The sequence below is a fragment of the Nymphaea colorata genome, chromosome 10 (assembly GCF_008831285.2).
Source record: "Nymphaea colorata isolate Beijing-Zhang1983 chromosome 10, ASM883128v2, whole genome shotgun sequence".
Lineage (NCBI taxonomy): Eukaryota > Viridiplantae > Streptophyta > Magnoliopsida > Nymphaeales > Nymphaeaceae > Nymphaea > Nymphaea colorata.
The window spans coordinates 15,375,708-15,518,462 of NC_045147.1; the positions used below are offsets into that span (position 1 = coordinate 15,375,708).

Here is a 142,755-nt window from a genome sequence, read left to right on the forward strand (position 1 = left end):
TTTTTAGGAGCTTCGACATACTCTTTTGAGTTTTTTTTTTTTTTAATCTTTTATTTTCGGGCTCCCCTGAGGATGTGGTCGTGGATCCCATGGGGTATAATCTAGTTGGTTGGTTGGAATTAATGGCTAAATTATTTGTGGGGTTATAGTTAGCAATTGCCCAAACCAGTCCCACTAAATATCTTTATTTTTACATTACAGTCTTCAAATACTTGATTAAAAGAATTGTCATTGCTTTTGCCATTTGGCACCGATATATATAATATATATATACTCTTTCATGAAAAAAAACACAGTTATGCATCGGAGGTGTGCACGATGTATTTACTCAGGTAACTTCCTTTTCTAAAAAAGTGACTCATGAAGTTATTTCATTTTGCTTTTTTTTTTTACTTAGGAAGTCCAATTCTTCTCCGTTATTTCCCAAAACGTGGTTAGATTTTCAGGGACGCGTCCACACTTGCATCCACTTTCTTTTAATAAAGTAAACCCACCATATGACTTGACAACCAATATGATGTGAAAAGATAGTTCTCTCTCTCTCTCTCTCTTCTTTCCACTTATATTAAGTTGTCCTTGGAAACATTGTAAGAGTTCTCATTTAGCACTCCTAGTTTTGATACATTGAAACCAAAGTCATGGTTCATCCTTGACTTTGGTTTCAAACATTTTGGTTTCTTCCTCGTTCATCTTGACAAATCAACAATGTCGGTATCTTTAAGATGAATTCATAATTTTGATACTTAAACTAACGACTTATAATTGTGCACATCTCCCTGACAGAATAGGTTTATATATTTGAGAGATATTTAATTTTACTTCATTCTACTGACAACTGACAGCGTCCATCCTTTTGTAAAAGTGCTTGTGCGTTTCCTTGAAATTTACCACGTAATGTGAATTTGTAGATAGTATTTTTTACAGATCAACCAAAGAATAATCAAGAATTCAATCATAAGAAATGTTGTTATTTTGGTGTAAATTAGTATTAATCTGCATAAGCTCATCAGGGTTGTCAATTCTAAGGAGATCAGGCAGTGGAGATTAACTTATATATTTAAAAGCCAATCTATTTTTTCAAGAGTCCGAAATGTCTTTCCAAAAGAGTCTGGGCTTTGTTGAAGGAAACTTATTTGTTTCCCTCTTGCGCTCTATCTCTCTCTCCTCTCTTTACCAATTCAATTAATCTTTTTTAGACATTCATTTATATGGTCAATTTCACTATCCATATCGAATCACCTTTTTTTAAAACTAAATTCACTATAAAATTTAAATAATTACGTCAATTGTTGACTAGGATGAGGTCAACATGGGGTAGCTTATGTGGTCATCTAAGGAGGCTTTCCATGTAAGACATTTTGGTAATGCTATAGTGTTTTTTTTTTTTTTGTTTATAAAAAAATCTCACTTCTACCCTTATAGGAGGAGGTCTTCTATTTAACCGGTGGCTGTTTTTTTGGTCATTTTTTACATACAGCATACTCTCCATCTAAGAAAGTATTGGCAATTAAGAGTTTAAAAATGTGTTGATTTGAATTTCGGGAAAAGTGAGACCGCTAAACTCAAATACTCCACACGTGAAGGTGCCTATAGGTAAATACGCCGCATGTTTCCGGAAAAAGACATGGTGACCGATTCTCTTGTCACCGTAACGCGGTGCTCATGTGAAATGACCATAACACCCTTGAACTGAGAATTTATACCCTTTGGTGTTCTTCCTGGAACTTGTGTTTAAAGAGGCCGCGTCGCTAAAGTTGACAAGTTCTTAATCATCGCAAACGGTCTAGAAGCATACGATTTCCTGAAGCTGCATGTGACATGGCATCTTTCTCCGTCAAAATCACCGGCGTTGAAGAAGTTTAAATTATTTCATATCGATTTTAGGTTTATGACATTTTACTTGAAACATGCTTTAACAAATAATCTATTTTTGTTTGTATTTGTGGGCTTAATATGGTAAAATTGTTTGCATCTATTAAAATGCAAAAGTACCCTCTTTTTTTAAAAAGAATTGAAATAACATTTATAAAACCTCTTAATAAGGATAAATGTAAATTACAAAAAAAAAATTTGTTCTTCTTGAAAGTGTGACTGGTGCCATGTAAGTCGAACACATGAATAGTACGCCCCAACATGTCGAATGTATATAAAAGCTTCTCTATTTAAATTTTGAATATATATACTTTACCTTTTATTGAGCTGGACAAGTCCCTCCTTTGTTTTTTAAACTCATTCACGGCAACTCTATTCTTCTTTACGTTATGATCAAATTATTTACATTTGGTAAAAAGATTGTTTCGCCTTTTGATTGAAGGAATGTTTTCGATAGAATATCGAAAACAATGTACAAACATTTTCGTCATCTAATCATTCATTTCTAACCCTTACTAACATCCAAAAAATCAAGATCTAACATAACACTTTTGACATAAAAGAAGCTCTAACCTTATGAAGTTTAATCGTATAAACATTCGTAAAACATGATTTATTAAGTTCTCAGCAAAGAAAAAGCACATTCAAACCACTTACATATCGATAGGACCATAGCCATAAAAAAACGTTATTTTAGAAAAAACGTCAGGAAATGAAATGTCGTTTAAACTTAAAAAAACACGTTTTTTTACGTTTTATTTGAAAAAACATGAATTACAAAAAAAACATATTTTTAACACATGTTTTTGCATTTTTTCACTTTTTTTTAAAAAAAATTGTTTTAGGACCAATCACCAAACAGTTTTTTTATTTTATATTTTTTATTTCTTTTGTGTTATTATTTTCTCACTTATTTTCTTTTTCTTTATTTTTATTTTTTTAAATATCATTTTTCTGATATTTTTCAAGCCCATATTCTATCGAGAAAAACCTCACCATAAAACTCCCATATTTTATTTGTGATTATGGATAAGACTTATGCGGTTTTTTTTTTTTTTTTTTTGTGAAGGTTTGGAAAACTTCTAAAGAGAAGCACGAACTCGGAAAATTGCAGTAAGATGGTGCCTATCGCCGAAAGAGAATGAAGGGATTTTCCATCCTCAAGGCTTTGACGTTTTATCCGTCGGCGAAGTCAATGATTGGGGTGCCCAGTCTTCCTATAGGTACGCAGGGACGTAGATGGAAATATCCATTTCTTCTGTTCAAACATGAGACACAATATCTGAAAAAAAGATAAATGTATATATATATATATATATACAGACATATACGTCTATGTTCGGTAGAGTGGTTGGCGGCGGAGGAAGAAAGGAGGAGCCGATCTATTAAGAACGACTCCTCTCTCGACAATCTCTACTTCTCCATCGATCGCTTCCTCACTTTTCTCTCTCTCGATCTCTGCGTGCCTTTGCTCGGGAGTCTGCAAGATTTGGCTGCTGCAAAAATGACATGGATGGATGCCTTTATGAGCTGTTTCACCGGAGAAGATGAAAAGGAATCAGAGAAGATGCGGAAGAAGAAGAAGAAGACGGCGGCGGACGGCAAGAGGAGGCCGAGTTCTGCGGAGGGGAAGGACGGGTTCAAAAAGCGGCAATCGAGGCTCACCGACTCGGGGTCGCCCACCTTCGCGTCGGACCTCTCCATGTCCCTGGGATCCATGGGCTCCGAAATCTGCGTCTTCACCACGGGCGAGCTCCGGTCGATCACCAACAACTTCTCGTCGAGCTATTTGCTCGGGGAGGGCGGCTTCGGCCCCGTTTACAAGGGCTTCATCGACGAGAAGCTGAGGCCCGGGGTGCTCAAGGCCCAGACCGTGGCCGTCAAGCTCCTTGATCTCGAAGGTCTTCAAGGCCATAGGGAGTGGCTGGTAAGAAGATGCACTCACTAAAAACTCGATCATCTGTTCTTCGCACTCACAGTATTTCAGAAAGCTTCAATCAAAACACACTGACGAAAAATTTTCAGATTTTTTCGCTGATAAAAGAAAGTTGCTGCTTCAGCCTCCTTTAAAGTTGCAAAATCTTTCACACCAACCAAAACTTTTTTACTTAATTACGGTTTACAGATGCATAGGTGAATTTTACAGAATCACAGAGCATGTCCCAAATACCATTTGGGATCATGATCATTGAACAGTGATTAACATAATCATATGCTTAAAAAAGTGTCAAGAACTTAATTTTTCTCTAAGTTGATCATCTGCTGAAATTGAGAATGCCCTTCTAACATTACTTTTTTCTTCTTTTGCAGGCAGAGGTGATATATTTAGGTCAATTGAGACATCCCCATGTGGTCAAACTGATTGGCTACTGCTGCGAGGAGGAGCAACGGCTCCTCGTTTATGAATTCATGGCACGCGGAAGCCTTGAGAACCATCTATTCAAAAGTACGCCTCGTTTCTCATCTCAACTTTGCCCCTCCATTCTTGTTCTCTGTTCAAAACCATATCTGTTCCCACCAACGGTTCACCTAACCCGCTCATTTTCTTTATTATTTAGAAGAACCCATTGGAAACTCACAGCTTCACGTTTCCATGGGCTACAAGCAACATATATATATATATATAATAATAATTTTTGGGTGGTATAGTCAGAAATAGGATCATTTGACCTAAAAATTTGGCTTAGACAAGGTTGCATCAGCCATTTATTATTGTTTTTTCTTAGAGAAGTAGTCAATAAAAGGCGTATGAAACAGGTGGCCTGTGCTCTAAAATAATTGCGACCTAATCCGTCCCCATCCCTGAGATGAGCGATCCGCCGTGATGAACTGATCTCACCAACCACGACGGCGATATCGCTTGCATCACCATGCAAAGTCTTCCTCCTTGCAATTATGGGGAACCAACCCTCCTGCATGCAATGGAAAAGTATGCAGTTAGATGATTCCTTTTGTACCAGATCAAAACCAGTAGGCGCGCCTTTGCTTTAATCGAATATTTCTAGATAGCTTTGCCGAGTGGAGTTTGGAATCTTTGATTGAAAAGTTGAAGCTTATGGAGTTTACGTTTCGAATCCTTGTGACTGTTTCAAAACTCATTGATTTGGTCACCTTTCCTTCAGTGTGGACCATACAAACATCTTTGAGAGACTCAGATCGTCACCAACCTAATCAATCTTCTGGGGTTGATGGAGTTATTTGCTTCCACCCCGTGCTTTTCAGTTTCCGTTCATACAACTTTTACTCCACTGCGAGACATGGATATTTATTATGAGTATTGGATTGGTGACAGGCCAACCATATTTGCCGATAAAGTCAATATATATTAAAGTTTTGATGGTTGTAATGATCACGTTGATTTGATAATAAGTCTGAACACTTGAAATAAATAAATGAAGAAATAAGTTAAACGCATCCTATTATATTACTGCATGTTGCTATTGTTTTTCTAAGGATTCAATCCAATGGTCGACATTCTCACCTGCACATGATGCTAGCCATCCATTAGGATGGCCCGGAACACTATTTATGAGACCAAAAAGTAGGTGAATAATTAATTAAGAAACTCGTTAATATTACCTATAGAGACCAATTCATGTCTTTCAATCTGAACATGGTTTCAACATTAATCCCATCGACTTCTGTTGAAGATCAGTTCAACCCTTCAATTTAACCACCAACCAGATCATTCATGGTTGATCGGTGTAGAAAAACCATGAAATTGTGATCATTAATTCGTCAGGTTCGGAGATACATCTCCTTCCACTTGGTCATGATGATCATGAGTTTTTTCTTCGCAAACTTGAAGATCTGAAACCATGGTGATAATTTCCTCTAAAAAGATCAAAACGCATATTTGTAGTTCATGAACCCTTATATGGTTTTATTCTTTAATCTGGACATATATCATCATGTATATAACTTTGAAAGGTTCTTTCCTTCTGCAGGATTTTCTATTTCCTTGCCATGGGCGTCAAGGCTGAAGATAGCATTGGGAGCAGCCAAAGGACTTGCTTTTCTTCATGGCCAGAAGAAACCAATCATCTACCGAGATTTCAAAGCCTCCAACATTCTCCTAGACTCTGTAAGTTTTTGCTTCTTCATGGACATACCATCGCCATTAACTATCATTGTTGATGCAGTTTCAATTGTTGTTTTATGATTTGACATATATTAATGGCCTCTGTTGCTCCGTTCACAGGACTTCAAAGCAAAGCTTTCAGATTTCGGCCTCGCAAAAGACGGGCCCGAAGGGGAAGACACTCACGTGTCAACCCGAGTCATGGGCACGCATGGCTACGCAGCACCAGAGTACGTCATGACTGGTAAATTTCTAAACGCCTTCATCTTTAAACAAATCTGCACTACTTGATTTGGACACAGTTTAGATCTAGCTGCTAGCTATTGCAATTGAGAAACAAACTGAAGATCTGTTTCTTTGTATTACAATTCGAGTTCGATTGGTAGCTTTGAGGGCGAGAGTTTGTCAGAGAATTTGAGAAAATTCTTGGCTTCTAGAATGGTTGAGGACTTACCAACGATCTCAAATACTGATCTATAACTTATTTGCCTGTCCTTCAGGTCATTTGACAGCAAAGAGTGATGTGTACAGTTTCGGAGTGGTTCTTTTGGAGCTGCTCACTGGGCTCAGAGCAATGGACAAGAAGCGGCCACACAGGCAGCAGAACCTGGTAGAGTGGGCGAAGCCGTATCTGAATGATGGCCGGAAGGTCAACCGGATAATGGATCCGCAGCTCGACGGTCAGTACTCCATTAAAGGCGCCCAGAAAGCAGCGGCATTGGCCGGCCAGTGCCTGGCTCACAACCCTAAGAACAGGCCTCCCATGAGCGCGGTGGTGGAAACACTCGAACCGCTGCTAGAACTCAAGGACGTTCCGGTCACGCACTTCGTCTATACTGTGACTCAAACGAATGGGAAATCTGAAGAGAAAGATGCGAAACCTGCAACAAAAGAGAATGGCCACACACCACACTCTCGAACCGGGCACCATGGACACCATGAACATCGTGAGAAATCTGAAGAGCAAGATGCGAAGCATGGAGCCAAAGAGAACGGACACTCACCACACTCTCGAAATGGGCACCATGAACACCACGGACACCGAAGCCGCTCGCCGATCTCAGAGATGAAGTCGAAGCCTTTATCGAATCACTCTGATGGCGGCCACAACAAGCATTCCCACAGTCCAAAAAGGAGAGACAGGGAAAGGAAGCAGTGAACAGAAAGGCCAAAGAGAAATGCCGAAGAAGTGTCGATCGACAGACTTCATCAAGCGTACGTTTCGAGTGGGCGTTCCTTGACACAAGAAAAGTGGTGCCGCATGTTTGAGGGCCTCTTGAAATGTGAATAAAGCCCGGGTGTATATACAAAATCATTGATAGACGAAATTTTTTGGAGCTAAGATGTGAATGGGACCTCCCGATTCGCTTTCTCAAGGGGGAATATTTTAATTTCATTGTTTGTTTCAACTGGCTTCTTGTTGAAAACGTTTTGTATCTTCATGGTTTTAAAATGTATGAAACATGTTACACTGAGTAAATATGAATATTATGTGTCTTAATTATATTAGTCTTTTGGAAAAGAAGTAGTTATCAAACCCTCTTATACCATTCTTAATTAAAATCATTTACGCTGTCGATTTCAAGGAGATCATACGATACAGTCGAGATGAATTTGTAAATGCGGAAGTCAAGTTGTTTTTCAAAAGTCTGACATACCCTTTAAAGGAAGGGAGAGAAAAAGTGAGAGAGATAATGAGGGAAATAAATGAGCTTTCTTATGGGGTGTTTGATGGTTTCCAATTTGGATTCAAGAACGAACATTCTAAAATCATATTCCTCCTCAAACTAGAATGGATTCAAAATTCTAGGTTTCAATTTCTTAATTCTGAAAAAAAAATCCCCGTCTACTTAAAAATCTCAATATCTTAAAACATGAGCATTTTGATTCTCAAATTTCATGTTATATCGAACGCTCCCTTAAATGAAACACCTTGTCTTCTTTTAAGAGCATTTTAGACTTTTAAAAAATAATTTCGATTCTATATTTGCAATTTTAATACCCACCATCTGATCTCATTTGAATTAACAACTCATATGATTTCCATTCGAGTCTGGTATATATGAGAGTTTGATAGCTACTTATTTCCCTTTACATATGTTTGGTCTAATATCTCATTTGCTCAAAACGAATGTTTGGAACAGAACTATCTATCTAATGCATCAAATACATGAGAAACTAGGAGTCTCTTGCTCTACTTAACTTCCAATTTGTAGAAAATTAATTTCTCTTAGTCTGTCCATCGGTTTCAAAACTATCGATTCGCAATTTTAGAAGAAACCTCAGGATGTTTCCTCCAAACATCTACTTATCACTTGGATGTCTGGTCGCTTATTTGTAGGGTCAGCAATGAAATCCAGATTTTGAGATAATTCTAGCTCAAAACTTCAATCTCATTGTTTGAAGAAGGCTCCGACACATGTACAAAGATGTCGCAACTATGATATTCATCAAAATTAATTTACATGTCCGAGAGCTATCAACATATCTCAAGATGAGATTCAATCTCTCAAATGATCACGACCAGCATGGTATAAGGGATTTGATCTATGGAAGTGATGAAGATCTGCAGTAATTTAACTTCTTCCTTCTTCAAATCATTCATGTGATCGCTCAACCGATCCTTCAACTCATTGGTTCTCTGCATTGCAGCCATTCGGGAGGCAAAAGCACAAGTCGGCACTGTTACCAAGCTGATATATAGAGTTCTAACAACTTGATGCTAAGATCCATATGGTAAATCAGAACCATGTGGACCAACCAAAGTGAATGGATCTTCTTCTTCCAGCAGAAGCTTTCAGGCACTTCATCTGCAATTACTGGACTTTAACTAATGCCGATTTCTTGACCCAGAAGCGACCCACCTGTCTGTTTAGCATTCAAGCTTCCAGAAACTCAGGCCATTTGAATTAGAAGGGAACTGAATGTTCGATTGCTCTTTCTGCACACATTTCATGTTTTCATTCAGATGTCAAAGGGGCCCTCAGCTTCCTGATCATCCCAAGAAGCTGTGCATGAACTTCTTAGCAAGTCGGCCTTATTGGAGATCCTTCGTGAAAAGCTTCACTAATTTCAGGCCACCCATAGTTTCTTTTCCTTGTATCCGGGGAAAAGTCTGGTCCAAGATTTCAGTAGCCATCTATCATGAATTTCTTAGAATTCCACCATTTTGATTCTTCAAGAGATAAATAAAGAACCTCGCTTTCCCAACTTTGAAACTGTCTTCTGTCGCGGGTCTAAAAGGTAGATGGTCAACCATGTCTGCCTTTTGACTTGCAGAAAGCAAATTAATCCGTGGGCGAATGGTGCCATTAAGAATTTTATGAAATCCGTTGACAAATATCAGGGTATTTTTTCCCAAGATAAAAAAAAAGCAAAAAAAAGGCGGAAAATAAGGAAAATGGAACAAAGGGAAAAGATTGCCTTATTTTGGAAAAAGATTTACATGCAAAAATGTAAAAAAAGAAAACATGTTTTTTTTTTTTGCATTTTTAAGGAAAATTGGTTTTCAATATATTTTGGTTTTTTGAAGTTGATTTCCCTTTAACATATTATTAAATATTTTGAATATAATCTACGTTGTTGTAAGGGAATTAGTAATAAAAACTAAAAACTTCACGGTTTTTCTATTTTATATGTTGTTAAATCTCTTCAATGCTCAAGACCGCTTCAAAAGAAAAAAGAAACAACAAAGTTACAGAAAAAGCTTTGCCAATGAAAACCTGAAAACAACATTTGTGGCGATGGTTGTAAGCGAGCAAGTTGCTGTGAATCCCCATTAAAATGAACCAAACTTCTCTAGCACAATAATAGAATTGGAGACTTTATTGAAAATCTGATTCTTATCTATGAGCTGTACAATCCTCAAGAATGGACCGATTCAAGATTTCTCCAATCTCCCCTTGTCTATTTGAAGTCATTTTCCAGTAGCAGAGATAGGGACCCAGTCTGGAATAAACTAATCTTTGAATAGATCCGTCAGATCTTTAAGTTAAAGCAGCTTTCTTAATGAACAAGCATTGATTTAATGCAGCTAATTAGTCCCAGTTATCAACAGATTTTATATATATATATATATATATATATATACACACACATATATATAGCCTCAGATTTCAAAGCTGAAGCTGATATAAAATGCACGCTACTTGGGACTCACTGATAAAACAAACAAGAGATCTCAGTAGTACAAAAAACATGAATACTGTCCATGGCTACCAAACACACCCTAAAACTACAGCTGCTCTGATCTCAAATCTGAAACCTGCTCTTTAAACAAAGAGTGGATTTCAGCAAGCGACCATGTAGATCTCAGATCCACACTGACTGTTAAAAACTTCGGATTTGAATTGATCACATGTTAATAGACCACGCAAATGTGCCCACTTGTCGGCACACTAGTGACCAACTATTCTCCGGTCACCGGCATTTGGTGACTAATGGCGGAGCCACATGAGGGCTGGCATGGGCAATTGCCCACACAAATTGCTTATTTGCCTCTTAGTGCCTCATAGATATTTTACTCATTTACACATTAATTGCCTCTTAGAAGTTTAATTGAAGTATTATGCCCCGTAGCCAGAAAGTTTGGGCTCCGTCACCATGGTGACAAGGAAAATCTGAGAGAGATTACGGTCGGCAAACTTTTTGAGTTCCTCCCAGATTCATCCGGAATGCGTATAAACCTGACAATCAATCTCTGACTAATTGTCATTATAAATCCCTCTCTCGCGTTTGCACTTTCAAAACTTATCCACACAATTTAAGCGTGGTCGACAAAAGAAAGCATGAAATGAAATCACCAAGGCAGATATTTCAACAACTTCGGATATGTGATGGTTGTTCCACCAAACTGATATCATCCATGAACATTGGTTACGACTTTAACCATTGACGCAGAAAAAAAGTTAGAAGAAAATACACGGAAGAAATTCGCCGACAAGGAATTCATAGAGAAGACGACACGCCCTGCGTGCTTCCAAACATAAAAGTACTCCGACATCACACCAGTGAACCCGATGAAAGATCGAACTCGATATTTCTACGATTCCCATCACAAGCAAAGACTGATATAGCTCCTTTGACGTCCCTGATGACATCAACCGCACAAAAGTTTAAACCGACATTCTAGCTATCAGATGACCCCAGAACCTGTTCCTTTATCTCACGAAGCTTGGCTACCAGTTCGTCCCGGTTTCTCTGCAGGCCAATAGATGTTCAACATCCAAGTCTTTCAGAAACTTAAATTTAGTACACTTCAGAAGAATAAACCATCCTAGCTCTAAGAGAATGGAAAATCACCTTAAAAAGCAGATATCTGTAGCTGAACCATACAGTGAAGGCAATACCGACGACTTCCATCAACTGTGGAAACTATATAGTACATAAAAGTAACAGCTTATTACAAATTCATGGTACAAGTTACAAATATGGAAACCCGTTAGTGGTGCAAAAGCATCATACCAAAGGGATGGAATCGACTGCAGTAACAATAATTGAGGAAACCCAAACAGCCACCAAAGCCCCACTGCCATATAAGAAGATGGCATATGATTCTTCTGAAGCCAACTGCGCACACCAAAGAATCAAACATCGTTGAAAGCAAATATGCACCTGGATAACCACATAACCTAAAATACATTGTACACGTAACTAGACAATAGCAGTACTTATATACTCTATTTTAAAAGAACCATTGATGTCAACAATTAACCACAGTTGCAATCATTTCCCTCTCTCTCCCTCTGTTGCTAACAGCTCCTGTAATGAATGATGGTGCTACAGAATCAACCCTACAATGAGTATACATTTAGAGCAAGATCAATCTACAGGAAAATGTAGTATTAGTGCCTCTAAAGATTTTGCAGGAAAGTTCTGATGTATGAATCCTAACCACTCTCCTCTTTCTTCAACTCAAGACATTGTGAAAGAGCAACAGTCTTGAGAAGTGTGCTTGCATCTCTAGTAGTTAGAAGTATGACTGAATATCATTCTTCTTTCTTAATTATAATCTATTCAAAGTTTGTCAACAAATACTCTGTATATATTCAAAGATATAAAGCCTGTTTCATACTGGGAAAAGTTGGTGATAATGATGATGACCATGTCATCAAACCACCATGCTAATGAGGATGTAAACAGAACCACGAAGCAAGAACATTCCTGGATAAAAGATACCTGCACATATTCTATAAAAGTTGATTGGAAACATTCGACAGGTTAGCTTCACATCAGACACATAGCAAAATCATGCTCACAATTAGTGAAACTGTATAACAATACATTGATTATGCTTTCAATTTCATGAATAATTACTGTCATGCATTACCAAGTTCTAATATGTCCAGGACAGAAACAAAGTAACTCTGAGACATTTCCCTTCCTCAGCTAGCAAAACTAAGCAACTTCAGTATAAATGTCTATCAGATTTAAGATTGACACATCAAACTCCTTAAATATATCACACACTTTCACGATCTTATACTATTACATGCTAATAATTTAACAATCTTTTGTAACATGTGCTCATGTTATGACTCCAAACAAATTATATAATATTTGTAAATTATCCTGCCAAGTCCCAGGCCTTATTAACGACTTTAGATTGCATACTTGCATCCATCTCTTCGGCTCATATGACATTAAAAGTGTATACAGTACTTGCCTGCTTGCCCAGTTTGTTAAGGTGAGCATCACGATGTCATGGAGAGTCACTAGGTTTAATTCTACTGGGTAGAACACACAAAGCATCATAACAGTGCCAGTCTATGGATAGAATGAAGCTAATAACGTGTTCAGCCCAGGAGATTATTCAATAAGAAAAGAAGAAAATAGGCATCTGTTTCTTAGATTTACATTAAACACTCAATACAATACAATAAATGGCATGTGACCATATGGGAGTATGTTTCCTGTTACATTTGTTCCTAACAATTAGACAGTCCTTGCCTGACAACTCTCAATCGCTGCTTAAGACATGTGAGAGAGAGAGAGAGACATGCCATTAAATGAAGATGCCACAGTAGCTAGTTGCCCAACTAATAGAACAATATTTGTTGATGAAACAAAAGCGGTGAACCTTAGTAACTAGAGGATGTAACTTGGTAAGAAACATAGATATCACTGACATGGTGAAAGTTTGAATGAATTGACAATACAGAGGAATTGAAATAGGAAAATAAAACGATACTTCGAAAAAATAACAATTTTCTAAACTCATCATCTCTGGCGATATTTTGTCAGTTGTCTCTCTACTTCTGCAAATTCTCATTTTCTACTTGTACACCAACAAAAAAATGAAAATAATTAAGAACCTAAAGAGTCAAAGATTTGCCTAACTTGCAACAATGCCAAACAATAGCAACCATGAAAAAGAAAATTGAAGATCATGACAATGTAACTTTGTGAATGCAATGAGCTTAAAAGAAGTTCCAGAAGGCCACAAACGATGACAGCTAACTAACTAAGAAATGTTGTAAACATATGCAACATAAAGTAACAAACAACATAATAAGGATCTAAAAACAATCACATATCACTTTATACATGTCTACTAGTACAGTTCTACTATTCAACCTTCACTAAACCAGTCAACTCCTGTTAAAACCACTCTTCCAAAATAGAACAGGATTAGAAACAGAAAAAATGGCACAAGATTAAAAGAAATTATTAATAATAAAATAGGAAAAAATTGCATACTAAATTCAGAAAATCAGGTTGACAAAATCATGTGGAAAAAAGGCATCAAATGGTTCCTCCTAGCCAAAAATAAAACATTCCAAACGATATTCAGTTCACCAATTAACGTTAACTTAACATTTCAATAAATAGAAACGCCAAAGGATGATTCTACTCTATGAAAATCATTCCATTGGCCCACAATTTGCTAGAACTTTCTTCCATTCATTTATATACATGTTGATTTTGTTCTATTCTGGTCATGCAATTTACAAAAGTAACCCTATTTCATTGAGAAATTATAGGCATTTCTTTATTTTAGTATATAAACAAGATATACTGATGGTATTGCGGCAACACATGCGACACATAGGCAATTGGCCATGGAGATGTTGCAGGAAATTAGACCTCAAGTTATATAGAGCATTAGCAGAGGTGCATGTATAAGCCACAACATCATCTTGCAGTTAATACCAGCAGCATAAGACAACATCTGGTTATTAAATTTCGTACTTAAGACTATTATGCAAGGAGGACAGCTAGTTTGCAAGAAAGTATGAGAAAGAGAGTATAGGAAATCTTAGGAATTTGAAACTAGAGAACGGAATGGTGAAAAACATAAATTGAGGAGGAAGCGATGAGAATATGCATCATTCAGTATGTTGGTTAGAAACTTAGAATATTGCCGTATGAAAAGATTATGAAGCAAGCAGTAGTAGAATGACGACCCTTCTATCCATATTGCTTTACGATTGACTAAGTTAACTTTTATGTTATTATGCATCATCAATTAACTTCAGTCGTTCATGATCCTTCCAGTTACGTTGACTACTTGTATATAACATTTTTTATTTTATTAGTACCAAATTTATGTTCTTGTTTTGCTATATTCTAAATCTTTTTTGACTTTATACATTTTAATCTGTAATTTTAGTTCTAAAAGTTTTCCGTTTTTATGCCATCTGATACATGTCACACTTTTTACATTTGAACATGAACCTTTATAGATCGTCTAGATATTACAATACAAGTGTGATGAAACATATATCATTGCCTTCCTAATACGTGCCGGTAATATTCTCTACAGAAAATCGAGACATGAATTTCAACATATCACTTTAAGACTTTTGGCAAACGTGAAAAATGAAGTCCAGGAAACGTGATCAGAAAACCTTTGCTTAAAAGGTCCAGAAAACGTAATCATCTCATGTTTGTTTGGATGACAATGTGCACTTCGACTAGCCATCACTATGTGTAGAAATGATTGGCTAATGTACCTTAGAGGATCAATTAAAATAATCAAGCAAGATACTATTAAAGAATCTCAAGGAAAGTACTGGCAAGTTTAAAACACGGACTAGTAAACGTGTTCTTAGTGCTCTAACATTAATTAACATGAGCCAACCTTCGATGTAAGGTTGTCCAAGAGTTCACCCGCTTCCGTATCTTTATCTAATGAAGAATCTTCAACAACCGAAGCCTCCTCAGGCTCAGGGTCCTTATCAAACTCGCCAGAGAACCTCGGCAGAGTTTCTTCCGAAGTTGTAGAGTTCGAATATGGAGAAGCATGATAACGCAGTCCTGCAAAAGCCGAACTGAAAGCATGAATAACACGGCCGCCATGGTGGGAATTCAGAGAACATGATTCCGTACTAGAACGATTGCTACCACCGAAGAGGGATTCCTAGTTCTTATAAATTTGAAGAGAAAAGGGAGCTTAGAGGCATTCACAACACAGAGGGGGCGTTTACTTGCACCACATACGGGTAAGAGAAAAAAAGGAATGAAGAAAGGTGTATGTTATTGGCCGCCTTTTGGGGCATCGTCTATAGCGAAAGAATGGAACGGAGGGAGTGGTGATGAAGGGGAGTAGAGGGAGGAAATACCTGGAAACCTTATGAAAGGATTGGCAGCAGCAACTCCATGTCTGAAGGACTTAAGGGAGGAGAAGGATGCCGAGGCGTTGACAGCAGGTAATCTAGGTTTCGGAGGAGCGGCATGTGAGAAGAACGAGCAGCGAGCAGTAGCAGCGACAATCGCCATCGTCCTCGGACTACTTCCTTGACTCGGCGATCACTACCAGCAGAAAATGAACCTTCTCTCCAAAAGCCCGACCGCCCAAGAACGAAGAGAGGGCAAACCGTCCAGACCCCCGCCTCCTGGCCTTTCTTTCCCTCAGATTCCTCACCACCTGTTTCTGTTGTGCCCCCTCACCGCCAACCAAACTCACACTCTCTCTCCCAAGCAGAAGGGCGGAAGTGGTATACAAGGTTGAAGGGGCAAAACAAAACAAAATAGAATACGAGAATCACCAACTGAACGCCTTTCGGCTACGGTTGAGAGTTGAGACGAGGTTGCCTTTTACGGAAGTTCAGCTTAATTAGACAGACCCCATGTAATCAGATTTGGTTTTGATTCCAATTTAAGGTGTATTTCATATAACTAGCATAAAATTCGACATTCAAATTTAATCAGGCCTTATTTTTATTATACATCAAGAGTGCAGATTCAAATATGAAACTATATAAAGAGCCTGAATCCAATTTGTAACCGAATGCTTTTTTTTTTTTTTCAAAAAGCCGACTGAATTCATGAATAGTCCGATATTTCTGATCTATTCTCACCCCTATCTTTGACAGTGGAACATAGTTGCACTCCTGGCAGCATAAAACTCCAAAATTGATGCATATCGATGCTTTCAGCTTGCACGTCCTTTTCATAAGAGAAAAAACAATCATATCCAAAAGGAGGGGACAATCATGCGACCCCAACTAACCTTTAGTGACCAGTGGAAGTCCAGGATGGGAAAGGTTGTAAAAAGAGCAAACCACTACAATGATCTTCAAGACCTGTGATTGGAAGGACCGGTTGATGCCCGCGTTCATGTGATTCCCTTCTTTAATGGAGGAGATGGGTCCGCCCGAGCTCAAGTTGGCCAGTTAAAAGAATGAAAAAGGTTTTTTGGGACGGGAAGTAGAAAGCAGCAGTCCCACTTTTACCTACCAAAATCATTAGAGACTAGTAGGATCAGACTAAATTTACCAATGCATTCTTGCATAAGGTAGTAGCTAAGGCGATGAAAAAGTGGGTAGATAAGAGTCGATACCTATTGGGTTTCAAGTTGGAGACAAAGTCCTTGTGAGTTAGTACTCCAATCAAATATGCTTCTTTTTTTTTTTTTGTAGGACAACACTAGCCTTGATATGGAATTATAGAAGGCCATTCACAGTGATAAAAAAGGTGGGAAACTATTATACAAGTTAAACTTGACTGGTAAAGAGCATCTGGAGTGAAACTTGTTGCAATGAGAGCTCATTTTACAAAGATCACCATCAACAAAGCAAGCAATAGGTAGGCAATTGAAGCATAGAGCATATTTTCAGCTCAAAAATCAACTACCTCAGCAAGCCAAAGAAGTATTCTATTAAGTTGGTAGATGAAACAGAGCCCACACGAGGGTATGTGTTCAGCATGAAAAAGCACTACCTCAACGAAGTCATAGTGCACCATGAAGCAATTGGTGCCAAGGACAGGACATGGTTAGAAGGGGAGCATGTTCTCCTATGTTTGTGTCTTTATAGCATTTTCTTCGTATATACAGTGTTCATTAGTGCATACATACTAACTTTTAGGGGAATGCATACATATTAACTTATAAGGGAATGCCCTCCCACCAATTTAATGTCATGTTGTGAAATCTTTTGCTTTGGGTGTTCAACAAGAGAATTCTTATATGAACCTTTGAGCACCCTATGTAAGTAAAGTTGAGTTTTATTTTCTTGGTTACCTGCCTTGTGAGTGCTCTTTTGAGGGAATGAAACAACTCATTGCCGTTCCTTTCACTTTCTTGGTGTACTTTGCTCTCTTTATACACTCTTTGCTTCCTGAGTGATCACACACTCGCCTTAGGCCTGCACGGATAAAAGAATAAAAGAACCGTCGCACCATACAGACCAGAGAAGGTCAGCTCATGAGATGACAGGGTTTCCAATTTACCACCGGCAAGAGCAATGGTCTATGATTTATAGCTAACTTTATATAAATCATAAATAAATTACATGAAAAACATTCTTATCTTCCAAATTATTCTTCTTCCATCATTCTTGTGCTTCTAGAGCGTATGTTCTCGCTTCTGCCAATAAATTTGCTTGTTTAGTGCTGATGATAGTCTAGCATTTACCAAAAAGTAAACGATGCATTGTTGTTGCTGGTTGACATTTAGCGAAAGCCTTGGATGTAATTGGACAAGTGAGAGAGTACTGAAACAAGTCCTCACGCAGTCATAAACAACTTCTCTCACCATCTTAAACTTTTTTAATACTAATTTGTAGGAACTAGATAGCGTTTGTTAGCCAACTAATGATTCATCAAGATGCATAAAGATTGTTTGCAAGCTTTTGGGTAATCTTACTACAAAGTCCACAGTAACTTCTTCTCACTTTGCCTGAACCACACCCCCAATTCTGAAATGGACACGAGAATCCTTCTTCGTTTCGTTAGCATCAGTAACTCCGCCTCATATATTCATGAATTTTTTGTACTTAGGCTTGTTCAGGACACAACAGCTTGCAGCAGACAGAGGACCGGCAAAAAAAGAGTGCAACAGGAGGTACCCACCCTACCAACAACCAGTCTCCACATTGTACCACTATGCAGTGGGCTCAGAATCAAACAAGAGACCACAATCTTTGTGGCAAAAGTTCATCAGAAATCTTTTAGCCATTCAGGCTTATCTGTTCAGCTATGGCATTCAATTTAAACAACAGCAAGTGGATGAAGCTTAAGAGAAGCACGCATAACGGCTTATTTTTCTTTGCAAATAACCTTCCATCTCATATATGTCTGTAGCTGGCAATTATCTCGAGAGAACATGCTTGGCTTGTCATTACAAGCACCGTTTTCATATTCATAATGCACTATGCATCATTTAGATCCTTTGCCTGCACCAGGGTAGACATCAAGGATCTCTGGTGCTGTTTTTGAGCCACTCCAAATACTGAGCATTTCCTCCTTGGATAGGCAGAGCGATGACCTCAGGGACACTGAAAAGGATTATCTTTCGGATGTTAGTGACACCAGGTTACACAGGAAAGAAAGAAACTACTACTGCCTTTATCCGCAAAAAGAGATAGACTCACTCGTACTCATGATTGGCTTTGATATGTGCCGTCAAAGCGTCCAAAAGGGACTCCCTGGTCTTGATTATCAGTAGTTCCTCAGCATCACTTTGGATCTACAAGGAATTTTATAAAGCAAGTTTTGAATAATAGCAATTTTTCCTGGTTCAGATAGCAAAGCTCGTGTTTACTCTTAACACTGCATGCAACTGTCCATACGTGATGTAATGAATAATGACCAGCTATTGAAAACTTGGAAGATTTAAAGTTCAAAATTTCACCCTCCATAATTGAAGACTTCAACCAGAAGTTTTGGTAGCTATCAGCAAAAACATGGGTATAGAGCAACCAACATGAGTTCTATTTTGACGATTACAACCACAGGAATCATAGATAGGTCATTTAGAATGTGAATTGCAGAATGTGTACAGGGGCCTTCAGGCACTAGATAGGCAGACTAAATGCACTCAGGTGTCCAGATGGACGGCAGTTTTATGTTAAATGCCCAGGATGGATGTCCCTTGTCCAAAGGCTGAGGCAGTGAGTTAGACTTAACGGGTACTTAAGGAGGGTTTCAATTGTTAGGCACCCATGTAGCCCAATTGGCAAAGGGATGGTTAAAGATGTGATGTTTCCAAATTTTCCTATGTGAAGCAAATTGTTGTACATCAAGTAATGAAATAGCAAAGCCAATGCCTTGTGAAGAGATTTTACCTCACCCTGCCACCAATAAATGGATTCGATACCTGCCACTCAAAACCATGCACATGAGCCTTTGAATCACAATAATACACCCAATAAAAAAAACGGAAAAGAAAAAAATCAGTCTAGAAATGCCCATAATTCAGTCATTTTCAAAACCCAAAATTCACTTAGGTCACTCCACCAGCCATATTATAAAATAAAAAAGGATGCACGTAGATTACTGAAGAAGTGAAGATGCATAAACTGTGATTGTCTTCATCAGACTATATTATTTAACATATACTGTGTTTGATGTGAAAGTTTCTCCTCAATGTTGATGGTGCACGACAAACCATTTAACGAAAACTCTAGAAAGCCATTCAAATGTTTTTCTGAAGAATCTGTGTTATTCAGCTCATCTTTTGGAAGTGGTGAACATGTTAATTAAATTAAGGAGAATTTGATCAAATCTAGACTACCACATGCTGAAATACTGGCATTAATTGGTGGAAATGGTATAAATCACTCTGTGAGAGAGAGAGACAGCTTACGCTTGGTCAACTAAATTTATATTTCTGTATCTCCATCGCTGAAGAGCTAAGTCACATCGGTGCCAGTAAGGGTGGCATGGGTACGGTCACGTGAGTATGGACACAACGATTTTTAAAAAGGTGGTTATGCCTCTGTGTGTGTGTGTGGGGGGGGGGGGGGGGGTGCACGTATATATATGTGTGCCTATATATATATATATATATGCAACATCCTAAAGCTAAAAGAATTCAAAGTTAAAACAACACTATGTTTGCAACCCAAATTATATCATAGTTCATAACTTCATATATAAACTTAAAAAATTCAAAATCAAAACAAAATTATGTTTGTATCCCAAATTATGTCATTCATATTTCATAGTTCATAACTTCATATGCAGTTTGGAAATATAAAAACACAGCAAAGTTTGCTTATTTTTTTTTTTTAAAAAAAAAGTAAACTGCTAAAAAGTTAAATGTACCCAGGTATGTCCCCATACCTATACCTTCGTATCCACATATGGGTCTTGGTACTCTAGGATTTCCCAGGTACCCATATGACTTAGATGAAGCGGTCACTTTGACAAGATAAAAAGTGCGGATCAATTTTGATCACTTCAGGTTTGAAACGAACGCTCATGCCTCATATCATTATTGAGTCCATATTTTCTTGCATTAAAAAATTGTTCTTAGCGAAACTTTTCTTAAAATTATAGGACACCTCTCGCAGCCATTGCCCCCTGAAACATGATATCAAGCAGTGATGCCAATAAATCAGCAGGATACTGGCCCTGAAACTGGCAGGAACACTAATTTGAGACCCCTCTCCCATCTTAGTAATCATCTATGTAAGTATCTAACACATGCATGGGTTGCAGTTGCGGGTGGTTTTCAAAAGCTTGATTGCAACTGTGGTGAGGGTATATATATTGTCCACAGACAATAAAAATAATAGTTAACAACTACTAAGCAACCATAATACAATTATAATTTATATCAACAAACCAACCAAAAAACCAATAAATCAGAATACATAATAAAGAAAAACAGATGCAAATAGATGTACAATAAAATAGAGCATATAATAAAGTAAAAGTTCAAAACGGATTATATGTGTCAGCTAAAATAGGTTCACAGCAAACAGATTAAAAGTAGAACAAAAACAGCTTCTAAGACACTAAGCAGGTTATGAACCAGATGATATAACAAATCATATTTTAACAGAATATACAACAAGTAAGAACATATAAAACAACAGACAAAATAGAAAAAGTCAGACAGCCACCTGCCTGTCTATTTCTATTAAAGATGCTGATGGGAAGTTGTGTGTCTGTTGAAAAGAGAGAGACGAAGAGGGAGAGGGAAAAATGCAAGGAAGGGGGAAGTGAGACACTTCAAACACTAAATCTCTTTTCTTTTTTAAGTGAACAAGAGCATGAAAATGGACCCCAGCAATGTTTGACCACACCTGACTCACCATCGACTCAAGTCAACTAAGCCTTCTTTTGGGTAAAAATAAGCAGGTGCATGTGAACACATCCGACTTGCGTTGACCGAGTTGGGCGCCACACCCACCACCAGCACCTGAGTTGTGTTGAATAGGGTGCAGCACCAGTTTAGTGAGTGTGTTACGTAGGTGATCATGCTCCTTTTAGTTTGCATGAAGGGTTTCCTTTAGATAGGCAAAAGAACTACCCCATCACTAAGAATAAGCAAGTCCATTCCCCTTGCAGTGTTCAGCACCATTCATCGCTTCCAATGCACATAGAAAGATCGGTTTCTTTTTATGCCTTTACTTTTGGACATGCTGGGTCCACTTCTATGGTTAGGATTATCAGGAAAAAGGTTGAAAAATTGAAATATAGACAATCCAATACTTGTGCACACCAATCTGAGAATTTTTCATGTGCACATGTGAACACATGAAACTAGGACCCTCCTCAATTTTCGACTGGACTGACCATGATACCAGTTAGCACTTTTTGCCAAAAAATAACTGTAAAACTGCAACCTTCCTGTTGGAAAAGTTATAACTCCAGAGAGAAATCATGTTCTCCATATATAAGGGAAGGATGTTATAGCTAAATAATTCACGCCAGTTGATTTTGAACCCTATGACATGAATTTACATTTATAAAAGAACGAACACTTAGAAATGTGCTTTTCAAGAAAGGAGTGGAATCCTATTCCTAAGCATTCCCTACAAATGTTAATGATTATCTTAGAGTCTCAAGAAAGAAAGATTTGGAGGCTGCATGGGTTGGTTCTAGCAGGATGTATTCCACCTAGGTACCTCTGACCTGGCAAATCTTTTGATAATCGTGGGATTACAAATTTGAAAACCTGTTAATAAATATGTTGAGCATGATTTGATTATTCTCAACTACGTTCTCATTGCTTCAAATTACTTTTTGCCATATTTTCTTTTTTCTGGGCATGAATTGCTCTATCAAGGACAATTCACATCAATATACAATTCATAAAATATTAACTGTTGTATTTATTATCCAAATAAACAGATTCTGCTATAATTTTAAAAAATTTTGAATTTATGTACATGTTTGAATGGAGGACGTTCCCGTCGCATATAAAAATTTAAATTTGTGAACATGCTTTAAGGAGTAATGTTTCTGTCTCATTTAAAAAAAGTCCTTCCGAATCTTAGAGGTCGATTAAACTCCAAGTAATAAATTGCAAATAGTTGTTAGCAACATTTTATTCCATATAGCTTTGGTGTCTTAACAACTTGTTCAACATGATGATATTCCTTCATGGTTTACATTCATTGTGTACCAACTACCAACTTTCTCATACGCACACAAACTTGTGATTCACATCAGTGAGTGATTTCGACTGACTGTGTTTGGATCATTAGGCATTTCACACAATTTCCTCTAATAAGGTAGGATTTATGAGGATTAAAGATGTATTAGCTAATCCTACTATATCAATACAAAACATAAATAGCATGATATATTTTCCCAATTAACTGGTGTTATAACTATATAGTTCGTTGGTTTGGGAAGTTCCAAATACAGTCCTCCCAAACAAAAAAAATATTGAACCCCATCCCAACCCAAGAATGGTTGCTTTGTTGTTGGAGGTAGCCATTTTCTCCCCTGATGCAATAACAATGGTCCATACCAACCACATTATGTATCCTTAGTGAAATTTCTCTTGCATTAGAGACAAAGATAAAATAAAAATAGCACACTTCATCATGCATCTAGTCACAAAATAAAAGCAAACAAGGGGGGCTCGTCTCAAATTATTTCCTCCAAATCTGCAAGGTGGGACTATAAATGCAAGTATACACAAATGGTAAAATGACAAAGTAGTAAACCATCATAATGGAAAATATTACTACTCTAGAAGATAATTGCATATTAGAACTGTAAGAGGATAAAAGTATAGGGCAGGCAACAGATAGAACTTCCAAGAGGGACTAAGATGCATGCCTGGGACCCGATTGACACATGCAGCAAGCTTTTCTCTGACTATGCTCTCAGCTAATTTTTTGCCTGCATCCGTGCAATTGCAAAATGCTCCCAGTTAAAGGTAGTAGAATTTCGTAGCACAAGCCATATAGCTCCAGTTTCATGAATAACATGATAGATATTCGTAACTAGAAACAGGGAATATGGAATTATGACCATGGTCATGTCCAATAATATGCCCATGGCCACGGACACCAGTTTCTGTGCGACAAAGTTTTGATACACAAATGTGGCAAATTCTATGAGACGCATGCAGTGTTGGCAATGAATATGCTCCATATGATACCTATTATCGCGGACCAACTATTCAGTAGTAAGCAAGCCCATGAATGCTTTGCACAAGTCCGTTATACAAAGAAATATTCCGCACTTGCCATGTAAAGAAGCGACAGACAAGAAAAAGAATGGGATACACGCTACTCATCAATAGACACAAAAACATGAACTAAATAGCATGAATTTGACTGCATGAATTTTCTTCCTAAAACGAAGAATATAAATGAAAGGACTGACAGCTTACTATGACTTCCATACACTTCGGCACTTAGGAGTTAAAACTTAATTGCAGCATCCATAAAACTAAGTGAGGTGAAATTCAGATGGCAACCATATAATCGTTTAAACGACATCTCAACGACCAATGTGGAAACTCTTCAAAAACCAATCATTCCATGAGCCTAATCTTTGACCGTTCAAACCTAATGTTACTATAGTAGTCCAATTTATAGGTGGATAAGCACCATAAAATTTTGCAGAAAACTTATGTAAAGAACGTCTTAAGTTCGAAGAGAGATATTGCATCAGCGCGCTACAGAATCTCATCTACCACAGAAACAGAGAATAAGAAAAAATGTGATAAGCACGACGAGGAAGTATAAATTTTCCGGCAGCAAATGCAACAAGATACCTGCTTCCTTGTTCGGAACGGTGACATAAACCACGATGCTCGGCACGATGTTGCCGTTCCCTTCCATCCCGGATGAATGTAGAGCTCTCGGAGCAGTCCGGCTGGCAATATTTGATCTGAAATTTTCCCATAAGAAAATTAGATGAAGAGAAATAGAAAGGGACGATGCGACGACCCTAAAAACAGTCTCAGCATTCGGGCAGGAGAAAGAAACCCAAATTGACAATGAACAGAATGGATTGGCGAAATAGATGACCCAAGAAAAAAGGAAAATTGAAGCAGGAAAAGGGTAGAGGATCCCAACAACAAGGTGTGTGTCAGTGTGTGTGTGTGTGAGAGAGAGAGAGACCTAACAAGAGGGTTGGAGTGGGCGCACCCCGTTGTGAAGGGGAAGGATGGATGGAGAGCTGTGAGGCCCACACCCAGGGTGAAGCTGGTGAGCAGCCAGACGGCAGGAACTGCGAGAGGGAATCGACGGCGAAGGAAGGAAACCGGTGACGAGGGGATGTGCGTCTTACAGGCGGCTCTAAATGCAGCCATGGACATGTGCCACCAGCATGATGCTGCTGCACGGGAGGAGGCACTTGGGAGGTGAAGTCAGGGAAATTCCCAGAGAGGGATGAAGGATCCAAAAATCGGAAATGGCGGCGACGGTGGCGCTATTCGCGCTAGCACATGCGCCGATGCTCTCACACGCTTGCGTGAGCTCTCCGCCACACGTGTCAACGAAACCGCGGTTTAAGAAAAACGAACGGCACGAGAGAAATCGATCGCGGCAGCTTCGGTAGAAGAGCGGCCCCACTTCTCAGAGCGTCGGCAAGCAAAGGGTCAGGTGTACGGAAGATACAGCATGGTTGAAGTTACGACTCTATCTCCATTGTACGCGGGAGCATCCCCATCTCTCTCTCTCGGAGGTCTTCTAATTGCTAATGCTGCCTCAAAGGTGACAGCAGTTTGGTCCTCCGGTCGTGGTGGTGCCGGCGGCGATGATGGTGGCGGTTTGATCGTGAGGGTTGGGTTGGTGAAGCTCTTAATGGCCGGCTTTAAGGCCTACCCTACCCAGCCCTACCCAACCGTGGCGCGATTTTGCTGGCCGAGTCCATGACCGTGCTGCTGTAGACGCTCCCGTTGATCATGGAGATCGAAGGGTGGCTATGACTCCCAGAAGTCTGAGTGCATTTATGGCCTGAGGGCGCACCGGTTCCCTCTACTCCAACCCATTGCATGCACGCCAGACTCGAGCGATCACAACCAGCGGCTTTAATACGAATTACTCCTCTCTCTCTCTCTCTCTCTCTTCTCGCCATTTTGCTGGGCGCGAAGAAGAAGAAAGCGGCCGAGCAGAGACGGAAGTCGGAAGCTGTTTTCTCCATGCCTTTCTTTCTTCTTCTTCTTCTTTGTTCTACTATTGTTGGCCTCTCACCCGATGCAGTAGCGGTGGGAGAGACGTGGCCACCTGGCTTGGAGTCGCAGAGGAGCACCGCTGAAATGGCCGGTGCGGTTGAAGAGAAGGCAGCTGCAGGCTGGCCCGAGTCCGTTCGGAGGAGGAGACTCCTCGGCTACACAGGCGACTACATCAGCTACATCGCGCTGCTGGCGGACAGGGCGCCCTGTCCGCCGGGTTGTGGCCGTTCCTACTACACCTTCAACTGCTACGAGGCGAGAGGACAGGTTCGTCCCTACGAGAAAGGCTGCTCGGCCATCACCCTCTGCGCCAGATACAGCGGCTAATCGCCTTCCGCCCTTCCGCATATTGGCTTCCTTTCTTCCGATCCCTTTCCTTCTCTTCTGCTCTTTGGCTCATCTGGGTAGCTTCCATGATCATCCTTTTTCCTTTTCTTTTACTGCTTTCTTATCTTTTCCATCTATGGTGGAGCTTTCTGAGAATGTGAAAGGACGAGGCTACCGTTCCTTCCAACCCTGTCGGGATGGATTTTCATGCTACCAAGATCGTGTTTTTCGCATAAAAGTTTTACACGAGGGATGAGTACATGGTAAAGAGCTTAGCGGTAAAATTAAGCTAAAAATGACCAGTGAAAAGTGTTCCAAGTGAATGTCTGCATTATGAGTTTCTACTGTGCAGGTTTTCACAGGGCTATTATTCCCCGAGCCTGCGAAAATTTTAGCTGGTAATACACGGGCTGTTTACTTTAACCCATGGTAAATTAATGAGTTAAAATACTTTCGTAGTACCGACTGTTGAGCACCGATGTTTCTTTATTTCTTACTTTTTCAGCTCTTCAATTATCTGCAGCCTTTTTCGTGATTCATCAATTGCGTCGTTTCTGACTTGCAGAGGCTCAGCACAACTTGATCGTGATTCACTATTCTTCATTTATTATTTCCAAAGTAAAAGCATCATTTCCATCTCTCTCTTGTAGCAAGAAACTTTTTGACTATTCTGCATGTCTCTGTTTCGTCTCTGTTTCATAAACAAACCAAAATTTTTACAACCACTTGACAGCAAATTTGACATAAGATAACGCTTACACCCGTTCAGTCCTGGAAAACCTTGTACGTCCTAATCTTATCAAAATCTTCTTAATTGTTCTTAAATTCCTCATAAAAAACTGAAAGAACATATCTAAAAGGGCATGTATATATATATTGATGATTATAACTCAATTAGTAGTTTTGTACTTTGTAGTATCCTCTGTTTCACCACGATGAAATTGCGAGATTTAACTTAATGTTAGTGAATGTAAAACGCAAAAATCGCTTCAAAAGTTGATCTCTGCACCCCTAAAATTAGGCCCTTGTACTGTTGTGGTCACACGAAAGTGCACAAATTTCTCCAACAATCGATGACAGAATGGCACTTTCCTTCCTGGAAATTGTACTCTTCACCGTATAATTCCGCGACGCTTACACCGTCGTCTCTTGGGGCGCATCCGATCAAATAGGATGACGCTTACCCTGTTGTTCCACTGAACGTTTACCTGCACAATGGAGAGAAACGCCTGTTGGTGCCTCCACAGTCGATTCCTAAAATTTTTGAGGTCGTCGTTTTTTCTCCAGCGTTGTTGCCATGAAAATGTATTCGAGAATTCTCGTCTTTTTGTTTCCATGAAAGGGCGTTAACAATTCTCATCTGTTTGTCGCCATGAACGAGTATTAAGATTTCTCCTTGATTTCTTAAGAAAATTTTGTTGTTGAGAAACTCTCCATGAAAAGCCAAAGAAACAGAAGCAAACAAGAGAACTAACAAACATGTTCGATTAAGGAGACTGATGCAGTTGAATGACGGTGGTAACCCAACAAAACTAGCAATCAAACCCCCCAAAAAAAAGCAGCAACCAAACTTAAACGAATTAAACTCCAGGATACATAAAATCCTCCTAAATGAATTAGGAAGGAAAGAGTATAAATAAGAAGATCAGTACAGCGCCTGTCGATGTGACGGATCTGAAGAAACGAAAAATGATTAAAAGGAAAACTGGACAACTGCACAGAACTTCATTAAAGCTAAAAGGGAAGTCAAATCATTCTTAATTCACGTACTCAACAAATTGCATCAAAGGAAGACAAAAAAAGGGCAATGGGTCTACCAGTTAGCAAGCAAGCATCATCCGATCGATGAATCCCGATCAAGAGAAATGAGAGGCAGGATGCTGCAGATATCGTCGCCTTATTTAATGGTTTCTAGTTTTCTAACGCATTAATATGGCTGTCTCCACCACATCCTGGGAAATTTGTATGCAAATAAAAAAGTTTGTTACCAAAATCTTACATAACAAAGTAAAGTTTGAGTTGAAGATGCCCTGTGGTCCATAAGGCTGCAAACGACGACTCAAAAAACTCGAGCTCATGTCAAATTTGAGTTCTATAGAATAGGTTCGAGTTAGATTCACTTAACTCATTTACTTGTTTGTGTTTGTTTCTTTTTACTCGTTAACTCATTTAACTATAGACAACCATAAAGAAAGAAAGTATATGTTCTGCATCTATGTAGGCGAACCGAATCGAGTTTAAACGAGATGAGTCCTTACAACTCAAACTCGACTGGTTTAACATTTTGAGCGTAAATTTAAAGTTAAGTCTGACTCATTTATAAACAAGATTGGGTCAAGTTCAGCCAGAACAATGAGGGCGGAGCTTCAGCCTTTCGTGCCAACTTGGCAGTAAGATGGGACGAGGATCACACTAAGCTTCTCTTTTTGGATAAGGACACAAGTTTTCTTTGGAAAAATAAAAGGCGGCAAGTTGGTATAATATAATCAACACATGCGAGCAACATATCTACCTTTCAAACGTATTCAAAAAATATCTGCAGCTCCGTGTGTGTTAGGTGAGTATGAACCATTCATACTCATGAACTATTCTCCACCACGTTACAAAATGCAGATCATTCAGCGTAATTCTAAGCCAATATTGGCCACTTTCACCATCCATTATAACATGCAAACCCACATAACCCAATGATCGCATCATCTGAATAGTAAATTCATGTTAAAAAATGTGAACCTTCTAACGTGTTTCTGTACACTAACTTAATATAAATCATGCATTAATTTAAGTCATTTTTGTAAAAATAATTGATTTTATACTATCAAATTTTCATGGTATAAGAGCCGTTCATATTTAAACTATTAAAAGTGATTAACTTATATATGTTTCTCATCAAATCACTTTTAAGATCATATCTATATGATTAGATTGTAAAAAATATATTTGAATAATTAATTTTAATTGATCTGATTTTTGTCTTTTACTTAAGTGGTTTGGTTTCACCAACTTCTTTTATATATATATATGTCCAAAAATAAAGGTTTCCCCAAAATCTTCTGGATTTGGATATATATATATATATATATATATCCAAATCCAGAAGATTTTGGGGAAACCTTTATTTTGGACCTACCGTTCAAACATGGTATCATAGACAGTTTTACCGACAACTATGGTGTCATGGACGGTTTTGACATTTTTTTTTTTTTTTGCGAACTATACTATGCAGATAATTGTCAATAAAGGCCTACTATTACTATTATTTCATAAGTCTCGTTAAAAGATTAGCGACGCTGTGATAACTTTTTTTTTTTTTTTTTGGCACATAGGGGTGGTTCACACTCATTGATGATAACTTGACCTACATTTCCTCTAGTTGTTAGAAAAAATGAGAATCCGATCCATAAATCCAAACAGGACCCACGATGATCTCTTTCGAAATTATGACCAAAGTGGTAAGAACCCATTCGATAAACTTTTCAAAAACCCAACTTGCCCTCCCGTTTCTTCTCACGAAGGATCTGCCGGTGGATCGTAAATTTCTTGCAAAATAAAAGTTGGTTACTTTAAAGAAGATCTTGTGTCTATGATGACAGATTATGCATGTACTAATATTAGAAAACAAATGCCAATGTAAGAACAAGGCCCACTTGCTTATCTTATTTTTACTTTTGAAAGGAACAGTCACTCGCTGGCAGTTTGATTGCTTCCAAAGAAAATAGTTTAATAAGAGCACATTTGATTGATTTTCGGATAACTTTCATCTCACGTAAACTCATCCTTATCATGTAGAAAGCCCAAAATTTCCTTCACTATAATATAATTGTTTGTATTTGAAATGAGGAAAAAAAAATTGTTTGGCGTTTAATGAAGCAGGATTGGTAGGTGGTCAGTTTCTGGTTCTTATCTACAAAGCACTAATTCTTTGCATAGTGGAGGCGACATCCCGAAGCACCAGAAACAAACTTTGTACCATAAAAGGATGAAAGGTTGAATGAAAGCTTTCACTTTGTATGAAATATTTCTCTTATTCAACACCCCCAAAAAATATTAGTATGAGCTTATTATTAAAATTAATTTTATATTTGAGAAATGCTTTAGAGCAAGTTGTTTGTTATGGTCTTTTAGGTAGGTATGATAATGAAAAGCCCCCACAACATTTTTCCCTTTTGAAGGAAAAACTATTCATGTGGGGTATGTATGATCCGAAAATATCATGGAATCGAATAAAAATTAATTTAGAATGAACAAGGGTCGCATAAACTTCAAGAGAAAACCCTGGGGTACGTCCCTTTGGGGGTCCCAGATATAGATAAAATTTCCCATTGCAACTTTATTTGTTGCTAGTCTAGTCACTTATTTGATTTGTTTATACATCAATACCACATGGAACTCGTAAACAATGTGCAAATTTCACATCGCCACATGAATTTGGAACATTTAGAAAGATATGCATCACTTTACCAAACAAAGAATTGTTTCCCAAATAAGCATATTTCATAATTTAAGTAGACTTGAACAGGATAGATACAAAAAAAGGTAATTTGTTATGGGATTCTACTGTTTCAAATGTTCAAGCGCTGGAACATGTAGGTCAAATGAGCTAAAATAGTAGTTTTAATGCTATACTACTTACTCCTGCTTTCTCCTCTTCTTTTTTAAAATATGTTTTCATAATTTGGTATGCTATTGTCATTGTTTTCTTGTATCTACTATTGTCATTGTTCTCTTGTATCTACAGGCGATATTGGCGAGAGTTTGCCTCGCGGCACGGTTCGAAAGAGTCGGCCAGTGACCGTCACAATGTTTTTTTTTAATTAAATGATATTTTTAATAAAAAATTAAAACGGTTACCAAATGTCAAAAACATTCAAAATGTGCAAAACTGAATGTCTGGTAAACAAATAACCGATAAAATAAAAATCTATACCAAAATTTGAAGACTAAAAGCCTCCCAATTACAATAGCAAACGGAAAACGTAAACGAAACGTCTCATAAAATCGGTTGCCTTAAATAGATTCGGTCGACATAATTATCGGAATGATGGCTTGTCCGCATAAAGTTCGTTCGAATATGTTTTTGCGGAAAGTGGTAAAGAGGGAAAGGGGGCTGTCTGCGGAATTTCTGAGAAACTAGTGGACTTTTTGCGTTATTGCCATACGAAGCTGAGGAATCCAGGAAGAAAAGGAGAGGCGAGAATATATTATCCACGCTTTTTGCCTGCCCCCGATTTGCTCACGTATTTACTCAACTACCCCTCTTACCTCTCGATAACTCGTTGGGATTGCCTGTTGTTTTCTGTTGGCTAACTCCCCGCGTTCCACCTCAGCTCGGCCGGTATCCCCTTCGCTCCCTCCTCTCCCGCTTCCTCCTCATCGTCCGTCTGTCGTTGGATCGCCTCCCTCCTCTTTCCCGATCTTTAAGACTCCTGTTCTCCGATCTCCGTTCTTTCTCCCTCACGTTCTTCTCACTTGTACATAAAAGATCGAAGCGTCCTACTCACAGATTCGCTGTTCCTTTTCGTCGCCGCTGGTCTTCTAGGGTTCCCATTTGCTTTTCCTTCTTGTGCTTCTTCTCTGCGAGCTCTTCGATATTTATTGGAAATTTGTATAGTTGGGTTTTACTTCTTCAGGAGACTGATATTGTATATAAGAATTTGGGGTGCCCTTGTTCATTTTAGTGTTTCAAATTCAATTATAGGTTTTGGGGATTTGTTTCTTTAACTCTCCAGGTCCTGCCAAGAAGGTTTGGTTTTGTTTGGGGGGTGGGAGAGGGTCTGGTAGTGGTGGGATCGGGGCTTTGGTGTACTGAAGAATTGGTGAGGTCTTGTGGTTTCGGAATTTAGGGTTCCGTTGGGGAGGGGAGAGTGGTATAGATTTAGGTGTTGTGTCTCTCGACCATGGGAGTTCCAATCGCCCTTTACTCTAGCCCGCCCAGCAGCGTGTGTTCCACTCCGCATCCTTGCCACATCAGCTCGCACTCTCCTGCAGATTACGATCTGAATCCGAGGTCGTCGTCGTCGTCTGCTGCTGCTCAGAAGCCGATGGTTGGGGGCCTTTCTTGCCTGTTCTCATCGCCGACGGTGAAGCAAGCGCCAAGCTTTGGGAGCGAGGACCTCAATTCTCTGTGGCACGGATGCGGGGCGGGAGCTGCAGTGGAAAGGGGCGAAGAGTTGAGCAGCTCCTTCTGCTATTCGTCTTTGAGTTCTTCCTTCAAGGGCAGGGATCAAAGCCCCGTTTCGGTGTTTCATGGTCCTGTTTCGTGCAGCAGCGTGGGTTCTAGGAGCCCCCCGGTAAGGATTGCGAGGGACAGGAACGGGGATTCGCATTCACAAACTATGTTTAGGGTACACAGGGACGGACTTTTCAATAGCTTCGTGCGGAATGCATTGGGCTTCTGCGTGGATTACGATTCCCCAAGTTTTCCGATGCCTATTGGTAGCGTAACGCATGAAAGCACTCCAGTCATGGCGGTGGCACCGCCACTATCTCCGACCGCTGCAGTCGATGAGGAGCTTACTTTCAATATGGAGGACAATTTCGTTAACGACTTCTCGTTAAGTAGTTACAACGACGAGGGCTATCTTGGTCACTGTGGTGATCGTCATCTTGAGCCGTATGCTCGAGAGATCTTGCGGGACGCTCAGAAGAGACATGGGATTTTCCACCAGGAATTTGTATTGAAAGCATTTTACGAAGCGGAGAGAGCTCACAGAGGGCAGGTGATCCTATGTCTTTGAGCTTTTTCACCTTGGGGCTATAAATTTCCAGTGGTTTCAGTTTAATTTTTGTTTCCTTGTGAAAAAATAGGTTTCAGACGTCTTCGATAATTGGTCTATATCTTTGCGCAGGTGAGAGCAAATGGTGATCCCTATTTGCAGCATTGTGTGGAGACATCTCTGTTGCTGGCAGACATTGGCGCTAACACCACGGTCGTGGCTGCGGGATTGCTACACGATACTATGGATGACTCTTTCATGGACTATGAATATCTGTGTCGCACTTTTGGTGCTGGCGTTGCAGATTTGGTCCGAGGGGTGCGTGTGAATAGCAACTTTTTTCCTTTTTCGCCTCTCTGTGCTTTCCATTTATCTTCGTGAATCCGTGACAGTTATGGTTCTAGAGCTCTTCTATCTTCACTTTCCTTTCTGATTCTAATATTTTATTTACCCAGTCATTCCAAGCTAGTTTTCTTTTCCTGTCTGATTAATTAGGCATGACCAATAATGAAAAATTAGTTCGGAGCTGTTGAAAAGATTGAGGCCATCATTGCAAATTGGATCGGTTCTTAGTGAGCCTTATTGGAATAGTGTCGAGAATGACATAACGTCGTATAAAATTATAAATTGTAAAAGACAGCTCAAGTAGAGAGAAGGTGAGGAAGTGGAGGTGTGGCTGGATACAAATGACATAACGTAGTATAAAATTATAAATTGTAAAAGACAGCTCAAGTAGAGAGAAGGTGAGGAAGTGGAGGTGTGGCTGGATACAAATGACATAACGTAGTATAAAATTATAAATTGTAAAAGACAGCTCAAGTAGAGGAGAAGGTGAGGAAGTGGAGGTGTGGCTGGATAAGAAGATTAGAGGAGGCAGATGTAGGGGGACCGTGGTGAACTAGGAACTATGGGAACTCTTAAGAACCATTGTGAGCGATCCAATCGAATTGATTGAAAGTCTTGCTAATTTTATATGAGAAGGAACTTGTAGAAATCAAATTGCATAAATCCTTCTAAATATTACTTCTGATGTGAATGCGACCAGTTTGAACAGATGACTCACAATAGTTCCTCATGAATGGTCCAGTTTCCTAGTTCTTACATTTTCTTTACTCACCCCTTTCCTATGTATTTTTTAGCACCACTTCTGCCTAATAACTTTATACCCGTCTATTTTTATCAAAATGTTGTCCTTTTCATGAGAAGAAAAAGGTATAGTGGCTTCACTTTATCTCATTTCTTTTTAGTTACTTCTTGTTCCTTGGTTAGTTCAGTAATCACATCTTTATCTATATTTGATGGCCTAATTACTTGACAGAGAATATGCAAAAAATGTGCTTTTGCTGTAAGTATGAAACATGGTCAAAATTAGACGTGGCTTTGTGGAGAGTGTATTGTTGCATTTGACATGGGGTTTTATCATGTCTGAGTTGATTCCTGGTCAGCACGTGTGTCTGGCTATGTTGACTCACGTGCATCAGCTTTTTGCGAAATTCAACCAACGGAGATCTAGTGAGGGAGTTAAGGACAATGCAGAAAACAAATGTTATTACCAATGACGTTCCCCTAGCTCTGCCGTATTGACATGAGAAAGAAAAAAATGTCTTTAAGTCCAAAGTTAGCTGATCCCTGGTTCCTTTTCGTCTGGGGGTTACATCAAATCTTGTTGACTGGTTCGATGGATTCAAGTAATTGAGGCCATCTCAGATTGTCCTTTCCTTAGTCTAACCAGTGGAAAGCCAGTCTTGAATTCTTGTACATGCGTTAGTAAAGCGCTGTAGGTTCCCCTTCAACTGCTGGAAGTACATCCAGCTTCGCTAATGCGAGGGGGGATGTCCATGGGAATGACTGCTGCTGCCTGTCTGATGTTCATGCCTGTTACTGAACAGGCTACTTCAAAGTTTAAATCTAGTTCAAGTTGATCTTTTCAAAGTATTGTAAGTGTTTGTCTCACATTGAGATAATCTTTCTTCATCCTTTCACTTGTGTCACCTTCTACCTTTCTTTTTTAATTTTTCTTGTTAATGGCTATTTAAGATGACTCATTGGATTGCCAAGCAAGCTTAGCATAGTTGGCTTCCATTTGCTTCCGTCCAAGAATGCCAGTAGGGAATATGTTAAGGTTCATGGAATTGCACAATGGACAAGCTGTCCCTTGTTTGATTACGGCGGATTCATGTTTTACTTGATGGTGCAGACTGCAGATTCATGGGTGCAGGAAAAATGCAAACTATTTGGTGCTTATGACAACACAGAAAAAAGCTATTATGCTCTTGAACTTGTCTTGTGGATTACAGTTATTTCTTATTCTTAATTCCTTACGACACACAAGGTTTTTTGTCTTTAAGGAGCCTTCAGAAATTACTTTGTTCTTTCATTTGGGGGTTGGGGGGGAGACGGAGAGAGAGAGAAAGGGAGGGAGAGTTTGGTTATTCTTGCTCACCTGTGCCATCAAGGAACGGTTGGATTGTTTTTTGTTATTTTATGTGCTTTTAACAATTTATAATAAGGATGCACCAAATTAGGCAATTGCATGATCTTTTATGCACCTGGTGCTTTTAGACAAGAAAGTAAAGAAAAAAATTAAATGTTATTATTCTGAAACTTGAGTATGTTCAAACCATTCATTGAGGAAATGAAAGGGTTGCAAATGGATTTGGATCCAGGGTGTGAGAGCTTAGCAAATTTTGTGTGTTGAAAGTTGAAATCAGTCCAAATCTAAGTCTTCATGTTAAGCTGAATATAAGTGACTTGGTGCCCTAGAATGAGAATCATATTTTAGTAACAAAAGAATACATTATACAAGCATATCTAACTTTTCAGGTTACGCAAAATATTAGAGAAGGACCATTTATGTGCTGACCTTTTTTAAACTGTTTAATTAGATGTTGATTTCTGTCTGGTGACGTCATTCAAGGGATTTTGTTTATTTACAATGACATCTATATAGGTATCAAGGTTGAGCCACCTGAGCAAGCTTGCTCGTGAAAATAACATTTCAAGCAAAACTGCGGAGGCAGATCGCCTGCACACAATGTTCCTGGCTATGGTGGATGCCAGGGCCGTCTTGATAAAATTAGCCGACAGGCTGCATAACATGATGACGCTGGGTGCACTCCCTTTCTCTAAGCAACAGAGGTTTGCCAAGGAGACTTTGCAAATCTTCACTCCCCTGGCAAATCGGCTGGGGATCTCCACGTGGAAGGAGCAGTTGGAAAATCTGTGCTTTAAGCATCTTAATCCAGTACAACATGAGGAGCTGGAATCAAAACTTGTTAAATCATTTAGGGAAGCAACAATAACTTCCGCTGTAGAGAAACTTGGTTCTGCTTTGAGAAATGAGGCCATCTCATATCACGTTCTATCTGGCAGACACAAAAGCTTGTATAGCATCTTCTCAAAGATGATGAAGTATGTTCTCTCTCTCTCTCTCTCTCTCTCTCTCTCTCTCTCTCTCTCTCTCTTTCTCTTGTGTGTGTGTGTGTGTGTTTGTGTGGGTGAATCCTGATAATGGTTATGCACTTTTCAGGAAGAAACTGATGATGGAGCAAATCCATGATATTCATGGTTTGCGGTTGATAGTGGAAAATGAGGGTGACTGCTTTGCTGCGCTCAACATTGTTCATGAATTGTGGCCGCAGGTTCCAGGAAAGCTCAAAGACTATATTTCCCATCCAAAATTTAACGGGTTTGTAGCTTTATTTAAGAAGTTTTGGCTATTCTCTTGGTCAGGACGCCTACCTGAGCATGCTTTCACTGGCAGGTACCAGTCACTTCACACGGTGGTAATGGGGGAAGACATGGTGCCATTGGAAGTTCAGATTCGAACCAGGGAGATGCATTTGCATGCAGAATTTGGGATTGCAGCTCATTGGAGATACAAGGAAGGGGACTGCAAGCATCCGTCATTTGTACTTCAAATGGTAGAATGGGCAAGATGGGTGGTAACCTGGCAATGCGAAGCAACTAGCAAAGATCTGGGTGCTTCCCTTGGTGGGGACTCCATTAGGCCTACTTGCCCCTTCCCTTCTCACTTCGACGACTGCCCATATTCTTACTTACCCCAAGGTCAACAAGATGGTCCTGTTTTTGTGATTGTGCTGGAAAATGACAAGGTCCGTAAGTCTTCGGTTGAGCACATGTTCTGCCTTTGATCCTTGAAATGATTTTAACTTTTGGAAAACAGATGATTCATTGGACTGGTCTTTCAGATGTCTGTGCAGGAGTTCCCTGCTAACTCTGTGCTGATGGATCTGCTGGAGAAAGATGGACAAGATGACTCGGTCCCTGCTAAGGAGGAGCTAAGGCCAAGGCTGAACGGATTACCGGTGGTTGATCCCCATCGCAAGTTAAAGATGGGGGATGTGGTGGAGCTGACACCATCGATACCAGATAAATCTTTGACAGAATATAGAGAAGAAATACGTCGGATGTTTGATAGCGATCTGACCTTTGCCAGGAGGGGATGAGTAGAAGTTTATGCGATCTCAATCCCGTTGCTGCAGTATAGATTTGTTTTATTCTGTATATATGGGTCCATACGTATTTACGTGAATGCAGAGGTCGGTCGGACGGAAATATTGAGGTTGAGCGTGGGGTGGTTGGGTGACATATACGGTTACTGTGCTGGTCTCTAACTTCAAAAAGTTATATATAAGCAATTCATTCCGGGAAGTTGCAGGTACTTTTTGGTATTTGTTTGGGATTGTGCTTTCTTAATGGATTGGATGGCACGTCCCGTACAATACCATAGCCGTCTGATCACTTCATCCGATGGCCAAAGTGTGTAATTCAAGTAGTTTATTCAACAATTATTAAGGTTTGAGGAACATTGCTTTTCTGTCTTTAAAAATTCAAAGACTTAAAAGGTTTCCTTGGAGAAATTATTTTATTTGTTGAATATTGAACATATTGAAATGCAATTAGAAAAGCGCTATGTTAATTGTTTAGCCAATTGATGTTGTCAACAACGTTATTGCCTTTTTATCAGTTTGCTTACTGTTACAGCATTTCAGCGGTTGTGGAATTCTGTTTCTGATTTTTTGAATTTACAAAACGATTAATATATGTAAGTTGCACTGTCCTTGTATCACATTGGGAATGCAAGCTGATATCAACAGCTTTTGGGGTCCTAATGGCAATTTGTCGCATTTGTCATCGATAATCATTTAAGAAAGTCGGCCTATTTTCTCTCTCCTACTCTTACGATTTTGTTTTCCCCTTAATTTTGAAGCTTCCGCCCGAGCATCATTTGTCAAGGAAATCATTTCGAGAATCCTTCTCAATAACTTTTCCCCAGTCGCCATGCCACCAATTCAACTATTCCCAACCTTTTCTTTTTCCAAGTTGTGGAATCTCTAGCAGGTCACTGTACAATGCTCTACTTCTTTCCCCGTTATCGGATTACGTGCACTTTTAGGGCTTTCAGCCTGTAATCCTTTGCATGAAGCCTCATTTTAACAGGAAACAAATGGCGCCGATCTGCGCACTGGCACAAGAAAAGACCGAGTCGCCCAAACATTACCTTTAAAACAGTAAAATTGAGCTGCATGTCTTGTCTCAAATCTCTTTCAATAAGTGAGGTTCTCTTGCATACACAAATAAATATAGTGAATTATTAAATTGATCTAAGAGTGTCGGCGAAGATAAGGCAAACCCGCCACTCTAAACGGTGTGGTAAGAGTAAGAATTGAAGGTTGACAAGTTCAGAACCTCAGATCAAGTTTCAATTCTGCCATTCAGTTGCCTAAGCTTTCCCATGATGTTATCCTCGTAAGGTCCGGTGATCTGGGCTCACCTTCACCATAAAAGGAGAGAAGCTCATAATAAACTCACTCAGCTTATCACATATTTTCCTTTTTTAAAATGTTCAGATTTTACAGAACCGTAATACTTTATAGCTGAAGTTGCATTGGCTAATAATAGCTAACATGACTTGTTCCATTGCTAACTTCTCCTTGAAAAACTAAGGCCAACTTGGTGCGTAAGACTTGGTAAAGGAGGCTCATGTCATCGTTGTTTCTTACAATTGCAAAGGATCCAACAATCACCAAGAAATCAATCGAAACTTATGTCTATCAGCATCTTCATGGTGTCATCTTTATCTGTTTCCCACTCTAACTGGGGCCATGAGCAAGGAATTTTCCTTCTTCGAGATAACTATCACACCTCACCAACAGCTCCACGAGTCCTTCCTTAAAATGGAACTTCATCTTCAAGAGACTCCGACCCCGACAGCATCAACCCCATGTTCGGAGTTCCTCACCATTCAATCCGAACAGTGGGGACTGCAATTTTGCGCATTCTATGTTCACTCAGAGAGCTTTCCATGGTACATTTTGGAACCGTGATAGAGGCTAAAGAACAGAATCCACCAGAGCTGGGCTCGTCCATTCAGTCGGCTTTCTGGTAATCATAGATTTGAAGACATGCAAATCGTACATGTTATTTATAGCTTACAGCTTATGCTGCTGGGCGTTGGGATGATGAGAGCTTGAAAGTAAGGACACATACCTAGTCGCATTTGCAACGAGAAATTCGATTGTCACTCAAAGTTCCGGCAGCTAAAACCTTTTTACAGTATCCCTTTTCAAGAAGGTTGGGCTTTTCACTTCTTGAAGAATGAATCTTTTATCTTTAATCCATCCATGTTCTCTTTCGAACATCAGAATCCATTGGTAGCTGCTCATCAAGCTCTTGCTGGACTGTTCTTCCAAGGTTGCACACTAGAATCTCGCCAGCACTTTAGAAAAAAAAGATCCAACAGAAGATCGACTCGTTACGTTGTCCAAACTCCAAAGTGTTGCAAGTTGAAAGCATAAGCTTCTTGTACTGCAGAGTGAAAGATCAGGGAAGCACGTCTAACCGTTCGATCAGCAGGAAGCCTACCAATTTCGCAATCATGTCGAGGCAGATCATCCTCTGACAGCAAATATTACAGAAAGAGATTTTCATGACTTTCTTTGTATCCGACACCCTTCCCTATGCTCACTTGGATCTTCTCCTCTGAATAAACCATCTTTACCAATGGGTCAGCAGATATACAACATCCGAATGCAGCGGCACAGCTGGACAAGAAGGGAAAACAGAAAAAATTACACTGTCGATTATCACCTATGGCTTACAATACGAAATTTACAAATCACCAATAGTCTCTACAAGAACACGCCCCATCTGCAAAATGGTGGAACCTGTTTCCATCTCTCAAAACTATCACCCTCTTCACGATCCTCGAAATGACCTTCACCGCATTGTGGCACTCCATGCACACTCTAATGTTCTTCGTGATCCTGATGGGCATCCCTGGACCGGTGTGAATTAAGCCATACGCCAGTGCCAATCTTTCACTGTGGTCGCAGACCCAGTTCTCTGCCTCCCCTTGTTCATTTGCCAACGATGGCAGCACCACACCCTCGCCCAAATCCTTCGCCGCCTCTTTCAGTTGGCTGCACAAGTTTTGGAATTCCTTGGAGCTGCACAGTTCACGGCCGCTCGACGCCGAAAAAGTGTGAATCCTACCGCCTACCAGAATCTGGCTGCAACCAATCTCCTTCTTCAGCCCTTTCTCTTCCATCCTCCTTCTGACCCTCTCCACGTCGCCGCGCCGGCCGGCTGTCCCGTACGTGTTCGCCAGCAACAGATAATTCCCCGGGTTGTCGGGCTCGAGCTCGAAGAGCCGGCTGGCCACTATCTCGGCCAGCTCGACGTTTCCGTGCACCCTGCATGCGTTGAGCAAAGCGCCCCAGACGCTCTTCGATGGCTTCATGGGCATTCGCCGGATCAATTCCACGGCGTCGTGTATCCTCCCGGCTCGGCCCAGCAGGTCCACCACGCACGAGTAGTGCTCCACAGAGGGCCTCATCCCGAATTCCTGCTCCATCCGCTCGAACTGCTTCAGCCCTTCGTTCACGTAGCCGGTCTGGCCGCAGCCTGAAAGGAGGGCGATGAAGGTGATGGCGTCCGGGAGGACCTGCGAATCCACCATCTTGTCCACCATCCTCAGCGCCTCGTCGGTGCGGCCATTGATCGAGTACCCAGCCACCATGATGTTCCAAGAGGAGAGGTCGCGCCTGACCATTCCGTCGAACAGCAGCCGGGCGCGCTCCATGTCGCCGCATTTGGCGTACATGTCGACTAGTGCGTTCTGCACCGAGACGTCCGGGTACGACTTGCTTTTGGCTTTGATCATCTGGGCGTGAATCTCCCTCCCGCAATGAAGCGACGTCGAGCGAGCGCACGCCGGCAAAACAATGGTGAGCGTCGTCCAATTGAACCCGATTCCCTCCCTCTGCATCCTCCCAAACAGCTCAATCGCCTCCATGAATAGACCCCCTTCCACAAACCCCGCGATCATCGAGTTCCATGAAACGATGTTCCGTCGAGGCATGCCGCCGAAAAGCAAGTGAGCATCTCGGTAGCACCGGAGCTTCATGTACATGGCAATCAGGGCGTTGTCAACGACCGCATCGGCGGCCTCCGGCCGCTTCAGGATCTGCGTGTGGACCGCTCGGCCGCATCGGAGGTCCGACAATTGAGCGCAGGACTTAAGGGCGGAGGAGAAGGCGAAGCTGTCGGGAAGGAGGAACCGTTGGTGCTGCATCTGGGCGAAGACGCGGAGGGACTGGTGAGGAAGGCTGTTGACGGAGTAGGCGGTGACCATGGCAGCCCAGACACATGGGTCGTCGCTGTTTCCGTTGTCGAAGACGCGGCGGGCGTCGGCCATCTGGCGGCAGAGTGAAAAGAGAGTGATGAGCTTGGCCTGAATGGTCGGGTGCCTCAGCAGGGGGCTGCATTTCGAGGCTAGCTGGAGGTGGAGCTTTCGGCCTTCCTCGAGTGCTCTGTTGTTTATATAAGAATGGATAAGTTGGGAGTACTTTCGCACATCAGAGTCGCTGATGCTCCCATTGATGGTGAGTTCTCCGTCTCTCTCTCCTCTTCCTCTTCCTCCTCCTCCTTCTTCCTCCTCCTCCTCCTCGTCTTCTTCTTCTTCCTTGATGAATAGAGGGCTATGTTTCAGGACAGTGCTGAGTGGGAGCTGCTTGAACCGAGTGCAGGTGATGACTTCAGGCTTCTTGAGTGGGGGATTGAATGGGAGCGCAGGTGCTGGATTGGGCGACCTGGGGAGTGGAAGAATTGACATGGAGAGGGATCAGAAAGAAGGAAAAAGTGATTTCTCCTTGTTAAAACTCTTGTGAGTTCCTGTCCACTCTCGTATAGCTCGCTTCTGTGGGGGCTTGCTTGAGATAACGGTCCAGACACGTCTGCCACTCTGTGTGGTGGAGTTGGAGGGCTTGTGATTGCCCCCCAACCCACTCTCTCTCTCTCCTTCTCTCTCTGTTTCTGCTTTCTTTGAATGGGACTTGTGGTTTGAATCTGAGCTGTGGCTGTCGAGTTCTGAACCCGATGGCGCCCCTTTGGGTGTTTTCCCGTGGATCCATTTCATCCCATTATCGTCCCGGAGAGAAAGAGGTGACAGATAACTGGTGGTGAACATTGATGGACGAGGGCTGGCTGTGGGCTGCGGCCGTGTGCCAGCCACATGTTCCTGAAGGAAATGGCCCACCACGTTCTCGCACAGCCTCTTAACTTTACATTGAAAATAAAAGGGCACGGATTCACACCGCTTGAGTTAAGGCACTCACTCGTCGTCGTCTGGATGGCACCAACATTTGAGGTTCGCAACTTATGTCTTCCATTTCATACAGCATCCAGCACAGCCTCCATTGGGTGCAGAAGCAGTTATGCAAGTGCCACTCTGTTCCCATCGAAGAGTTTTGGGCACAATGCTGCTTTTGAACTGCAGTTCTTCACGCTTTCAACATTTTGCATGCAGTAACAGAAACATACCTTGATATAGATTTTGATACTGAACATGGATCACCGGAAGAACTGTTTTCTTTTTTTAAGGTGATGAGTATATGAACTGCACCACCTTACATGAGGATTTAAACCATTTGTAAAAGTTGCATAAAGGAAACTTACTGTAACCGTGATTTTTGCAACCAAATAACATTGAGTTCTCAAATCATTGTTTGAAGCTTCAGATTGAAAAGGCTCGTGGCCTCTCTCATTTCCTTGCTAGGAAAAATGAACAACCACCAATTAAACGAGGGATTCACAACCGGGGACGACCTTCTGAGCGCCACCGATTTTTCTTTTTAGGAAAGGACTTCTTATCATTCGCCCCAAAAAATACTACGCCACCTCTCATTTAGAACGGAGAAGAAGAATATTCAAGACAGAGATTAGGACACGGGGCTTTCCACACTCCGCTTGTGCCATTCAATGTTCATTCCATATCCCCACTCGTTCAAGAAATATCAGTGCAAGGCAAAGAATCGAAACCACCAACTCTATTTACAAAGACACGATGAATGCCTGTGCCATCATCTCGATTGTTGAAAATAATATTCTACGATTCTCCAAAGATTTGCACGAACATTTAAAAAAAATTATTACAACAAATTTCCATTTTCTTTAAAAAAGGTAAAAGAAAATATTAAAATTGATTATAAGAGGACGACTGGAACAGTGCCGACAAAGGACAGCCGCTAAAAAAAACAAATGCACAAATATATCTATAAATTATATACTGATTTTTTCCAAGTGCCGTGAAAGCAGACAACCTTCCTTACAGCCATCCTGGCGTACATTTGTCAAAAAATATAAAACAAAACTTTCTCCGCAGGACCTTGTGAAGATCAACAGTAGCTCATCCAAGTGTTCCTTTACAAAAGAAAAAATCGGCTTGCAGTGGCGAAGCTCATAAACCAACTCGCCACTTCCTTCTGAACCACAGCTTCACTCCCAAAAGAAAGCGATGCCTCAACGACATTATGCCGAGGCACTTGCACGATAAACCTACGTTCATCATGCATATATCCGTTCTGGCCACTTGGGGTATACACGCTTGTACAAGTTCATGCATACTGTATCGTGCTGTTGCACAACCCCATCAAAGATGCATTTCATGGACCCTGAAATAATCAAAATCTCGCATTTGTCAAATGAAATTTATTTACAGCTTAATCCACACGATAAATGTTGAGCTTTCGGAAGATTCTGATTCTTATTCTAGCGTCTCCAGTTTCAATCCTGTCTGTGAACTGGAAAGACTTGAGCAAGCAAAAGGAAAACCAGGCAGTTTGCCCTAGTGGTGTCCGGAAGACTAAATTAGGCAAAAAACAATAAACAAAAGATGGGACAGTGAGCTGCCACAGTGAATGTGCTTACCATGTGTACCAACAGGTTCCTTGATGCGACCACGACGGCCACATTTCGTCCAAAGGTCCACCGGCTTCAAAACATACAAAATATATTCATGTTGCTGACCAGAAGGAGAATCTTAAAAAGCCCATCTAAGAGAAATTCCCTACCTTGAACCATCTTACGTCTTCCGGATTATGAAACATAAATCGTACTGTTGCCTTGGACTTGGACACTCTTTGAGGATAACTGATCAATGAAACAATTAAATCATAATTATGCAGACAAAAGTGGACAGGAAGAAGCATTCAACAAAATGTGTAATAAATGGCCCAAAGCAAGCCAAGAAATGTGACATTTTGCAGAAACATTAACCAGTTGTTAACGAAAAGAAAATAGCAAAATAGAACGTCCAATGGAAAAATGGAGCTTTAGAAAAGACCATGCATATCACAGGAAGCATGTGGGAAAAGCAAACATCATATACATTTAAGCTTTGAAAATATGGCAAGTTAATGGTTGCACAAAGTTCCAAAAAAAATTAAAAAGCACAAGCAAGTTGGAATTAGATCATTTCTCTAGAGACTAACAAACCATGACAGTATTGCAGTGGTTGCTTCTAGTTAGATGAAGAAGCATGTCATAAGAAGCTATGACAAAATCAGTAAAAAGAATAGTTAAGCTTACCCAGTCAAGATTATCTTCTTCAGAATGGTCCTATCTGGGTTAACACTCCTCAATGAACCAGATCCAGCAAAAACTAAGCCACTTGCCTCCCCAGCCGTGCTCTTGAACATTATCACAGGCAGAGGGGGAAAAGAAATGGGAGCATAAACTGAAGCTATAGAAAATCGTCCTGGATGCAGAAACCTCTCCATCTTATGTTTGTCTACGTTTAAATCATCAGAAGAAAATATAGGTCTGTCCAGGGAGAAAAAGAAAAACAAACATCAGCAATTAGAGCATCTCAGACCAGGAGTATCATGCTGTAAAAACTTGACCTTGCATTGAATTGGCGGAAACCAACATGAAAGGTCATCGGCTCTTTGCTCTTGATGGGATGATCATATGATTCATGCTTCTGCACACTGCAAAGATATATAAACTTGTTCAATAAAGAAAAAAAATGCTCAAAAATTGAGTTTGCTAGACAAATAATGCAAGGACGCTGGACTAATGATATACTTCTTTCCAATCAGAGCCACGGATTTATGCATTACACTTTTTCTCAAGTACTTCAAAAGAATGCCCTCGTGCTGCCATGTTAAAAACTTTGGGCTTATTGACTAGATTAACAAAACACAAATTGGAAACATTAGGAGGAAAGAACATCTTCAGCAACTTTCAATGAAGCAGCAGAAACTTGAGGGGTCAATTTTCTCCTTTTCTACCAAAATAAGCGCAGTACAACTGTTTCTATTCCTATATAACAACATTTTGGGGTTTTCTTTCTTTTTCAACTGCTTCTACCCAGTCACTGATTTTCTTCAAAAACAAAAAAAGTTGTTTTCTCATATTTGTTGATGTAGTTCATTATGCTCTACCAGAATGCATGTCATAAAAAAATGTGTAACCAATTTTTCTTAAGCTTCCTATTTCACTGTCTTCAGTTTATGCCGTCAACAAGCAGATGACCAAAACTTTTACCTGGTGCAATGTTCCATAAACCTAGCCGTTGTTTACCAATTAAGACTAGCGACAGCACAAACATGGGAAAAATTATAGCCTAGAGGCTATCAATGTCACACTGCAGCCAATTTTTTCAAAACATACAGATGCCATGCCGTGGAAGATATATATAATCAATCAATAAGAAGTATAAATCTTCTTCATCACAAGGAAAAGAAAAATTACAATCTGAAAATGTATAGCCAGTAAAAATTGAAAGAACATATGGAGATACATAGCAGCAGAAAAAGTTTATAATTAAGGAAGAAAGCCTTTGGTGTGGATGTGGTGAACATACTAAGTTAAGATGGTGCTGACATCATTCAGAAACGAACTTTGGAAACCCACCACATTACCTGAAGTGCAAAACAGACATCTTCGATTCATGCTGGAAAAGACCACAGACCACCACAGGTAACACTTTAGATATGCTACAAAGTCGGGTCGAAACAGAGACTGGCACATGCTTGATATGTACACAGACATATGAACCAATGGAGACATATTCATTCTGACATCCTTCATCAATACGACGAGCTTTTGCAAGCACATGCTTTTGTGTCCTTGAAAATTTATCAAAAGCAAAAATTCTTGCATAATCAGGTGGCAGAGATTCCTGCAATACAAATAATTAGCAACTATTCATTTCCAAACAAAGGAGAGAACCTTGGCTTGAGATACTGTTAATTACTTTCGGATCCCATGAAGAACTACGGAAGGACTTGAGACCTCTATATTTTGCAAAACGCTTCCTGGCTGCAATATCCAATGGTGTGTCTACTTCATCTGGAAATTCTGCAATCAAAAGGAAATTGATTTTCCAAAAACAATCAATAATTTTCCCTCTAATTACCCATCCAAGAATCTCTGCAAAATATTAGATCAACCAAGACATGTCATAATTGACCAGCATCCTGGTCATCTTGGATAATATCAAACACCAATCAGACAAGTTATGATACTAAACAATCAGAAGACTTTTATTTAGCTAAAGAATGGTGAAGGTAGGCTTATGAACAACAGCCTATAATTCACATAATTCTAAACCTAGAAAGCTCCACAAAAATGGGCACCTTTTTTACCTCCAAACAGCAAGCTATCATTATTCCATTAGGAATGTTCTAAATAAAACATGCCCAACATCCAAGGAGATAAAGAGATGCATGACCAGCAAAGCATTTGTTGCTGTTGCTATTCTCATATGTGTGTAAGTGAGAGAAAGAGAGAGAGGGAGATAGAATAAAATAAGTACTTCTTAGTTTTCCTTACCACATGCTTGGATCTAACAAGCTTGAACTACGTAACTAAAATTGGTTTTTTCCAATTATTTCCACCCAAACAGTCAGACGTCTTTGTGAAAATCATGCATTTTAATATTATCCAGACATTTCATGTTACCACCAATTTTGATCCCAGTGGTAAGACTCATGTTGGTACAAGCATTAGTCAAAAACTAAGTCACATGGGTGAGGGAACGGGTTCAGGTATAGAGATGCAGGTATATGTACAACAACTTTATAAAATGTGGGTACAGGGTTACAGCAGGGTATACATATGTATACATGCAAAATACCACAGAAAATTCAAAACGAAAACAATATTTAAATAATCAAGTAACATAAAGTCATAAACAAAAACAAGTACATGTTAATGACCAATAATTCTCAAAAACAGAATGAAGACTGAGTAAAAAAAAAATAAATCAAAAGTAAGTAGTGTAGATCAGTTTAGAACCAAAAAGAACCTAAGTGTGCCCAAGTACCTGATTTGCCATGTTGATATTCAAACACGGGTATAGGCACCTTACTAAAGTACCCATGTGACTTAGGCCAGAAACTTCCTTGCCTATAGCAATATCACAAGTTCACCAAAGCAAATTTACTAAATATGAGAAAAATAAATTTACTTTCACATAAACTTCACAGACATTTTATCTCTGAACACATCCACAGAGAATGGTAGGATCTTGTTTTCTATCAAAGGACCTGATGGTGCCATCAATGATCTGGCATGGCTCTCTCAACTATTTTTCACCTATCTTTTTCTTCATCTTACTTTTTCATCTTATATAGTAAGACCTTAATACTTATCAAATTACTTTTTTCCCATGGCAAGGTTTGTGAAAAAATTCTCAGGATGACTTTTCTGCATGTTCCTAAGACTGTCATGCAAAGGAAAATTTCACTTCACTCATTTTTAGTAACTTGAAGTGCATAAACTGTACAAATATACAAAAATTGGAACAGCACAAGCCAGAGACAATCTTGGGCCAAACTATAAGTTTTAAGAGTACCGAGATTCTTCATTATTTGCTTCAACATATAAAATAAAGCATTTAGGCAAAGGTAAAACTAGGTACGCACATCTACAGTCACATAAACTTCACAGACATTTTATCTCTGAACACATCCACAGAGAATGGTAGGATCTTGTTTTCTATCAAAGGACCTGATGGTGCCATCAATGATCTGGCATGGCTCTCTCAACTATTTTTCACCTATCTTTTTCTTCATCTTACTTTTTCATCTTATATAGTAAGACCTTAATACTTATCAAATTACTTTTTTCCCATGGCAAGGTTTGTGAAAAAATTCTCAGGATGACTTTTCTGCATGTTCCTAAGACTGTCATGCAAAGGAAAATTTCACTTCACTCATTTTTAGTAACTTGAAGTGCATAAACTGTACAAATATACAAAAATTGGAACAGCACAAGCCAGAGACAATCTTGGGCCAAACTATAAGTTTTAAGAGTACCGAGATTCTTCATTATTTGCTTCAACATATAAAATAAAGCATTTAGGCAAAGGTAAAACTAGGTACGCACATCTACAGTGTAGAATACTAAAACTGAAAAAGGTCTACCTTCATCTTCAGCATGTGCATCTTTCAGCTTTTGAATTTCCTTTTCTATCTCCTCCTTCGTTAAGTTCTCCTCATCCTAAATAATCAGAAAATCAAAATTATAACAAAGACTTCCCAATATAAATAAGAAACACAGTTGAAAACAAATGGAACTCACAGCCATAGAAATATCAGCCTCAGTCTTCTCATCCATGGTTTTCACGGTAAATGAAACAGAAACTTGATCATCGTCCCAGGCAACAAGAGAAGAACAATGGTTCCCTTCCCCAGCATCGCCATTTTGCTCTTCATCCAAAACCATTCCATTATCTTCCTCCTCGTCACTATATTTATCTTCATCATCTGTCTCATCCAAAATCCAAGCTGCCTGCACAAGTTTGAAGGAAACCCAGAAAAAGAATGACTAAATATAAGAATTGACAGCAACCTCAGTTTTGTCCAGTTGGTAAACAAAAACCTGATAGTCTGAGGTGCCTTTGGGAAGATTCTTTTTCAATCTTTTCTCCTTACTAATTTTATCAGCTTCTGCCATTTCTGCTTCTGTTGGCCAAGTCTACATAAAAAATGAAAAGGAGAAAAAGAAACTGATAATTACAATCAAGCATGTAAAGTAAACCACAAAGGAAAGATGCAGATATCACAGAATACAGAACACATAAATTTTACAGAATATATAAATAATTATCACCATAGATTTATCAATAAAGAAGAAACTATGATTATGGCTGATATTCATGAAAAAATTATTGTTAGAAATACAATAGAAGAAGCCAAACACGAGGTGCCAGTATGATAGGATAGCGAAGTTGGGAATAGCCCATTTTTTAGGACCTTCAAATTTCAATTTCACAAAGAGTGTTATGCAGATTAATGATGCAAAATTTATTTTTCCATAAAGCATTTAGTTGATCCCCTACCCATGTAACATGGTATCTCTAGTATGGTTGAATATCCAGCTGGCTATTTTTTAAAATCAAATATACAGATATGGTTTGAATATCCAAAACTAACAAATTGAAAAACAGCAAAATGCAGATCAGATCTTATAAGAATTCACAAATCAACAATTTTTTTTCGTTTGTATCAAAATTTTCAATTTGCACATCAAATTATTTTGTCAATTATACAACTTTAAACACTTCAGCCACATCAGACTCTCTATAATATATACTGTATAGGTATATCTAGGTCTTTTTAACGTCAAAAGCAAAACAAACACAGGAACTTGTAAATGCAAACAAAAAAAAAATTATTTATGAAATTAAACAAATGATCTATGAATGTATGATTCAATTTAACATCGGATTCGAAATTCTAGTCCAGCATGCACAATTTAGCTGGCTGTGCTTGTTATAGCTGATAACTGAATTTGGTGAATCAGAGCAGGACCATCATCCAGTATAAGTTTAAAGCAGGTGCCACAACCTCCTTAAAGGCTTTCTATTAAGGCTGACGATAGTTTGGGCTCCATTTTCAGATTGATCTTTGCAACAGGGGACTCATGAAAAACCCAGTTCTCTTTGCAACAGGGGGATCACAAAAATTTTCACTAGGGCTGTCAAAAGAGGAAGGAGAATATCTTAGTTTGCAGAAAGGTCAATATGTATCCTCCATCATCACCAACTCATCACCGCCATTTGTACTATTTTAATGCTTAGCATGAAACACCAAAATTTTAATATAAACAGAGATGCAAATGAGAGTTTCACATGGTTGTCAAGTCCACATTAACTATTCTCAGTTTCTCACCTCTCACTCTACATTCACCATCTCTCTTACCAAAAAGAGGGAAAAAAAATCATCGCTTACCTGCTCCCCAGCAAGAGGATCTGGAACATTTTCAATGACTAAAGGTTCTTGCTTTGAAGCATCAGGGAAAAGGGACCTTATAACCTGAAAATTTATTATGATAAAAATGTTAAGGAGCAAATTTGCAGAATGGTCGAACTCACTATAACATGCAGACTATCAAGAGTCAAAATGCAAGAGATTCCTCTATCTAAAACTCAGGACTTCCACCCAGAGAGGGGGGAAAAACCACTATCACCCCATTAAATAAGATCATAGATCCCCATGGGTGGAGCCATGCAGAATCATGAGCACCCTATTGAACAAAGTTGTAGATGGAGAGGGAAGAAGTCCAAAGAAAAAGGAACTACCTAAACAAAATTCCAGAAATTTGGTTGCAACGTCTTTTATAATACTGTTCTCAGCTATATGTCAGGGAACTTATAACATAATGGTTTTTGAACGATCTCCCCAAAAAAATTGGGAACTAAAAAACATGAAAGAAAATAAAAATAAGGTGAAAAGGGAAACACTTCACTAACCAAATAAAAGCTATCACAACAAATATAGTACAACGCTCTGGTTATTGTACAAGGGTTTAATTTCTCTAAGGCTTTTGTTAAAACCAGTTATTTCCTAAAGGTAATTTCTCAAAAAGTGGTTGAATTGGGAAAATGTGGTGGATATACTACATACATTGAAAATGTCAACTTCACAAAGAATAAAAGGCTAATAAATAGATGAAAAAGTAATTCATCTCAAAGCATTCTACAGTTCAGCACTTGATTATGAGCACATACATTAGAGAAATACCTTTGGGCTATCTGTGGAGCCAGTGTCAAACTCCATAGAGTCAGTATGTTGCTTCCTTTCCTTCAGGATGAAGGGATCCTCAAGGACATCAATTTGGCATATCTGGAAATCCCCTGCCCCTGAAACATGAACCTGTTGGAGAAGAGCTGGACAAGTAAGGATACTCAACTTCCAAGTCATGATATGTTTCAAGTATGAAAAACTTACCAGCTGATTTATAGAAAGATTTTGTGCTCTCACATAGCCAGACAAACGAAGAGTATTATGCAAAGAATCAGAGTCGCCATTGACAGAAGTAACCTATAACAGAATAATCACCAAGCCAAGTAAGCCAGCAACAAAGACGGATATACAGAATAATCACCATGCCAAAGTAAGCCAGCAACAAGGACAGATATATCATGAAACTTCATTAGGTAGTACCAGTAGTGGGAATTTACATATTAAAAAAAACAAAGGTTACATGCATAAACAAATTGAGTTCTATGTGAGATAAGTGTGGGCTTCTGTATATGTACCATAGAGTATGAGGACCACCATGAGCCATTCAATCAATCTGATCAGATGGCTTACCATGTCACACATCAAAACCAGACATAGAAAATGTTTTAATTTTCATCTGACAGGCTAGGATTTTTAATTTTCCTGTGGCATCCTATAAGACATCTGATCAGATTGATGAGCTAGCTCACAGTCACAGCATCCCTAAAATAGGTTCTCACATTTTCATGATTCTCATATTTGATTAGTCTACACACAGAGAAAGAGAGAGAGAGAGAGAGAGAGAGAGAGAGTTTCCTAATCTGAACTGGACCTGATGGATGTTAGCCACTGCTAACCTTGATAAACCCTTATAAGAGAAAAACCCAAATACACACGCACACACTCAGCCCCAATCTCCAGATTAGGGTTCCTCCTTCCAAAGGAACACCCGATATGTTCTGTGATCCCCTAATTACATCTGCCCAACCCTTATTTATAGCTGTTCCTGGATTAGTCTAGTGGGCCCGACCCACAACCCACGACCCAGTCGTTAACAATACTTCCCCCTTTGAAATACACCTTGTCCTCAAGGAGTGAGTATGGAGGCAATCACTGTCAGAATCAAGTCCCTTTTGGGTCGAGTTATGGCCTTTCTCCCAACTTCTGTGCTGCCCTTGGATTACCCTTACTTTCCGTGGAGTGTCAGGTTGAAGTCATCGATGAACCCTCAAGGCTTGAAACTTTCGTATCCAATCTTGTCATGACTTGGCGTAACCATGCTAAGGTCCTTTCTCATTATCCATTGTTGCCTTCTTTGGATCCCATAATATGGGCGAAGAGGTGAATTGGTGTCAGCCTGCTTTGCCGCAATTTCACCCCACTCCTCCTGCCTTTCAGTAGCCACCCTATGATTAACATCTAGACCTCCCAGACCAGAATATCCCTCGCTGTGTTGTTTCGTTGGTTTGCAATCTTCCATTAGGGTTGAAGCCACAGCATTATCTTCATCTGCTCCTTCTCCACACGTGCGATGGTGTCGGTCAACAGTCTTGCAACTTGCTTCCCGCTGCCATTTCTGCTCATCTCCTTCTAGACGCCTTAAGATTTGGTCAACCAATTGCTGCCTCACCTCCACCGCAGGATAGGCAAAACACAACTTGGTCCAGGAAACTGCAAACGACTTCCCTCAATTTCTGGCTTCATGCCTAACCATCAATGGCCGGTATCCAACCTCTCGAACTCTTCCTCAATTGGCCATGATCGAGCTCTCTCAGGACAACATAGCTCTAGGTAACATTTCTTGCTCTAATGGGCCTGACCCACAACCCATGACCCAGTCGTTAACAATGGGAAATTTCAAAGAGTTGCACCCAATGGCACAAGTACAACTGCACCTTGAGCCACATCCACGTGGTAAAAGGCAGTAGAAAGCTAACGAGTAACAGCAACAAGACACAAGTCTATGAGATATTAACACCCTCTGCCATGGGTGTAAATGAGCTGAGCATGACTAAACCGTGAGCCAAAGCAAACGTGACAGAACCCGCATCCAGCATAATATATATATATATGATTAAGTCATGGATCTGCCGTACAATATTTGATTAATAAAGGGGTTAGTTATAATATAAGAAATTGAGCACCACAGCCAGACTGATAAAATTCTAACTAATACAAGTTTTCAACGTGAAAGGCCCTAAGAAAAAAGTAATTATTTTACAGTTAGAATTAAATAAACAAATATGTTAAATTGTTAATCAGTACATCAGCAGCCAAGCCCCTAATTAGTCTACACCATAGCCACAAATAGACTTCTTGTGGTTTTGTCAGCAAGCTTTTTATGGGCATTCTCCAAGATGTTATTTTCTCGGGAAATTTTTTGGAAACTAAAAATTAAATATAGAAAATATAGAAAAAGAAAACTATCCCATTAAGAGATCTATGCTAATTTCCCCACAAACATACTGACAAAAAATTGAATTAGCATTTCAAAATAAAAAAACAAATAGAACCATACCATAAACATACATTAAAAAACCATTTATGTTGATAGAACACAATATTCACAAATTATCATGTATATTTGTGGCTATGGTCTAGATCATTAGCAAGCATAAAAAATTCAAAATAGATTTTAAAAAGAAAATATTAAAATTTGCAAAACTAAAAATTACCCAACTACCCATATATTATGGTTAATTCCTTTTTACATACCAAAAAAACTAGGGAGGAAAATGGCTGTTTCCCACTCAGGCAGCTTAGCACCTAAGCACTAGATTCTCATTTTAGGGAGCCTAGGTAGTTGCTAGATCGTGACTCGCATTTTTTGACTAACTAGGGGTGGAATGGGTTCTTTGCTTGCTTTTCTACCAGACGTGCTCACAAAAGTTTAAACAAATCCAAACCCAAGTTCACAACTTTGGAGTGGGGTCCACCAAATTTACATTAGCATACTCTTATTAACACATACAATAAAAGGGCCATATGAACAACACAAATATATATCAAAGTAAAAGAGATGAACCTATTAATGAGTAGCCAGGTACTGTTTCCAGTTCCACCTTAGTCATACTAAAAACTAGCATTCATGGGTCTGTCAAGTGATAATTACTCAAAGGGGTGAAATCAGAAGAATGAGGGACAGCTGACACTTGCAAATGCTAAGGCAGTTGTGTAAGATAGTTTACCAGGTATTCCATAGAAAAGGATTTCTACAACTTGCAAAAATAACAAACATACAAGTATCCTCCTCATATGTGGGGAACAGTGCAGTGCACAATGAAGCGTGTGAAGAGGTAACAAAGAAAAACATTAGCTTGAACTTTAAAAGAGAAAACAAGAAACAGGTCTTCAGCAGCTTTTACTTATGAGAAGCCTAGTTCGCACATATGTTGCAGGACAGCTGTTAATACTATAAAAGCAATCTATCTCTTGAAGAATGAGAATGCACTTCAAGGTACTAGAAAAGTATGACCATTCTAATCTAAACCAAATCTTATAATTAAACTAGTAACAAGCCACATCAAGTAGACATTCATATAAAACTGGAGAAGATATATCACGTACCTCATGAGCCATAAGATAAGAACGAAGACTTCGCCAATGAGGCACTGTTTGACGATGTTCTTTAAAAAGCCACAAAAACTGAACCACAACATGAGCCAACAGAACATCAACTTTTTTTCAAATGTTCAAATGCAGTAAATAAGAACAATTTATTGAAAGAATAATTTTATTGAAAGAAGGTACACAACAATCTCATAAAATGAATAATTGAACATATCGGTGGGATTATTAGTTGAGGTATATAGAGAAAAATCATATACAGCAGCAGCTTATATAGAAAGGCAGGAATATCAGGCTAGGCAAGGCTCCATCCCACAACAACTCCAGTACGACATAAGAAAACATGACTGAACATTTTTTCCAATTGTTCAAGCATACAGTTAATCCCATTCAAAGGGGCAAGGACATACTGATTGACCAACAAAACATCAATGCACCCCACCCTCTCTCCCTTGCACTCGCCCACCCCCCCCCTCCGGCTCTTCCTCCCTCTCCCTTTCTCTCTCAGAAGAAGCCTTTATAGATCATAGAACTTGAAGATATGAAACAAAGATAACAACCAATATTTGGATTACTATCCTGCATGGATAGAAAAGAAGCCACACACAAAACGTTGCACCCCTAATATGGATCAATTCATTTCTTCAATTAGATTATGTAACAACATTTTTGACAGCATGAGTCAAAGATATTACCTTATGCAGCTCCTCCTTTGTCTCTGCTGCAAAAAATTTGCAGCCTTCAGGAAATTCAGAAGAAAGACTTGCTGTGCAAATTTTCCTTGCTTCTTGCCTTTTTTTAAGGTCAGCGGGTAGATCCTGCCGCAAAGGCAAATATAAAACAATTTACATCCATAACGCATATTACAAGATTACCAAACAAACTACACCTTATAGGTATCAAAAGAGATACTCACAGTAATCAGAACAACTGTACTGGGTAAACCAAGTGCTCTAAACATAGAAAGGCATTGGTTACTAAAAGAATCAATAAATGGATGGCACAACTCTTCTTCACTGGAAGTATTGGCAGATGCTACAAAAGCAATCAGATCAGCAACCTAACAAAGCAAAGCCCATGAGTTAGAAATAGATGGCAACAATGCAGGTGATGAAGGTCAGAGAAATTTTAGAAAAAGAATGACTACTGAAGATGGTAATTAGATGCATGGGTTATACCTTTGCCATTTCTAGGCACGACATCAGATCCCCATGAGGAGCCACCATAACCTTGTACAAACAGCCCAGTCAGACAAGTAAGCAAAACAGAAAGAAACAAAACACAATGGCAAAGAATTGGTAGATGAGAGAGAAATAGAATTGTGATAAGCAAGCACTTGCTCACAGCAAATATCAGAAACCACATAATGCCTGTAGACTAATAACATCAACATTATCTTAGTACATTATGTTGGAACAAGTTCATGAAACCTGTCTAAAATATATTACCTTCTTTTTCTTTATTAGGTGGCACTGTTGCAATTATTACAACATTTATATACTAAAACTTTTCAGATATTACATAATAAAAAAAGGCAAAAGACATACTATCACCCTGGTAAAACACCAATAGAACATGATTTCGCTGTCATGAAATTAATCTAACATATGTTACCTACTTTTGCTTTCTTTGGTGGCATTGTTGCAATTATTACAGCACAGCTAAGTTTTTCAACAATTGCACTTCACAAAAGCAGAAAACACAAACTATCATCCTGGTAACACCAATAGGACATGATTTGTCCATAACCTATATAGTGAAAGCAGATTGTAGCTTTCAGCATCCAACTTCCCACCGTCATGTCCCACATGACAAATCCTCCTTCGTTTTATTACATATTTTCTGCTGAAATTCTTCAAGCTGTAGACTTCTGGACAAAAGCAATCCAGATGAGGGGAAGGGAAACTGTTTTCTTCCACATCAACTCAAAGGGGCATACCCCACTTAATGAATTGCAAAAAGCATATAAGTTGTGCTCATGGATTAAGGAACTAGAGAAAGATGTATGAAACATTAGGATTTCTTTTTGTAAAAAAACAAAGTTTCCTTGCCATGTTCAATAAAACATTATGATCTAAAATTATTGAACGCTGTTGAAACTCAATTTGTGTCTAGTATTGTAATGACAAAGAGAACCAAAAATAATAATCAAAACTTGTTGAAGATGCTCATTGAATCATACTGATGGAATTTTTAATAGAGACAATATGTGAATGCCCTGGAAATTATGAAAACACAACTCAGAATATGTGCAGGGAACTTGAGAAAGAGGTACTCATGCTTTATAAATTTTATGAATGTGAGATAACGTGACTGACAAAATTCAAATATAATTTTCAAGCATGACTAATTTTTGGATAGCGTACATTTAACTTTTCATAAATAGATGGTACAAAGGCAACAAAAGGGTGTATCTTCAAGCAAGGCCAACAATTTGAAAAAAAATCCTGTTGAAAGGTTATATCATTTCACAGCAATAACAGTGTTAGATGATAAAGATCCCACCAATTGTTGAGCATCATATGGATCGAAAACACCTATTCTCCAATTTTTGCAAAGAATCCATTATCCTAGCCTATACATCATGATATAAAAGAAATTTGAAAATATATTCTCAAATCCAACCCATTAGAGAAAACAAAGTGACCGGTAAAAGAGCACAGGAACCAATCTATAACTATCTCAAGATTCTAAATCACTACAGAACCATTACCAATACTGGTTCTCTTTCTCTGTTTTACTTTGCATTCAAAATATTTGACTCACTTGTTTCAAATTAAAGTTGGCCATATTACGCAGCGGTTGTGGATCATGGAAGTTTTGGGATGTAAAGCCAGAGCAATTTGACTTGGAGGAGAGCATGATTTACTATGGATATGGACTTTGAGAATCGTAACCTTCCTGCCAATTTAGCCGAAGATTAAATACAAGATGCAGAATAGGTACATTACATCATTTCACAGACATGTACATAGTGCACTGTTGTTCATGAATTACACTGGAAAGGCAATCTGTTCCACTTATAATTTAGTCCCAGCTTACTGAAGCAAAGTTAGCACAAAATAGACAAGTCATCACAGACTCCAAATTGGACATTACAACGTACCGTTAATTTCAATTTATATGTGGGAGAGGAAAAAGTGTTAATATTTGTTTCTTGTTTCTCATCGACTTTTATGTCTTCCACGCACATGTCATCATTCGAATAGGAGGAGAGTATCTTTCGAAGATTTTCCGCGAGCATTTTCAGGTTTGCTGATGCAGAGAGGCCAAACAACACCTGCATCCACAGAGCACAACTCCATTTTACCACAAATAAATAAAGAAAGAAGTGTGACCATTGCAAGAAATACCTTTCACATTATTTTCGCTGGTATCATTTTTTGAACATCTATTGTAACCAACACAATTAGAAATTCCATACTTCCAAATTGTAAAACCACACCATATTTTATAAGAGGATACATAAGATTGAAATGTCAAATTGTCAGCATATAAAATACGCTTTTCCTTCTAACCTAGTGAAGATAAAAAATTTCCAAAAAATTTAGGTTTTCATAGCAATTAGTTTGTTGTGAAAATGCAAAAAAAAAGGAGCTCGCCTTATTTGTTATTTGCAGAAAAATTTACAAAAAATATTTTTATTGCAGAATATAGTGAAATACTTAAATGTATTAGGATAAACATTTGGTTCAAATGAATAAGTCAATAAACTCTAAAGTTTAAACTTTAAACCCATGGGCACAAAAAAGAAAACCAAGAGGAAGTTGTGAATATAGTTCATAATCATTTTAATTTCCAGGAATCAAGTTTGAAGTTTGAAATCGTTATTCCCCTCAAATGAACGTCCAGAAGATGGTTAATAGTGAAGATATGTCTGTCATATATCGTTTTTATGAACTCACGGATAAAGCAAAGAGGCTACTAGGAAATATCTAAAAGGAAAAAGTAGCAAATTCCCCTAATTTAACACACCCCCCACACCAAACAAAAAAGAAAAAAAGAATTCCCCCACTTTCACTGATTTTAGGCATTTGTCTCTGTTATTTTCAAATTTAAAAATATGCACATTACTTATGTCATGTATATTGATTTGAGCCCAACTAATACAACTTAATAGTATCCATTTTTACAACATTACACACTTAGAAATATACCATAAGAAAGATCCTATAAGACCTAATTTGAAATATACATAGTATGAAGCTTAACTTGGCCATTCAGAAACAAGATTTTGGTCCTTGTTGCCCAAACATTGCATACAAGTATACAACTTATTTTCATCACGTTGTCAAAGAAATCTAGGTTATTTGGGAATAAAATCTTGTCTACCAATCATGCAGTTCACAAACATGGCTACAGGATGCTACATGGGGACAAGAGATACAACTAATCATGTAAAGTTGGGCAGGAGATACGCATTTGCAAACACATTCTTTTGCTCAGTGGTTTACATACCAAGTTGATGGTTAACTACTAAAAACTAAAAGCCAAGATGTGACAAAGATACAACTAATGATTAAGAGTAAAGAGTTATGAAGTAAATGTTAGATCAACCTGAGTGTGATGCACACATGGACAATATGAGAAGTGCCTAAATGTCAATATGGGTGTGGAAGGACACCACGCCCATGGAAATACTCACATCATATACCTATTACCTATATTCTTTCTTATCCAAGTGAAGCATCCTCCTACTTGTGTTATAGTAAATCTATATCGATTATCTCAGTGTCCAGTGTTCACAATGAAGAAAATATATGACCTACCTGCGGCCACATACCTCCAAAGTGCTAGCAGATCTCCCTAACTACCTTGTTTTCACAAAGATGACTTATACCACATCCAACATGTGTGAAACTTCATCTAACATCATCCTTGACTAATAAAAAGGGACTACCTAAAAATTTAAGAAAAGAAACTCTAAAAATATCAATACTTTCATGCAATGCGCCAGGCAGTTTTGGACCTTTGGTTTATGGCTTCAACTTTTCTTATGAATGTTAAGCTGCCCATTCACAAAAGAAACAGAAAATGACGAGTTACGAAACTATGCTGTCAAAACATGATGGTAGGATTCTTCCGTGGAAGCAAAATACATGTTCGCTGTTCATGCAGGCGGCACCTGAATACATGAGATATAATAAGACTTGAATGAACTCGATCACATGGGACAAAGAAGACCTTCTAAGCAAATTATAAAACTCACAACCACATTGACGCGTGCAACGAAGAGAATGGAACCCCATTAAACGTTCACTGTTCGGTAAAACGAGTAACACAAATTAAATCAGTTCATGCCGTTGCTTGGAAAGACAAATTATAACTGGTGTCAAATGATTTGTTGCCTCGAGTTAGAAAAATGAAAGGAAACAAAAAAGGAAGTAGTATCATCAGGAAGTTGAATCACTGGCCATCAACTTCTCTTGCACTCCGTACTTATTACGAATGACAACAACGTACACACACATGCTCAAGATTCCTGAACAATCTCAAGATTCCTGATCAACCTATTTCAAGAGAAACCAACCGAATCCACAAGTAGAGGACGGAGCGAAGGAAAATAGAAGTTCACTTACAATAACGCGAGGTGGGCTATTGGATGCACTTAGCGCTCGCTTCTCTTTGAGAATTTCAGCGCGCTTATTATCACGCACCTGACAGGTCATGTCATCAGCTTTCGGCACGGCCAAAATCAGAGAGAAAGGAAGAGCAAGAAAAGAAGAAGAGGAAGAAGTATTTCCTTCCAGGAAGAGGGCGGGGAAGAGAAAAGAAAGTTCAATCCGGTTACCATCTTGTTCCTTTGAAGCCGAGCGGCACGAGCACCCTTGGAAGCATTATGGATATCGGGTTTCGCCGCCCTCTTCTTATCTGCAGCACAAGAGAGAGAGCACAAATTCGCATCAAGATAAACGACCAACAAAGCAGATATGTCGACATAGAACCCATCGAGTGAAGAATATGAGGTAGCTGTGGTGGGAAGAAAGGGAAAAGAGGAGCAGACCAGAATTAGAAGTCTTATGGAGGTGGCGGGAGGACTTGGAAGCAAAGCGGGACTTGTGGGGCTTGTTGGACTGCAGCCGCGAACCGCCCATCTTGATCCCCCCACGCTGGTCTCTGTTGCTTATGCCGTGTGATGGAGAGGAGTGGAGGAGAAGGTGACTGTTAGGAGATGGATGATGGGAGGCAAGGATAGATGGCAATGGCCGCTCAGCAACGAAGCGAATAGAAGGAGTCCATAGCGCGGCGGGAAGGGAAGGACAGACGCCCTAAGCGTCTTCAAGCATTGCTCCCTCCTCATCCCACGTTCTGTTTGGTGTTTTTAAACCCTTTTGTTTGAAAATAATTTTACAATAAGCCGCTTAACTTTTAAAATATTTACACATATTGGTCCAAAGTTTTGAAAATTTACAGATAACTGCATACAGTTTTGCGTCAGGGTCTGCTATAGCTCTTAATAGTGCTTTTGGAGTTTCCTATTAAATGGAAGAAGACACTTAATTTCTGTTTTATTTTCCTAGTTAAATGATTAAAAAATTAAGGTATTCTTATATTATTATTACACCCAAAAAATGATATGTTATTGGAACTCCTTTGTTGATCCATGTTTCATATTACATGAATATTGGAAAGCTGAACCTTTTTTGTTTCGTAACATAATATCTTAATAATATAATAACTTAGTGCCACATTGATTTTGATAATTGAGGTTTTTCCCAATAAATGTCTCGAAAATGTAAGTTTTGAACTAAACACATAGTTTGGGAATTGATTTTCTCTAAGGAGACTGTACATTTGTTTACTCTTACTATATCTGTTAAGGTTAATTCACTTTAGCCTCAAAGGGTGTAGTGCAACTAAACTTAACGCGACTCTAAGGTTGTGTTTGTTTCACCGCTAATCTCAGTTATGTGATGATATGAGATCCAAATCCATGGATTTAATGTTGGATCCCTCCCACTATTTTTTAATCCAACCTTAAATTAATGGTTTTTAACCTTAGATTTAATATATGAGGCTATCCAACGCAACCTAGAAGAATTGAGTTCTCGTGTTATGGTGCATTACTCTTCTAAATTGCCAACAATGGCAAGTGCGATGTCCGAGTTGAATGATGTATTGCTTGTCCCGAACCAAACCAAAAACTTAGAGGTGTAAAATAAAAAACTACTATCGATTCCATTTGAGAAACTATTGGCAATATATATCCCCCACTACAGTGATATCTAACGTGCCGTAAAGGACAGTAAAGAAATCACAAGAAGGAAGGAGGAATGAAACATGAAGTATGAATGCAAACGAAGTGGAAGGAAGTTAGAGAAAATAAAATATTATAAGAGCTTGTTTACACGAGAAAGAAAGAAAAAAGAATGAATTGTCCAAAATGATGCCAATGAAGTTAAACAATTTAAGGTTGGTTTACAATCATGTACCTAATCCCTTTGATTTTGATTGCGCATATCTCTCTCTCTCACGTCATTATCTACTTTTTGGGGAATTGAAATAAAGCGAGAATACCTCTTCCCGGCCGATAAATAGTTCCAGTGATTCATAATACCAACAATACTTAGATTTTATACATGAAGTTGCATAAAAATGTGTGGTTTTGGAGATCTTCAGTTTAAACCAACTAATGATTTCATTAACATGGATTTAAAGTGGTCAAAATATATTTCAAATAGAGTATATATATATATATATATTTTGCTTGGTTTATGTTTAACTTGTTTTATTCAATTAAATTCAGCGATGTGACTCGATAGGTAATATAATAATAGAAGGTGGGAATTGATTCTAGATGTATATAGAGTACGCTTTTCTTTATGATTTCTTCACTGTTGTCCGCCGATGCACGGTCAAAATCATGCAATAAAATAAGACCCGAATGGAATTCGGGAATTCAAAGTTGCGCCACCCTCTTCGTTACACCGTCGCGTCAAGACTATGTTTGATTGTATCGGATTTGAGGTATCGGGGGATTTGCGGGGATTGCCTAAACTTTTGAAACTCTCATCCGACCACCTTTCATTTGCAAATATCAAATCTATAGTTTTTCAACGTAAAATGGATTTGAAAATTGTGAACTGATTCTTCAAATCAACTTTGAATATAGAGTATGAGCCAATAATTTGTTTATTGAAAAAAGTCATATCATATTTTTCAACATTTTCATCAGGGCCACATATATTTTTCATAAATTTTCATACGAGCTAAAATAATATTATAACCACCATTTTTCTTTTTCAAAAATGTAAGGGAACATATCAAATGCTCATCAAACATAGCCCAAACCCATTCAACCTTTTTTTTGTTAGGGTGAGCAGGGTTTGACCCATCGCTCAAAAAAGGCCAAAGCCCCCACCTAACCCTTCATCTTCAAGGCACGTGTTGATGCCTTTAAACTTCACATCGTCGCATTGTAACTTACACGCGAGTGACTCCTTGTTTGCAATACAAAGAGTTGACCCTTCAAAAAATAAACTCTACAGATTCGTATTAATCTGGCCCCCTTGAGATCATCTGGTCTCTTATTGAATAGGGGTACAAGTTTTTTTTTTTTTGCATAAAAATAAATTGCATCTGTAAACTTTTGATTGTACATAATTTTGTTGCAAAGAAAAATGTTCCAATTTTCTAAAAAGCTAAGTTTATATCAAATGTCGTGCGACATGCAATCAGTGAGAAGTTGCAACATCTCTTTCACGAAAGTGAGACGAGAAGCTGGACTTCCTTTTACAAGAAAATTTCAAGAGAGCTCGAGTGCTACTAATTGATGAGAGCTCTGAAGCTGGGATTTTATGAAAGGCGATTCAGAAGGACAGAGGCGATGATATTTAAAACTTACATTTTGGAAGCGTAAAAAGTAGTCGCGACCGAGATAACGATAGAATTCCCTTCCAGCCGTGACGATGTTTATCTTTATCGGTTTTTCAACTGCAAATGCAAAGAAGACTCTCTCGTAGTTGAAAGTAATTATATTTAAAACACCTTGAGCATGTAATTTTGCAGGTCTATACTGGAGTAAATTTTAAATGTCTACCTTAATAAGCTTAGGTGCCAGATTTATAAGGAAAATTATTAGATCTTCCATAACATAATAGAATTTAATTTTAAACCAACACATCTATCTTTGTGTTAAGTGAGAAAGGTTAGGCGAAGAACTGAATTAACAACAATAATTGGTTAAAGTCTCCCGTTTGTTCTTTGACATGACATATCAACCAATATATATTTCACAACTCAAGTGAGTATTGGTGTTTAGAACTCCCAATATATGTCAGCTAGTATGCTGATTTCAATGGACTGCACAGAAGATAAAGTTGTGGCGCAGCGTTGTTGGCCACCTATCAGCCACTCACTTGATGAGGTGGGCACAAGTCAAGTCCCCCTCATGCAGCTGAAGCAAGGGGGAGTTGTGATGTCCATACCAATCCAACTAGTGACAGGTCGGGTGGCGTAGCTGACTGGTGAGTGCGTTAAAAGTTATTTATTTTTGAATGAAAATATTATATATATATATATATGTATATATATTTGTGTATTTTTAAACAAGTGCCCCTCTAGCAAATTTTTCTGGCTACACTTTGTAGGATGAAATGTGCAATGACCAAAATACATCAATTAAAATAAAAACGAAACATTTTATAAAAAAAAAGTGAAAAAGTTAAAATATATAAAAAAAAATCAAAAATACCACCAACCCCCTGCTACATGCTCGTTGGGTGCACAAAAGTGCCACCCGGGCGGTATGTATCATGTCATGTTGGTTCTTTGTTTATTTGATTTAGATTTAACTTAAAACCTTTTTAATTTCATTTAAAAAATAAAAAACATGTAAATAAAACATATATTGGCTCTACACCGACGAATCGTCCTTCATGCTCCGAATTAACGTCACATTCTCGGTGGATGGCTTTTGAGGGGCGCGTTAGTTGTAACCTTGAAATATTGAACGGTCCTGTGACGTTAAATAACCTTGAAATATCGAACGTGTGAAGCCACACCAGTTCGTACACCACAAAATAAACAACACAAGTAACTCATCTTCTAAGATTTCACCTTAAAATTAAAAGAAAAAAAAATTGCTAAACGGCCTTGAGGAAAGCCTTCACGATGCTTTTATAAGGTTGGAAAAACGACTTGAATATCGGCGTTAAAATGAAAAAACTGTACAATTCACATTATCAAATGGTAGAATGTTCTATTATAAAAAGAAGATATTTTGAAAGGTTAAGCCACCGTTCTTCGCAGTCAGAAAATATGGTTAACAAATTTTCAATTAATGATGAGACAATGACCGGAATCTTGTTGGATGACATCCTTATTTATCCAATTCTTTCAATTCTTGTGAAAACTTACCTGTGTGAAACTCAAGTTTTTTAATGAGTTTTAGAAACATATGGATGGATGGTTTCCATGTTTAAATAAAATGTCTAAAACTTAGTTTCTTTTGAATAATGTAAGGAGGTTAATGCCTTCTGTTTTATCGAAACTAGGTTCTTTTCAAACTCAATTTTGATGTCGCTTATAAATACTAGAAAAACATTATTTTGAGACAAAACTAAAACCAGATTTATTAGATTAATTGAAACTGAGCATTTAAGAACTTTTTCTACTCGAAGGGACAGCCCCTTGGTCGTTTCGTATGGCTAATTAAAAGCATGGGCTGACCTTATGTGATGGCACACCAACTTCACCAGCAACGTTTTAAGAAGAACAGCGAAAGGGCAAAGCTGCCGAAAGAGACAACGACGACTTCCCCGACACTTTTACAGTTACGTGCGCGTCGCCAATGGCCACGAACCATTCTCTCACGCTCTTACCTACGCTTCCAGCTCTCTCTCTCTCTCTCTCTCTCTTTTGCTGCCGTCACGTCAATTGAAGGCATGCAACCAGATAAAGTTGTTGACGCCTGTGCGCCTCGCCGCTGGACCTCCGTGGTCGCCGGCCGGCTGCAAGCTCACTCCCCGTTTCAGGTTGGGCATCCCACCTTCTGCCGGAGGGCCGGATGGACTGGTAGCGGGGGAACCGTGGTGCCCTCGAACATGGAGCCTTGGGACAGAAGGTTATGACCCAGACTTAGACATGGCCGCATCTGCCTAGACATCCAGCCGACCATCGGACTACGCGTAAGTTGGTGGGCAGATGGGAGTAAAGGTTTGAAGGGAAGGCGATCCAGCTGCCTCCTTCGTCCCATCAAGCCTCTTATGAAAGATTTCACTGCGGGATTCCTTTGTTCCTCTTCCTTCCGTGTTGTATTCGACTGCAACAGAAAAAACGGAATGATTCGAAGTATAGGAAAAAGGTGGGTAGCGGGGAAAATGCAAAAGGCAAGGGAAAAGTGAAGAAGGAAGGAAGGAAGAAACCGCCACGGCTGTAATCTGATCCATTTCTTGCGCGAGACGCCACTTTCCGGCGTTGAAAATGCTGCCGGTCAGTTTATTCCGTTCTGAAAGTGTTACTATAAAATATTTGAGTCGTAGTCGCCCGTCAACCTCCGACCGTGTCAATCTGTGGGGTTTTATTGATTCATTGAATTGATTGTCCGAGTTGCCCGTTTATTTTGTTGCCGACGATTTCGTGTTCCGCGGCATGGAAGGCAGAAACTTTCCGTCATCAAAACAGTTTTCTTTTTTCCGGAAAAATTGTAGTTCCGGCGCCGATTTGGCTACTGGGTCCCGAAGATCAAAAAAGCAAGGATGCGAGCCATGCGATGCGATTCCTTCTCTCAGAAACTCAGAAAAAAGGGTGGCAGACAGCCTGCCTTCCTTGCCTGCCCACGTCCTTAAAATTGCCTACTCTGCGCGTCCTTGAAATTGCCGACACATATGGTGGATTGGCTGTAGTTTTGGAAGAAGAGAAAAGGGAGGAAAATAATGGAAAGAAAAGAAAGGTATTCAGCAACTGTTGGGTTGTCAATGGTGGGTTCACTCACTGCCCTCCATTGATTTTATATTTTTCTTCTGCTCCTTTTAATGATATCTTCCTTTTGATTCCATTAAAGAAAGAGGTAAAGAAAAAAGGAAATCGGGAAAGATGAAGAACAGATGGCATAGAACTGTTGCTTCCCAAAATCTTGCAATAGGCCGATCCTAAAGAGAAAATTAACCATGGGGCTTTTTCTTCTTCTTCTTCTTCTTTGTCCAAAGATCGAATGTTCAGTACAAGAGAATCCCCTTTGCATCGGCCGATCAAACCTACACCAGATAGAAAGAGAGGGAGAGAAGCAGAGAGACAGAGAGAAAGCCTTTTACATGGCATCGATCATAAAAAACTTCCTAGCTGGAGACCTCTTCCAGTAGCTTGTACCTCCGCACTTTTCCCCTTCCGATCTGCCTCGCCATCCCCACTTTCGCGGTCGACGAGAAATCGTCCGACTTCGTCCTCAACAATTCGTCCTTGCGTCCTAAACTGCCACCCTTCCTTCCGGCCACGATCTCGTCGTCCCGCCGCACCTCCGTCGTCCTCTCCTCCGAATACTTACTGGACTGAAACTCCATCGACCTGTTCTTCTTAACCGACTGCATGTGCAGGCTCAACCTCCGATCAAACCCAATAAATTTCCTCTTCAGACCGATGTTACCACCGTCACTATTTTTAGAGACGCCGCTGCTGGCCGAAGAATTATCCTCGCCGATAGATGTGGAGGGTTGCGTCTCTCTCTCACGAAGGCACCAGTTGCAGATGCGGTAACTCTCCGCTTTGGGGTAGAGATCGCTGCAGTATCTGAACAAAATACAATCACAACAATAAGACGAAGAATATGAGCCAAGGCCAATCCTGAGAGGAACCAAGGAAGGAAGAGACTTGCAGACAGGAAACAGGAAGGGGGAGGGGCCGGCCGTGCCTGTGCTGTGATCTAAAGAGGCAGACGCCGCAGCGGAAGAGAGCGTTCGGCAGGCCGAGGTCGCCGCACATGCAGCACTCCTTATTATTACGGCGATGGGCAGATTCCGCCATTAGAGGAGAGACAGAAAGCAATGGAAGCTTGCTTTTGGAGATGTGGCTATGGAAGACGGCAAGCCAAAGAGAGCCATACACATCGCCTTCCTCCTCTTTATATTATTGCTCGTACTTGCATAAAACAAAAACTCTTTCTCTCTGTGTCGCTTTCCGTGACGTGCATGTGCTTGAAGGTGGACAATTTGAGGGCGAAGACCTCCTTAGGCGAGACTGACGTCGTCTCTGAAACTGCTCACTCCCCATGAGCTCACCTGCGCGGGCTAAGGCAGATCGAACCAGGTAGCAAATATGCCTACCTCTTAATCCAAGGAAGCAAGTCAAGTGGCATCTCTTCTTTTTCCTCTTCGGATTTAGAAATGTTCTTTTCACGATCTTCCATCTTTTCCTTGACTAAAAAACTTCAGTTTTCCTTTCGTTATTGTTCACTACTACAGCGAACTGTGGGCTTGCTTTATATATATATATATATATATATACGTAGAGAGAGAGAGAGAGAGAGAGAGAGAGAGAGAGAGAGAGAGAGGGAAATGGAATCATGTCGATTCGCAGTTCCTGGTTGTGCGTCATGCCCGACAATAATTGCTGAGAAGTGGCAGTGGCCAAGAAAATGCCTCTACCTGCTACACACGTTTGTATCCACCAGAATGCTGACAACGAAAATAAAGTAAATAAGAGGAAAATCAAGGAATTTTTCTTTCATTTTCTTCTCGTTCAAATTGGTCTTCGTCGTTTACTAAGCTCGTCAAGTTTCTGAAATCGGTGAGCCATTTTTTATGTCAAGCAAGACAAGACAAATTCATGTAGATAGAAGCGATGGATTCACCAAGAGAGAAAGAAAAGTACAGTCTTGCCTCTGCTTGAAGAACGTTCTTCGAGAACTAATCATAAAAAACTATACAAATTAACCTGGTTTCAGAGACTAATTAGCAGTAGCAATACCATCTTAGAGGAAGTTCAAACTTTTTTGGCTTATAAAAATCCTATTTACTCAATACTTCTTAGGTTCTTGAGTATATGAAAATTACGTTCCCGTAGCTAAAATGACTATAGATACATGTAAATACGACGATTTCATGTTCTATACGTAAATAAAAGACATGAGCCAGAAAAAAAAATTAAAAAAAGAAGCACGAATCTTCAGAAACAGGTAAGATGTTAAAAAAAAAAAAAAACTAAGAACACTTTCATATGAAAGAGCAAAAGTGGCCTACATAGGAAAAGAAGGCAAAAGTAAGGAAGAAATTTCGTGGAACGTGTTTAGAACGCGGAGGTGAGCCGTGAGCGGTGCTCTAAACAACCATGGAAGTTCACGTTCGCCTCACGGTTCCGTAACCATTGAAATTTGCAGAAACCGACTCTTCATCAAGGGGGCTACCAAGAACCAACACCCTTCATTATGCGCATATAAAGACTCGCCGGCCGGCGACCGGACTCCGGTGGACTCAGACTTTATCGGGTCTGTCTTAAGTTCTTAACCAGACTTTATTCGATGGGGGACTTCAACGTGGACTCGAAGTCGCTGTCCCGGATACCTCGGTACCAAATACAGATCTCATTTGACTTGAGTTTTGAGATCTGGGTTTCAAATCTTGGTTAGAGTTTCCTCAAATCTCAGACTCAAATTCAACAATTTGGATCAGTAAATTGAATATCAGATCAAGCTGAATAAAACTAAGTTTGATTCGGAAGTAAGCAAGTCTATTATGTGGTCATGCGGGGAGAGGTTATGGGGAAGGCTTTTAAAACATATGAACTTGTTGGCGCGGCCTTCTTCTGATTGCCCCATAGCGTCAAATGAGTGCGGCCCTCCTCTCATTAAACATGAAGGAATCTTGCCTTTTTCTTTCCTTTTTTTATTTTTTATTTTTTAAGTCCTCTCTTATTTTTTATTTTGTGTTGAGGGGAGACGAAGAAAAGTTGAAGTTTGGCTTCGAGTTCAAACCTGTTTTACAGATTTTTGTTGTAAAGTTAAGTTGATCCAAGAGATTGGCTAATAGGATAGTTGCCATGTGTCATATGTTTTAAGAATAATCTTAAAACTTTTAATTTGTTAGTTATATATGTATATATATGTTGAACATCTATATAATATACTATTTCAAATCTATGACCCATTCACCTGAATTTTTGAATTGGCAACACAAACGATTCGATTCAAATTTCCCCTTTTTTATAGCACTGGTGCAACTCAAGCCCATTGTATATGGAGTCAGGATGAGGTTTGAGATCAAAAGGGTCCGATTTATGTGGATGATCTTTAGTAAACGTAAAAGTAGTCTGCTATAAGTTTTTTTACAAGGTAAAACGTGCATGAACATTCTACATGGAATGCATATATTTTGATCAAGTAACAAACTCCTTGAGCTTTGGTGGTAATAAAGCACTTTCTATGCTAATAATAGGGGGAAGCGGTGCTCCCACGGTTTAAGTGAAGGGGCATTTCAGTTTATAAGGGAATTTTTCCATTCCATTTTTGTCCATATTGGGGTGAGGTCTTCTCTTTTAGAAACAAGTGCATTTTGGTCATTTTTGACCCCGAGCACATGGTCGTCTTTTAGATTTAGAGGCCATGGCATATAAACTTCTTTTCGGGGATACGTATTAAAGGAACTCTTGATTTCATTCTGCCTTAATCTCTAGCATTTTTGCCTTCAAAGGCATCCTAGTGGTTATAAAATGTCCTTTTGTTCTTCTTAGGGCAGTTTGGCTATAATAACAAGTTGTTACTGTCTCATCAATCTGTCCCGAATGTTAGAGTAGATTAATAGTACACTGTGTTATCATAACTCATGAATTTATCCAAATCTTTAAGGTAAATTAATGATACAATAACAACATGTTACTTTTATCAAAGATGCTGATAGGGGCTATTTGACATTAGAAACAAGATGAGATTGTTACATGAATCTGATCCAAAATTAAGATAGATTTATAGAGCACTTAAACAAGTGTTCCATAAATCTATTCCAATTTTTAAGTAGATTTTTGTAATACTCACATGTTGTTCCCAAGGTCGAACTGCCCCTTACATTACATGTTCAAAAGTTTGCATGTTTGACAGCCAAAATAATTGAAATGCCCTTCATAGTGAAATAGAGAAACCCCCTTTACATAGACAAAAAAGGAAATCAAATAAGTTACCTTAGCTGGTTGAGTTAGGAGCATGTGAAAAGCATATCTCTAGTTTGATTTTCTTTGGATTCGCATACCTAAAAATTAAACAAGTCATCTTATGAAAAGGTTACCTCATAAAAAACCGAAATGCCCTTCGATGACACATGGTGCTCATGTGAGGGCTCAAACATGCAAGCTGCTTTCTTCTTTGGGAAAAAGATTTAGGCAAAGAAAGCTGCAGCCGCGAGAAAATGATCCAATAATGATCACTGCATGTTCCTGAACCGGCTCATTCGGACATTGACTATATTGGACTCAGCACTCTTTCAGAACCCGCCTACGCTACTTTGTTAATTGTGAAAGTTTAATTTAACTGATGATTATCGAAATTCTTAGAATTTAAGGGATGTTTTTTTCTTAAAGCTAGATGAAGAACCTTTCCTCCTTTAAAACAGGTCTGTACTGTACAAAACTTAAGTATTTCAAAACTTAAGTCCATAGGAAGAGCATTTTCCTAGTTTATGTGAAAGTGCACCTCTTACATCAACCCACGATCAATGTTTGGAGGTAAAAAATGATTTTGCTTCAAAAACACTGTTTCATGAGGTGCATCTGGATGACACATAAAACGAGTTTGAGTAATGCCAAAAACCAGTTTTCCAAAAACAGAAAATGTGTTTTCATTCTATTATCCAAACATGCAAACCAATTCTTTACAACTTGAATTTTCCAGAAACTAGTTCATAAAACCAATTTTTTTTAGTGCTCTCATCCGAATGCTCCATATACTTCAAAAATTTTCACATAGTAACATACGATTTCAACTCAAGTTTTGCAGTAAAGCATCGGAAAAATGAAAATTATTGCTGTAAAGCTTATGTTCAATATAATACAAATACATTAACAAAAGAAACGGGAGAATTAAAACCGTCTTTCCAACTCAAATTTGTTTGTAAATAAGTGAAATCTTAAGAGAGAAAAGAAAATAAAAAGAAGAGGTGAGTCTGGATCTCACTCTTCCAGCCACATGCCTCCACTGAGCCGTGTGTGTGAGAGAGGGAGACGTCATGAAAGTAAAGAGTGAGAGAGCGGAGGCTTCGCTTTTTCGACAAAGTCCAATAATGTGGACTTCGTCTAAAAAGCAAAAGTTAGAGGGAGCAACATCTTTCCCTTCTGAAGATAAAATAGTGTTATAAATTGACTGGGGAAAGGTGTCGATTCGGTGAATAGGCCGATTCAAGACAAAAAAAAAATTATAAGAACTTTTCAAAAATAGTTCAGAATGGAAGGTGACAGTCTTTAATTAAGTTTACTATGAATCACAGCAAAGGCTACAATCATAATACTTTCAACTCTCATTCGAGCAGTAGGATATTCCTCCTACAGTGCTTCCCCTTTTTGTTTGGCTATCTTTCCTATTCATTGTTAAGAGACATTTCTGACTGACAAAGCTACTTGTTTCTATTCCTGTACTGCAAATAACACTAGAATTACACCTTTAAATCAAAATCATAGAACTCGATTGTTTTGGCTATTTTAAACAGACGGAGTTGTCAGTGAATGACAGACAAACCAAATCCATATATGAAACAGAAGCAGGAACGAAAAAATTGTTTAAATATATTACAACGGGACAGGCGGTGGGATCCCCGAGAGAAGCAGGAAGCACGAAATGGATTGCATGAAGGACAATAGATTTTAAATAAGGAAAGCAAGGTTTTCCCTTAACTATGGTTATTCCAGCAGATATACAATCATAAAGGGCATAATAAGCTTTCAATGGCTTACACCTTGGCTTGTCAATACGCCGGTGCGCTGCCCACTGTTATCAGAATAATCTCACGTAGGTCAACCCAGATTGGTGGCAAACATAGTGGCTAGTTCGACAGTGCTACATGTTAACTGAGCTGTTTTAAAAAATACGTTCTAATATTTTTTAAATTAATTTTAAATATCTTAATTTCTTTCGTCATTGTTGAAAAAATGATTCTTTAACATTTTTTACCGATTCACGACCTAATTGGTGAATTGACGGATTCAGTTCAGGAACCAAGTCTTAGGGTTAACATTCCGGAAAAAGCTTATGAATTCACACGGAGGAGACATTTCATGGAGGGTAAGCAGCTTTATTCATTGGCAATACCAACATAACCATTTAACTGGTATTGGCATCTATCACCCACTGAAAACTTCACAATCATAGGAATTGGTCCCATGATACCCAAAGCGCGATTCGAAATGTAATGAAGCCAATCATCCGCGCCCGTGAAGGGCCGAGACACAGAGAGATAAAGGTTTGCCTGCACATTGGGTGTATACATTGAAACTACAAAAAGTTACACACTTTAACTTCGTATAAGATAAATAGAACATACTTGAGACCGCTTATTGATTTTTATAGACAAATGTGAAATTATGCACAAGGATCCGGTGACAAGTTCCTAACGTCCGCCTCGACCGACATGAAACCCAGAAATGATGTTCAGCAGAAACTGGAGGAGTTATGGACCACCTTGTCCATTGTATTTGCAATTTGCTCGATCCTCCATGAGATTGAATAGACAGCAGCTGCAGTTTCTCTTACGCGGCAACAAAAGATTGTGAATTATGTGGATTGTTGCGAATATGCAGGATCCACGAACCACTGAGACAAAATCATTGCCAACAACATGCAAAGCTGCACAAGAGTACATAAAACGTGTGTCATGAATTAACGTAAACTATCCTTAGCTAGGACAAAGATAATAACTATTCATATCTAGCAGCATGGATCAATCATCTACGGACACTTTATAAATGGTGCTTTTTAATGTAAAAATAAAACAAACTGAAACTCGCCCATCAACTAACAATAAAGAAAACTCAACGAGAGGCGGTGAGAAACAAAATAGAATTCCTATTCCACCAAAAAAAAAAAATAATAATAATAATCTTGCAGGGACTATCCCGTCCATGTACTCCTCGTGACAAAAAATTGGCCCAGCTGAACATGCCACCAGCATGATCATCGTATCTCAATTTCATCTGTACCATCAACTAGCATTTACCAATTAGTGCCTGGTAACCACATGAACTAGAAATTGTACAACATTTTGCACGTAAAATAATATTCATGTCCTGTTAATTTACATTTATAAGTATGACATATGGATGGAGTCACCAGCATATTTTCCAGAACTGAGATGCACAGCCTATAAAGAAGCTGGACAACATGGGCATGATTTCAACTTCTGAAAAAGCAAAAAGGATTTTCAACTATTTGATGGGCTGAGAGTATTAACAAATAACCTGGGCAAGCCAAGAAATGAGTGGTGCAATGATTTTGCCACTAACGTAGGCGCCAAAAAGAACAATGATCACTGCCAACTATAAAAGGTGCCACCTCAACTGAGAACCCTTTTGAACAGGCCAGTGGCTTCTTGTTCTCCAATATAGTGAAGCAAACGTGATCTTTATTCGATGACTAGATGCCCTCATGAGGCTCCACTACCATATCAGAACAGGCAAAATAAGAAATGAGCCAAACCTGGGAGATTTGGGAAAGAAAATCATTTAGAAACCACAGATGATTTGGAATGGGCTACATTCGCCCAACGAGGGTCATAATAGGTCAAAATACCCCAATACGGATAGCAGATGTTGATACCTAGTGTTGTTCTATCGAAAGAGTGTTAATCTGGAGTTTTACAAGTCCTGCTTAAAGCAGGAATCCTATTCTGATTAGGAGTTCAGTTTCTTTCAGCATTTGAATTGTAGGACTGCATTTCCTAGATGATTTAAGAATTTTATTTGGAGAGGAAATTTCTAAATACAATATGCTTTTAGAGTCCTTTCTTTTTTGTGGATTTGTAAGTCTTACGCTACCTATAAACTTATAAATAGGGGGTTACGTTCTTAGAATACTGAGTTTAAGCAAGACTTCCACTCTGACCAGCAGTTCATTTTCCTTTAATCACGTGAATTCTAGAAATGCATTTCCTAGACGAATTAATTATTTTAATTGGATAGGAAATTTCTGAACAGAATATGCTTTTAGGAGTTCTTTTCTTTGTGGATTTATAAGCCTTACGGTACCTATAAAATTATCAATAGGGGGGCTATAAGTACGTTCTTAGAATACTGAGTTAATAGAACCACATTGAGATTGATTGTTGGGTACCGTGGATATTAATTTACTTACGACTAGTTCTTAAAGATTCTCATCTTCCCCGTTGGTATTTGTTTGCCATATTATTTGTGAACATTCCTTAGCACCTTCAACATTTTCTACATGATAATAGAGCTGCCATTTTCCCAACATGGTATCAGAGCCATCTTCTGTTTTTTCTAACATGGTATCCTGCGTCTTCCTCCTATTTGGAGGTGATGGCAGGACGTGGCTTTGTGGATGGTTGTAGGTTGTTGCATGCTTTGTACTTGCATTGGCCATTTGGCAGTGCCAGATTCAGCTGGACCTTGGTGGTACATACCATCCCTAGTCCAGCAACAGATTATGTTGGAAGTTGAACTGTTTCATGGTTCAGCAAGGTGCTTGAAAAGCAGGTTCATTGTGAAGGAGAAGCGCATCTTGCGCTTGATGGTGATGTACAAAGTTTTCAGAACAGGTGAAGGAGCCAAAAGAGGAAAAAAAGGGAGCTGGTAGGAGGTAAAGAGGTTAGATCAGCCATTTTGCTCAGCACACTTTGCTTGTTGTCTATGACAAGGAAGATGAGTAGGTGATGAGGCTCAAGCCTTTCACAGTGAAACTTCAGTGAAGCTAGGAAATGTCTGCGTCTATGATTGCATGTTTACTTATCACCAAAAAAAATAGCGTTGGTTCATTCGGGCTCGATAAAGGCTGGTTGATTGGTTTGTTGGTACTGGTCAGAGCACAAGCCATGTTGCATATTGGTGCTCAATCAAAATCTACTACCTGCCATGTTCTACAGAGAGGAGGATACTGCATATTCAGAAGACATCAAGACTCCTCCCTTTTGCTGGCAGGCCTAGACTATGGAAGGTGAACTTGTTCACTAAGTGGCCATGAACCATCATATCACTTTGGAGGTGTCACAAGTATGAATTTATTTTTGTAGAACTGTAAAGACATCACAAGGTATCGATTTGAAGCTGGTATTTGTTGGGTAGCACGTATTTGAGAATGGAAGAGTGACAGTAACAATAAGTTGGTAATTGATTTTCATAAATACAACATGATTATGGAGACTTTTTTATGAGGTCCCCACATCAAGCTTGGCGGTATGTTTTGTCATGACATGGCAAGGATTCAATGATGAATATACTGATGATGCAATACTGAAGCATGTGGAATGCTTGAAAGTTTATGGTGGGGTCTTTTTAGCTAGTGCATATGCTTGTTCTTTGCGGATAAGCAGAGTTCTCACATCTACAACAGTCTTTGCATAACGTAAAGGAGTTGGGTCATTGTAGCAATTTAGTATTTGCCAGGAGTTGGGCACACCATACAGCTTGACGAAAGAGAAAGAATATGGTCTAGCTCACAGTCATTGCAATGGATGAGATGATTCTTGATGTTTGATGGATGAAGCCAGGTTGTCAGCATCACGTTTGCTTGTTAACTGTGTTACGAAGGTATTCTGCGCTTGGAAAGCCCCTCATTGGAGGATGTGATCCCCCTCTTGATGAATTAAAGATGACACTGAAGTTGATAAGCACAGCAGATCCATAACATAAATTGTGATGGAAGCTGGAAAATGAGCATCAATCCACTGAAGAAACAGGAAGTGTAGAGATGGTTACAATTTTACCACGTTAATGATATCAACTTACCGATGTTTAGATCATCGGACAAGAGTAGGATTGGGAGATTGCAGTAGGAGTTCAGAGTTATGAGCATAAAGTCAAGACTGAGAGGGAGTTTAGAAACCTACGCTCTAACGAGTATATCACAAGTTCCCCAACCGAAGTAGAAATTATTTTTTTGATTAAAAGTTTAGTTTCCTATTTGCATTTTAAGTTTTTAACTATAGCAGTGTATTCCTAGATAAAAAAAAATTTATTTGAGCTAGGAAATTAGTTCCCTAAATAGAATGGATGCTTAGTCCTTTTCTTTATAGATCGTTTAGTTATGTTACATATCAAGTTATATTGAATCACATCAGGTTTGACCGTGGGGCATAATGTATATTCATGGGTATGCAGTTTACCTAAATCCTCAATATCCTTGGGTGCGTTTGAATTTCCCAACATGATATTTTTTTCTAACATGATATTCCCCAGGTTTCCCTAACATAGATGTCATGCGATACACTGGCTTAAGATTCTGAATAGACTGGGTTGTTTGCTGCTAGACTCTAACAAGTTAGTCAACCAGATTGTTGGTCGACAGCCAAGATCAAAAAGGTTAAAAGGAAACCTCTGTGACTCTGAACTCATCCCGCGGCCATTTTTAGTAACTTCTTGACTTTTTTTTTCCTTAGAAACTTTTTCAATGCAGATTTCGTTCTAAAAGTCAAGAAAAGAAAGAAACAAGACATAAGAAGAAAATGGTTTCATAGTACTCCTTCTGCCAAAAAAAGTAGAGATACAACATACATTTTTTCCATGAATAAAAATAAATAAAATATACTTACATAATATGAGAAATTATATTTTTTTTTACATCAAGGGTGACATTGTACATTTTTTTTTTGGGACTTAGAATACCTTTGAGAATATCAACAATTTCCCCTTACTATCGGCTGGCTGCAAGATTGTTTCAACGTCATGATACGGTGGCTAGACTGAAAAAAAGGCTGATAAACCTGATGCAATTAACTCTATATACGTAAATCTTCTTCAGAGAATAGGAGCTGATGAACCTGGTCTTACTGGCTCAAGCATGTAGCTCTTATACGGAGCCTGAACCACATCAGTCGATTGTCGCCTTGTTAAGCCCTCTCGGTAAAGAGTTGCTATGTTATCCTCCAGCTACTTGTCTGACTAAAATATAATCAAACCTTAGACCGGACAGATCCAAGCGTTACCTAATTTTATTTTGAGTCCTTCGTTCCTCTCTGTTTCTTCACAAGGACTCAGAATGCCTTATCACATAGTTATTAAATGCGGTCAGATCTCAACAGGAAGCAGGAAATAAAAATGGTTGGGGGAATAGCAGTTCAATTCCTATACAAGAATAGTTATACTTCAACAACACCATTTGTGCAAGAATCTTGATTTTCAAGACATCTCTATCAATTACACGCAATCCATGAGATGCTTGTGTTCAAAAAGCCCATTTCTCTGTCCAAGAATCTCAAACTTTTGGTGTGAGGATCATGTTTGCTTGAAATCCTTATTCCTCTAACTGAAATACCAATGTCCTCATTCCTCAACGATCTTGCTCAGCTCCTGCACCATTACGGCTACTTATTTGGAACTGTTATAGCTCTATATCCCAATTCTGGCTCTTGCAAGATTTATTGTTCACCCCAAGTCATCTCAAGGTTCCATCAAGTTACAGGATTAGATTATGACAATCAGGTACATAGAAGTCATTAAATATTTAACACGGGTTCTTCCTCAAATTTTAATTTCACTACTTCTCTCAAGCAACAAAATAAGGTCGAGTACAACACACCACTCTACCAGAAATAATTAAACCTGATCTCATAATTCAAAAGCAAGCAAGAGTTAGACCATATCCATGGTGCCTTTACTGGAGACCACACAGATGCACTCAAACATACAAAGAGCTAATATTGTCTATAAGACAACAAGAAGGGAAGCAAAATTATGTTCTTCGAGAGTGTAGAAAATTAAAACGTTCCTACTTGAACATTCTGACGACCTCAATCTCCATTTCCAAGCAGCAACTGTTTTAAATTTTAAGTATCTTTCACATACAATAACAAGTTACTTCATGTATGCTTGCATTGTGGATGTCAATCCACGAAAAAATCTTTGTATAGGACATTTGTTAACAAGAAATTGATTGGCTACATGCAAATTCTAAGAATACAAAGCAATCTCAAAGAGGAATTATTTTACCTGCAACAATGCATCCACCCTAGCTCTGTGAACACTCAAAAGGATGTATAGTCCCTTCAGTAAAATCATGCATCCTGAACCGCTCCAGAATTTCAAAAGGCCTGCAGAATGTAAATCAATAGGAACATGGTGATTGATATGATTATAGAGAGCTTTCTCTTTCTATCTGTTCTCATTTTCTTTTTCTCGCGTAGCAGCTATGCAGAAATGGCTCACTTGCTCTGAAAGCATGAGAAATATGTGGATATATTTTGAGAAGGTATATAAATTTGTCATGTCTAACCAGAATAAACAACACCAGCCAAGTACAACCATGTCAAAAGTAGAAAAGGTGGTTTTACTTAAAATGATACAATGATGTTAAACTATGTACAACTTCTTTAGCAAATGGGCCATGATGAAACATCTATAGTAATGCGTAGTGGTTCTGGTCCTTCATAATTTTTTTTTCTATATTATAGTTTTGGACATTTGCATCCATCTGTAAAGTCATTACAATGGTCAAAGTGGCTGGATGACTCCCAAACAGCAAATGTGAATGATGAAATTATATCTTCGGTCTGGGCTAGCACATAAATTCTTCAGGAGCTGGTGTTCATTTATCTTTATCATTCGGGAGCTAAAGCTGCCTTGGACCCTCTCAGAATTGGCTGCTCATGTATAAGTTCCCAAAAGTGAACAAAAAAAATAACTGAGCAATTCACATACCAAGCAAGAGTGATGCCACGAAGAAAGACCCATATCACACGGTAATGCAAGCGACTGACAAAGACAGAAGGAACAGGTGAGGAAGCAACAGCTTCCCAAATGACATAGAGAGAGTAAAAGGGAGCTTCACAGATCAAATCGAGAGCGAGAGCGAGTGAATTCATGGGGAGATAAAGGTCATGTATAACACCATAATTAGGAGCATCAGTGACTGATACCATCTTTTATAAGGGCGTATGCAGTGGTGACCCACATGGTTTCCACAAAAACCACCTCTTTAGGTAGGTATTAGAAAAGCTGCATTGTGGGGCTTAACACCTTTCTCAACAGAATTATCTATGAATATCATGGCTTCTAAAAAACTAAAACAAAGCTTGCATTGTGGCCTCAACATGAAAACCACAAAACTATGCTCCAAAAATGGCAAAAAAATTGAAGAACTTACACTACTTTGAATAATAACGATTGTGGTCTTACAACTTAGAAGAACATAACGCAATTTAACTGCTAGGAAAATATTCAGAAAATGATGAATAAAAATGCTTCTTATTTACGTTACAGAAGAAAATTAAAAAATTGAAGTGCTATGCAAACGTTCATTAAATCAGCTAATGCTGTCACACCAAGGTAGTAAAATTTTCAATATTTCCCTCTCCATTTTTTTGCATTGCATCATCATAGTAATTTGACATTTTTAAACTTCTATCATCCAACTGTAATATGTCCAGTGAATTCACAAAAACATTTTAACTTCTTTTTATCTACTTTCCAAAGAGGGTGGACTTAGTTAATCTACAACAATATGCAGTTGAGGTATCTGTAAGAGGTTTATGATTTGCCAATAACTTGTGCTTGACAAGACATATATTGTGGCTACTGCACTATTCTCATCTAATGACTTGGATAAGGCAAAAGAATCTTACGAGATAGGTTCACGACTGCGAGACATTTTGTGCTGATTGCTTTCCATAGCACTTGATACATCAGCAGTTTCAGGACCAGCTGTTCCCCCTGCCACCACTGACGGCATCTGAGCACGAGGTGTCCACAACTGCACAAGTTCTATGAAAGTAACTCCAACTGCTTCTAACCATAAATAACAATGAACAATGACAAAAGGAATCTTCCCTACTTACTTTGATTGTGTTGTCAATTCCACTAGTTGCAATAGCACAATCAAATGGATGGCATTGAACACAATTAACAACTGAGAACAAAAATTGAAAAAAAAAAAAGCAATGAAGAAATATCTAAATATCCAACAGATCCATGAATAAGAACTAAGAGCTCCAGTCAAGAATCTTTTAGTACCATTTTCATCACCAGCCAGCATTTTTATAAGTCGCCCTGTCCTTTTTTCCCAAATAAACCATCTTCCATCATCACTCCCACTAGCCACATATTCACCTAACATACGTAATAGACAAAATAAACTAGGAATAGAATTTGATGGGAATTATGGCACAAATTTATGAAGAAAAAAAAAAGCAGAGACATTAATCTATACACAGTACAAGAAAACATGAAACCCTTGACTTCATTCTAATATTAGAGAAACCATATGCCCAAAATAAAGAAAAGTCACCGAGCATGCAAAATCACCTTTGCAACCAAGAAAGCTGGCCTGTTTTATATCTGTTCCAACATTGCAATGGCCAACATATCTCTGTTTCATATCAATCACGTCTTCTGGCTGCAGCAATTAAAGAGAGGAAGTATGATGTGCACGATCAAGAATAAGCATGTGCCTCTAAGTGTGTTCAGGTGTCTACATATAATACAGAAGATGAGAAAACAAATAGACAATTAGGATAAACCGGTAAAACTAACTCTCATGTCTATCACCACCTAATTTTGACAAAAGATATTTCAGGCTTCAATTTGTGACATCAGTGTTGCAGACAAGAAATTCTCTCTTCCAAACCAAGCACCAAGAAACAAAAGAAGAGTTGTAAAATGGTACCTGAAATCTGCTTTCATTTTGAGATGATGATGATCCACATGAACCATTTGTCAAATTATTATATTTTTCTGAATCACCTCTTCGATGAAATCTTAGGTTTAAGCTTCCACGCAGAATGCCTGATTCAATGTCACGACCTTCATCACCTGATATGGATGTCTCAAAATCCAATTCCATTTCATCATCATAATCAGAATCTTCTCTCTCAAAACTTGGCGCATCTTGTGATGTGTCACTAGTCTCAACTTCTGACCGATAAAGCAATTCACTTAAGGATCTAGCTCTTCGCTCCTCCGGCTTCTTTTCATCCAACTCCTTGCTACTTTTTTCAGATTCAGCTGCATAAAAACTTGTTACAGTTTTAACTAAAAGAAGAGGATTGCATACACCAGATAGTGTTCAGAATCATAATAATTATGATTAGCGGAAAATGTAGAAGCAATAACGCAAAATGTAACTTGATGCACTATATCTGCAATTTATTCCCTTGGACCAATTCCACATGTAACCAAACAAAGACATGTAATAGGCAAACTATTCAATTTGGTCCTCCAGCCAATTCATTCAAAGTCCCTGCACACATATTTGAGTAGTCTTTGTAAACATGATTTTACTTAAGTGTGTCACAAAATAAATCTCATAGTTGCATTATCTCCTTGTAAACACAATTTTATTTGAGTGTAACGTAAAATGAATTCTACAATTGCATTATCGCAATTTTTTGTCTCACCACTCATCACCTCATAATAAATGTCTTTTTATCGCAAAACCAGGCCATAGAGTATCATTGTCGCATTTAATTTTTTCGAGTGCTTGTCACGTTTATGTAACACAATTTTACAATAGTGTATCGTAAAACAAATCCTACAGTTGCATTATCATATGAATTTTGTGCTTATCGCGTCCTTGTAAACATGACTTCATTTGTGTGTAGCTTGAAATTAATCTGGCAATTGTGCTATCGCAATCTATTTTGTCTGACAGCTTATCGGCTTATAGTAAGTGCTATTTTATCGTAAAACCAGTCCAAATTGTGTCGTTCTAGCATTTAATTTTTTTGAGATCTTATCATGTCCTTGTATACATGATTTTACTTGAGTGTATCATAAAACAAATCATGTAATTGTGTTATCACAATCTATTTTGTGCAACTGCTTATTGTCTCTTAGTAGTTTTTTATCGTAAAACTAATCCATATAGTGTCGTCATCATTTTCAAGGTGCTCATCGCGTCCTTGTAAACACGATTTTACTTGAGCGTATTGTAAACCAAATCGTACAGTAGCATTACCATGATTTGTTTTGTCCCACTATATGTCACCTTGGAGTAAATGCCATTTTATCTTAAAACGAGACCATATAGTCTTGTTGAATAATTGATTTTGGTGAGTGCTTACCGCAGCCTTGTATACATGATTTTATTTTAATGTACTGTAAAACAAACTTCAATACCTAGATAAAACCTCACTAAGATCATTAAGATTTCATAGAAAACAAATGGGATTCGTTTTGTGAGACATTTAACCCTAGATTTAGCTCTTGCCTTCTTTCTGTCCATTCTAATTTTGAATCCTCTACTTATAGAGACTCAGAGAGGTTAAGAAATTTGATTTCATGAGTTAAAGCAATGAGGGAGAATGTAGTCAATGTTTACCATATAACTAAAAGTTTTCTACTTCTTTGGTTCCTACTATATAACCATTTCTGAAGTATCAAACTGAAGCAAGTCACAAGGCAGTTTAGGCTTTTCGGGGTGGGTCCCGGACTTGTGATCCATTGTGGATCATAGGATAGATTTATCTCTTGTGTTTTTGAGTTTGGATCTTTTGTTTTTAGATCCAAGATCCATTTCGGATTTAGGTTTTAGCCTCTTTAAAAGGGCTCTTAATTCTATTTTATGGCTAATGACTGATGAAGAAAAGCCCAATTTATCTTTGTTATTGAATTCCTTTGTGGTTCCTGCATTTTCTCGCTTTGTTTGTGTTCTTTGGTGCCCTTTCCAGAACTCTAATCACTGTGTCATCATGTCAATTTAGGGCTGGGTCATTGCAGATAATACCATGGGTACAATTATAATAAAAGATACAAACATAAACAAGCTTATACAAATCAAGCGGAAAAGAAGACCCTATACTACTACACAGCTTGTTTACAACATGAATGAACATGAAGCTCACCTCATTTAGTTAACTAGACAATCATGAGCTTATTATCAACCAAACGAAGACAAGCAATGAACTGCTCACTTTGTTTACCAGCACCACCATTCACCAAACTATCAGAAACTTGAATTTCATTGTTCAAAAAAGATATGCAGATGTAAATGGAGTATAGAAAAGAAGTAAAGAACAAATCAATCTGAGAAGGACAGAAGAACATATTAATGCATTAGCACAATGCAACAGCAAAAACAGGATGATTGGTACACCATTCAACAATACCAACCAATATGCTTAATGTTCAAATATCAACGCACCAGGTGAGTCTTATTTAAAGGTATACACAACCCAAAATGGAAACCACTCCAACCTGCAGAAATATTTTCTCTTAAGATGCCAACTAGTTTGTTCACTTTAGCATTTGACGGAGCCAGTGATTGAGCAACTGTTGCATACTCCAGAGCATCTTTATATTTTCCTAGCTACAAGTGAGAAGCACAAATACCAGAATCACGTAATCAGATAACAACAAACGATTCTATTACTAAGAAGCACATGAAGGACACACCTACGAAAAATTGCCTGTGGCAAAATTTTTAAGAACACCTCAAATGAAGCAACTAGAAACTATGTCAAAAATCCTGATGAAAGAAATATGGATAACCTGAGAAAGAGCTTCAGCCATATGGCAGTGCGCGTTCAATGATGAAGTATTAATAGCCCACGCCTTCTTGCAATCCCTTATGGCCATATGAACATCGTTCTTCCACTGCCTCTGAGTTAGGAAAGCAGAGTTCAGGTAAGCATCATGACAATAAAAAAGTAAACATAAGCATGGATAATAACCAGAACCTTGAGAAGCAATGCTGCTCGAGTACACAAAAACTCATGCCTCAGAGCATCTTCTACATAATAGCCTTTACCATCCAATACTTCTGAACATGCTTCAATTGCATAAAGATAATCAGACTCCTCCTCCAAGCATTTTCTAGCATATTGAAGTAATTTGTCGCATTTATGAGCCTAGAAAACATGAGGATAGGGTTAACAGTTAATACTATAGCAAGAGATTTTGAACATAAAATTCAAGAATGATACACTGCAAACAGATCTGAAAATTTACCATACTAGAAGTCTCCCAACTCTTCTTGGTCTCACAAGGCATGGTTTGCGCTGCAGGGATATGTGCTTTATCCACATTGGAGACTGAATCGAATATCATCTGCTTTGAAACATCTGTAGCTCTATATCTCATGTCGCAGTCACCACCTAAAACATTACAGATTAATCCTCAATAGAACACATAGACACAGAAAAAATGGTGGATGAACCCAAATCTAACTAATAAATAGTTGAGAAACTACATGGTTTGACAAATCCGTTGAAACCAGAATTTGGTTATGAGAGTACACTTATAGTGTCAACGATGATGAAGTGCCTTAACTGAAGTATCATTAGAAGCAGGCTTTTGAGCTAAAGCCTTGGATGTATCAACATGTTTCCCACGTATTGAGGTCCTTATTTCATCTTTGGCATTCAGTTTTTGTATGGTGATAAATAATGTTTGGTTTTAAAAAATTAGAGATGCTGGCTTGCAAAATCATTGATTTCCAAAGTAGAGAAACCACAACTGAGTAGCAGTGAAAGAGAAGCCTATGATGATAGTTTGATAGGAAAGAAACTCCTGGCAAAGTTAATTTATCTCCATCAGGCTACCGTTAGGCTAAACACAAGTTATTTGGTAACATTAAGCAGACACATGCATGCAGCCAGCCTGTATCACAGATTCACATGTATAGCCTAATGAATGTACATAAACAACTTGAGGGGTTAGATTGTTAGCTTGTAAGTTGATTTTATAAATGTGTGTGTGTGTGTGTGTATATGTATATATGCCTGTGTATGGTTGCATGTGCATCCACAATATACATGAGTACTTAATGTAACTAACATATACATATGCATGTTATCTTGTGCTTGTATCTATTATTTGTCTTTTCCATTTTTCACTTTTTCTACTTTTGGGCCACTTTTTGGTCAAAGGAGGTTTACTGCAAGACCCATGACCATGAGCGAGTGATTAACAAGTTCGTGGGGCCTATACTGATATCCACTCCTTGAGCTACAAATAGTTTTTTTCACCCGTGTAATTTTCACTTTTTGAGACTTGTTTATCTTACTCTTTGATATCTCTCCAAACATGTTCTTAGAACCTGAGATCTCCTCAGTGTCTTATATCTTTCTTTAGAAGGAACCACCATCTCACATGGCCGACTTGCTAAAGATACACGTGATTTTGAGAAGCTTCCAACTGATCATATCCCTCCTCCCCAACAAGATCATGTTTGCCCTTGCCTAGCTCTATCTTACGAAGAGGAGCTTGTTACAACTTTTTCTCCTCTCCAGTAACTAAATTGCATACAACCAAAAGAACATTTTTCACCTTCATCATTTTGTCAGATATAATCAGTTCTTCACTCAATCAGTGAATGATAAATCACCACATTTCTGGAATTTAATGTGGAGATAACATACCAGGGTTTACATCCATTAGGTAAACGTGTTCACCACTGTAGCTAAGAAGTACTTCTTCTCCATTTGGACTAAAAGTAACATGAGTGAGATGCAAACTTGGCCGCCCCTGAAATTTAAGGGAAAAAAGATACCATAACTATTATGCAAATTACATAGCTTAAAATAATTAATAAAAGAAACATCATATAACTTGAAAGTTTGAACAGAAAAAGAAAAGGCCTTTATCCTAAAATAACAACACACAAGTTGCCAAAAGTAAAGAAACTTAAAGAGCAGCAACTACTTCAGAAAAATATTAAAATAGAAGAGCATAATACAAATAGTGATACATTTGAAAGAACTAAGAGGTATAAGCATCTTCGATGATGTAGCTAGCAGTTACGCCCGTTTCTTGATACAATATCATCAGTCATGGACAACCAACCCGCATTTACGCCTTGGCGCATTTGCAACGCTTTCTTGTGCTCAAAGTAGGTCCACATTAAATATAGGCAAATACTACATAATAAATGCTTGACTGACTATGAAAATTTCGTGGATCTAATATAATTTTCCATTTTGTGAAGCTGCTAAACAATGTGTCCTTATTTTGACAAGAAAAGTGTTATTGCCATGAACACGTCATCATGGGAAACAAAAAAACAAACAGTAGCATTAATAACTGGGTTGTGAGAAAAGGTTCACCCCGGATTTAGTAACCATGAACACCCAGTACAATGTTTCCATTAGCCTCTCATGTTATTCCAAAATGTTTTTTCAGAACAAGTTATTAATGATTCTCTCACGAGAGCATAACATCTTCACAGAAATTGAAGAGTAATTGATGTTATTGCCAATTTATATTTCCCATGCACTAGGGGCATACATCAATGGTACTTCTACTTGTTCTGATCATGCACCAGTTAATGATAGTAATGCACTTTCTACAAGTATAACTTTGAAAGGTTAAAAAATTTCATGAACCTGAGCATATTAGGCCAATGTGCCTAAAACAAGAGAGAGGAAAAAATTTCTCATGTCAGATCATCCCAAGAGTTAATGGAAAAGTCAACAGAACTGGTTCTGTGTATCATATGCAACTAGCATACGTTCCCTGACCTCTCCAAAGGGACATGGCTAGAGGTATTGGCAAGTTAAGCTACTCAGTCAAAACTGCAAACGAAAGTCCAGCCACTCAATAATGCAAAATTTGGTATCTAGTGGAGACCACAATTCAAAAGTATGTCACAAATCAAAAAAGAAGATATCAAAATGAAAAAATTTATTCAAAGAGAAAACCTAATGGTGAATACAACAGAAACAAGATAGACATTAAGAAGCAAAAAAAAAGTCATCAATAATTAAAATGGCACATATGATTATAAAGTCATAGCCTTGGGAAGAAAATCTTGCACATCAAAGCCTCAAAATAGATGATAGTTTAACAACTAACATGATCAGAAAGATGAACAGGACAGAAATAATTCACACAAGGAGGTGGTTTCAGCCGCTTTTCAGAAGAACTCAATGGTGGAAGCATCCTCCTGTCGTAAAGACGACCAAATGCATCACTGGAAAATAGATGAAAGAGCAAAGTGCATAAACGTCAGCAAACAAAAATACAAAGGCAACACTAATATCTGCACAAGTTCATGCCAATAGAACAAAGTTACCTTCCACCAATGAGAAGTTGATGTGGTCGAGTGGGACTAATATCACAAGACTTTAAACCTAGGCAGTGTCTAGGGTTGTCAGCCAGAGAGCGTTTTGCACCTGAACGAAGGTCAAGCTTCCATAAGCAAGACCGAGATAAATAAGAAAACAAGTCAGTTTAATCCATCACAAAGAGGAAAAAATAAGAGAACAAAGAAAATATGAAACCATGATACAAAGGTGATGTAATCAACAGGTCGTTTGCATGTGCGCTAAATGCAGATAGTCATGGAACTTGGCACACACCCGTAGGTCTCAAGAATAAGCCTTTGTACTTAATGATAAGAGAAAATTTAAAATCAGCAATACTGAACTCCCATCATTTTCCCACATGAGAAACTGATGCAATGGCTGAATCCACACTACCACAGAGAGTTGACACTTAAATATCCTGTGTTGACATGACCAAGTATTGTCCCATGCTAAGAAAGGCTTCTGCCAATTATCTTTATCCAAATAAAGGCCTGACGTCATGTTTTGCTAAAATTTGCCACATAAAGTACAATCATGCTGCCACATATGCAAGGATGAAAGAGAATAGAAAAAAAGTAGAAGGCAAGCATGTGTGCAGGCGTGAGAGAGTGAGAGAGAGAGAGAGAGCCAACCAGGATTTGGTGCCATCAAATTGCACAATTTCAGAGCAATTACATTTCAAAAACTAAATCTTGATTGTTAAAAAAATTTCCAAATATTGAACATTTGAAAAATTAAACTCTTATGTTGCCTTCCAAATTCCAATTGTACAGATGTTACTGACACACACACATATATATATGCTTTCTTTTATTTTTTATTTTACTTTCCATTTTGTTCAGTTATGTAAATGACAAGCTAAGCTACCAAAACAGTTAGTTCTTTTTTCCAGAGCGCTTGATGCACTTAATCATTGGACTCTCAGAGCTTTTTGCTGTCCCTTCATGAGACACACAATTTTATTACGTCTTCCGAAAAGAAAAGTTTGTGTGAATCTAATACGGTTTCAGAGCTCAATTTTTCACATTTCAAAGTCCTCGAAACTTCAGTTTTCGATGTTATTTTCTTCTTGAAGCTTCTTGCGTCCACTTTAACTTCTTCCTTTTTCCATTATCATCTCCATGAAATTTCACTTTAATCACCACAGAGAAGGACTTCATTACCATTATCACAACAAACTAATTTTCACTCATGTGTAACATGAGGGTCTAACATAGCAATATATTGATGAAAGAGGTCTTTGGAGACTCATTGATGGAATGGAGATTAAACCCCAATTAGTGCTTACTGAAGCAGATGGAAATGCCATTAAGAATCTAAGTTCAAGGATGCCAAGAAGGACAAACCTATATTGCAATATGAAAAGAAGTCAAAAGAATGGAACATCAGCAACTATAAGTCATGCCATAACTAGCACAATGACTATAAGTGCAAGTCTTGCCAAATTTAGATTCACAAATGAAGCCTGAGCATACTTAAGGCGATCAGAATCATGAAGATTAGGGTAACCTCATCAACAGGCTACAAAGTGATCAGTTTGTGAATATCTCTGGTCTATAACACAACTATGAGAAGAACTTGCTTTCTATCATAGCCCATCCGGTATGTGCCTGAGATGTACTTAGTAAACATAACTACAAGAGAGCATTTTTACAAGTCCATTATAGGGTTAAGGTCTGAGCTTGTTCAAGTAATGACCTCCATACCGTAGGTTATCCAATCCAAAAAGCCTTTATGGAAACCACCATGAAAGAAAATAGGAACTTACTTTGAAAAATAAAAGGAAAGTGTATTGGCCATCTGAAAGCTTGAACCTGGCATCAAAGGATATAGACCCTCCTACCCCTCTAAAGACTGGCCTCTCAACTGGCCAACTCAGTAGGTGGACTCATAATGGTCAAAAACCCATTGTGACTTGTCTAACACTCATTCGACTCGGCTGAGTCATGAATCATTCAGGATATGAGCATGTATACTTTCTTGCAAAACAACCATCACCTAAGAATTTAAGGTGGCAGTTTTTGTAAAAACTAAGGGCCAGTTTGATGCCTTGGAAATATAGAAACAGAAAAAAGTTTCCATAAATTTATTTCTGAAATTGGTGAATTGGAAACAAAATCCGTATCTCCAAAACCTCTTTGTGTTTGTTAAACTTGGATTTATATTGTTGGAAACAAATTTCAACGTTTGATGGCTAAAAGTTGGAACCGGTGGAAATTAAATTTGTTTTGAATTTTTCTTAATATTATTAAGTGTATAGGTAATTTTTATAAAGGATCCGTCACATTTTGAAGTTTTTCATTTTACGAAGGGTTCGAGCTTTCCTTTTCTGCCTTTCTTTTCTCTCTCCTCTCCGCTGTTCTCTCTTCTTCACCGGGACAAGAAAACCAGACCGGCGACATGCGGGCGGCAGCCAACGATCGGAGCTTGGCGAAGTTGCTGGCGTTGCATGGAGAAAACCCAAACCATTTGCAGGTGGATTCAATGTTTTCTTTTTTGATATTTTGTCTTCTTCTTCTCTTTTCATATGTCTCTATACCGGCGAAATCAGACCGGTGATGGATCGGATGTCTCTCCTTTTGTCAATCTCTCACTCTCTCCTCACTAGGGGGGTTGCTCTGAACCCTTTGCAGAGAGAGGGTTTCAGTTCTGTACATCTGCATAGAGGGTTTTAGAGAGCTCTGAAACCCTCTATGCACAGGCGGAGGGTTTCGCTCTTTGAAATCCTCATTTAGAGGCAGTTCTGAAACCCTTTATGACGCTGGTTTCAGGAAACCACCCTCTCCTTCTGTGTTCACCATGATGTCTCTCTCCCCCATGCAGAATGTTTTAGAGAAACCCTCTGCGGGTAAACCCTCAAGACAGAGGGTTTCTTCTGAAACCCAGTCTCAAAGAGCCACTCTCTCTCTCTCTCTCTCTCTCTCTCGCTCTGTCTGCAGAATACATCGCCCGCAGCCATCGCGCGTGACGAAGCTTCAAGCAGCCTCGTAGCCATCGCGAGTGACCAAGTTTTCAGGCGAGAAACTGGACAATGCCCTAACGGGCATTTTTTTCATCCCTTGCTTGATGGGGAGGAATTTTTTTTGAAAAATTGAATTTTTTTGGTTCAGCTACACTGCATTTCCAAGGCATTTAACGTGCCCTAAGCATTCACATTCTCTTTACAATGGCAGTTTTGTAAAACATGATCATCAATAGGTTCTTTTAACTGAAAATTAGTTTTAAAGTAGAGAAATCCTTATCCTGCTGAAATCTCGTTCCCTTCTGTCCATGCACTCGCACAGGGATCCCAGAATAACCTTGCCAGGGTTTCTCTGATTTCGTTCCCACCCCATCCTTATTTTTTTTTTACTTTTTTAGTTTTCTGATGTTGATTCTATGTTTTCCATTTCTTTCCTTCTTTCTTTTTTACTGCCTTTGGATTTCATCTCTTCCGTCTATCTATCTACCTATATATATATATATATGTGTTCGTTACATTTTAATTTTGTTTCTGACTACAACTGAGAAAATGTGACAGTAAAAGATCTTGTGTTCCCAGAGAGAAACTGGAAATGCAAGACTACAAGCTTTCTCTCTCTCTCTCTCTGCACATTTTACCAAGCTGTCCAAAATATAAAGGAGAAGATGGGACAGTTGCTAAGAGAGATCCTTCACGTGAGGTACTAAAGGAAGAACCCAACATGAACTAGAATTCTTCCTCTCAAATGCTGGAGCAAACACATTCCTTTGTCGTTCTTTTCCTTTCTTTGAAGCTTGAAGCATAATGAGGCACAAGCATCACGTGGCCTTATCTTTGGAAAGTGACTTCCTAATCTTCCATCTCTATAAATAAGATAAATGAAAATTCTGGCTATAGAAATCATTGACTAAAGGCGAACCCCATCCATCACTATGTGTATGGTTTCCATTCTCAAAATTTACTACTTTTCCTCAAGGGCTCAAACCAACAAAAAATAGATAACATACATCAATGCAATAGATAGCATTAGTCCCAACAGGTTCATCAATCAATACAGCCCAAATAGAATATAAAGAAGACTTCTAATGGTGGATTATAGCTACTACATAAGGAGCTGTTAAAAATAATCTGAAATTAAGGAGAAAATCCAAAACAAGTTTTTGTTTATCTCCCAACAAATGCCAAAATTTACCTTGAAACTTGACAGATTCTAAAACCATTTTAACAACACTGAAAATCAAATTTAGAAACTTACCTTTTTTGATCAGGCACCAGCCTCTGTGATAACACCCTACAGAAGCAGTGACTTGAGGCAGTCGCTGCTGTGACACCATGTCCAAAAGCCAAATCACCATAAAGCAAACTGAGTGCTGGTCTTTTAGAGGATGAATTGGGAAGCAAGGTGAAGAAATAAGAAGGAAGAGGCGAAGAGAGAGACTGTGAAAAACATACTCCCCTTATGATCCCAAAAAGTACACAAAAAATAGGCATAGACAAAATTTCTCTTAATAGGAGAAAGATACTTAACCTAGCAAAAAGTTTAAAGAGACATTTGCACCCCTCACAGAATGGTACAACCCAAGACAAAAGCCAAACATGCAACCACCTTGACCAACGGAGAGGAGTCCAAACTTCATTATGTTATTATAAGAGTACAAAATGACACAAAGAATCATACTTGTATGCAAGTCATCAACGATCAAAATTGAGAAAATATGTTTGTAAACAAGTGCAATGACGTATATAAAATTATAAATAGCTTGGATGTATTTATGATGCATGAAACATAATGCCTATAACATTGATGCTTTCATTTCTTTTTTCTCCCCTTTCAGGTCTCCCAGCTGGTCTGCTAGTCACTGGAGCTTCAAAAGGCTAATTCTCTGCTTCAAAGTATATATTGGACCTGAACCCCATTGCATTTAGCATGAATATTTTATGCACTTTGAGTGTCGATTTCACTTATTGCCTCCAATGGGTGAATTTAAATCCATTTTGTGCCAGTCCTAGGTGACTAGGGTCCTTGTGTGTGCCCTGTTTGAAACAAGGCATTGTTTCTGCATACTGAAACACACCAACCATCAACTCCCCTTATGTTTGGTGTATCCTACTATGTTGCACTCTCTACTAAAGTGGTACAAAGCAGAAAACTCAAAATCGCGAAGTAATGCAACTGCTACATTCACAATTAATCTAAACATATAGCTTTCGAGTCTGTATGGAGATGACTGATTGCAAGCAGCATCATAACTTATACCAGAATATTACGGCATTCCTGATGAGAAGATCCAGCTGGTGGACAAGAAACACCTTCTCGAAAATCATGCTGTCTCAATGTGCCGTCTTCACTGGCACTCCACACTACATTAGGGTTTCCATCTTCAACCTGCCATGGACACAGTAAGGCCACCACAAGAGACCAATACCAATAAAATAGATGCAAGACCAAGCAATTAAAAGCTTTCTCTTCATTGACATTTGACAGACATCTCTGACTACCAAATAACATTAATAACTTTTCACCTTTTTAGATACATAAATTCTTTAGGTTCCAACATCCCAAACAATTGTTGAATTGTCTGCAGAATGTTAGGCAAGCAAGAATAGCAACTTATCTCTAAACTGGCAGCCATTTAAGGGACCCACCATTTTAAAATGACACTAATCTGCATTATAGAAAATGAAATAACTGAACAAAGGCATGCACAAATTAGCAACACATTGAGGAAGCCATGAGAAGAGCATCGTACAGCTAACTTTTTCACCCTCCTTGAGTGACAACGAAATAGTGCTGACGGTTCACAAGTGTTTAGACTGCTTCCACTTAAGCGAGACACACGAAACAGACGAACCTGAAAAGGTATCAGTAAAAAGATTTTCCAATAGATACTGGCAAAAATCAAAGGAAAACATTCACAAAATTTAATTGTTGGAAGGAAAATCCACAACAGTGTATCACCTCCGCATCTCCAGCTCCAGACACAACAAGTTCATCACACGTTGCTGGAACAAATTTTGTGCAGAATATGTTTGCTGAGTGACCTGTCCCAATACTGCATACAAGAGACTTACTTGCATAGCTCCAAATATTTACCTGATGAAACCCAGAAGGACATAGAGTTACACAATCTAATAGGACACCACTTTTCAAAGCAAACGTCTTAAATCCTTAAGAGGATCATATTACATGATATCCCAGGCCACCAACAAAAACTAACCATAATGGAGAAAACTGCAAGGCAAACATCACTACCAACTCACAACAAGGACACACTGCACTTGTGTTTTTACTTGTTAAACCAAGAAAGCTTCTAGCTCCCCAACATGTAATAATCTAGTTGCCAACACCCCCACCCCCCCAAACCAAAAAAAAAACCAAAAAAAATAAAATAAAATAAAAACTCCACGCACACATATTTTGTGTCTTCATGTGTGTACGTTCAAACATGAATGGCTTTACCAACATATGAAAAAGTATCCACATCTTGCAGCAGCTAGAAGAATTACATCTGACTGGGACACATGCTTCAAAAAATTATCATTTATCACCAAGAGGTTTGAACAGAATCTGTGTATCTCGCTCACATTTACATATGTATCATGTGAGCATGAACAATGTTGTCGACGCGTGAAAATTATTCTATACCATCCAGTGGGTAGAAGAATTAGATCTGAATGGAACGTATGTGTGAAACATTAATGTCATTCACCAATGAGAGGTTTGAACAGGATTCACCTGTAAACTCAATGCATGTTGAAAAGGGATGAGCAAATACATCCCAAAGTTGAGGAGCCTCTAAAAAATTGCAGACATGCCAACTAGGGAACTCTGCAGAGAGAAGTGGAGGTGTACTTGAATCAACAGCAATTTTTTTTTTGTATGGTTATCTCAAATTATAATTTCCCACCAGTACAATCATCAGGAGACCAAAGGACATTAACTAATAACTGTTGATGGTTCCATTTAAAAAAGCTTTTAGAATCCATACCACAGAATGGGACCTCATCAAAAGGAAAAAAAACAAAAAACTCTAAACAATGAAACATCAAGAGACTCCCACAAACTTGGTACAACAAAGAATGCATAACAAAGAGCTTGATATTGAAACTCTAAAAATTCTTGAATTGAAATTTGGGGGAGGAATACACTTATAGGCTATAAAAAAAAATAATGGAGAAAAAAACCTAGTAGCAGCTTTTCTCAATATACTCAATCATGGGGAAGTAACAATGGGGTTCTTCAAGAGATTCCTGCATAATCATAATAACCTATCTTGAAAAAATCATAGCCTGCTCTCGAACCTCCCAGACAGTAATTATATCAAGACACTATCATACAGATTTAGACAAATTCCTCAAACTTTAATTTTGAAAATCTAATAACTGTTACATCCACCTAGTTATTAACTTATTCAATAATATGAATACTAAAAACAATGAAAAATCATCCTCAATGAGTGCCAGCCCTGGGCCCTCCTAAGGGCCTAACATAGATGCCCTTGACGTGTAATTGAAAAATGTGTCTGTCGATGCAATTCATACAAGGCCCAGTATCAGAAGAGAGATAAAAGTACCCGTGCATCATCTGAGCCAGATATCAGAAGTGAGCCATTTGAGTTCCAGGCCAACGCATTCACACAACCTTGATGACCCTACATAAAAAGGATGTAAGAATTTAATGATTCAACACAAACAGATCATAATATAAGCCAAGGTGAAAGGAAAGAAAATGCCTTGATGAAAATTTCCGCACATGAACAAGCGAGAGATATGATGAAAAATACCAAAAATGACTTGCCTTGACATGATGATGTCCCATGGACTAAAGACACATAAAACAAAGGGAGCACTTCAAAACATACGCAAGCAACATAAGTACTTCCTCCAGAACGTACACATTTGAAATGGTCACAGGTATAGTTCTCAGGTTCTTATTGGGCTAGGATCTTCTCAGATTCATACTGCGCTAGGATCTTCTCAGGTATTAATTGGACAGTTCACATAAAAATAAAAGAGAAAAGAATATTAACTTATGAGTTTCTACTAATTTTCATACAAAAAATATTGAAAAAATAAAAATAGCTATATAAATGTTGAAAAAATAATCAGAAATTCCAGATAAATTAAAAATGATTTTAAAGAAAACAATGATAATATCACAATATTTTCAAAATGTCACAGTAAATTCTTTTTTCCTTCATTTTATTCTTTCTTGGCAACATTTTTTCATTGGAAACGATCAGATATATTTGGGACTTTGATTTGAACAAGTACTTTTCGATCTGACCAATGAAGAGCATTGTAGAGGATGCATGCAAAGCACAGAAACAGTCTATACATGGCTGATGGAATACATCAAATAGACATGCTGTGCTTCCTAATTCTCCCAAACCTCTAGTTCTTGTTCCAGGGACAGCCTTCGCACGAGAGAAGAGTGAATCTGCAATTTGCGTGTTACATCCTGTAGAGAATCAAAAAACACCATAGAAATGCAATCACTGATACATTTCAAGAAATCAAACATTTAAATAAGCAGTCTTAGTAAAGAAAATAGAAGCAGAAATATCAGCAATGAATTTTTCAAGCTACTAAATATGAACTTCAGACAGAAAATCGCAAGATGTTACCAGTTAATTCAATTTGATGCAGAGTCAGCAAGTTCCATGTTAAAATAACTTCCTCAAGGATAGAGGCCATTCACAATGACAAGTATCAATCGACACCAGCAATATTCTAAAATGATTGTCTTGTTACCAAAAAGGCTCCGGTCTATGTATATGTGTAACATTCTGCACTGTGTCCGTGTGTGTAGGCACACATACATATGTGTGTACATACTACATACACATAGTTACATACAACCACTTTCAATTTTGATGGTATGAATAGATTCGGAATAATTTTCTTACTTAAAAAAAGAAAATTCTCTTCATACTCTCAAGAAATAAAATCATGAATTTCTAACAAATCAAGTTTCCATTTATCTTGAGCCATTGATTATTGATGCACCTGATTTCCTTCTTAGTTCTTACACAATGATGTGATTGAAAACTTGTTAGTTGTTAAAAGACAGTGTAGATCACATCCATCAACCTGTTTGATCATCTGATCATCTAATTGGATGGTTAAGGAAGAATGGAGCAAAGACAACTCCAATCAGCAAACATTCACGCACACACACACAGTGCCAATGGTGTTCCCCAAATTTTTGTGTGTTCTATACCTTAATACCCATTCAATCAAGTGATTGAATAACAAGTCATAAGTTGATAGATCAGAATCATCAGATCTACGTAGTTCAGTTAACAAATAAGAACTGACAAATCAACAGCTCACAATGCATAGCATAATTTTATTTCAAAAAATGTGATCAGGACATGATTTTTAGCCCCAAAAAATTGTAGAATCCATCTGTACAAGTGAAATCATCACCTTTTAGCTTGGGTCATGGAATGGCAACACCAACACATACATGCATACGTATGTAAGTGTGTACATACCTACATATATACATATAGTACACCCCCCCCCCCCCCCGCCCCCACCTCTACATTAAACTATCAACAATTGCATGCAATGTCCTCAATCATTCTGAAAAATATGATGAAATGGCTTAGAAATGACATGTAACATTGCTTCTCGAAAAGCCAACAATTGATCGCCTTTATGAACTGGCATTTCCATTTGGACTGATGGTCTTTTTAATGCAAAATCTAGCATAATCCGACAGTTGAGATTAGCACAACCAGATCCCATTATTTGGTAGCATTCATATTCTAGAAATCCCACATGCGTATATCATACATGGCAAGTTTTTCCTTCAGAGCCTTTTTTCTGAAAATGCCATTTTTCTCGCAGAGCCATACAGAAAATCTCAAAATTCTAAAAAATTGATAATGAACAAAAAAATAAAAAAAAATTGAAAAGACAAGACTCTTCAGATTTTCCTTATAGAATTTTCAGAAATTAATTTCATAAGTTTTTAACATATAAAGAGACCGAAAAACATGGCCATAAGTCATAAAGAATACAAAAGGGAGTACACAAAGAGGATTTTTTTAAGAAACTTGTAAAATTATCACCATATTATGAAGTTAATATCACAATATTGTAGAGATATATTTTCTAGGGGTGTTTCTGAATATACTGTGAAACTTTTTTCAATATTAATAGCATGTTTTGCAATGCCAAAAATATCAAAATATTTCAAATTTTGAAGGTAACTGACGACTATATGCATCTGTCTGAATTTATTGAGTGTATGTTTTCATGTTTCTGTTCTTTTATAATCTGAACATCATGATGAACGTTTCTTTGTACTTTTTTTGCAAGAAAAAAATTGCACAACTTTCATCTATTATTTTTATTCTGAAACAAAATCTCTTCGATAAAAAATGCAATTTTTATAAAATTTAAAACAAAACCTTGCCAAGAAGTTGTGCAAGAATGAAACGTATACCTGGACAGGGAGCGAATTAATAACCATGAAGGATTTTTACGACTAAAAACCAAGTTCAGATAATCATGATGATAAGGGGAATACCTAGTTGCCTCAGCAAAGGGGAAAGGACTAGTAATTTCAAATACATCATTGATGTGTGCTAAAAAAGAGATTGGAACTCTCCTTTGTTGATCTTCACGATGACAGAAGAATTATGTGAATCAAGCTATGGATGACTGCACCTCCGGTGAGCAAAGTTTTTCATGCATGGATTATATCATCGATAAACAGCATTAAACATGGCCACATGATTTTTCCCATTTGGTGTCAAAGGGAGAGCAAGCAAGCACAAAAATATACAAAAAAGAACCTGAAATCACAACCACAGTAATGTAAGGTTTATCAAATATATAATAAACTGGCACGAAATGCACACCTAACCAAACCTGATGACAATTTCGAACTAGGATTTCTACTGTATCTTATATTCAAATTGTAGCCTTGAATAATCTTGGATGCCAAAAATGAAGCACACCTTAAGCAAGTGAACCTATCAAACGAGCAATGTGGCTGTATCTCTTCTTAAATTCCTATTTCCAATTAAGAAGGCTCCACAAATGTGGAAATCAACCAAAACGAAAGTAAACAAGGGACATAAACTTTCACCACTGTCTAGATGTAAGTTGTTCCTAAAAATAATTCTCTCCATTTCACTTCTGAAGATTCGATAAATTTAAAATACGTGCCTGTATTGAGGTCTCAAGACCTCACAACAGTGGCTACATTTACGCAATATTTTCTTGATAATGAATTAGATAATGCGTGAACCTAGACCAACAAATTGATGTAGGTGAACAAATAATTTGGCGGAACCAAGGGAAGCTATCAACCTAAAAAACAGACATTTCGCGCCAAAAAAACAGGAAATTTTCTAAACCAAAATAAATTCCCAAAAGTATCGGCAACGTCCACTTTCCATAGAAACCAGGAAGGCAGCACGCCCTGCAAATGCCAACTTAGACATCACCCCATCGCTGAATCCAGGGTCAGCAAAAGGACGCAGGAACTTAGTATTTTCATTAGTGGGGATCTCCGTTTGCAGAACATTAATTAATTAGCAGTCTAAATGAAATTTAGCCCTATTCAAATTTATTTCATTCACATTGCTTTGAGTGCAACTGGGGCTCTTTTCATGCTGCGCTTCATTATGTGCGTAGGTGATGTTGCAATTTGAATTAACGAAGACGAAAATTATGAACAATCTCCACCAAGAAAATCTGCCAGCGACCAATACACCAGAGAATTAATCACCGCGGAGATTTCCACCAAAAAACACCCTACGATGATTACTATATTGATGATCATCGTCATGCGCCTCCGCCTTCTTATGATAACAAGCCCCAGATGTCATAACTCCTATGACCTTGTCTAAGCTATCAATACTATATGGTTTGGCAAATCGAGTTTGGACTTAAATTCCTTACACACAAAACATATCAAACAACCGTCCTCCCGTTACCATGGGGTTAACCCTAGAAGGCACAGGTATAATAGGAACTATAGCAGCAAGAACGTTTAAGGCAGTAAACCGCAACAAGAGACAGCAATTCTGGCAATTCGACGCATCCTGAGTTCATCAGTGAGGAGATTATGAGAAAATAAGACAAAAAGCTGCCGGACGGTGTAAGCCGGATGATAAATCAATCAGAAAGCAAAGGAAAGGCCAACCGATCCCTTGCGTGCTGCGTACAAGTGGGATCAAGAATTTTGGGAAAGGACCAATCGGGCATATCATCCTCGGATGTTCAAACACGAAAACGAAGGCCACGGAAGAAATCAGAATGGAGGAGCGGCAGGATATGGCGGCGAGCACACACTACCTGTCCAGGGTCGATATTCCGACTGGCTAGCAGATCGGAGACGTTGCAGTCGGGGAAAGCGAAGTCCATGATATCAGCAAACCCCAAGACGGACGATTATGCAGTCCTCCGCAGAGACCCCAATCTCCGATCACGTGACACATAAAAATGTTACAGGCAGAGAACAAAAAAATGTGCCGTAAGAATGCTAAGGGACCTCCTCCCCGCCACCGCCATATCTCTCTCTGCTCGCGCTCTCTCTCTCATGTGTCCCTTTTTTTAATGCGGAGCAGCTCGGGTGGTAGTGTCGCTTAATCGCGGGGGTTTTCGTTTGTGCGTACACCACCCTTGCGGCCCTGCTCGGACGTCGGCGTCTCAAAAGTTCTATCCACGTCACAATCCGGCAATCGGCTCGGCCGGAATCCCATGCCGCCATATATAACCGGTTCCGATAAAATATAATATATATATATATATAAGTGTTCAACAATGCAACAATTCTTTCTTATTTTTCATTTTCATCGAGATAAGGTCATGACTTCACATGGATATATAGTAAGTCTCACTTGGGGGCTGTTTAATGATAGTTTGAGTTTCCCTTTTTGGAATAATTAGTATAATTAATTGAGTGCAATTGAGTTAAGCAATCGGCTTGTATCAATTATTTGATTTCATAATATGTTAATTAAATATATCTTTCCATTCAAAATTCCATTAAAAAATAGCAATTAATTATTTTAAATTCAAATTCAACCTCTTTGAATCTGATATCTCAATTATTTAAGTGTTTATATTTTGAAAATCAAAGCAACTCTCTTGACAAAAAGTTGATTTTTTCAATTAAATTTATAATGATTCTGGATATCTAGAGTCACTCAATTTAATTCCTTGCGATAGAAAAAAATGTGATAAACATTTTTATCATTCCGTATTAGTTCACGTTCTTTTTTGTTGTTGTGTCAACCATTTATCATGAGGGATCAAATGGTCCTCACAAACAAGTAGAGTGATTCCGGTCCCCGGACAGGCATAGTCAACTGCCCTCATGAATGAGCAGAGTGACTCCATTTATCATGATAGATCAAATGGCATTCACGAATGAGTATGGTGGCTCCATACAGTTATAGTCAACGGCCCTCATGAATGAGTAGAGTGGCTCCGGATAGTCAGAACTATTATATATATATATATATATATATACATATATATATATATATAATTTTTAGAAACTATACATGCATTTTTTTTTAAGATGAATGATTGAGAGAAAAACAATAGGAAGAAAAAAGGCAAGATATTTTAATCATTTAGTTAATAATTTTTTCTCATTGTTTTTCCTTCAATCATCCACCTTGTAAAAATAAATGGCTAAGATTATTCCTTAAGGTCTAACACCTGAAGGTCTCATACCAAATCAATATAAAGATTATGTGAATTGATTGCATGCAGTTGAACCTAATGAAGGTGAAAATCTCTCCTTTCCCTTTTAACTGAGCTGCCTTTTTAATGCCCCAAGATGTCACTCCATTGCACTTTAACTTGGCATGTAGATGAATTAACTTTGTATTTACTAAAATAAATAAAATTTATTAGGCAAACATGGAGTGTGTTTGGGAAAAGGAAACTTTGCTGATCATTCGCGTGCATTCCTGGAGGCATCAGGCACAACACTCATAGTAAAATGCCATGGAGTAATTGGATAAGGAAACTTATTAGATGGGGCCTTGCCAGGGGTACAAATCCCGCATGAACAAGGATTCCCAATGAGTTAATTCCTGCCAAGGAGAAGTTGGGAGAAGGAAGCCTCACACTGAAATGCCAGATGAGGCCAAGGAGAGTTTATGTGCTAGAACCCATGTTCAAGGTTCTTACTTCATATATTTTCTCCTTCCTCATCTATAATGTCTAGAATTGTTTTGGAATCTGCGCAAGACTAGACACCCGCAACTAAGGTGTTATGCTCAACACTATTTGTAGTGCAGAATCAAACTTACAGGCGATCGGATTTTGATCAGAGGCGGAGCGAGGATTCTTTTTAAGGGCAGGCCAAAGGGTCCAACAAACTTATTTGGGTAGGGCCAAATTAAACCTGAATCCAAAAAATACATTATGCAACTAAAAAATTTCAAATTTTAAAATGTAATTCTTTTTTTTCAGTTAGTTGAGGTGTGCCACGGCCTAGGCAGGCCCCTAGTTGAGGTGTGCCACGGCCTAGGCAGGCCCCTTCCCTCCTCCCCTGATTCTGACTAGCCCGCCAGCCCGACCAACTATGTTATATATACAGCTGTGGGTAATTGTGGATATTTTAAGGTATCACGAAAATTTTTAACCGAAACCAAAGACTGTTTGTTGTTTGTCTTTATTGAAATAAAACAATAACAATACAAAAGGGTGGCATGCTTCTTTTCGGCATATTCTACTTTTTGCTTAGAGAGTGGTTCGATAAAGTCAAGTAAATTAAATCCACTATTCTGCCTACCAATGGATTTTCAATTTCATTATTCATCCAATATGCAAATTGGGTACAATACAATGCATCTATTCTTATCGAACTTGATTGTTCGTTGATGAAATCACGAACAACCTCAGATATTGCATTTGATACTTTTTCCATTGTTGATCGGCACATCACCTATCTAAAAACATTTCATGTGGATTACGAATCATGCATACGCTAGCCTTGTTCCATATTCTTAGCTAATAGCCACATTTAGCCGTGTTCAAGATTCTTAGCTAATAGCGACATTTGAGAATATTTTGTCTTCAGGATCGACAACCTGGAAGAAGAAGGGCATACCAGCACCCTCTAGTCAAGGAATTCAAAAAATAGATTGAAGGCAAAAAACTGGGGTTTCATAACCTGTAAAGGACGACTCAGTCTCTTTAATCAAAAAACGTGTTTCACAGAAACTAATAAGTTTTGTAGAATTGGCTGACACCCTAAAAAAGTATAAGTTTTGGGATCTTTTAGAAAAGTAGTTTCTAAGAACTGGTTTGATGACTGTGTTGTCATAAAAAAAACACGGGGAAGGAGGCAAAAACCAGTTTTATCTCAAAAAGCGAGCTACCTCAAAACTGGGTTGTTGACAAATCAAGATTTGACGTTACCCAAACACGCCTAAATCTAGGTTTTGAGTGTGTTGCCTCCAAAACCCAGTATTAGGCGTTCATCCAAATAGCCGTTAAGGTATTACGTTGGCAAATAAGTGAATATACAAGCACGTCAGTTCTATATTTTATATTAACTGTTGAACTTGTGGCCATTGTGTCAAGTTCTGTAACACCTTAGTTGATTAGAAAGAGTTAAACGATTTTAAGTTTAGAAGAGATAGTGTATCTCTTTAAGACGGTGCCAACAATATGATTTGCTCATTAGCACAGATTAAGGCACTATATTGGCAAATAGCAGATGTACAAGCATATCCGTTTTATATTTTTTATAAAATATTGTCGACATGAGTATCATAGGTAAATCATCTTCACAAACAGTATAAAGCGAGGCCCGTTTCACGTATTATGCCATGGTTTGTGGGGTGTATCGATGCAATTTTTTAGTTTTTTGTACTTAAAACAAACAAAACTCTTCTAAACTAATAAGAAATCATAGAGTAAAATGAATAATAATAAGTTCCATATCAGCTTGCCTGGTTCGCCGAGGCACCAATAAAATGTGTGCCGATACAGGCTGATTATGTGCGATATTGATTACATTGGAAAGCACCATGGATTCATGCTCCTCTGTTTTCTCTCTCTTTTTCCCTTCGCTGAATATTTACTTCGTGCTTTCTGCAATTCAAGCTTGTATTCTCCTGAGATTTCTATTCTCTGAGTCAGTAGCTTGCATCGCTTCTGTTTTTTCTTTTATATATTCTAATCAAATCCCTTTAGTTAAGTAATCGATTGTTGGGTTGTTTCCCCGTTGTTCTTTTTATTTCCTTGTGATCCGAGGAATGGGGTATATTCTGGTGAGCTATCAGCAGAAAATTCTCAGGTCCTCCGCTCATTCCATTTTAATGTTCTAACCGTGAATATTGAGACAAAACAGGAAGATCTTTGTTGCATTACAGAGTCAAAACATACAACTTTCTTGTTCCGACCAAGGTAGTGGCTGCGAAGTTGATCTAAAATCAACAGTCCGGCATCAGTTATCTGGTTACATTAAATTATTTCCAAAAATCTTAGGATAATAGCCGATCCGAGTCTAGACAAATTTGCCATGGTCTACCCCATATGGCCTTGTTTTACTTGAAGCATATCCCAGTTCCAAGCCCACCACGTATTGATAATATGTGAACCTCACTGACGTGGGATTTTCCACTCGATGGTTGGCACAATCAAATTTCTTTAGCTTAATTACCACTCCACAGTAGATGCACGGTGCATTCATGCAAAAAAGGTTCTATGGCATCCCAAATGTCATTTGAAAAGGAAAATCTCATACAATATCAATGACTACCAGACGGACCAATATCTATTTGGCTGTCAGAATAATGGCTGCCCACACAAAACTACAGAGAGACCACATGAAAATTTAATCTCAAACTTACAAGACGCTGCAGATCCTCCAATTTGTCAGTAAGCCTCCTCTTTAGGCTATCTATCTGCCCTTGGACAATTCAGTAGCTGTTTGGTCGTAAGAAGAAACATCTGCCCAGACAAACTGTTGAGACACTAAAGGGAATTCTTGATTTTGAATCTTTTCAAGCTGCTGCAGATACTCCCATCGCTCCACAAGCCCCACGCCCTGTAGCATGTGCACCACTTCTGCCATCTTTGGCCTATCATCAGGTGAGCGTTGGGTGCACAACAGTGCCACCTGGACAACTATCTCTACTTCTTTAGGATCATAGTTCTCCTTCAAATTGTTGTCCACAATATCAGCAAGCCTTTTCTCTCTCAGAAGCTTTTTAATCTGCCAAGTGAAGAATGTGTAAGCCCATGTGCATGGCATTCTGTGCACCCCCATGCACACAAACTGTTGTATATCTAACTAATTTATTTTTTATGAAAACAAACAAATCAGAGTATAAAATTCACTAATATGCATTTTTACAATCAGAAGCAGGCCTTGCAAATCTCTTCAAAGGATGTTTCAGGTTTCCTCATTTTGCAAACAATCCTTCCTTTAATTCACAGCACCAGGTTCATATTTTCATGTATGCAAATATCTTTACGATGTTCCACTTTTCCCTTACCTTGACAATATTAACATGACAGATGGACTAATAGTGCACACAATCATGGTTTAGATTTTGAAAAAATGGCCGTATAGCCTATATATTCAGTTGTCATAGTCTCAGAACTGTGTGAGCGTGTGCTAGTTTCCATTTTATGCATACAATGAAGATAAAGAAAAGTTATTTTAACCACTAAAAAATGTGTCCAAGTGCATGTGAAAGATAAAGAGGTTACATGGTCTAGAAGGAGTACATCCTCCTCTTCTTCAAGTCGTGAGAGATCTATTGCACGTTGTCCAGTGACAAGTTCTAGAAGTGTAATCCCATAGCCAAACACATCTGTCTTTTCCGATGATCTTCCTGTGCTTAAATATTCCGGAGCAATGTGACCCATTGTACCACGCACTTGCGTTGTCACATGAGTGGAATTTGGATCAATCAGCTTTGCTAGCCCAAAGTCCCCAACCACTGCTTCATAATTTTCATCTAACAAAATATTAGCAGCTTTCAGATCACGATGTATAATTTTAGGATTGCAGTACTCATGCAGATATTCCATCCCATGAGCTGTTCCCTGGGCAATACGTTTCCTTGATGGCCAGTCCAAGACCTTCTCCCCAGGTTTCAGATCTGTCTCATGCAATAAATAAAGTGAACGATAAAAAATCTAAATTTGCCAACATATCACAAGTAGTAGGCCAATAAATAACACAACTGCCAAGATTAATAATGACAACGTGACCTGAGCTGATTCAAGTCAAACCAAATAGTCAAGCAGATGATAAGATAAAGATCTTTTCACCAAAACCCCTTAAAATAAACCTTGTCTATGAAATTTGAATGAATCTAAAAGATTTCACATTCACGTACATCACACAGCAATTAAGAGTCCAAATGGTCAGCCTTAAATTCACCAAAATTTTACAAAAGTTGTTTAGATCGTAGCTAGACACTCATGATTTCATAACACAAGAGAGGGTTAAGTAGCTTAGGTGGTGCTTACTCTTAGAGATAGGAAGATCAGCTGCCACAATCTATGCTTGCAGAAGGACAATGGAAGGACAAAAGAGGTACACAAAGTCACAGCCCAGAGTGAGAGGCATGAACTAATTGAATTCAATTAAATCCAGATTTACGAACATTACATGGGACGATAATGCCCTAGTTACATAAACAACGTAACAGACGAAGTTACAATCAAATCCATATTTGAAATGCATAACATGTGGGTCAAGATGAGAACTCAGTCTAAATTCAGCACGTCCTAACACTTAATATATGCATCCAAGTCCAAAAAATTTATGAAAATATCAGGCATGGACAAATTTTGTGAAACTTCCAAAATAAAGCAACACTCGGACATAGTTTAATTTAGTTTAGAAGGAGCTCTCTCTCAAAAAATTATCAAAAAGAGGACTATGATTCTTATAAAAGAAATATCCTCCTTTCCCAACATGCATAAGTATTTAAATAAATCAAAAATAAAAAATGCAACTTGTTCAATGTAAAGATATCTGAAAGGATTTCAGATGCCTATTTGCATTAGCAAGGGAGAATGAAGACTAAACTGCAGTAAGAAAATTTTCAGTAACAAATTCCACAACGTACAGCCTAATGGATTAGAACATGCAGATTATACCAGTAAAGAAAAGCTACAACAACCAATGGCTAGGATACCTCGCAGACAATGAGCAACACTCAGGTTTTCCATGAATGGATAAACCAAAATCCTTTCTGATGCCGTGATGCAGAAACCAATCAGTCTCAAAATATTTTTATGAGTTGCAACACTTATCAACTCCACCTCCCTAAGGAATGCAGCTTCACCAACAGGACTGTGGTATGCTGTCAAACGTTTTACTGCAACCTTCGTGTTATCTGAAAGGATGCCCTTGTAAACTTTTCCAAACCCACCTTGACCAAGGACATTATTTTCGCTGAAATCGCCAGTTGCAAGCTGCAGTTCACGCCAAGAAAATTGCTTTATTTGACCAAAGGCAATTCTGTGTTCATCCTCACCTAAATTTTCCAAATGAGTGTTAGAGATAAGGATGCATATGGTAAGACAGATACTGAATTGTTTCAAACAATGACTTGCTATAATATGAGCTGCTGATTCCTATCCATCATCATCCTATAAATAAGAAGAAAAACGTGCACAAAAATCCTCGTTATCTTTTTCACTAGGGCCAAAGAATCTTGTTTTGGCAGCATCAATATCAGAGAGCTCATATTCTCAAGAAACACTTATTCCTGGATATCCAATGTATAAAACTGAAAAATGTAGAGAAATATCTTTAATAATTATTTAATAAAATAGAAAAAGTAAGCCACTCAAAAAGGATAATATTTTCAAATAACCAGACTTTAACAGGAAGCAAACCCAGTTGAAAAATATTGAATTAGGTTTTTCATAAACTAGCAACATTGTAATCCTCAATTTAGTTACATCCAAGTACTGAAATCGGAACAATCACAAAGCAAGTCTTCCACCACATTTAGCACAAATCAAAGCATATAACAATACTAGATTTCGACTGAAACAGGATCAAAATTAAATAATTATGTTTTGACAAGAAAAACAGTCATCTGTAGGCTCAACATTGTTTAGCAAATATTAGACAAAAAAACAAGGGTACAGCTTTTCATAAATAACTAAAGTTAGTATCAATGTGGCGTACCTGAGACATCAAAATATACGTCATGTTTCAAAGCACGTGCTTTGCAGTTCAAATAAATGAATACAACTCCAATGGAAAGCATAAGAATTATGCCTCCTCCAGCACCACCAATCACAAAACCACGATATCCCAAATTTGATGAATGTGAATCTACCAAATTGTTAAGTAGATAAATGCATCAGGACATCTTTAAGATAGAATAAGAAACAAGAATGGACAAACCCAATCACGGATGAAATATACATGTGGTGATGGGAGAGCTCAAGAAACACTGTTGTGAGCTAAAGTTGCAATCGAGATGGTTTCCTGTAAAGCTGCAATAGACGGTGTAGACAATATTAGTTTGTTGGACACAATGGTCTTTGAATCTATTTATTTCCACCTGCAAAGAACATAGCCTTTTACAAAATATACAAACATATAGTACATACAGAATAGATATATTTAAATTATATGTGCAAAATCTAGACACATATAGTACATATAAAATAAATATACTTCTATATTTACACATTTCTAGCAGTCTCATGCCTTTAAGGCACAGAATTTGTCAATTTGGAAATTGCAAGAACCACTAGGAATAACTTTATCAAAGTGCTCAAATTATAAGCACGAGGTATCAATCAATGTCTTCACAAACAGAAAAGAATCACCAAGGCTTTATTCAATGTAGACATGTAGCCTTAGGCAAAATAAAGTTTCATCAAATTGAGTATGACTTACTTATATTTAGCAACTGCAAAGAACCTCACAGGAATGGTCCCAGTGAAATTGTTGGAAGAAAAATCCCTATTAAACAAAACATGGTGAAAATGAAGGAAATGATGTTTTCACTGGGAAAGAAAAAAATGAAAAAATTGGCATGAATAATGTATCTGTTAAGGAAGAACTGAAGAATCATGCTACTAGACAAGTTACTCAAAGCAATGCTGTCAGCTCAACATTAGCAAAGGAGTTGGCTAAATAATAAATAATGCCTTACACTTCTTTCAGCCCTAGATTGTTTGCAATCGAGTCTGGAATTTCTCCAGTTAATTGATTATTGCTGATTACCCTGCATGCAAGTAACCCCCAAATTCAACTGAAACCAGAAGATGAAGGGATATGAAACAAGTTATCATGTACAAAGCAGCTTCGAAAAGGTGAATTGCTTTTTAGATGAAGCCTGCACAACCTTCCAGATTTATATCTCTATTCCAGAAGCCTATATATAGGAAAATTGAAATATGCATATTGAGATGATGCATATATTGCATACTTCTTTTATGACAGGGTCTGCCTGTATATGTACACACACACATAGAATATACGGTTTGGCAGTTTCAGAGCCAGGTGCGGACTTGTGTGTGCAGTTGTACATGTGGACCCACACAATTTAGTTTACTCATATATTAGTTTCCTCAAATAATTTAACTTATTACATATTGGTGTCCCTTAAAATCTAGAATTTTTCCTCGGATCTTATATATTGGTGCCCCTCAGCCACAAAATTTTGGCTCCACCACTGGAGATTGGTCACTTTCTATTACAAACTAATCCATACATTTAAAGCTTAAGTGTTTGACATGTTTTAAACCTAACCCTCAGTTTTGACATATTTTCTCTTCTTCTAAATCGGCTAAAAGGTCATATTTTATATATATATATATATATATATATATATATATATATATATATATATATATATATATATATATATGCACTCAACATCTAGAAATTTTCACCTTTTTGGTGCATTTTTTCCATAAATCCAATACAGATGGTTTCCAAATGTTCTAAAAACTGATGCACATATTACCTGTAACTTTCATGTCTAGACAGATTGTACAATCCAAAAAACAGACCATTAACTTTTAAATGCTTATACAATCCAATCTATGCATAAAAAAAAGTATAACATGCCAATTTCTATGTTTTTAGACAAGTAGATCACGTACATATTGTTAGATTTGTGAAAAAACATTTATAAGAGCAAGTTGTTGAGGTACTTTGTACATTATGGACTGCACATGTATGTATATGTATTGTGTCTGTGTGTGTGTGTGTGTATATATATATATATATATATATATAGAGAGAGAGAGAGAGAGAGAGGAAGACTCAAATCTGCTGTATGCCAGATGTTGATAGCTAAAAATTAAAAATTTGTCATTGAAAACACCATAACCGGATGTTGCCAATGGCTAAAAATTAACATTCGCCATTGGAGACACCATAAATGATTACTAAAGGCACCATGATCCGTTGTTCCATAAACCATCCTTGTTGCTCCTGTGCAATTTTTTTTAACAACAGATTTTAAATTTAGCCATCCGGCATACTCACATACATACAAACATATTATAAATGTATATATATATACGTTCTGGACGTTGCCGGATAGTTAAAATTTAAAATTTTGTTGCTAAAAACCAGTCATTAAATTGGTATTAGCCATGGATTATAATATAGCGATGGTTTATGGTAGCTTTAGAAAGTCTATGGCTTTTTTAGCAAAAAATTTTTAAAATTTAGTCATTCAGCAACTATCTTCTGGCACATGGCAGAAATGAATTTTCCTATATATATATATACAAAAAGCGCGTTATTTAAAAAAAAACGCGAAAAAAATGTGACAAAATGAGATGTCATTTTAAACTTTAAAAAACGTGTTTTTTAAACGTTAAAAACGAAAAAAAAAACACGTTTTTAACGCGTTTTTTTTCACTTTTTTTTCATTGTTTTCATTTTTTTAATGCCAAACAATTTTTTCCATTTTCTATTTTTTATTTGTTGCAAATATACTTATCTTGTGATGTTTGTGTTATTATTTTCTCACTTATTTTATTTTTCCCTAATTTTTAATTTTAATTTTTTTTAAAAAAATACCGTTTTTTTCCTTTTTTTCTCATATTTTTCAAGCCCTCGATATGATACCCGAGAAAAACCTCATTGTTTAAAACTCTGAGACGTTATTTGTATAGACACACACACACATATTTATAATCGAACCCTCATCAGTGAGACAAGCAATATCTCAAAGGCGCTCCTATATCTTGAAATTTTTCATGCAAATCATTGAGGTTGAGGTAATAAAAATGAAAATGCAACTTGAACTGGTTCAAGATACGCTAACAGCTAATAGGTACATAACCGGGTGCCCTGCACCCCCAAAGGTAATCTTCTAACTGGAGGGTAGGAAACAAAAAAGATGTTCAAGTGCCCCAGAAGCAAGTACACGTGCGTGTTCAACATATGAGGTGTATTAAGAAAACACTATCAAGTAACTTTTGTTCCACCTTGTTTCAGAAGGATAGCAATCAATCTGTGAGTGGATGATTATTTTTGGGCAGATACTAGATCAGCTGCAACATGAATGGTTATCTGATCCCCCTAAAGAAGGTAATCTGAAACTTAACTTATTTATGTTAAGACCTTTAATTTCGTAATTTGTCAACAAAAACTTACAACAATGATGTCAAGCATCTTCATCAAAGTGGTCGACAAATTTGATCTCAAAAGAAATTTTTGAATTTTGGGCACGTTTAGCATATGAGGTACAATTTGAAGAGTCCCACAAGCATATTTGGTCATCCTTAGCTCCTTATCAGTTTGTTCTGTCGTTAATTGCTCTTGAAATATAAGCATTCTAAGGGAAGAGCCTGCATAATGCATTTCACAGTTTAATTCATTGTGTGGTTTCAAGATTCCATAGCATACTTACAGACGGCGCAGCTTAGAAAGCTGACCCCATTTGCTCGGTAGAGGACCAGTGAAGCCATTGTTTGCCAGATTTAGGTACTCGAGTTGGGTTAAATCACCAAGGTAATCAGGCAATACACCAGATAGATTATTGTTTTGTAATTCCCTGTCCAAACCAATAATTAAAAATTGGAGAAATCAGTATTTGCATGAAATTCCAAACTTTTGAACTATTAAGGACATGGTAGAGATATTGCATTCCAAGGCAAAAGGGAAAAAGATTAATTTAACTAGAAGATTTTTGTTAACTACCTACTATTAACCATCTAACAGCTAAAAACAGAATAAAGCTTTCCAGATTCCACAGGCAAGTGTTCCACTAAACTAGCACACTTACATCATTATGAAGTATCCTCAAAAGGCAGAACGTTGAAAGCTAATTGGCAATATAAAAGATACAAATATGAACAAGAAACAACCTGCAAGTTGCAATATGTTGAGAAGTTCAATCTCAGTTAGCTTTGAGAATTGAGTTACAACCACAGCTAACTTCTGGAATAAGCGTACTTTAATTTTTGATCTCATACACCAGAATGCAATGTGGAAAAGCAACACTGATACCATTAATTGGAAGTCGAAGGTTAACTGTCAAACGAAACCTGTAAGAATTAGGAATGGGAAACAATCTAAGGACCTTTTTTGGGGAAGAAACAGGGATAACAAATTGTCCACAATAGGTGGACATTCCATCATGTTATGCACATCAAGTGTTTTCATTTGAAAAACATAAAAATAAACCTTCTGTACATTGAAAATGCATGTAAGAGATGATACTTATAGAGATATTATAGATCTACACGACATTGCTTTGTATCTGAACACACCTACCCTCAAGATAGGCATAATAATTAATATCCTTTGGGGTAAGAACATGCATGGTTTGAACCTGTTCCAGATCCATCATTTGGGGTAAGAAACCTACTTCCATTCGACTCATGTGAACCTTGCTGATCACGGATATATGGTATAATCAACATAGAGTAGTAAAAGTATTATGACGATGAAAACAGCAAACGAATATCCAGAGAAACCAAAATCCAAATTCTGAGAATATAAAGCAATCAACAATAACTATAGTATCTGTTTGACAAGAATATATTAAGTTATAGCATTTAATCTTGAGAATTGTCCACATTCGCTTTTTTGGCGTTTGCATCAGAAAAAAAAAAGATAAACTAAAATATAATAAAGCAAAATTATGCAAGAAAGGACTATTCATGCCATTCTGAATTAGCATGTTGAAAATCCCATTGAACTTGTCTTAACAAATACCTTATAGCTACTCCATTGGTGTGTTTACCAAAACTGCCATTTCCCACATATTGAAAATTTCATCTACCTATGTAAGGCTAATATTCTTGGTCCAATATCTTGGCCTCATTAATGCTTAATGATAATTCTACGATGCCATGATGCCACATTGGTTATGCTTCATGCTCATTTCCCATAGGAGGAATAACTAGTCGAGCATTCCAACAGTTGGAAGTGATATTTCAAAAATATATGAGTTGACATGAATGAGCAGAAAAATGTAGACGCCGCAGCATATAAGGAAATATTATCTCTTAAATCATAGCAATTAATTATTATAGGTAGGCAGAAGAATCAGTTCATAAACCTTTCCAATTCCAGATTAAAGGAATGTCAATATAAATGGATATGCTTTAACGTTCTAGATACTTACAGACTAACCAAGTGCTTCAGTTTAGTTATTGAAGGTGAAAAAGTTCCTGATAGTCCACTTGAAGACAGGCTCCTGCAACCAACATTCATTTATACTGTAAAATAAGCTATATAAAGCAGATTTCCACACTGGCCCAGAGTTTCGAGAGAAATGCAACAACACAGGCACACATATGTAGATTCTCTCTTTTTCTCTCTACATGCATGCATACATACACAAGAAAGTTAGATTTGGTTAATATAAATATCAATGTTGTAAAAAAATGTCTACCAACGGTATATCGGTTTCCTCACCAATACGGCATGTCTGCTGATACTTGTTGGCCCACATCGCCCTATTTTTCAATTTTACGAATTTAAAAATATTTCAAAATAATTCAATTAATAAAACCGTGCATTGGCCAGTGACAGAAATGCATGTAGGCTTGTGTGGGTAATTACCAACACAGAATCCACACAAGTTATTTCTTTATATATTGGTGCTGCATTGGCCAGTGGCAGAAACGCATGTAGGCTTGTGTGGGTAATTACCAACGCAGAATCACACAAACTATTTTTTTATACATTGGTGCTGCATAGTCATTTGCTTATTTATATATTAGTGGCCATCAGCCATTTTATTTATATTAGGAGGGTCTAAACGTTTTTGAAAGGTCTAGACTTTGATTACTATGTATTATTTATGCCCCCTTCCAAAAAATTCTGGTCCAACCACCGGCACAGCCCTTGTATTTGTTACAAATCTACTTATCTGTCGATGTTTGTGCTATTAGTTTCTCACTCATTTTATTTTTTCTTCATTTGTAGTTTTTTTAAAGTTTTTAAAAGTTTACCATATTTTTTCCTTATTTTTCTCATTTTTTTCAGGCTTGCAACGTTATCACAGATAATAAGATATGGTGCTTCAAAGTGCATCCACTCCATCAATAAAAACTCTACTTTTCATAAACAGTAAGTTTTTTCTTCATCAAACCACATATGATCTGCACACGTTTTTAGTAGAAAACAACTTGTATATCACGTAATTGTGGCACAAACATGAATATCTTAAGAATCATTATAACTCACATAGTATCGATTTTGAAGAATTTAAGAGTACGTTTCAATATGTAAAAATCATTAAATAAGGTATAAATCATTCTTATTAATAAAAGATGCTGAATCACATATTAGGTCGTGTTGCAATAGCGTAGCTTCTAGCTATTGTTTATGCAACGCATGGGTTTAAGTATTTGAGGAGCACCACAGTGCGTGTGACTGCGTGTGCATGTGCGTGTCTGTGCAGGTGAGAGAAAAAGAAATAATGCATAGTGGGAACGGAAGTCACGGAAACTACTAAAAATAAGTGCAACGTCGTGAACAGAAACAACTTACAAGGATGTTACGTGGCCGTCGGTGCAGGTCACATGGGACCAACTAAAGCAAGGCGTCACCATATGGTAGTCCCAGTCAGGAATCTTATTGCTCGAGTCATTCAGCGCCCACCGCAGTTGAACTAAAGCTTCACCTGCCATGCACCACGCATCAGAATCAACCAAAATGAAAATCTTCCACCAATACAAGCACAATCACCATTCACATGGTTCTCAAGATAAACAGCGTTCCTTGATACGAAGAGCTAACGTTTTAACTGAAGGATCTCTAGAAGGCCTTTTACTAATCTTCGTGCTTTAAATATGAGTAAGTAAAAATGACAGCAAGAGTTCCCGTTAAAGATTATCGCTCGAAATTGGGTTCCACTACTCGAATCCGACTATGAAGTACTGACATGGGTAATGGCTACTCTCCCCCTATCGAAGACCAAACAATGGGAACCGCCATAATACAAAGCTGTGAAGATAACGTCCTTCGTGCTTGCTACCAGCTCTTGGGGCCGGGGACCGCTACTACAGCTGTAGCAGCTAATCTAGAAGAAGCAAGCAACGAGACAGAGATTACGGCAAGCGGCTGAGACACATACTCGGCGGAACTGTTCAGTTTTCCGGAGCCTGTACCTTCAATGTCCGGCACAGCCGACGGGTCGATGAAGCCTGCTTCCCCGAGTAGAAGCAGCACCAGCCAAATCACTGTTGACGCTGCCTGAAATCCCTTGCGCCGTATAAAAGTTTCTGTGCCCTCCCCAAGAATGGGTGCATCTCGTAGTATCATGTCTCCGTTCTTCTCGGTCGAGCTTTCTGGATGTTCCTTCGTTGAAGTGGACGCAAAGCTTCCAGTCGAAGCTGCGGACTGTGGGTACGTTTTCGGTCAACAATAAAGGGAAGGCGGAGATCTAAGGCGCTGGGAGATTCCTGATGACGATAGGATAAAAGGGGAATAAAGGGCACAGACCCATACCCCAACCCAACGCAGAGAGGCATCCATTTGGAAGTGTGGTGCAGAGTCAAGCGGGTCGCTTCCAGTGTATAATCAGAAGGGTACTTGGAATAACTTTGAAGTATGAACCTCCATGAAAAAATCGACCTCTCTCTCTCTCTTTTACAAAGCGAAGGGGACATTCAAACGAAGAAAGGGAGTGGGGAAGTGGGGATGTGGCTACCGGCGAGAGCCGACTGCATCCGATACTCCCCTGGTCCCGTAGAACAGGATTCATTCCCTCCACAGTCCCACCGACCCACTGTACCGTGATTGACCGGCGATGGACGGAAATTTATCAGGCCCACCGGCTTCCTTGTGCATTGTTCTAGAGAAGGGTGGTAGATTTCAGATGGTACCCATGATTCGCAATGGCTCGTTTTCTTCGCGTCTCGTTAGTATTCAAGGACAGATGGATGCGCAAACAATCTTCCATTTAGGCAAGAGAGACGAATCACGTCGTTCTCGGCGACCCTGCGTATGATCAGAGGGAAGTGGGTAATAACTGAATTGGACGAAAATAATTAATGGGAGTGCATAAGAGGAGGCAACATTCTCCCCAAAACCCTACTTCAGTCGGAAAGGGCAATATCAAACTCTTTTGTCCCAATTTCTTTCAATCTCTAACATATTCATTAATTTTACAGTAGATACTGACAAGGATCTCATCTATAAAGGATTAAGTTCTAAATATACATCAAAATTTGGATGATCGTATGCTTGGCATACGTTTTTCTACCATTATGCTGCTCCTGAAGGTGGACTATGGGGATTCTACATGTCATGATCTCCTAAGTTGGAGGAATTGCTCTCAATCCACTGTTTTGTGCCCATATAGTATACATTGCAAACAAGTTGTCCCACTAGGAGCTCATGAATCTGTCTTATTTAGAGTAAATTCATATACAGTATACATAACAAACAAGTTGTATTCATGTCTTAATATTTATAGTAGATTCACGGGATACTATAGCCCAACTCTTGAGATAGATTTGTAGAACAACAAGAGAGTGTTTGGATGACAACCCTTCAAAACCTTGTTAATATGAAACCAGGTTTTTTGGAAACCTGGTTTTCTAAACCAGGTTTTTAGCTGTTTGGATGACAACAGGAAAACCAGGCTTTTACTTTTTAAACCTGGTTTTTGTTTGGATGACAAAAACCAGGTTTTTGATTAATTTTTTAGAAATATCAAATTCAAATGAATATTGAATACAGTTAATGGTAGTTGAACAAATGCACACACTCAAACTTGATCCACAACCATTGTGCATAATACAATTACAAGGTAGCGTTTGCATGAAATCACAACTTCAACTATTTAACGACATGAATGGAATGAAAAAAAAAACTTTGCAAACCCAAAAAACAAAGATAGTAAATAAAAACAACTATTTCACTATTATTTTATTTAAATGTATATAGTTACATATATTTTGTTATAATTAATGATATTTCTATTTTGTTAAAAATATATTTTTACTCCAATCAATCGAGCCTCTGCTGCAGCTTCTTATCAGGTCGAACCAAGGCAAGCCCAATGCCCAGCCATACATTAAGATGCTAAATTATGGCTCATAAAAGGACTTAATTCTTAGAACTTATGGGGAAAAAATCACCCTTTCTTTTTTCACTTAATCACCATATGGATCCCTCAAGAAAAGCAGAGAATATTTTTCCTCCTCCACAAACAAAAGAGGAGAAAAGTAAAGAGAGATAAAGGTAGAGGAATCATAAAAACCACTTAATGGCATGTAAAAGCAGCCAAATCAATGGCTCGAAGCAGCCAACAGCACTAGAATCCACAATCCTATCACAGCAAAGATGTAACAGTTGCTTTAGGAATGTCAATTTAGCATATTCAGATGGGATGTATGACCAAACTACTTTAAAAGATTCAGATATTGAAAAAGAATAATATTTGGTTGAGAAATTATATCAAATTCAGATTTAAGAAACGACATGCGGTCAGATGAGGTTTTAAATAAATCTCATTTCGGATCCCGATTCAATTTTAAATAAATATCTTGTATCCAATATCCGTCTACTTGAAAAGTCGGTCAGTAATGTTCAGTGGCGGAGACAAAAAACTTGGCTGGAGGGGTAATCATTTAAAAATACTCATATTTAGTGGGACATTTATATAAATATATATAAAGATACTCATTTAAAAATAAAGAAATTTTAAGAGACCATGTAGCTCCGCCATTGGTAATGCTATTTGGATTCAGTTGTGTAGTTAAAAAGTGGATTCAAGTTCGAATGCTAGTTTAGAAGTTGGATCTGAATATAAATATAAAAATTGGATTAGAACATAGTCTTTTTCATTTGTATTTGAACCTAAATATGTGAACACATCATAGTTTGTATATGATAAAGATACAATATGTTGAAAGAATATTATTCGATCCAGTTTATGCAACTTGCGGTAGGAAAGAAACCAGGATTGTTTCAAATATATTAGTATTAGTAAGTGACCCTCGATGAATCATGTATTATGTGTTGAATCGTTGGCAATAATTATTTCATCAACTGGATTCGAGTTCTTAAGACTCTACTAAAATGAAGGGTGGGAATAAAAGACTAGTGTTTGGTGCATTGTGTAATGTCAAAACAAATTTGTGGAAATAAATTTCTCCAACTAAACACACCTTGAAACGTTCTTCTTGTTCACCAAACACCCCTTTAGCAATCATCTTGCTAGAAAGTTATAGAACCAAACAAATGTCGAGTACAAATCGTTTTAGTGTATTTGATAGCTCTGAATCTCAGACTAGAGGTGATTTGAATTCATTAGGAATCTCAAATTCATAAATTTAAGGTCAGACCCTCCTTCCATCTGATCTCACATGTAAGTTTTTAGCCATAGAACCTCAAATCATTTCAACATATAAAAGGGCTTTTAGATAAGTATCATATAGTTTTCAATATTATTATTTTATTTGTAAAAAAAGAGTTGCTATAAACTACTAAACTTTCCAATAGAAAAAAACTTCAACATTTTCATAAAAGTAACTTAAATTAAGACATACCTTGCCTTGAATTAATAATTACAAACATATCAATGCATCGTTCAAAATATTCTTTGATATGAAGTAACGTTGTTTGACTTTTGTTTTTCATTTAAGTGGTTTTAAGTGGTTTAGATGTACACAGAGTTTTTGTTTTTGACTAAGTAGTAGTAGCAATAATGCAGCTTAAAGCAGCTTAAAGCATATCGAGCTGTGTGCGTGAGAAGCCGGATGAATGAGAGAAACTGAAATATGTCAGCTACCAAATGTGTTAGCTTCAATGGTTTATAAAAGAGGTCAATACCATAATTATTTGTTTTGGTTCTAGCCTTTTTCAGGATTGAAATTGAAACTGCTAGGAGCAGGTTGGAATTCGCTTAACAAGGACCCGAGCTCGGAAGTGAAGTGAATCTAGTTGTTACAAAATGTGGCCAAACGGAGTAAAAAAAAAAAATCATTGCTAAAAACTATATGCATTTAGTCGAAAAATTGGCCCCTAGCTCAAAATTTATTATTGCCAAAAAATAGAAACAAAACACTCCCATGCCCAAGCGTCGAAGCGAGCCAGGACCTTGGGGTTTTACGCTGGGCAAAGGTGCGACCATTTTACTCCTCTCCGCCCATTGGTGAACGTATATCAGCGGAGGCAACGGGATCTTGTTTTGTGAGTTGGCCTGCGAAAGAGTGTCAGAAAGAGGGGGTCGAACTGGGCCGCCTCTCTTGTTTCGCGGTTTCCGGCAGCGGGGAGCGAAAGATTCGGCAGCGACAGTATACATCATGAGCTATTCCAAGGACCAACTCCTGCAGCGTTTGAAGGTTTCCCTCGTCCTTCCATGAATACCCAATTCCTCTCTCTATCTCTTTCTATGTTTCTCTCTCTCAATTCATAGGCATTTGTGGCGCAGAAGTTTCAGCCTTAAATACATAACTTTGAGTTTATCCAGTATCTCAGAGTGGGGAAGATCGATTTGTCCATTTTATCATGTAATGTTCGGAAGGCCGTGCGCCCGTGCTTGATGAGGAACATCTGCCGTCAAAACGCTAATTTCGAGGCCATAATTTGACGCGGGAAGAAAAAGTTTCGTGGTTTCCGCTGCGATTCGAGGACACGAGCTTCATTTTGATCCACTTATCTTCCCTCTCGTGGATTTCGTTGAACAACTGTTGTACTCAATGCAGTCAAATCTGCAGAAATGTTCAGCCTTTAATCATTATATCACCTTGTCGAACCGTTGGCTGCCCATTGCAGGAGCCCTTTCATACACCAAACCTAGACATGGAATTGACGTCCAAATTGAGCTGTGTCAAGAGCACACACGTTATGTCTGTGGTGTGTGGAAACTTGAAAAAATAATTGAAGAGTCACCAGCTTCACAACCATGGGGCCAATTCAAAATGCACACAGAATTTTTGGTTGTCCATTTCTGTTGGGATCAGAATGGGTTATTTGGCTTGGCAATAGTTTTCTTGCAACGACATGCTTCCCCAACAACTTGTCAAGGCTAAGATCAATGTGAGATCGTTATTGATACGTATATTTTTCCTTTCAGAGAATATTTTAATGATTGATCCAAGAGAAACTTCTATTCAAATTTCGATAAAACATACTTATGTTCACTCTTGTGACTCAACCTGCATCTTTACGAGTCTGATATTTGTGCTACACAGTTTTTTAGTACTGGTGAATGTTTCAGAATTTGTATTTGTTCAACGAGTTCGAAAGTGTTCAGTTGACATGTTGATATGGATGTATTAAGTACGAATGTACTTGTTCCTAGGAATGATCCGTCTTTATATTGTGTGTACAAAAGGTTGATGTAATCAGTGATTTTTTACTTTAACTTGAGGGACCATTTTGTATATGTTTAGATCTATTTTAGTTTCATAAACTAATGGATGCCTGTTAAACCTGTAGGAACTTCAACTTAACTTTTCCACTTGCAGTCATCCTGCAGTTCTGACTGTTGAAGCTCAGGTAAATAAGATATGATGTTGACATTGGTCCTTGTTAGCGGTAGATAAGAATCTACCGACACCGATCATTCGCCTTCTTCTTGTTTCTTTTCTTCCCTAACAGTTTACCGTTGGTCATACATTAGGCAAAGCATGTTGGGCATTTGGAGGGTGCATTAAGCAAAAACTTACTGTTGAAGGTGTGCTTTTTAATCCTTAGAATCACTTGATTTCTTCTTTTTGTGTGAAATGTATATGATTATCTGTTGTTCCTATCTTTGAGTGTTACAGGATAAAAAACATCGGTTTTATATTGTATCTGCTTTGGCGACCACTCCTATTGACTTAAAAGGTGACTGTGATTAATTATATTTATGAGTTTAATTGATAAACTAAGGTCACCATTTGTATTCTTACATGGTGTTTGTGCCCTTAAAACTTAGTTGCTTTACTTGGTTTAGCTCCACATGTAAAGGGTCTGTGACTTGAAAATTTGCAGTCTTATCTCAGCGTCTTGGATTGGGAAAAGGAGGTTTGCGGATGGCTCCTGAAGAAGCTCTTCAGGAAATACTTCAGGTGTGCATCTCCTAGTCTTTTACAAACAGAAACATGCCCATGGTGCCGTGCATCATATAGGAGAGGTTGGATTTTTCTAAGCCATCTGGATACTTCACAATTTCCTTGGTTAGAAACTTAGATCATAGATGCCTGTTTACTTGGGTGATGAAAGTGTTAGAAAATTGGTTTTCACCCATTAGAAATCCACAAGATCAACACAAGGTGCAGAAGAATCACATCTGGGCTGAATTTGTGTATATATGATTCTGTTTCTTTTTGTCATTTCAAAATGTCCTTCTGAATATGGCTCAAATGTAACTAGTGATGTTAACTCTAAAACTAAATCACTGAATCAGTAGAAATATATACCAAAATGAATTTGTAAACCTAGAAAAGTCTTTGATACGAGAAACCTAAACCAAATCCAAATGATCTAACTTTCAGACCTTTGGTGAACCTTTTTGCACACTATTATTCCATTGAAAACCTTTTTTATGACTGTACGGAAAATGTAATTTCAATAGAAGGACTATATTGTTCTCAAGAAAGCAATCATTTTCTTGACGTGGAAATAACAACGCTTCCTAATACATTCCAAATATTTATTTACAAATTACTTCTTAGACGTTAGGTGAAGGAAAGACATAAGGTTTGGGTTGTCCAAAAGGCCAAAAACAATAATTAGCATTGCTAGGCTAGGGCTACATGGTTTTGGGTTGTTCTTATGCAAAGTTTTGAATGTTCACCAGTGTTCTCAAAATCAGCCTGAATGAGCTAATTCGGATTGAATTGCTGGTGAATCAATTGGATTGACCTGCCGATTCCATGGTCCCATAAGGCACACTTCATTCACTTTCAGTTTTTTCTTATTTTTTAAATGTTTTGTCTTTTTTAACTTTAGAGAAATATATGATATTCTTTTGACCAATTTCGCCCAATCTCGGATTGATTCACCTGATACTCTGAATTAGCCAACTACTTGTCCCAATTTAGACACTGATTTTGATAATATTGATCTGCACAAAAGGGGGTTAATGAAGTAGGTTAACATTTAAGTGCTTTAAATGGAAAAGGAAAACTGGTGAAGGCTATTATGACTGGTCCTAGAAAGAGGCCCCCTCATATCTTTGAAGTAAATTTTGGCAGATATTATAGCAAATCTTTTGTTGACTATTCTGCAAGGCAGCCATCTTCCAAATTTTTATTTTTGATTGGTGTTCCTAGTGCAAGTCCTGTTGGCGCATTTCACTTTTGTTTTATTTAATTGAGGGATTTGAATGCATTAGCATCGATTTTTGGGGTTCAACTCGGTCTGATGTTCATTTTCACTCCTAGTCCTATTAAAATAATTTTACCAATAACTGATCAGATTTTTTTATCACTCCGAAATGAATGAGGTTGGATGTACTAATCCATATTCCATACCAAAACCAATTTTAGTAGATAAATTTACTTTTTAAATCCATGTACACATTCAGATCCACTATCACTGCTTGGGAATCCTGTAAATTTTGATCTGTTTGCGCTGTTAGATCGGGCATTGTCTCCTACTTTACAATGGTAAAATCTGGGATGATGAACTGAACCTGCATTTTATCAGGTTGCACTGATATAATAGTCTGCGTGAGTGACAATCATCCTTGTTTTATGTGTCTATAGGGAGAAGAAATTAGTGTATCTTTTATGTAAGGACACGGTTGCCTTGTATTATTTTTCTTCATCTAGGGATTGCTTATTCAATCAAAAGGTAATCTCAGAACAACAATGTGCTTAGTTTAGGTTTTATGTCCCAAATCCCAATGCAGACACATTCTTATGTGGTCTTATGGTAGGACCTGCTTATGAATAGTTACTCCTTCCAATGTTTGATACATTCAGTGGATAGTTTGAACTCTTTAATTGTTTTTATATCGTATAAGCATTTCATGTCTTTTTGTATTTTCTTCTAGGTCCCTTTGTTGGGATACCATATCAAGGATCCTTCTACATATTTTTGGCATTATGCCCTCACGTCTCAACTTTTCTTTTTGCTGGTTTTTGGTTGGCAGGTGCCATTAGGGTCTGTGACACCTTTTGCATTAGTAAATGAATCTGCACGGTAAGTAAATTATAACTGTTTCGCCTACTTTTTCTTTTTCTTTTTATTTTTCTACGCTAGTTCAGAACGGCGAGTCTCTTTTAATATGAAGGTAGCAGACTAGCAGGTTAATCCACAAGAATGGGGAAAAGATGCCAAAGAGTCAAAACAGAAAAAAAAGAAGAAGAAGAAGAAATCAAACAGCAATTATGGGTTACAAATAAAGTTTTATAAGTATCTTAAATCTCCAAATAAATCTTTGACTCTTTAGAGAGTAAGCTGTAGCCACTCTTGCCAGTGCTCCAATAACAGCTTTTCCTTTGCAAGTATAGTCTTCAGTGCTTAACCTCAAAAGGTTTTAAGCAATACAGTTGCATATGATAAGCCATTCACTTAAATAACAACTGGGCTCTTGTGGTTTTTGCTTTCTAGAAATGTTTGTTCTTTAAACACATCATTGAATTTTGTCCTGACCAATAAGTTTTCATATTTGTTGATTTATCTTAACCATTTTTTGAACTGATAAACTCACTTGATGTTTTGGTCTTCTTCCTCTATTTTGGGAGCGTAGTTCATTGTGAGTGGTCATGTGCTTTCTTGGTATAATTTCACTTGAATTATCTTGGAGAGAAATTTTTCATTCCAGCTGTCACTAGAGCTAGATTGGATACCCATTTTATGCATTTTTGCTCTCTGCAGGTCTGTTGGACTTTTGTTGGATCAAGGTTTCAAAGCTCAAAAAAGATGTTTTTTCCATCCTCTTTCAAATGAGATGACTATATGTAAGTATCAGTTCCTTCTCAAAATTAAGAGTTTTCTCAGCACTTTCACGGACATGCATTCTATGCATGTCACACTTCTTGTGTATATTTTTCTTAAGTGGAGAAACAGTAACTAGCAAGAGCTCTGTCCACCTGTTGATTGAACTTTAGACTTAAGTGTTTGTGGTTGAAGACCGAGATTTTAATGCGTCTTGTCTGGTAAGGGTCCGCCTAAACATATCTTGTGCCTAAAAAAAGTAGAAAAATAACATGTATTTACTTGAATACAGATATAAACTACACTTTATGTCACTTGCAAGTGCCGGTTATTACTAGACCACTGAATAATGGATATTCTTGATATGCTCATGTCAATGATCTTTGCACCTCGTGGGTATGGGATATAGAAAAAGGTGATTATAATGGAGCGAAAATTTAGGCGAGAAGCTCTTGAATGGATCTTTTTGTTGGAAAGCCTACTAATATTGTTCTTTATGTACTTTCTGCGTCTGACTGAGAGTGTAGGAGGCAATTAAAGAGGGAATGGCAAAAATGAAAATGAGTCCTCGTTCTGAAAGGAATTGGCTGGACGAAACTTGTTAAGTTTGAGAAATATGTATTAACATTATAACTTAGAGTTTGGTTTAGTCGGGTAGAATCATGTTAATTATCCTCAACTTCTATAGCTTGGTCTGGATCTTTAGTAATTTAGTAAGAACGCTCACTAGTTTTGGTTGTAGCTGTTGCACCTTCCTTCGGTTGCATCCTTCTTCGCACATGCACATGCATATGCAAACACATTCTCTAGTTATACTTTGTTTCTGTACTTGGATGACTGTTGCAGTTTTAATAGATGATAACCTAAGCCTTTGGAAATATAATTTCTGCACGAGTTGATGTTTAGCTGGTTATCTGTCTTTAGATGCTAATATATCTTCCAACATATTTTTGCTTCTTCAGCCCTTGCTGCTTCTGAGCTTGATAAGTTTTTGGTTTCAATCGGAAGAAGTCCATGTTATGTAGACCTGGAGGCAAGTCATTATCCATTATATAAGTGTAACTAGTAAACAATAACTGTCTTCTGTGGCCACCAACGTTCTTTTACTATTTTGTTTAGGAAAATCCTCCAATTGGAAAGGATCAACCTCCTGATCTTGCTGCTTATGTTCCTGGTGAGGCACCAAGTCTTCCAGGCCAGTCGCTGAAGCCAGTCAATAATGAACTTCCAACAGTTGGATCCTGTATGTCTGAAGGGAGCAATTCAACAACCAATATGGGTGAGCTTAAGAGTGCACTGTAGTACTTTTAATTTCTTCCAGTTTGCTATAAGCCAATCTTGGTTAGTGGCAGGAATGGATGAATTATCTTGCTATCTGTGTTTGTACGGAATAAAAGAAGTGTTTGTATATGACTATGCAGACTTTTACAAGTACCAACAACCTTTTGTATGAGCATCTTCTGAAGAAAATAATGATTTACTTACTACAGAAATAGCTTTGTGAACATAAAAGTGTGGTTCCGTAATTTGTTTGATGCAATTCTAAAGTGCAGAGTTGAAAAAGGGGACTTCACAATCTAAGCCTGAAAAGAGGAAAGTGAAACCTGAGGAGCAACACAAAGGCACGGACAATCTAGCATTTGTATCTGATGTCAAGAAAATTGTTGATGAAATCATTACTAGAACTTCAGAAGTGGTCATATCAGAGGTGTCAAGCATCTCTAGAACTTTGTAGGATGCTAATTATATAACTCAAACTTTCATTTATTTAAAATCTATAATTTTGCAGGTCAATAAGGAGTCAATTCAATTGCATGGTGAACAGCTAGGGTCTGTTGTTTCTGCTGGCTTAAAAAAGCGACTTGGTGCAGATCTAGAGAACCTGATAGTGAGTATCAAGTCAATCATGCCTTTCTTCTCAATATTTTATAGTCTTAAATATTGCTGTCACCTTCAAAAATAATGTGTGCAATTCTTTCCTTCGCAATTGTTTTTGATTGAAGCTAGAAAAGCTGCATACACCTGGTTAGTTGTTGGGGGTCTTTGCTTAAGTTTCTATGGTTATCCCTACTTTTGAAAAGCAAATGAGCTTTGTATGAAGTTCGATATATTGTTTCATTGCACAAACATTGACCCATCTACATGGGGAATGGATCTTTTCTGAATTTTGACCATGTCACTGCAGATGGTTTTGAAGAATGCAGCTTACACACAAGGATTTCATTCAGGTCTGAGAAGCCAATCACATTTGCGGGAATGACCTCCTAGGTTGAGATTTTGCATGTGTTATTTATCTTTCATTGACTTGTGCATTCATGCAATCCAGTGAAGCTGATACAGCCACACATTTTTCATGTTGCAATCTACAGGATCATAATTTGAGTATTCACAGTCATCTTTTACAGAAATTAGTTATGGCAGATTCTAGCCAACTTATACTCAGTTTTGGGAAACGGGACCAATCATTTTTGAAGATATGTCTGTAGGTCTATAGAGTTGCAATTGAGTATCTACATGCTCATTCCTTGCCAAGATTGTCACTGGCAGAGTGCTAGCATATTTGGATTATTGACTTCATGCAGAAGGTCGCTAATTTAAGGCACCCCACAAACTGGTCAATTCAACTTTTGATCATGAGTAGACTTGACCACTATGCCATTTCGACACATAATAGCAGGATCGTTTTCCATGCACTGGCCGGAAGTGCACAGCAAGAGGAAAGGAGGCAATGCAGTGATTCCTTTCTACATTATCCACGTTTAAGTTTACATGTGTCTACGGCATGCATCTCCACCATTTCTCTTCCTTCCGGTAACTGGGAAATTTCTTTCTGCTGACATATATACTCACGGGGTCGTGTGGCACCCATCTAAGGCAGCACCACTCCTAATTGTTTATCAAGAAAGCCTAAATCCGACTTGAAGCCCCAAAAGGCTACAAGGAAAGATTGCGGCTAATGAGAGTTAGATCTGAAGGAAAGAGGGAAAAGTACGTTGGTTTAACTACCCAAAGTACGTTGGTTTAACTGCCCAGGGATTGTACGGTACCTATACCACGAGTTTCATTTCATCCATATAAGATGACTTACCGTGCGAAGTTTTTCTTTAGGGTTCAAGTGGCCAAACAACTGCTTTCTACGATCGATGTACCAAATACAGCATCATGTGTTTCAACTGTTCGAGTAATTGTCTGAAACCGGTTTATGGTCTTTGACTTGTAGGTCCAACGGAATGGAAGCAAGGGAGGTCAACTTGTGGCCCAACCGACTAGGCAAGGATGCATGTTTTGTTTTGAGTTGGTTGCTTCGAGTTCTTTCTTCTTGTTTGTTGAGGAAAGACGGCAACCTGAAAGAAGCACCGACTCGGGCTGGTTGCTTTCCTCCGATCAAAAGACCAAGAAGCAGTAGTTTTCATGTTTAAGTTTTTGGGGCTGCGAGCTGTGGCCTTTATGGAGGCGTCAATATTCAAGATTTTCTGTAAACTTTACGTAAGGTTACGCTAAAATTCCCAAAGATATCTTTTAAGTTTTATGCATGAAAAGTAAGTTACTCTAGTTTAATTTTTCTGGAAGAAGAAGCTTAGCTTCCCCTTAATGGTGACAATATTGCTAAATGCTTCAACAACTGCCAAAAAAAAAAAAAATGAAGGAAGGGAAAATGCATAGTCTTAGCAGAATATAAGTATTAAATTTCGAACTATACAACTTGCTTACTGCTCCTTTGCCATTTTTATTTTTAACCTTCTTACTTGACCACATTAGATACACGAGCTAAGCACAGTCAGAAAGGCAAATTCTAAGGGCGGACCGTAGAAAACTTGAAAGTAGATACAGACTAAACTAGGAAGGTTCCCGGCCTTCGTTGAGTAATTTTATGCAGAACACAAAGTGTAACTACTCGGACACTTGATAGGAACCGAGCACACTTTTTATATTGAATCATGAACATAAGATAAAAAAGGTGTGGGTAATGAATCTATATCTGTATAGTTTGTATACCAGTATCCTTTACAATTTCATCCTCCTAGGTTTGCACGAAAACAAGAATTAAGTTTTTTCTTGTATTGAATCATGAAAGTTGAGTCGTTTTTGAGGTTTGCTAATGTAACCTTATACATGAAAAACACAGTAACAATAATATGAACATGTGTACGTTAAAATCGATTCGCTGGATTGTCGCTTATTGTACAATATGGTCCAGTAAACTAAACCATGTATTCAGTTGTATAAACACATATTATCGGCCATGCAATACTGTGATTAGATGTTCATGCTATTATCATATCTAATATTCCCTTTGATATATTAATTAACAGTGTATGTCATACATGTTCTTCATTTATTTTAAATATGTGTCTGTAATTTTTAGTAAATTTGGATCGGCTTAGACAAGGCTGTTAGACATTGTGATTATTCTATCACCGCTCATTGTCGCCATTTTTTCGTCCAGCCAGTTGACTTAACCTCATTAGAAGAGCATGAGCTAAAAAGCCATCCAAGCAAGTATGGAGGGCTGCCCCACTGTAGCTAAGATTAAAAACATATCTACTTACCGAGCAGGCTTGGTCATCTATTGCGAAATTACATAAAATATAAATGGCACATATAATTTCATTCAGGTTCGGCGTCAAGTTTAACTTGTGCAGGAGATCTGCTTAATTCTTGGTAAATGTTTTCAATGGCATTTGAAGGAACAACCGAATATTGGCCGGAAACAGATTTGGCTTCAACCAGTTAAAAATACGCATTGCACTCTTCACCAGTTAAAAAGCGACAAAGGTTAAAAGTGCGCCAAGTGCAAACTGCAAGTCCCACTCACAGGTTGAAATTGGAGGATGCGATTGAAACTCTCTGGCGAGAGAGGACTCGCAATATGTATCTGTCGGAATTACTTTAAGAATATAATAGTTTATCACTTTAAAACTCTTTTAACTCTCGATACTTTGGACACAAACAAGGTTGTCTTCTTGGTTGTCGTCGTCTACTTCTTCTGATTTCTGCGATCCTTATGCCCAAAAATTCATGGGTGTGCTCACTAATTCGTTTTGCTTGTTTCTTTATTTTTGGTGAAAGTCGGGACAAGAAGTTGGGTTTTTGTATGCGAATTTTTTCTAAGCCAATCCTCCCCCCATTCCTCTTGACATAGGGGTCTTGTTTACAGTACTCATGTTTGATATGATTGATTTCATGGTCTGGTTGATTCACCTGGCATCGTTCTTTGTTGGGAGCCTTCTTTTCTTTTCTCTCTTTTTTTTTTAATCATAAGGAACAATTATTGGTGGGTTCTGTTCGGCCTGCCATTGAGGTAAGTCTTGAGGGAAATAAGTTTCTGAGATGCAGTTCTCGATTCGTTCCAGAACGGTCTTTTGTGCTTACGATTTTCTTCTGAATGTGACATGTACCTTCCTTGGCCTTTTGGCAAAGATCAAGGGTAGTATCTATTCTTGCTGTGACATCACCGTAGTCGCTTTCACGAGGAGGGTGACTGTTGCAAGGTCTCTCGCATTCGGCCTCTCTCGTATCGGAAGGCAGGCAAACAGGCGGCTGCGAAGACGGACCCAGCAGCGGGCCTTGGGGCAACTCTTGTTGGAAAAAAGAAACACTTTTCCACGGTTCCACCCATCCCCATGAGTGAAGGCAGACATTTGTATATATTAAAATATCAGGGCCTTTGTCCACATCCAAAGTTTTGTCAGCCATTTTGTTATTAACTCAAACCTTAAGAGCCCGTTTGTGAAATTTTCAGGTCAAAAGCAAGAAGTTAGCCACTAAAGAACGTAATTTGCACATAAAGCTTGGTAGTCAGTATTTTAGAAACAACAGTTGCCTTCTAGCTCAAGTTCAACAGAAAATGGGTATCATGCTCCAGCTCTAAAACTAAGATGCGGCACTCTTAAATCGTCCACAAAGCATTGGCGGCTTGGGCTGACATCTTACTGTTGAACATGTTTCCAGGCATCATGCATCAGCAGGTTTCACCTTGTAAACGATTCATTAGAAATGAACTTTCATGAAAAACGCAAAGCAGGACATTAAGTTAAAGGCCTCCATTTAACTGCCTAACACATGATGGTAAAATGAAAGAAATAAAAAACTCAAATTAGTACATTTGTGACCGTTATAGGAAAAAATAATAAAAATATAGCACATACAAAGTAATTCCTGAGGAAAACTAACAAGGACATTTAACCCTCACACCCAACAGCCGAACCCCACTACGAGATCACAAATACACGTATAAAATTAATTAAAATATTGCTTAAGGTCATGGCGCAGAACACGAATCAAATCAAAAGAACCACGTCTCATCGCAAACCCACACATACAGCTTGCATTCATGAGTTGAAACTTACCGGAGAAGTCACGAGTTAAAATTGCTGCTATTACTCACAACGAGTTGTAAGTAGATATAGCGGAGACACTCCCAACAGTAAGAAGTAACCAGCAGGTTCAGGGTATTCAATGGCCGTTGCAAGAGTGCAACCGTCTCAGTTCAGAAAAAAAATTTAAAATTCTAATAATTTTATTGTTTACCACTTTTTATGCCTTTTTCATTCATCTTTTTCAAGGAATAATTTGTAAGTCAATCAGCCAATTCAGCGAATCAACAGCCCCACAACTTAACTCAATAAAGGAATTTAACACTGCCACAAAGAAACTCGTAGAGACGTCCAATCACAAACTTCAGGCTCCTCGAATTCATCATACATTTTTTAGGACAAGCCTCAGAACCAGTGCAACGTCGCATAACCTCAGAATGTAGCGACCACCATCCCAACGAAGTGACTTATAAATTAATCCATAGAATTGAATAATGTCAATAAAAGAACTAAAAGATATATGTTCACCGATAAGTTCATCAGTTCACATGGAAAATCTGTCTTGAGCAGGAGTCCTGGAGGGCGGAGGCTAAACTAATTACTAGGTGGGAAGAAGCATGCAATCATTGAAGCACCAAACGCAATTACATAATGCATGCTGCAGAAAGCAAGCAGCAACAAGCACACAAGTGCTCGTTCTCTAATCAGCGCGGCAGACCTCTATGCAAGAAACCATTTTGGCCTCCTCACAGTCTTTCATTTCAGTTGTCATCCTCTCACAAATTTTAAAACGAATTCACACCACACTTGTTTCACCAAGGACTTGATGATACAATATACCACTAGCACAATCTACCTCTGTCCGAGTAAACACTAGTCTCTGCCTACAAGTAGAAATCCTACAGCTTTTCAAAACTCTTCAGCTTACCTGCTGCTGGTTTCCATAGACGGGATATGCTCCATAAGCAGCAGCAGCATACATAGCTGGATCTTGGGGTGGAGCAGCATATCCATAACCATCATAAACTTGTGCCCCGTAATAAGAGCCGCCCCATTGATTTCCAGCATCAGATCTGGGCTGTTGTTTCATGAGAAAAGAATGCACAAGAATAAGTCAAAGGATCTATGGTAGGTACAAAAACTGAAAACAGGATGCACAACATTTGAGACATCGAATTATTGGGAGGTAAAAACCCCCCTTCAACAGCCTGGGTGGTCCTAGAAAAGATGACCCAAAACCAGCCATGCTGACTACTGTAAGGCTATCCCTGACCCCATGCAAAGTCTCCACTTTGTAGGGGCGTGCATCTATCTAGCCTGGTCGAGCTGGCACCTTCAAAGTGCCCATAACAGACTAAACTTCCGGAACTAAATTTTGAGAAGACAGATGCAAACCAACAATACTTGGATCTGGCCAGGGCTGACCTTACTATGTCGATAGTTTTAGGCTCATCAAAAGCTTACCAACTTGTTTGCAGGATTACGACCCCAAGATAAGCGAATTGTTTGCTTGCCAAGAACAGTACCGTTCAATTTTTGAAGTGCCTCCTCAGCATTTGCTCTGCACAAAATCATCAAAAGGCAAGTTCGTAAAGTATCTACAGACTGGTCCCTAAATATAACCCATAAACACTGATTACAGACGTACCGGTTAACAAATTGCACAAATCCACATCCTTTGCCAACTGGTATTTTAACAGATGCAATCTCCCCATATTGAGCAAATGCCTGCCTCAGATCTTCATCACTGACGCTTGGGTCAAGTCCTCCAACAAATATCTAAAATAGAAGCATTATTGCAATACTAGCACAATGGTCAATTTGAAAAAAACATGTAAATGTCAAACTTACTGTTGTGTTAGTCAGATCACCATCAGATTGAAAACCCTGACCTGAGAAAGGCAAAAAATGAAAAAAAAATCAACGCACAAATAGGATAACAGGAAGTGTGACATCAATGATCAAATAAGAAACTCTGCACCGTGCTGACATAGGATGGATGACATCAAAACCTGGTTTCATAGGTAAAAACCAGGCCCCAGGAGATAGAGCTTGACTTAAAAACTTGTGACAAACTTAAGTCCATTTTCAACCAGCATTCTGAACCCAATATACAACTTATGAGCATTCACGAATCAAACAAGTCCGAACAAAAAATCAAATTGCCCTGAATTCAGTTGAAAACTGAGGGAAAACAAAAAAGAACAGAATACATGGATGCTGCCATCTGTCAGAATTACCATAACATCAAATAAGCACTTAAAAGACCATCAACTCATGCAAGATCTTGCAACTGTTTACTTTCCTTCTAAAAACTAATAACTTTTAACTAAGGCATTGTCAACCAGCAAACAAGAACTAAGGATTCATGAGTTGATGTTAGAGTGACAAACATTTTTCCATCCTACAGTAGCAAATTGTGCCCATACAAGAAATAGCATGGATACAATCGGCAAGTGAGTAACTATGTACATGGATACAATGCAGGTAAGGGGAAAATGATGTAGGCCAGCCAATATAACCTGATATTTCTCACACACATGAACAAGCCTATATACATATACATACATACATACACACACATATATCTACATAAATTAGAAATGCATATGACCTGTATGCACTCCATAATTGTCCAACCAGCTGTAGCCCATGATTTAAGTCTTAACTTTTTTTTACTTTTCGTTCTTACAAAGTCAATATGAATGTGATCTTCATATCAAAATTTGAAAGCATTAAAAATTCATAGAGAGATCATGTTTTTCAGTGTCTAAGAATCCACTAACTTTAACCAAAACCTTCCCAGTAACCATGTTTTAGTTTCAGTAGATTTTATAAAACTTGCTTTTAAATTTTTAATCGTCAAGAATATGGGGTTATGTGAGCCAATGATTTCTCCATTTGCTTAAGAAAATCATCCAAGAACAATCGGTCATTTTTATCATGCTTTTTCTAATAAACCAATAATCAGATCGTGTTTACAACATCATATTAAGTGAAACCACATGTGGAGAGGGGGGGAAGAGAAAGAGATGGTACAATATCCCAGACCAGTTAGGCCAGGGACAAAACCAGGCCACTTGATATTTTGTTGAAAAATATTCCACAGATATATAACGCTAACATGCTTATGAACACTAATTCAGTATGCTTTGAAAAATATAAATTTTCTATTACAAAAATTTTGATGTTATAAGAGCTGTGAACTCTTTATTATCAATAAAAAACACATTTAAACTCAAAAACAATTAACGTAATGTATGGCTCCTAACAAATCACTCTTAATATAAGGTTATACTGCACAAGAAATACTTTGATGAAGTCAGGAGTTTGGTTTTTTCCCTTGACCTAAGTGGTCTCGAATATATCACTTCTTCTATATATAAATAGAGCACACAAATACCTTTTCACTTGTGATTTCTTAAACAGACTACCATTATCATTACAAACGAAAAAAGTAAATATAAAAGCAAATGGTGTCATTGTGGTAGGTTAAACTAAAAGAACACTTAAATATGAATACATGAACAAGAATGTGAAATAAGATAAAAGTTCACGACAGAGAATCAACTATCTTGGACACAACAAGCTTCATGGTGTTCATGAAGTTTCCTGGTGCACCCAAAATCACGCCACGTCAATCTGGTATACAGTATACACATGGCAAGTGGGCTATCCATGTTACATAGATCAATAGCTCCAGAGATTTTGAGTCCTATTGCAATACAAATAAGTATAATTTTGTACATACCTTGTGAAGAATACTGCTGTTGGAAACCAGACGACTTCCGAGGAGTTGCAGCACCAATGCGCATAGGCCTACTGGAACAGTAGACTCCATTCATTTCATTCATGGCTCGTAACCTCTCATTGTCATCACCAAACCTAACAAAGCCGTAACCTTTAGAGCGGCCTGTATTTGCATCAATGACAACTTTTGCACCTTTTACAGATGGATATCGGCTGCCAAATGTCTCTTGCAATAGTGCATCCGTAACATCAGCAGCCAAATCACCCACAAAAATAGAATGATCTGAACCAACATCTGAGCGCCTATCTCCCATGCTAAATGATGCCCAATTCAACCGAAAAGGCTGATCAGTGTTGGGCATTGCAGTACCATTGTAATTGTGAAGAACATTCTCTGCTGCTGCACGAGACATAAACTCCACAAACCCATACCCCTCAGACTGACCAGTCTGTTTGTTGCGGATGACTTTTATTGAGACAACCTATAGAAAAGAAAATAACGATCATGCCATTAGAATCAGTGAAACAGACAATAGAATGCCACCATGTACAGAAACATTATGCAAAGTGCAAACAACTGGTTACCAACCATTAAGATCTAAGACCTTGTCATACATGCACAAACAATTTGTTAACAGCAACCAAAATTAACCACATAAGAGCCAGAAGCTTCACTTTCCAACAAATTAGAAAGCAAACAGCAATCCTCCAGCAAGTCCCAAATGCTTGTGAAGGTAAAGGTGGCACTTTTCCTCAAACACTTTTCATCTGATATAAGTGAGGATATCAAAATTGGATACTTCATGAAGGGTGCCATGACTGACACAGCAAAATATGGGTACGATACTTCATGACTAACTGCCGAAAAACTTTCAGATCTGAATCAAAATAATCCAAACCCATTCACCTGTCAATGAGAACAAACCTTATCCACCCCAAGGCATATAAACGGCAATTTAATCTTTCCTCATATTGTGTCTATCTTTGTGGACATACACACAGATATTCCACCATAGATCATATGCCCCACGTGTATAAGGTCAAACATCATCTCTCCTATTGAAGCTCATTTTTGTTGTGTATCATACACAGACTTCATAATATTTATTTTGTGCCTGCCTGTGTCTAGCTTCAAAGTTTTGTTAAACGCTTAGGCTTCAAAGTGGTGTATTGAGTTGGAAAGGATGCATTCTGAGCAGAGAATTTTACTATTTAATCAAGATTTTAGAGCTGGTTACTTGCACCAGCCATCCATTGCTGTTTGTTGCTGTTCTTGTTGTTGTAACGTCTGGTCTATTTGCAAGGAATATTAACACACACTCTTCCTTGTTTTTTACACGTACATTCACAATAAGATGATCCATTATAATTTTGAGCAACATAACAAAATACTTGCACAGGATGAAGAAAATAACATCAACCCCACTATATTAAGGGGATAATCGACACAATTACTTGGACAATGATGATACTGACTGTTGTTTTACATAGCATGATGCTGGAAAAGCAACTGAAGATTCAAAGTCTTTATGATGTTAAGTACTATTTACAGGAGATTAAGGAAACAAACCACAGCCAGAAGGGAAATAGAAGCAATAACTGAAGAAAAAGAAGTTAATCATGAACAAACTAGATAAGCGGACAACTTATGAGGGACAAAGATGACTTTAGGCAACTGAAACAGCTACCAGAGACTTTAGGCATGAAATTTTTCAGATAATTCTACTAAAAACTATTTGATAATCTTCTCCATGCCATCCTTCAACTAATTTGCAATTAGTCAATGTTCTCATCTTTCATTTGTATTGTATGTGTAGCTCATTTCTTCTGCGTCTGTTGGTTCATATAAAGATGGCTTTACAATACTGTGCTTATGATATGTGCATTGTGTATGTCACAAAATATAGGCTTGATGATATCATGTTTCGGTGTTGGTTCAATACTTCAATTTGTGATTAATATTGATTAAGAGTCTAACGATCACATTGTGATCCATAAAGGAAATGCAATTGGCACTTTGGCATCAACAAAGTGGAATTATGTTACTTATTTCATGTTCTTCTTTCATTCATTCTACTGACATCAACTAAAATACATGGTTCTACTGTTGCCAAATATTTCTATATAATTTCCTAATTTTTCTTGATGACCTCTTTCTTTTAGCTCTTTAGTTTACTAACTAACCACAGACATGAGTTAGATTCTCTCTGTATGTCTTAGAGAACATACATCATTATCCTCATAATTGGCTTTCATAGCCACATACATGAGTGATGTTTTTTCTTCCTTCCGCACTCTAGATGGCTTACAGAATATACATCAGTTTTTTGTTCTCATGATTGGTTTTTCATTTCATGGATGAAAAGTTTTTACATATACATCAAAGAAAATGGATCAGACCTAAAAAAAATAAGCATGACCGTGATAAATACCATCATGCTTTTACCAAAAAACAATCCACTACTTGGATAAGGTTATGACAAAAAAAGGCAGCACTGACTATCTAACAACCATTCCCACATATCTTTGTGTGATAAGCAAACCTTACAGATTAACAGCTTTAACCTCAACCAATGGAACTTGGACAAACAACATCATAACCAAGTAGTTGCCAGAGCAGGAACTGGAAAAGGAAAGAACTAGGGATGGAGAAGCAGTCATCACAAAACCTTGGGAGAGTCAAGAAGTGAAAAACCAGGAAAAGGTGACATGAAGTGGTATGCTGGATCATATAAAATAATAGTAAGTTGATACATGTATGTGTATATGCATTTAAGTATATGTAAACAAACCTTTCATTAGGTAACACAATGTAACAAAAGATTATCAAGGCCAACAAAGGAGTGTGCGTGTGTAGGTATAGAAATCAGGATTCCATAAACAGGGAACAGGCCTATGTTTGGGAATAGAATTCCTGATGAATTTTGTTTCTGACGTCCAGTAATTGGATTCCCCAGTTACCCTAAGTGATTCTGGCAACTATAGATCACCACAAAGCCAGAGAAAAATGCTATACCATGTTGATAATGAAATTGATTGATAAAAACCAAGCACTCGCAATTACATGATATGGTTTCACAAAATAAAACAAGCCATTTTGAATAGATGAAGATCAGGAAGCGATGGAGATCCATCAGTCTCATTGAAAATGTCATCTGCAATGAGACTGGAAAAGATAACATATGCATCTTGATGCATTTTGCTTCCACAACCAGAAAAGTTTTGAGTTCCTTGGACCATGGCAGCTACATCCAAACGGTGTCAGCATTCATGAATATGCAAAAAATCACCTTCCTTTATTTTATGGAAAAAGGATTCGGTTCCGTATGTGATTTGGCACACTAAGTGCTTTATGCCATGAGCTTGGTTTAATTTTATTTCAATGTAGGTTCAGCTTTACTTTTCTCAAAGCACCCAAAAAATATATCTGAATTAATTGTACAATATCCAATAAGCCACGAAGGGCATCAACTTAGAGTAATTCAAAAATCCCTGCAGAGGCATCGCTTCCGTGCATAATCTTCGATGCAGAACATAAAATAGAATCTCCTTTACTCCATCAAATGGGATATTATCTTCACTAGGTGATCCCATCAACTGGTGATCATACCCATGCCACCAAGAAAAGATAACGTGGATAGACATCCAAAATGTACACCTCAACGCAAGGATACTGCCACATCCCACCAGCGCCAGGCGGGAAAAAAAAAAGGTCAAAACGGGATAGAGCGCCACTATCTATTGAAGCAGAAGACCAATCAGTTATATGACCGAAAGCCGTATTCACAATATTGATTCGAAACAGAAAATCTGCACGTTCTCTGCAACAAGAAAAATAAAATAATAGATCGACATATTAAGCATACGAGAAAAAAATTAAGGTGGCACTTCCAAGACAGCACGCCCCCATGCCTACAAAGTCTTCCGCGTGACACACAAGAAGCAAATACAAGAGATCCAATCAATATACCAAAGGTCAAGAAACCATCTTGAAATGATTTGGGAAACTTGAGCAAATTCAATAAATGAATTCCAGACAACCTTCAAGAATATGATATCAATAAAGGATGGAGGATAAGGAAGGCTCACCTCGCCGGTGTGGCCAAAGCAGGAATTTAAATAACCTTCATCCATCCAGTACTGGAGATCTCCCACCCAGATCGTCTTATTCTCCTCGTTGGATTGAGATTGGGACTGCTGCTGCTGCTGCTGCAGTTGCTGCTGCTGTTGTTGTTGTTGCTGCTGCTGCTGGGGAAGAGGGGGAGGAGGGGGGAGAGGGTGCTGCATCTGCTGCTGAGGCTGAGGGGGATAGGCCATGTAATGCTGCGCGTAGTGCTGGTAGGGCTGCTGGGGCATCATCTGGTGCTGCATCATCATGGCGGCGGGGTACTGGTGCTGCATTTGCATCGCCATCCACTGCTGCTGCTGAGGGTGCGGAGGTTGTTGCTGTTGTTGCGGCTGTTGTTGCTGCTGCTGCTGCTGCTGCGGATCCACTGCACCGGGGTTCGACTGCATCATCTTCGGAACTGATGCTCAGCCGCCAAGAGACAGAGAGAAAGCTGTTGCGAAAGGGAACGAGAGAGACACAGAGAGAAACAGAGGGGCAGCAAGGGCAGCAGCACAAGCAAGAGGAGAGGAGAAGGAGGAGGCGGCCTCTCGAACCTGGTCTCTCTCAGATGAAACCAGGAGGGGGAGAGAGGAAAGGGACCCTAAACGGGGGCTATCCCATACCCCTAAATGGCTCGGGAGATTTCGCGTACGTCTCCGGGGCAGATGACAGCCGTCGGATCCTCCGCCCGCGAGCTCGTGTCATCCGTACCGTCCATCTTGGTGGCTTCGCTTGTCGACCGGGTAGGGTTCGCGCAAAACCCTCCTCCTCCTCATCTCCTCCGCCCTAAAAAAAAGGGAAGCAAATGTTTTTTCCTTGTGAACTCGTGAAGGTCGGTCCGCGCCGAGAACGGCTCGCTCTTTCTCTCTCTGGGTTCGGAGAGACGTGACCCACTTGGTCTCCTCGTGCCAATCTCTAGATCCATTTGGCGCGGTAGATATTTGGGTCGGGCCAAATTGTGAGATTCAGATACGGCTTTGTACTTTTGGGCAGTTTTGTATTGTATCCGAAGTTGGATTTATACTTCAAGTTGGATTTAGCAGTTTGATAGTTACCCTTGATCCATAGGCAGCCCTAATTTTATTTCTCTCTCCAACTTATTGGGTGTTTGAATGTTTTATGGATTGAGATCTTAGATTCTAAGATCTCATGTTCTTGTCCTTTCATAATTGGTACATGTGTAGATTGTGTGCTTTAATTCATGGAACTGAAGTCAAGCCCTGCCTCCCTTGACTGTCTGGATTTAAAGGTGGTAGTGATATTAATTCCACAAATCGAAAACTTAAGAGTCTGATCAAACTATTGACTTCCGAGTGAGTCTTATCATAGATATGGTGTGTTTATGTGATACCATTAAACCTTGTTTTGGAGGCAAATTTGTTTGGATGACAGTGGAAAGCGAGTCCTATAGAAAATACAATTTTGATGAAATATTGTTTTCAAAACAGAGCGAATAACATCTCCGCCTTTTCTCCTCCTATTAGCATAAAATGTTGTCTTCCACTTACAATTGAAAGTCTGAAACACAAAGGGGCCGTTTGGCGGTTGGATGTTATGTACGTGTTTGATGAATGTATCTTTAAAATTGAAGCAGACTCATAGAACACTAGAACTACATGTTCATAAATGTTTTCAAAATAAAGCGAATAACATCTATGTCTTTCGTTCTCCCGTTCATAAAAAATGTTGTCTTTAACTCATAATTGAAAGCCTGAAACACAAATGGGCCGTTTGTCAGTTCGACGCTATGTATGTATCTTTAAAATTGAAGCAGATTCATAAAACACTAAAACTACATGTTCACAAATGTCCTGAAACTACGTGTTCACAAAATTGTGAAACACTCACAAAATTTTCCATTTGCCGAACGACCTCAAGAATTACAAGTTTTTAAAAATTTGTTGCAGAATAATACTTTTACAAAAACCTAAACTTATAAAAGGTCAATTTTTAAAGTGTCATCCAAACACAACATAAGAGAGGAGACAACCAAATGCCTTCATTTAATTTCCATCTTTTTTGAGACGACCATGGCAACACTTTTCCCCTTGGTTTAGATAAACAAAGAAGAGAAAAGTCCTTCAAAACATATTCTCAATATTTTCCCTACAAGTTTCTTTGAACATGTTAAAAAAAAGTAATACATTAATAGGATTTCATTAAAAATAACAAAACAAAAAGGAAAACACCTGAATATCACCTTTCTTCAATGAGTGACGAAAAAAAGAAAAGAAAAGATGATATAACCTAGGCAAGAAGTCAATCCCATAAAATGTAACTAGAAAAAAAGGCAGGCGGCCATATCTCAAGATTGAAATTCAATGTTTTCATCTTAATAATGACCTATAGACTTCAGATTTTATAAATTGTAACTTTTGCTGTATATAGATCATTGAGAGTTTTAGTTCCTAAAAAGTTCTTTGTAAATAAATTAATGGATTTGACAATGATGTAAAATATAAATTAAATAAAACATTTCATATCGGGCAATTGGTATCACAGCAACTACAACCATTATGCATTACATATATAATGCCCTCAAACTGCTATACCAACCACGTGAAATAACAACTAGAAACAAATTCAATATTGTGCACTAAGCAATTTCTTTATAATATGTACATGATCTTAAAAAATATCCCTATATATCATTTGAAAATTATCTATTTTAAATATACTATTATGAGTACGAAGACATGGACGGCATGGATTTGGATAGTTTTGTTAGGATAGGAAGAACATGTATAAGACAAAATTTTGCTTGGATTTTAGAGTATTTCTAAAATTTGAATTACATTTCAGGTACAAGTTAGGGAGAAGATAAGAGTCTTCACTTAACAGCATCATCAATTACGTGTAACCATATTACATTAAGTCATGTTTGATTGCACAAGCATGTGTTTCAACAGTGCCTACTTTATTCCAGGAACAAGTCTTTTAGAAATGGCCTTACCTTTGAATATTTAATACTCACATGTCCCTTGTTTGATTAGTGGTTCATCACATGTCCCTTGTTTGATTAGTGGTTCATTAGTCCAGTGCATCTAATGTTTTTGGTGAGCCGGAGGAAATTCTATTGTTTGAGTGAACGCTCAAGTTCCTCAACACCTTTCCCCCATCCCTCAGGGTTTAGGATTGTTACCCTTGCTATGCTTTAACTTCTATGTTGGTACCTTCTTGACTCCCCGCCTTTGCAACACAGAGAACTAACATCACAGGAAATTGACAAACACCAAAGGAATTCGAAACAGGAATTGACAGCCTACTAGCCTCTGCTCCGACCATTGCGCCAACCCCCTCGATGATTGATGCATTTAATGTTTGAATTGGTTAGGTCCAAACAAGTGCACTGCTTCCTTCAGTCGATGAGACGCCTAAGATGAAATATGAACATGTTGCAAGAATTCAAATGAATGTGCTCTAATGAGCTAAGACCTAAGTGAATCTCCAAGTAAATCCCATTTATTTCAAATAAATTGATTACAAAGGTCAACAAACTAATTACAAACAAGTTAAAAAATGGATAGTTAGAAAATATGTAAAGTTATTAATTGCATGTATTCAGTAAATATTTAGTATTCATAATACGGGAGAATATCACTTGAATCAGGTGGAGAGAAATTGTAAAACTAGATTCTCTAGCCATTGTATTAATGTTGGTAATTGTTACCATGTGCTTGTAACAAGTAAACGAAACAAGCTTCATCGAATTGTAAATCAACAGTATACTTTTATGCATAATTGGCAAACTCTTTTAGTGCTGATTCGGGAATCGCCTGAGTCAGCTAAGATTGGCCACAAATTCGGCCACGAGGCAATGTTTAGGTGAGGTAGAACCTGACTCGTCGAGGTCGCCCCTGACTCACCCAACTAAGTTGCAGTAAAAATACATTTAAAAATAACATTTTAGATAGTCAAAGACCTTACTTAATCTATATACAAGTAAAAATATATTAAAAAATTTGTGATATGATCCACCCAAGTCGACGAGTCAACTCGCTGATTCAGTAAACCCGGTCATCTGCCCATTCGAGTCCAAGTCATGGGTCAGCCAACTATGCATTCGTGTGATAGTCTATCAGCAGGAATCATAAGTAATAACCGAAGATACTAAGAAACCTTGATAGCAAGAACCAGTAAATGTGAAATGTCCTAATAAATTTGTGGTGGCCTTCTTAAGAGAACATTGAAACTCTAATAAGCTTTCGTTCGTTTGAAATATTTATGAGACATTTTAGAGCACGGAGAAATTTTTTTGTTTAAACAACATAGCGATGCAAACCCTGGATGGATTTAGTTCCATTGAAATATATTTTGCATTTGAACGATTGCAAGAAAGATTGACTAGCAATACCCAGAAGCTTGGTTTGTGTATCATTGTTATTCATTTTTTTGTAACACTTTAATGTGTTCTATGTTCTTCTTTTATGGTCAATTCGCTCTTGCATGTTGAAATTAATCACAATGTTATCTTAGAGACGCCGAGGTTAAACTTTATTCCTTTATTTTCTTAAAAAATTCTTAATTTGTTT

At 38.1% G+C, this 142,755-nt stretch overlaps 11 protein-coding genes across 23 annotated transcripts; 3 read left to right on the forward strand and 8 right to left on the reverse strand.

Moving 5' to 3' along the window:
• Positions 1-3,223: 3,223 nt before the first annotated feature.
• LOC116261974 (serine/threonine-protein kinase RIPK-like) lies at positions 3,224-7,478 on the forward strand. The gene is made up of 5 exons (XM_031640944.2): positions 3,224-3,799; positions 4,183-4,318; positions 5,820-5,956; positions 6,074-6,197; positions 6,454-7,478. The coding sequence occupies exons 1-5, from the start codon at positions 3,377-3,379 to the stop codon at positions 7,110-7,112; spliced, it is 1,479 nt and encodes a 492-aa protein (XP_031496804.1). The 5' UTR covers positions 3,224-3,376; the 3' UTR covers positions 7,113-7,478.
• Positions 7,479-10,741: 3,263 nt separating this feature from the next.
• LOC116261975 (protein CURVATURE THYLAKOID 1D, chloroplastic-like) lies at positions 10,742-15,963 on the reverse strand. The gene is made up of 5 exons (XM_031640945.2): positions 15,517-15,963; positions 15,036-15,211; positions 11,417-11,521; positions 11,255-11,326; positions 10,742-11,152 (listed from the first exon to the last, which is right to left on the reverse strand). Exons 1-5 carry the CDS (start codon positions 15,671-15,673, stop codon positions 11,081-11,083), a joined length of 582 nt encoding a protein of 193 aa, XP_031496805.1. The 5' UTR covers positions 15,674-15,963; the 3' UTR covers positions 10,742-11,080.
• A 2,277-nt stretch (positions 15,964-18,240) lies between these two features.
• On the reverse strand, positions 18,241-28,042 carry LOC116262304 (protein CutA 1, chloroplastic). 4 transcript variants are annotated; one of them, XM_031641543.2, is made up of 6 exons: positions 27,914-28,042; positions 24,366-24,481; positions 23,420-23,482; positions 19,462-19,493; positions 18,769-18,863; positions 18,241-18,672 (listed from the first exon to the last, which is right to left on the reverse strand). In XM_031641543.2, the coding sequence occupies exons 2-6, from the start codon at positions 24,430-24,432 to the stop codon at positions 18,588-18,590; spliced, it is 342 nt and encodes a 113-aa protein (XP_031497403.1). In that variant the 5' UTR covers positions 24,433-24,481; positions 27,914-28,042; the 3' UTR covers positions 18,241-18,587. The 4 variants fall into 4 exon arrangements, with proteins under 4 accessions (XP_031497403.1, XP_031497402.1, XP_031497400.1 ...); XM_031641542.2 differs by lacking the exon at positions 27,914-28,042 and adding an exon at positions 24,884-26,007; XM_031641540.2 differs by lacking the exon at positions 27,914-28,042 and adding an exon at positions 24,742-26,007.
• A 3,342-nt stretch (positions 28,043-31,384) lies between these two features.
• LOC116262181 (probable GTP diphosphokinase RSH3, chloroplastic) lies at positions 31,385-37,766 on the forward strand. Its single transcript, XM_031641319.2, has 6 exons — positions 31,385-32,815; positions 32,945-33,130; positions 35,763-36,223; positions 36,342-36,500; positions 36,576-36,927; positions 37,024-37,766. Exons 1-6 carry the CDS (start codon positions 31,994-31,996, stop codon positions 37,279-37,281), a joined length of 2,238 nt encoding a protein of 745 aa, XP_031497179.1. The 5' UTR covers positions 31,385-31,993; the 3' UTR covers positions 37,282-37,766.
• Positions 37,767-38,819: 1,053 nt separating this feature from the next.
• Positions 38,820-41,951, reverse strand: LOC116262979 (pentatricopeptide repeat-containing protein At3g14330). The gene is made up of 2 exons (XM_031642534.2): positions 39,326-41,951; positions 38,820-39,217 (listed from the first exon to the last, which is right to left on the reverse strand). The coding sequence occupies exon 1, from the start codon at positions 41,949-41,951 to the stop codon at positions 39,954-39,956; it is 1,998 nt and encodes a 665-aa protein (XP_031498394.1). The 3' UTR covers positions 38,820-39,217; positions 39,326-39,953.
• Positions 41,952-43,363: 1,412 nt separating this feature from the next.
• Positions 43,364-60,993, reverse strand: LOC116262459 (uncharacterized). The gene is made up of 21 exons (XM_031641865.2): positions 60,704-60,993; positions 60,491-60,570; positions 60,279-60,356; positions 57,806-57,979; positions 55,878-55,928; positions 55,616-55,759; positions 55,395-55,517; positions 54,700-54,777; positions 51,358-51,450; positions 51,151-51,282; positions 50,359-50,442; positions 49,007-49,102; positions 48,707-48,916; positions 48,550-48,625; positions 46,377-46,480; positions 46,042-46,301; positions 45,019-45,105; positions 44,705-44,938; positions 44,188-44,266; positions 44,045-44,108; positions 43,364-43,788 (listed from the first exon to the last, which is right to left on the reverse strand). The coding sequence occupies exons 1-21, from the start codon at positions 60,792-60,794 to the stop codon at positions 43,682-43,684; spliced, it is 2,445 nt and encodes an 814-aa protein (XP_031497725.1). The 5' UTR covers positions 60,795-60,993; the 3' UTR covers positions 43,364-43,681.
• A 5,799-nt stretch (positions 60,994-66,792) lies between these two features.
• On the reverse strand, positions 66,793-67,753 carry LOC116263359 (uncharacterized). Its single transcript, XM_031643066.2, has 2 exons — positions 67,547-67,753; positions 66,793-67,425 (listed from the first exon to the last, which is right to left on the reverse strand). Exons 1-2 carry the CDS (start codon positions 67,657-67,659, stop codon positions 66,978-66,980), a joined length of 561 nt encoding a protein of 186 aa, XP_031498926.1. The 5' UTR covers positions 67,660-67,753; the 3' UTR covers positions 66,793-66,977.
• Positions 67,754-73,061: 5,308 nt separating this feature from the next.
• LOC116262090 (protein ALTERED SEED GERMINATION 2) lies at positions 73,062-100,409 on the reverse strand. 4 transcript variants are annotated; one of them, XM_031641162.2, is made up of 20 exons: positions 100,078-100,409; positions 96,149-96,217; positions 95,331-95,408; positions 93,716-93,850; positions 93,507-93,608; positions 93,014-93,142; positions 87,782-87,897; positions 87,562-87,679; positions 86,130-86,235; positions 84,718-84,863; positions 84,447-84,617; positions 84,259-84,369; positions 83,965-84,076; positions 81,437-81,774; positions 81,076-81,166; positions 80,785-80,880; positions 80,610-80,680; positions 80,397-80,524; positions 78,766-78,866; positions 73,062-73,453 (listed from the first exon to the last, which is right to left on the reverse strand). In XM_031641162.2, exons 1-19 carry the CDS (start codon positions 100,144-100,146, stop codon positions 78,785-78,787), a joined length of 2,268 nt encoding a protein of 755 aa, XP_031497022.1. In that variant the 5' UTR covers positions 100,147-100,409; the 3' UTR covers positions 73,062-73,453; positions 78,766-78,784. The 4 variants fall into 4 exon arrangements, with proteins under 4 accessions (XP_031497022.1, XP_031497023.1, XP_049935902.1 ...); XM_031641163.2 differs by lacking the exon at positions 100,078-100,409 and having other exon boundaries at positions 93,507-93,579; positions 96,149-96,208; XM_050079945.1 differs by lacking the exons at positions 96,149-96,217; positions 100,078-100,409 and adding an exon at positions 94,493-94,585 and having other exon boundaries at positions 95,331-95,382.
• A 3,823-nt stretch (positions 100,410-104,232) lies between these two features.
• On the reverse strand, positions 104,233-116,277 carry LOC116262546 (LRR receptor kinase SERK2-like). Of its 5 annotated transcripts, XM_050080194.1 has the most exons (12): positions 115,673-116,277; positions 115,333-115,557; positions 114,713-114,845; positions 113,340-113,411; positions 111,618-111,761; positions 108,897-108,968; positions 108,638-108,703; positions 108,158-108,228; positions 107,915-108,064; positions 106,911-107,252; positions 105,469-105,863; positions 104,234-104,968 (listed from the first exon to the last, which is right to left on the reverse strand). In XM_050080194.1, the coding sequence occupies exons 2-12, from the start codon at positions 115,484-115,486 to the stop codon at positions 104,654-104,656; spliced, it is 1,914 nt and encodes a 637-aa protein (XP_049936151.1). In that variant the 5' UTR covers positions 115,487-115,557; positions 115,673-116,277; the 3' UTR covers positions 104,234-104,653. The 5 variants fall into 5 exon arrangements, with proteins under 5 accessions (XP_049936152.1, XP_031497864.1, XP_049936151.1 ...); XM_050080195.1 differs by lacking the exon at positions 115,333-115,557 and having other exon boundaries at positions 104,233-104,968; positions 116,050-116,277; XM_031642004.2 differs by lacking the exon at positions 115,333-115,557 and having other exon boundaries at positions 104,233-104,968; positions 115,875-116,277.
• Positions 116,278-119,273: 2,996 nt separating this feature from the next.
• Positions 119,274-127,606, forward strand: LOC116263373 (uncharacterized). 3 transcript variants are annotated; one of them, XM_031643086.2, is made up of 13 exons: positions 119,274-119,517; positions 120,617-120,676; positions 120,801-120,854; positions 120,946-121,006; positions 121,154-121,230; positions 123,261-123,310; positions 123,989-124,071; positions 125,011-125,081; positions 125,168-125,327; positions 125,602-125,756; positions 125,838-125,936; positions 126,234-126,316; positions 126,418-126,550. In XM_031643086.2, the coding sequence occupies exons 1-12, from the start codon at positions 119,479-119,481 to the stop codon at positions 126,306-126,308; spliced, it is 984 nt and encodes a 327-aa protein (XP_031498946.1). In that variant the 5' UTR covers positions 119,274-119,478; the 3' UTR covers positions 126,309-126,316; positions 126,418-126,550. The 3 variants fall into 3 exon arrangements, with proteins under 3 accessions (XP_031498946.1, XP_031498945.1, XP_049936259.1); XM_031643085.2 differs by lacking the exon at positions 126,418-126,550 and adding an exon at positions 127,269-127,606 and having other exon boundaries at positions 119,275-119,517; XM_050080302.1 differs by having other exon boundaries at positions 119,275-119,517; positions 126,234-126,501.
• Positions 127,607-130,828: 3,222 nt separating this feature from the next.
• Positions 130,829-138,837, reverse strand: LOC116262462 (polyadenylate-binding protein RBP47-like). Its single transcript, XM_031641870.2, has 6 exons — positions 138,205-138,837; positions 134,117-134,597; positions 132,217-132,257; positions 132,014-132,144; positions 131,830-131,926; positions 130,829-131,443 (listed from the first exon to the last, which is right to left on the reverse strand). The coding sequence occupies exons 1-6, from the start codon at positions 138,631-138,633 to the stop codon at positions 131,285-131,287; spliced, it is 1,338 nt and encodes a 445-aa protein (XP_031497730.1). The 5' UTR covers positions 138,634-138,837; the 3' UTR covers positions 130,829-131,284.
• Between the last annotated feature and the right edge of the window lie 3,918 nt (positions 138,838-142,755).

Bases quoted from the DNA above. Each gene is read 5' to 3' on its own strand.
- LOC116261974 (XM_031640944.2), top strand. From the start codon at position 3,377: ATGACATGGATGGATGCCTTTATGAGCTGTTTCACCGGAGAAGATGAA. The intron at 3,800-4,182 runs GTAAGAAGATGC...CTTCTTTTGCAG, and splicing joins AAGGCCATAGGGAGTGGCTG to GCAGAGGTGATATATTTAGG. The intron at 6,198-6,453 runs GTAAATTTCTAA...CCTGTCCTTCAG, and splicing joins ACCAGAGTACGTCATGACTG to GTCATTTGACAGCAAAGAGT.
- LOC116261975 (XM_031640945.2), bottom strand. From the start codon at position 15,673: ATGGCGATTGTCGCTGCTACTGCTCGCTGCTCGTTCTTCTCACATGCC. The intron at 11,522-15,035 runs GTTGGCTCATGT...TGGTGTGCGCAG, and splicing joins TGGACAACCTTACATCGAAG to TTGGCTTCAGAAGAATCATA. The intron at 11,153-11,254 runs GTGATTTTCCAT...ATTGGCCTGCAG, and splicing joins ACAGATATCTGCTTTTTAAG to AGAAACCGGGACGAACTGGT.
- LOC116262304 (XM_031641539.2), bottom strand. From the start codon at position 24,911: ATGTCCATGGCTGCATTTAGAGCCGCCTGTAAGACGCACATCCCCTCG. The intron at 19,494-23,419 runs GCATGCATCTTA...TTTGAGTGGCAG, and splicing joins ATGTGTCAATCGGGTCCCAG to GTATCGAATCCATTTATTGG. The intron at 18,864-19,461 runs GTAAAATCTCTT...AATTCCTTGTAG, and splicing joins TTTATTGGTGGCAGGGTGAG to ATCCAAAGTGATGCTGAGGA.
- LOC116262181 (XM_031641319.2), top strand. From the start codon at position 31,994: ATGGGAGTTCCAATCGCCCTTTACTCTAGCCCGCCCAGCAGCGTGTGT. The intron at 32,816-32,944 runs GTGATCCTATGT...ATCTTTGCGCAG, and splicing joins AGAGAGCTCACAGAGGGCAG to GTGAGAGCAAATGGTGATCC. The intron at 36,928-37,023 runs GTCCGTAAGTCT...CTGGTCTTTCAG, and splicing joins TTGTGCTGGAAAATGACAAG to ATGTCTGTGCAGGAGTTCCC.
- LOC116262979 (XM_031642534.2), bottom strand. From the start codon at position 41,951: ATGTCAATTCTTCCACTCCCCAGGTCGCCCAATCCAGCACCTGCGCTC.
- LOC116262459 (XM_031641865.2), bottom strand. From the start codon at position 60,794: ATGGGCGGTTCGCGGCTGCAGTCCAACAAGCCCCACAAGTCCCGCTTT. The intron at 54,778-55,394 runs GTAATATCTTTG...GTTGTGGTTCAG, and splicing joins CAAAGGAGGAGCTGCATAAG to TTTTTGTGGCTTTTTAAAGA. The intron at 45,106-46,041 runs GTAATGTGGTGG...ATATCTTTGCAG, and splicing joins ATGTCTGTTTTGCACTTCAG to TGTGCAGAAGCATGAATCAT.
- LOC116263359 (XM_031643066.2), bottom strand. From the start codon at position 67,659: ATGGCGGAATCTGCCCATCGCCGTAATAATAAGGAGTGCTGCATGTGC. The intron at 67,426-67,546 runs GCACGGCCGGCC...TATTTTGTTCAG, and splicing joins CTCTTTAGATCACAGCACAG to ATACTGCAGCGATCTCTACC.
- LOC116262090 (XM_031641162.2), bottom strand. From the start codon at position 100,146: ATGGACTTCGCTTTCCCCGACTGCAACGTCTCCGATCTGCTAGCCAGT. The intron at 96,218-100,077 runs GTAGTGTGTGCT...GATTCTCTACAG, and splicing joins GGAATATCGACCCTGGACAG to GATGTAACACGCAAATTGCA. The intron at 87,898-93,013 runs GTATAAGTTATG...TGCTTATGGAAG, and splicing joins AGGAATGCCGTAATATTCTG to CTTGACCTTCGTTCAGGTGC.
- LOC116262546 (XM_050080194.1), bottom strand. From the start codon at position 115,486: ATGATACTACGAGATGCACCCATTCTTGGGGAGGGCACAGAAACTTTT. The intron at 111,762-113,339 runs GTAAGTATCTAG...TGGTTTGGACAG, and splicing joins CTGAAGCACTTGGTTAGTCT to GGAATTACAAAACAATAATC. The intron at 107,253-107,914 runs GTACGCCACATT...TGGAAAATTTAG, and splicing joins CGTATATTTTGATGTCTCAG to GTGAGGATGAACACAGAATT.
- LOC116263373 (XM_031643086.2), top strand. From the start codon at position 119,479: ATGAGCTATTCCAAGGACCAACTCCTGCAGCGTTTGAAG. The intron at 120,855-120,945 runs GTGTGCTTTTTA...TGAGTGTTACAG, and splicing joins GCAAAAACTTACTGTTGAAG to GATAAAAAACATCGGTTTTA. The intron at 125,082-125,167 runs GCAAGTCATTAT...TATTTTGTTTAG, and splicing joins CATGTTATGTAGACCTGGAG to GAAAATCCTCCAATTGGAAA.
- LOC116262462 (XM_031641870.2), bottom strand. From the start codon at position 138,633: ATGATGCAGTCGAACCCCGGTGCAGTGGATCCGCAGCAGCAGCAGCAG. The intron at 134,598-138,204 runs GTGAGCCTTCCT...TCTTTTCTATAG, and splicing joins GCTTTGGCCACACCGGCGAG to GTTGTCTCAATAAAAGTCAT. The intron at 131,444-131,829 runs GTAAGCTTTTGA...ATGAAACAACAG, and splicing joins GTAATCCTGCAAACAAGTTG to CCCAGATCTGATGCTGGAAA.